Consider the following 128,234-nt stretch of genomic DNA (forward strand, 5'->3'; position numbering starts at 1 on the left):
CATATGCACACCTTATAAATGAGGCCCATAGTGTGTCGTGACGTACATGTTGTCGGCATAGTAGCATGTGTAAAACTATTTGTACTCTGAACGCACAAGTTCCACAAGTTCCTGAATTTTTTTGAAACTAATTAGTTTAGGTCCACCAGGCCTAGGTACGTAGCTTCACAGTCAGAAAAAAAAACTGAAGAGACAGATCAACAACAAGTAACTTTTTGTATACAACAACATAGATGCCCATGTGTGCATGAGCACTTCTGTTGGGGGTTAAGAGATACATTGCAACTCTAGTTTAAAGAGTACAAAGATATTTCAATCAGTTCTAACTTCTGGAAAGAAATCGTGCAGACACTGGATAAATATAAAACTTTGGCTGTATGCATATACAAAGTGTTCACAACAAAACTGAGCATATGGGTTTCAAGCACATACAGAACACAGACAGTCCATTTCGGACAGCCAAAAACGAAATATGGAAAGAACTTTCCAAATCTGGGTTAGCTCTGACCGGCTGGCTACTTTCAGGGGTTACACTGTGATAAGTTTACGACAGGTCCATTGTCTATTGCCAATACTGTAGCAATATATGAAGTACAGCTCACACAGAAGTTCACTTTCAAACCAATCAGTTTTTCTGTTGGTAAATGCGGCAAATCCGTGTGAAACTAGCTTTCCCCAAATCTGTGGGGGTGGGGAAATCTTTTATCTTTACATAAAATTCCAGATTGTGTAGATTTTCTACTGAAATTACTGGATTTAGCCAGTGAAAGTTTGCTGATCAGTGGGTTATACGTGACCAAACTGTAAAATCATTTAGGTTTTTATTAGTTCAGCTTACTAGAACTAGAACCTCAAGATCAGGTTAGAAAAAGGTCTGAAGTACTGCTGGACCCCTGTCTGTTGAGGGCTCTTAAAATTGCCCCAAATTTTTCTCCACATTATACCACCCCTGATTCTGAAGCTCACACTATTTCTATCCTGAAAGACCTTTCCATTGTCAATAAAAATTAATAGAGAAAAAGAGTGGGATGTTTGCTTCTAGGACCACTCTGTGGTTTCATTTGTTGCAATCTCTCTCTCTCTCTCTCTCTCTCTCTGCCGCACTCTTTCTCTCTCTCTCGGCACTGATAATTATTTCCTGCATTTTGTAAGAGGTCATCGTTAACGGAAGCACTGCAGCATGTTGTGTTTTATCAGTGCGTTCAGCACTGGTGCTATCAGTGGCTGATAGCATTATTCTGTGTGTATATGTGTGTGTATGTTGTTTTAAGGTGAGGGGGGTAGCAACTGTAAACAGAGAGAGATTTATCTTCTGCCCTCGTTCGGAGCTCTGTATTAATCTTCAACACCCATCTGCCAGCATATAGATCTTCAAATCGCCCATGACACACAGGGAGACACAACACATGCCCAGTTTTATTTACATTCAATCTTTGTTTTTTTTTATATCACATGCAAACACCTGTGAAAGGAAGAAAGAGTCGGAGTAACAACGAAAAGGGCCCATACTGGTTGTTTTGAATGTCTTTATAGGTCAAAAATTAAAGCCTTCACATGCTTGAGCTTGCGCTGCACACACACCACACATGGCTATTTATACACCAGTTTCCTTTTGATTTATCCCCGTGCATTGTTTAGCGCGACATCTGCTGCGCAGTCATGGAGCACATGGATGGGCCACCACAACACACACGCACACACCCACACCCACACACAGAAAACTACACACACACCCAGGAGGGGGGCGAGTCAGCAGGGGGCAGGCAGGACAGGCCAGGGAAGAGGTCTACAGGGGCCGGGGAATTGCTTAGAAAACAGGCATCAGACTGAAATTTTGCAGTATTTTTCGCCAGGACTCGAGTATCCTTGTTGGAAGGACAGAGGTTGGCTAGCTCTGTCTACACAAACTTAGTGAGCAGTTTTTTTTTAGGTGAGCGGGGAGGGAGAGAGAGAGAAATCATCCAGAGGTGGCCAGTATTCACCTGTTTGGGGAGGGTTGGGCAACATCGACCTGTACAGGCGGTCAAACCGCAACGACGGTAAAAGATATCACAGGGGTTGGTGATTGTTATTCCCTGGGGTGATCATGTTCGACTGGGACATTTTGTATTTTTTGACTGTACCGATGTTAGCTATCTAACACTTAGTTGGTTAGTGACTCCAATTCACTGCAATGCACTGAAGGCTAAAATCAAATATATTTTACCCAATGGTTTGTTTTTGAACTTTATCACAGTGTGAGCTTCCTGCTAAATCCCTAGTAATAAAGAACTGTTGATCCCTCCTCCTGTGCATTCCAGAAATCAATGATTTATGTTGCACTGAGACATTGATGTCTATGTGAAATGTTCCATGAATCGATCACTTATGTCATCTAAGATGCTGACTTAAAAGCCAGATGCTGTGTAGAACAGCAGTGGGGAGGTCACCAAGTTTTTTTTTTTTAAAACAACCTACGCATGCCTTTCTCTCCTGGGCTCGTTCTCTGGCAAGGGGTCATGTTATTTAGAGCTTGAATAAAACTGAAAATGTCTTATGGCAGTAAAATCGAAAATTTTCGACAAACCTAAGACACACAAAACACAGCAACACCTGTTTAGGTAACTACAAACATAACAAAGAAAAATACCATAGACACTTTTTTGTTTGCTTATGCATTCCCCGGGGTAAACCCCCAATAGTCACAAAGTCAAATCCTTTTTACTTTATGAATGAAATGTAACCTCTTGAGGAAAGAAACGCAAAGAGAGGTTTTGCCACTGCGTTTGTGAAACAGGTCCCCACCCCAAACTCACACCATTTGTTTAGTCAGGTTGAGACAAAATAAAAACACCTGACCAATGTGACACTGGTAATTACAATTTCAGATGGGTCAGGATAGTCTTATGCTGCCTTAACATGCATCTGGTAAAATCTCACCGTCTAGAATTTATTACATGTTGTAATTACAAACGTGTTACACAAAGTCGTAACATAACTGGAAATAGGCCTAAACCAAACAAAATAATGCTAAACACCCTGAACAATACACAATTCAAAATGATAAAAAATAAAAAAAAAAAAAAAAAATCAGTTTTTATCAAAAAAGTATACATGGTACCAAAATTACATATATTGTTACATAAAGCAAACTGTGAAGTTGAGTGATCAGCCTTAACACTTGTCTATCAACTGTCCATATATCACACTTCTGAAAATATAGCATGTAAACTCGAAATAAATTGCAAACACGCATTCAATGTTTATTTCCTACATGACTTGCTTACTGCTTACTGATCGTCTATATATAGATTATAGGACATGATAATATCTATTAGGGATGTAACATGAAAACGTGAGCTGGTTGAAAATCGATTAAAATATGTGACGAATTCAAAAAATCGTTTTGGGATGCTAAAATAATCGTGATTCAATTAGGGGTAGGAAGGTTTATATGAATGTATGTCTGAGAGAACTTACTGTCTCAGAAAAGTTTAGATTTTATTTTCTTGTTCCGTCTTGCCTCTGTATATGCTTATTAAAGTTCATTAAGTGCAGCCGGCTTTGTTTTACAGCTGGTAACCAAGGAAACGCTGTTAAGCTCCAACCTGCTGCCAGCGAGTGAATCTGCGTCTCTTTCAAGCTCGTCTGCTGTTTCTGTTTCATGCAGATATTTTTTTTTATGTATATTTTCACAAAACTGAAGTCAAATCATTTCTGTTTTTGCTTCTAATTTCGAATTATATTAAAAAAATTTATATATTACAAAACTGCTCATGTTGCATGTATGGCATTTTTTTGTTTGGATGAATGTTAAAATTTTTTGCAGTGGTGCCGTCTCATTTTAAAAGGAAATAGCACAGACAAAGGCGTAATTTTAATTATACGAAGAGCTTCTTTCTTTTATTTGTGTTATTATATTTGATGCTTGGGGCTTGTTATAAAAATTTCACATTTAGTTTTTGTGTATTTTACATCTTACATTATATTTAAATTTTGTTTATTTAGTCTCAGACGCTTTTATCCAAAGTGAACTTATAATGAAGGACTTAGAAACAATCAAAAGCCAGCAAACGAGCCATATATGCAAGTGACTATATTAGTATATTATTATAGTGTTTATTTCATTTCCCAAAAGAAACGTGCAGCAATTTTTGTCCAAGAAATCATATAAAAGGAACACATTTAAATTCATAATTTAATCTTAAATTTAATTTTGTAAAAAAAAAAAAAAAAAAAAATGTTGAATCGAATCAAATCGTGACAATCAATCGTGAATCGTGAATCAACAGTCCAATCCAATCCAATCCAACCATCTTGAGTTGAGGTGAATCGTTACATCCCTAATATAGCATCAAGGCCTCCAGGTTAACCACCGAGTAGAAGGTTAATCCCTGCTGATAATGTTACATAACTATACTATCTGACCTTTATAATGTCTTTCTCAAGCACGTATTAAGACTGATAATGTTTTAACCTACTAAAAAAGCGTAGAGTGCACTTGGCCTTATGCAACCCCGCTGAGACACACATCTACAGACCATATCAGATAGCTCACTCCAGGGGCATCGGTCTGTGATCACCAAGACTTGATGGTGTTAAGACACGCTCTGTCTTGAACTTTCAACAGAAGGATTAAAATAGCTTGGAGTTCCTCAGGCTTTCTTTCAGCTCACGATGAGTGAAGGAGAGAAACTGACAGTTAAGCTGTTAAAAAGCTTCCTCAGCAGGTGTCTAACCATATTAAGAAACAGACACACCAGTAGACCTTATTTGGGGTAGACAACATTTATATGTTTCACAAAAGATAACAAGACTGTAAGGATGGATGTACAGTCCATTCAGTTGGTTTTACACTCTAAAAAAGACTGTACTTTTATCCCCTTCTATCACTCACTAAAAAAGCGTCCACACAACACACCACACACACACACACACACCTGAAATATTGTCAACCCCTGTATGCCCTCATTTCCTGATACGAAATGGTCCTCAAATGGCTGACTGAACTGTAAACAATCAGTATCGCAAAACACACTCACACACCCACAGAATGCTACATCCCAAAGTGGAGACAAACATCCACTGCTGTAAAACAATATAGTGTGTGTTTGTGTCAGAGTGATAGGAGACCCTACAGTAAGACTCTGTAACAATGCCTAACACAACACATATGTATACATATGTTTGGAGTCAAAGCAGTTTAGGTGGGGCCCACAGGGCATTCCTAAAAACCCAGCTATGAAAAATATACATGACTTTTAGACTATAGGAGGCTGGTGTTGTTGCTTGGTGCTGCTGGGGAAGACTGTACCATGTTTGGTTCGAGTACATTCTTTTCTGCCAAACAGGAAAATGGCATTTGTCAATGCCTCAAATAACAGTGTTTTCGTCTTGTTGCCTTCAGAGTTTTATTTTCCTCTTTTGAAGGACAATTGGAGAGAAATCAAATCTTACGATGAAAGCCAACATAGACCTGTGGAAATAACATGTCTGTTGAATTTCAATGTGGAATCCCTTTTTAGGAATCGCCCTATTTGCTTATCTGCAGGATGTGAAGAAAAAAAACAACACAAAAATACCAACCTTATAGTACATATATGGTAAAATGCACACCTTTACACACCTTTTTCCAGCAAAACAAACGAACCCACAATTAAAAATACTTTTTTTTTTCTGTTCCAGGGTCTTAGCTGCATGTTGAAAAGAGAACAAGCAAACAAAGATTTCGGACAGCAGCTATTGTAAAAAGCACATTTAATCATACCCCTGATAATGGGACCGTGCAATGGTGGCTTAAACTCACCTGGTGTTCACAGCAGGCCAAAAACCAAAAACCAAAACATTCTGCCAATGTAGAGCACCTTGATACAATGCTGCCCTGCCACGGCCCACAAAATTTATTTTCCCCACTGCTAATTGGCCTCTATATTTTTACAAATAGTAGTACTCTGGTAATTATTTTGCCCCTATAAGATATATATATGTTTGACTACAAAAAAAGCCCTGAATGAAAGAAAATGGACAAATACTTACTTGCCATAAAAATGCCAGATGGATTCATAAGGGCACTGTGTGAGTCAGGAAATTGTTAATATTTGTCTTTTCCTCATCCCCATAAAAGCACATCTTTCAGATGCCCACCACTCAAATTATATTTAATCATATTTAAAGAACAAGAATAAGAAGCATAACTCCTTATTATCAAAATTATTATTATTACTATTATTATTATTCTAGCTAGGATTATTTATTATTTATTAGGTCTATAATACTTTTATAAAGGATCTATTGACAGTTAATAATTTTAACTATTGGCCCAGGCAACTTAATTTACTAACCTTTTAATGCCTTTTAGATTCCCGCTTTTGAAATTAGGTCATCGGGCTGAAATTGTGTTGACGGCCAGATCCAACTAGAGGGAACGTAGTGTTTCTGAATTACATCCTCAATGTTTATGTAATTTGTCAGCTCATATGGTTAACGGAAATGGATTTGCGACTTAAAAACATCAAAAACGTATAGGTTAACATGCACGAGTAACCAGACACCCCCACTGATCTGGAGGCATCATCAATCAATCCGCATGTACTGTTATTTGAGAATAGGAGAGGGCCAAGTACTGAACCCTGAGGTATCTCATAATAAAGGCAGTTTACCAGTAACACCAAGACATGAATACTTCAGTGTGAGTTACTGTCTGACAGGACATGAATATTGATACTTTTTCTTACACATTTTCATTATATTTGTTGCTTTTATATGCATTGTTTGAAGAAATTTAAAGGCTTTCTAGAATTAAAAAAATTCAGACTGTAAATCAACTTTGCCAAAAGCAGAGCAACTTTCTCTCTTAATGTTTAGCAACTGAGAAGGGGCATGTCAGTGAGGCTAACAGATATACTTATATTTTCACGTGAATTGTTGGTGACACAGTTGGTGTAACTGGCATGTCTGATCACAATTACAGTGAAATCAAACTGTAGAAAATGTCTTAAGGTGACAGTCCACACCTGCATGGCTGCACTTCAGCCAGCCCATCATTATTCCTGAACTTTCACCTTTGACATCACATCCTCAGTCTCATTTTCGGAGCGACACAGGACTCTTACTGACCTATGAGAGTCAATTTCATCTCTGTAACCTCTGACCTTTACACACCCACACATTATCAGTGAACCCAATGTGTGCCCAACTGCTGACCCTTCAACCCTGACCTTACGTGACTGTTGCAGATAACGGAACAGGTTCGGATTACTGAAGAACCTTGCACACAGTGGCAGAAGAAACACATACTCCCGATCTCCCGACTTAGCAGGTCAGCGGACAGACTGAAATAGACACTAAGGTAAAGCACAATAAATGCAGCTAAAAACATCACTAAACATCATCCAACTACAAGAACCAAAAGTTCGAATCCATATTTTAACTCTGGATAGTCCCATTGTTATATATAAAATCTCAAGTGAACATCTTTCAAAACACTCCTCGCTGTGTGAAAACACACAACTCAACAGGATGAAAAAGTGGAAGTGCGATCAAATAATGGTTAGCGTACACATGGACAAGACACACACAGGAATCCATGCATTCACAAACCAAAATACGCACAGGCCCTGGCCGTTTGGCCCCCGGATACTGTCTGACACAACAAGTCATGAGACCCACACCTGTGTGTATATCAGGAAGCAGAGAAGAAGCAGACACACACCCACACACACACACACACACACACCACACACCACACACACAATATGCATAAACATACTTTCAATCAGGTAGGTGTTTTCCTTGGAACTAATTTAATTCAAGAATGTCAACTCCGAGAGTCAAAAAATGTGATTCTTAAAGGTTTAAATACAAACTGTTTATTATTTAATATTAATGTATTATCTGCTTTTAATATCTGAAAGAAAAAAAGCTTTGGTAACCACTTCAGGGAATGCATATATCACTATTAACTAGTTTTCTAATTGCTGCTTATTGATAGTAAGTAAGGTAGATGTTGTATTAGGATTAAGGAATCTAAAATATGGTCATGCAGAAAAAGGCATTAATTTGTGCTTTATATGTACTAATAGACAGTAAATATGCTATTCATACTGTATGCATCCTTAATAAGAAAATAGTTAATAGTAAATAGTGTCCCATAGTCTAAAATCAAAGGTTACACATCATATATATAATATTTAATCAAAGTAGTGTAAAGCTGGAAGGCATCTTGTCATGTAACAACAAAGAAAAATAAAGAGTAAAAAATGGTATGTCGAAGTATCAATGTCAAAATCTTAAGTAAAAAAACAGATATTTCTGTTTTTGGAATAAGAAGCATTGAAACTTTAAAAAAAATATATATATATAAATATTTTTAACATATTTAAATTCACATGTTTTTTAAAGTGAAATTAATACAGTATGTGTTGATTTAATTGAATATGTGTGTTTTTTTTTGCTTTTCATCAGCTTAGGCTTAGACATTTTTTTCAAACACAAAAATCTTTGATCACCATAAAAAAACTGTTAAAAAGAAAGAAAAATGTAACATGCACATGCAACAGACAAAACACAACAGGATGTGCTGTTTGTGTGTGAGTAAATAAGATAATGACGGTAATGACAGACAGCAGCCTTGATTGGTCGACAGCTGTTTTTCTGTTGTCCTGGTTACCGTTTTTAACACACACAAACCACACACCACAACACACCAGCACACACACACACACACACCACATCACACACACACACACATATCCTCTTTTAAAATTGTTCCGATGTTTCCCTCATCTATTTTGTTCATGTCTATTAAAACACAGACAAACCCATATTTTGTGCATTGCCAAAAAATATACAAAATACAAGAGCCACTATGGGCCTTCACTCATGGAACACACAATAACCTTTGTAAAATTATTTGTAAAACCATTTGTACGTAAGCTGACGCATACAGTGGTTTTACGAATGATTTACACAGAAGAAATTCATTCTGTATATGTGGGCTTTCAGAATGTGCTGCCCCATCTCAGACACAGGAAGACCAGAGGTGAAAGTGTTGTTCCTGAGATTGACCTGATTCTGACTCCCTGTGTTCAGTTCTTTACTATACCAGCACTGCCCTCAGCATTGTTGCTGTCACCCTCTGCTCCTCAGGAGATGTTCCTGATAGTTGTTTCTCAACTCTACACTCCAGGAAATTTATATGAAAACACTAGCACTCTAAACTCCATTTTAGTGAGCTGACTACATAGACAACATTGTTTAAGGAATCACCCACATAAAAGGTTGTCTCCTTTTATGTCATACTATTAGCTAGACCTTCAGTGAGGGCAATCCCAGAATGCATTCTCTTGTAAAAAAAAAAAAAAAAATAAAAAAAAAAAAAAAAAGAACAAGAAAGTGGAAAGTGCTTAATTGTATTGAATGTGTAATTGTAGTGAACTTTTACACATTCACAACACTTTCCCCTCTGTCTTCCTGTCTACTTTAAATTCTAAAATTCTAAAATTATACTAAGGAAAAAACGAAGCACGAAAACACCTGTACTTAACTTTGAAACACATTATAAATTATTATGTTTTATTAATCTTTTGCCATGCTTTAAAAAAGTACACTTGTTTCAATGTGTTGACTAACATACTAAAGCACTTGTAAAGTACTTGATTATGATTATGATTGTAACTGTAAAGTAATTTATTATTACATATAAAGTTCATATATTTTAAGTGTAATAAAATGCTACTTTGTTGTTACAAAATGTGTAACTAAAAAGATATTAGAATTCATGACTGACAGACGTTTCAATAGAAACAACATTAAAGTATTTTAAGTTTAGTTCATCATAAATGCTTGTCAAGTACATTTAGAAGTAGACTTCCCAAAACATATTTCAAAGACAACAGAAAGTAAAATGTAAATTACATGTAAAGACCTGCACTTAAGTCATACTCAAGTGGGTCAAAAAAGCATTCTTGTTTAAATTACCTGGTCTCTGTATATTTGTATGAGCACTACCATGATAATTATTTGTCTGCATTCAAATATATAAAGTTTCATGAGAAGCAAACAATGTTTAAACATTTTTAAACCAAAAACCACCACTAATATTACTTATAGAACCCGACATAAATGTAGGGCAGATGTTTGGAGGAGGAGCTTCACGTTCTCTGATATTATAAAAAGCAATCTCATGAGACAGAAGTCTTTACCCTGCCTCTGAGTCTGCCAACGCGCAGCTAGACACTTCCTCTGGGCTTCCTTTACGGCTAACAAGAAGGAGTCCATTCAGCTGGACAGGATGTGCATCTTCCTCTGTGTCATGAACAGATAAACACACTACAGAAGTGTGGATGATTACACAAATCTGTGCCTCATTCTGTAGATTTTGAAACAAACCCTCATTCACTGCTGATTATGGTGAGAATTTCTCTGTGTGGAGAGAGAAAGGGAAAATAGGGGAAAAGAGATGAGCAACGCCGTCGTGAGACAGAGTATAAATAGTTATGGCATCATTTTTTTTTTTTTTTACTCTTTGATGCACAAGCTAGATGAAAACCCCTTCTAACTGCACAGCATGGGTCTCTAAAATGATCCGTATTCATTTCCTATGTTATTTCATAACTTCGCAGGGCATATTTTTGTTTGTTTGTTATATCTTTTGAAATCGTATAATTTCTTAGACGATAATTTAATTTCGATAAATCCCAATATAAAGAGTTTTTTTTTATCATTTCTACAATTTATATATTCCCTGATCTATAAATTCTATGATCTATGAATATTCAAAATATCTTTTTACAATAACTCACAAATTAAGATTTTTTGTGGTGTTTACTACATCAAGTTTACACACCTGGGTCTCTAAAAGGACCCCATTCTATGCAAGCCTGAAAAAACAAAAGACCCGAATAAAGATATTTTGTTAAAATAATTATTTCAGCAGGTTATTTAGACCAACAAACTATTTCACACATAACATACACATATCCAGCTGATAACCCGACTAGTCGTATTTTTTGTGGAAATTTAACGTGACCGTAGTGCATCGTGGACGTACGTGAATTGTCGTTCAATGTGACTGGATAGATAAAATAAAATAACAAAAATACCTAAAAACAAACACAAAACAACAACAACAAAAAAAACATACAGTCATGCAATTGGTCAGACCACCCGTGTAATCAGGGTGTTGCTTCGTGTTGTGTTGTGTGGTGAAGTTGGCCAGGGGTCCTATGATATCAGCTACATCAGTCCGTGAGAGAGCCACAGCCCCTATAGCAGATTTGCTTTTTTCAACCTTCCTGAGCTAAACAATCGCTTAACCCGTATCCTGAAGCTTTCTAGATAACCCTTACAACCTTGTTTTAGCGATTCCGGTTTAGATATGTTTGATTTAGGGCTCTTGGACAATTTCCGTGTGACTAGCTTTCAGAACTGTGGCTGCTCCATCGGACCGATGGTGGACAAATCCCGCTGTTGGAAAGCCTCTCGGTGGTAAATAACATCCCAGAACATGGTGTACCACAGCCCCACGGGCCCACCTCCGTGCTGTTCTCTGACTTATATGAGTAGGACGTGCAACCATTTGTACTCAATCTATGTGGACAGAAGTCTGTCCGCTTTGCTCTTTCAGAGGACTCATCAGACACAAGTCTTCAACTATTCATCACAGAGTCTTCGTCATCTAGGATCGAAAGCTGGATTCTCCACTCACAACTCCAGATTGACACTGTGGCACATAGTCCTAGGTCATCAGCATCAAGATATTCTTCAGACTCTGAATCAGGACTAAGAATTGCCTGATTCTTCCTTCATGATTGCAGGCTCTCTACAAGCTGATTTCAGAGTGTAATCTAGATGACATGACTGGGATCAGCCCATACTGTACACTCTAGACAAAGAGTGCACATAAACAAGCAGTTTCTTGATCATGTTTTCTTTATAGCTGATTATACATTGTCTCTCTCAGACAGAAACCTTTCATGTCATCCAAAACCATTACTTTTCAGACAACATGACAGACATAAAGTGTGATCCACTATTAGTATTGACGTTTATGACATTTTTTTATTATTTTCTTTAATATGAAATGTGGGAGATACAAGGTTCTTCGCTGACCGCAAATGATTATATATTTGTACTCTTTTAGTAACATATTATTTAGACTTTTGTATTTGTTTATTTTGTGTGACCTTTTGTAGCTCAAATATGCAATATGTCAACAACAAGCTAGTTAAAGAACTGGACAGTGGGACATTGTGATCTACACTCACCTAAAGGATATTAGAGAACCACCATAACTAATACTGTTGTTGACCCCCTTCCGCCTTTTCAGAACTGCCTTAATGCTACGTGGCCATTGATTCAACAAGGTGCTGGAATAGCACACTCTTTAGAAATAGTTGTTCGGCCCATATTGATACGGATAGCAATCTTGCAGTTGAGAGAGATTTGTGGGATTGCACATCCAGGAAACACGAAGCTCCCGTTCCACCACATCCCAACGAGGCTCTATTGGGGTTGAGGAGCTGGGTGACATGTGGCGGGCCATGTTAGTACAGTGAACTCATTGTCTATTTGTTCAAAAGAACACCCGCACCCAATATTGAAATGATTCGAGTTAGACTTGGTTTTTGGATCGGGTGGAATGCATTATCATGCTGCGGGACGGTAAACCATCAGAGGATGGGTAACATGGTGGTCGATTTTTTAGTACAAAGGTTGGACATTGTGTCAGAAACAATGATAAGGTAGGCCGTGGCATTTAAAAACGATGCCCAATTGGCACTAAGGGGCCTAAAGTGTGCCAAGAAAACATCCCCCACCACCCATTACCCAACCAACCAGCCAAGCCTGCACAGTAGGTAACAAGGCTTCATGTATGGCTTCCATGGTCGCATTGTTGGGTTACGCCAAATTCTTGAACTCTACCATCCTTGAATGTAGAATCCCCTGTCTCAACAGAAATCAAGGACTCATCAGACCATGGCAACAAGTTTCCAGTCTGCAAACTGTCCAATGTTGGGGAGCTCGTGCAAACATTTGTAGCCGCGTTTGCCTATTTGTAGTGGCGGATGAGTGGCGAACCCGGGGGGCCGATGCGGCTGCGGCTTGGCGCCCTGATCATCTGAAATCACATGGCTGGGAGCGTGTTTAGTGGCTCTTCCAAATGCTGTGGCGCATACCCTCGGGTTTGTATGACGACAAGACAGAGTGGTTATTGCAAGGCTACTAGGGCGCTGCATCCGCTTGAGGATAGCAAGCGGCCCATGCGCCTGCCTGACCGCTGAGAATCGACACAAGGCAGGGGCGCCCAGACGACTGACTGGCATTACGGGCATGAGGCGGGTCCGGTTCACACACGTATTGCTTTGGAGAACACCCGAGAGACTAATGGTTGTGCACCGGGAAACAACATCATGAGCAGAAGAGCTGGGCGAATACTCAGAACGGGCCCGACTGGGAACAAACAGCAAGCCATGCCACGCTTCAAAAATTGCGGTAAAGGCACCCTTCGGTACCCATGCTGACATTCAGTTAAGTTGTAGTTTCAGGAGATGGTCGTGAACCAAGACCACACCCCCTAAGGCATTGAGAAGAAGCAACTGCCATGTGATTGGGTTTGGGAGTAGAGAATTGCAGGAATGCGAAAGTTGAACAGGGTGGTTACTACGCAATCGCTGTCACGGGGACGTGTATGGCTCACTAGTTAAGAGATGTCAAGGGCAACCGGAAACCGGAGGCTTAACCTTAAGAGTACAACCGAGAGACAATGGTAACTTGTGTTAGATGTTATGTGAGTGGGATAATGTATTAAACTTTGGTTTTGTAGAATGATACTAAAGCAGCAAATCCAAATACAGTATTGGTGGCAATCGACATAACAACCAAATGGTTTATTTATGAGATCACGGAGCTGGAAGCATAAAATAATTAAAAGGCATTTAGTTCAAAAGATTTTCGAGCAGATAATCATGCAAAGTATGATCGCGAACATCACCTGATGAATATGAATACGGGTAGTATTATAGACACATGTAGTGTAGAAGTTGACTGATAGCACTACATAGAGTAACAAATAACCAAAACTTGGTTTGTGGAAGTAAGTTGGGAAAAGGGAAGAAATATAGACAAACTGAATTTGTGGAAGTCCATAAAAAACACAAACATTAGTTAGGGGCGACGTCGCACACACGAGCCAGTAGCATTCTCCCGATCGGAGCCTTTTTTTTTTTTCCGTGTCTCACACACGACACGCCACCACGACATACCACACACAACTGGGACACAACGAGGGAGTCTACATGCCAGACCAGCATGTGGCACTGTGTCATTGCTGCCTACAGAGATAAGACCTAAATAGATGCGAAAAGAAGACGTGCACCTAATGGCATGGTAGAACCTTGCGCGCTAGACAACACGATGAACTGGAACAAACTCTAGCTTTATCACGCTGTTGTCATAATCGTTATTTAATTAAAAAAGTCAATTGTTGTCACAGCGGTGGTTCGTGTGCGTGTTTTGTTTGCTGGTGCATGACGGAGCAGGTTGTCTGACTATGGGCGAGATGGTGCGCTAATGACGTGTCCATCAGTACTATAGATAAACAATCACAGATTGCAGGTCTGTCCACATGAAAATTGCAAAGGGAAAGGCGTTTTCAGGATTTAAATTCCGATCACTTCTGGTGACAGTCCCAGGTTTCAAAAGAAAAATAGGTTTCATTCTCCCAAAATGCCGGACCGTGTGGACGAAATGCCTATACGATACAAAATGTATGCGTATATAGCTTAACACATCTCCGTGTGGACGGGGCCTTAAAGACGGGAATACTGGAATAATAAATGATAGAAGATAATTTATTTCTGAGATTACGTAAGGTGTGAATACGCGTCATTTTAGACCCATGTAGTGACACAAAAATTGTATTCAAAAAGTAAGAAACACTCATCCATAACTGATTTGAATTGATCAAAAACAAGTTAATTGAGGAATTCCTGTAAAAAAATATAAACACAGTCAGGTCACTTTTTATTCCCATGTTGTGAATCAAAGGGTTAATTTAATTTTTATTGGCAGGCATCACTTTTATATGGCAGCCCATATCCGTCACTAAATAAAAATAATGAAAGAGGTAAATTAAACTTTTTATCTCACAATTCTGACTTTTTTTTCCTCAAAATTGTGAGATGTAAACTTGCAATTGTGAGAAATTAAAGTCAGGAATTGGCGATATAAATCACATTAGCGTTACTCAGAAATGTGAGATTTTAACCTCACAATTCTGAGAAACATATCAGTATTTTTCTCTCCTTAGAATTGGATTATATACTCGCAATCTGACTTTATATCTCACAATTCTGATTTTTATATCTCACCTTGACTTTTATATCACAATTCTGACTTTATAACTCACAATTCTTACATTATATCTCGCAAATCTGACTTTAACTATCTCCCCAATAATTCGACTTTATATCTCGCAATGCTGACTTTATAACTCGCAAATTGTGATTTATATACTAACAACTTCAAAAAAATAAAGAAAATCAGAATTTGTGAGTTTTTATTGGACGCAATTCTGAGAGGTAAACTTCAAACACTGCCAAGAAAAAACAAGTCAGAAATTGTAAAGATAAAAAAGTCCCAATAAACCGTTTTATTGTATTCCGCAGCGGAGGGGAGGAAAAGGGCCTTCCTGCTATTACATAGGTTAGCAAACCCCATTGTTTTTTATTTATATTATGCAAACCTCAGTATTTATGTTGTGCATATTAGGGCAAAAAAGTTGTTGTGAGGTTTCTTATGCCAAACAAAACAAAACAAACACAACAAAAAAAAAAAACCTTAAAAAAAAACCTATTGTTAATTGTCTGATATGTGGTCTAAGGCAGGATATATAAAGGTCTATGGTCTCAGTGCTTTGGCAATGTACGCAGCTTTTGTAGCATGAATGTCAATAAAAATACCCAAGTCTAGAATATGAGAGAGAGATAGGGAAGTAGGTTTGTGTTGTTGAGAAGACACAAAAGAGAAGGCTCATTTCTCTTTCTACTGTCTCTTGAAGCGTGGCCCTCTCTGTGGGTAGTTTGAGTGGGACAGGTGAAAGGTCATGACCTCACTGTAAAGCTCTGTGGGTGCACTGATGGGTGTGGAAGAGGGTCACAGGTGAACCCCGCAGGGTGTGTTGGAACACACAATGCTCACGCACTTCTCCCATGCACCGCTCAGGAACATGTGAAAACAGGCCAATCATCCCACAGCCCAAAAAGCTCAACATTACAGCCCAATCACAAATTACTTAAAGCGTAAAGCGTCCTCATTAAAACATGTGTGTGGAGAGCTTCAGGAAAGTGCTTTTTGTCTATTCATCTGATTCTAACGACCAGTGCTGGATTCGTATAGATAAAAGATGATGTTGTTTTAAGAGTGGTAAAGACACAGCAGAACAAAACCAAGTAGCCTAATTACCGTCTCTCTGAAAACATCATATTATGGAATTTAATTTCTCAAAGCACTTTTTGCATCCCCAGTTTAATGTGCAGAGTGAACTACGTGTATGGAGACATTGGTGGAGTGATGTTGAAAGGTATCAAACACTGTCTGCTCGGTGGGGTTTTAAACATCTGGCTCTGTTTGTCCGAGCTGCTCGGCTTGTTGACATGAAGCTCAATCAGTGGTGTGAGTTTGGGGCGGAACGGCCTGTCAGCTCTGTCACAGACGGGAATGGTGAAGACGCCCGTGTGAATTTCAAAAGAACCGTTTATGATTGGGGACATAGTAATTCGTCAGCTACCACCTTCTCTTGTAGGCCACGGTGTTTTACAGTTAGGATGGTGCTCATGTTATGGCTTCACGCGGGTGCATGCTGCAGCGAACAAGGAATTTATTAACATAAATAAAATGATTGTGAATTTGTACGATTTTTCAAATGCTTTTGAAAAAAAAGCCTCGTATCCTCACAAAAGCGTATTTGTTTAATTGCTACAATGAAAACATCTGATTTCTATTGATTACATTTTAAAATGTAATTGATTCTGTGATGTTCAGTAGTCTTCAGTGTCACTGATCCTTCAAAAAATTCTTTCTAATATGCTTGGTTGAAATAGAAATCTTCTGCTAACAAAATAAAATGTCTTAATGTCATAAATGTCTTTACAGTGACTTTTGATCGATTTAATGCACTCTTTGGTGAATTAAAGTATTTGGTACAAACATAAAATAATTACAAAATAAATAAGTAAATAAATAAATCTATGACAACAGAGTATATTTACTATAAAATATTGCCCTATCCCTTTCATGAGATGACAGTTATTAACCATTATCGCTAACAATAGAGACATTAAGCCATAGCCAATAAAATATTAGACAGCTCTAATCAAAAACAGTAGATAGAACAGTATGAATAAAATGAATGTGAAAAGTTATTTATTTATGTACATGGATACAGTATGGATGTGATAATCATTTCAGTGGAATGTTTGGTTAAGATTGATGCAGATACTTTCTTTGTAGGTGGCTAGGATGTTTTCTTGTTGTTTTTTTTTCTTTCTGTTTTTTTCAACTGTCCATGTCAATCAACTACACACACTTTTTATTAATTTCTGTTTGGTTGGACCAAAAATGTATAAATAGTTTGTTTATTTATGTCGAACACTTTACTTTACTTTACATTTACTTTACTTTACTTTTATTATTGTATTTTTATGAAAAAAAGCAAAAGAAACAGTTTTTGGTTATGTCACTAATAGTACATATATATATATTTGAAATAGAAGTTTTTCTGCATGTCACATGTTAAAACGCTTGAACAACAGTCAGATTTATCAAATGAAAACAAAGTTTATTTACAGAAATATTGCTGAAAATTCATTGCAGCTTAACCGATAAACAAGAAACCGTTATGTGAAACTCAGCCTGTTATACAGTAGTTTACTATGAGCGAGTGTAAATATAAGAGAGCAGGAGTCAGTGTTATTAAAGTTAAATGCTTTCGTCAATACAGTTTAAGTTTCATCAACATACAACAAAGTTTGAGTTGGGGGTTTTTATTGTTTTTAGAAAAATAAAGTTTTAGTGAACTCAAATTCTAAACTATTGTTTTTGAAACTTGAATTGAGGCAATCAGTTTTCTCAATTGAAATGAGTTATAAATTATTGGGGTTTATATAAACAGACAGACACAAGCTTTTTCTCAGATGTTTGGTGGTATGTGAAGTATTTTAGATCTACACTGCAGGGATTCATCACTCTGTGAGCTTTTCAGCTCAAACACATGTCTGGATCTCTTTAAAAGGCAACGGTAAGTTGTTTTATGTGCTGTTGAACAAGCAGCTGCACACACAGTGTATACGTTGTGTACGGTTTCGTAAGGCACTGCTATGTGAGAGGTGTCTAGACAAGACCTTTTGATTACAGGCCATTCACATCTTCCGCCGTTCCTGATTAAAAATAAAAGAGCTTTCCCTGGAAAAATAATATAAATTAAAACAATTTTCACTCATGTTGTTTCTTTAACTTATAATAGAGCTTATGTAATACACACACACAACACACACACACCACACACACATCAGAAAAGTGTTTCTATATACAGTGTACTCACACTGAGAAAAAAAAGAGAAAGATCGTCACTGATGTTCTGATGCCAGTGCTAATTCTGATAAGGCTGAGCAATGCTTAAAATTTTGACAAAATCGTTTTATGATTTCAATATTGACCTGCTTTATATTGATTATACTAAACAGCAAAAAGACAGGAAGTATTGGATAGAAGAGTTTTTTGCTTTAGTTTATGTTCTTCAGCTTTCCCTGTAAATGTCTTGACTTCACTTTCGGGGCTTGCAATTTCATGCAATGACAGGTACATTATGTTATTGCTGTGCAAAACCCTATAAAAGCATACTAATGGATTTGCTAATGGGGTTTCATAATTCATTATTTGGCCCCAGTCCTGAAGGGATCAATTAGGAATCCAAGATTCCAACCCAGTCTCGTTGGAAAAACGTGCCTACCCGTCTACACATACAATACACTGCAGTTTAAGCTGAAACGAACACTGGTAGCAGTTAAACACCAACAGCTTCCTTTTTACACACAACAATTAGGATTACATGGCCAGATTACTGATTAATAAAGACTTATCTCACTGAGGTTTCTTGCACAAGACTATATCTCAAAGCACCTTTAACATAGTGCATGAGTTCTTAACTAATCAGTATATATTTCCTCACATAAGCTTGGTTAAAACAGGTTTCTCACCTGGTGAAGTGTCGTCACTTGCAGATCACTCAGATATGAGGGCCTGTGACGCTCAAAGTCATGAGCACTTGACAAAAGAGCTCAAATCCACCACATGCTGTTTTTTTTTCTAGCTCGCCCACTATATAGGTTTATTCGAGGGTATTTTATTTTCATTAGTGACAGAGCTTATCTTATATATCGCCACACCAGACATTTCATTTCTGATCTGCTGCGATACATGGCATGAATGAAGCAATACAATTCTATGCAAAAAGTATTTACTGGCTCAACAGTGTAATCCGATGACTGTACCAATTACTCTTTCTAAAAAGTATTGCATTACTTATTACAAATTTTCTAAATCTTATATCAACCTTAACTAGCTGAACAATACAAAGGAGTAGACATGAAACTGCGTATTTAGTTAACAGGTTAATATAAAATTGCAACTTATTCTCATACTGGACAAAAGTATTTAAAGGGGACAAGGTTACATAAACCTTGCTAAATTTTGATGTTAAATTCACTATTACTTCTTGTTATACAGAATTACAAAAATTACATCAGAAGTAGGCCTAACTGTAATTAAATTTAAATTACTTTACTTTTTTTTCAAGAACAAGCTATTGAATTACAATAATTAAAAACTGATAATTTGTTTATACAGTCACGTCCATCGGTTTTGGAGGAAACTGAAGGCGCTTTTTAGCAGTCATCACCGTCTATATGTTTTACTTTGAAAACTGCCACGAAACATGCAAGAATGTGCTCTTCAGTGGTAAGAAATTAATTTACTGATAACCTACTTTATGTCAAGTAATTTTTAATTCTTTTTTATATATGTAAATACATGTCATGCATTTATAAACCATTGTGTTGAAGTTATTGTTTCTTTGATGCTGAAGACATGTAAAAAGCTGGCTACCCCGTAATAGACATATTTAATCGTACTTAATTTTACATATGATATTGAATATGATTTTTATTAATTAAACAATAGATAAATATATAAGCCAAGGCAAGCGCATATATATAATATATTATATATATATATCATATATATATATATATATGGCTTATTATAATATTTTTTAGGAATCCATACAGATAATTTCCATGCCGCTTATACTATACTGGGTCGTGAGTGTGCTGAAATATTTCAGACGTACAGCGGGGTGATCATATTGTGATGTTATAATAATGTTATGGGAAACATTAATTAAAATAACATTTTATTAATGTTATATCAAATGGGAACTTGCACTGCGTCCCCTAGAGCATCGGTTCCCAACAGGGGGGTCCCGGCCCACAAGGGGGGCTCAGCGAGCTCTGTGGGGGGGTCGCGTCATATTTTGAAAAGTGTTAAGCAGTGAGCATCAAGGAGAATGATCATATTACATTAGATAATTTTATCCATGATCCCCTGGCTGACCAAAAAATTTACAAATTTGTAATTCGTCTTCCACAAAAATGACCGAGTCCCACTACAGCAGCTGATAGTAATGGCCCAGGCATACTGGACCCAGGTGAGGAAGCTCCCATCAATTCAGGTAGAAGTGCTAGCAATACTGTAAACATGAAATGCAGGAAATACCAAGATAGTTACCTGAACTAGTTTCATTTTCATTTTATTTTCTCGTAGCAAAGAGTCCCTGCCCCAGCCACAGTGCATTATCTGCGCCAAAGTCCTTGTTAACGAATGCATGAGGCTGTCCAAACTAATAAGACATTTGCAGACAACTCATCCCCAATACCACGACAAGCCCAAGGCAAGCACAAGGCAAAGGATTGACACACTCCCAAAATAAGATGAGGGAAGTCACAGCTACTGACAAGAAATTTTTAAAAAATAACGTATAAAGTTGCTGAAAAAATCGCCAAAGCAAAGAAAGCGCATACAATTGCAGAAACTTTGATTTTGCCATGTGAAACAAAGATTGTCAAGGAATTATGTGGAGATAAGTCAAAACAGTTGGCTAAGATACCATTATCAAATAATACGATCAAACGTCACATTGCAAAAATGTCAGAAAATGTGACGGGTCAGCTTTCTGCACGACATCGTGGTAATTCAAATAGACTGACATGTACTGTGTACTGTTGTACTGTGTACTGACATGTCAAAAAATGGCACAACTCCTCGCATACGTTCATTATGAAGGGGGAAAACTCTTTGTAAAGAGCTCTGTACCACAACGACGGCAAACAATATTTTGAAACTTTGGTTAATTTCATGAGATCAAATGATAAACTGGATAAACTGGAGTGACTGTATTGGGGTCTGTACTGATAGAGCTGCCACGATGACTGGCCGGCAGTCCGGGGTTAGTTCAGCGTATCAAAGAGGTTGCTTTCCTTGCCATTACAACGCACTGCTTTCTGCACAGATAGGCGCTTGTGACAAAAGAAATGGATTCCAGTCTTCATGGAGTTTTAGATGTGGCCGTAAAAATCGTGAACTTTGTAAAAGCAAGAGCCACCAACTCCTGGTTATACACTGCTCTCTGCGAAGAGGTAGGCGCTGTTACCATACCCTGCTGATGCACACTGATGTGAGGTGGCTGTCCAGAGGGCGGGTGCTGATGTGTCTGTTCAGCCTGAGGGAGGAGTTGAGTGACTTTCTTGCGGACAAGAGACCACACCTTGCAGAGTTTTTGGATGATGACAAATAGCTCGCTCAACTCAGCTACCTTTTAGACATATTCGGTGAAATGAACAAGCTTAACAGAGCAATGCAAGGTGTAAACATAAACACTGTGGTGCAGCGTGAACGAGTAGAGGCTTTCAAAAGAAAGTTACACATGTGGAAAACCTGTATCTCCTCCAGAATCAGTGACATGTTTGAGCACACCTATGCATTATTGCGGACAGACACTTGAATTTTAAAATCATTCAACGTCAAATAACAGTGCATCTATCAAAAGTCCTGGATAAATTTGATAGTTATTTCTCAGCTCTAACTGAGAAGCAGGCAGCTGATATTCTGTGTATTATTGAATTTTTAAATATTTTATGGTACGAAATATCCCCTGATGCCAGCCTGAAAGCCCATTTCAGTGAGGTTCCACTGGAATCATTCTGTTCTGAAATTGCAGAAGAACACCCAGTCTGTCACACAGCTGCAATGAAGGTGCTGATTCCCTTTAGCACCACCTACCTCTGTGAAGCTGGGTTTTTCAACCATGACAGCCCTTAAAACCAAATACAGGGCCATACTGACCCTTGTGGATGATATGCGTCTTGCCCTGTCAAAGATCTCTCCATGCATTGACCAAATTATTACTCACTGCCAGCAGCAATCCTCACACTGATTGATAAAGCCTCACAAATAACATGCAAGTATTGAGGTGCCAGACAGCAGTCATTTTGTAATAGCCTATATATATAATTTTTCTCTTACACACCAGTGTGAATACTGATATTTTTGTTATTGCATTTCAAATAAGGCCAATTTATAGGCTACTCCTAGGCTTACATTTTTAAATTACAAATGGCCTAATGATGTTTTTGTTATTGTATTTTCAATATTATATATAGGCTATTATTTGTGCATAGACATATCTGGTTATAGTAATAAACATAATGTTTGTTTGAAAACATAATTTTTTGTCATACTTGCTGCAAGCTTACAAGAGCTATAATATCATTAAATGTGAAGGGGGGCCCTAAAATATTTTCTTGGGAAAAAGGGGGTCTCAGACAAAAAAAGATTGGGAACCACTGCCCTAGAGGACACTTTGGGGAACGCCTTCAGCATGACTGGTGTCTGAAGTGCATGTGGAAACACGACAATGAACTTGACATTGGCCTATGACGTGTTACTGGTGCGACAACGAGTATAAAAGGGCACCTGTAGGACACGTAATTAGCTTTTCTCGTGTGCGCTTGGGAAGAACGATATAAATAAAAAAAGGAGTATGTTTGATTGAAAAAGGAGAAAGCAAGATGTGTCTCACCGTGCGGTAGATTCCTCACAACTAGCGTTTCCCATGAGCTGTGTGTAATGTGTCTGGGAGTGCAACATCGTGAACACACACCTGGAGCAGTGGGCAGCCATTTATGCTGCGGTGCCCGGGGAGCAGTTGGGGGTTTGGTATCTTTATATAGGTCGACTTATTCGTGGTATTGAAGGTGGAGAGAGCGCTGTACATTCACTCCCCAACTGCAGGACCCCAACTACAATTCCTGCCATCGCGGGACTAGAATTAAAATCACTTGGATTGGATTTCCAACACTCTAACCGTTAGGCCACGACTTCCCCAATCCTCGGTCACCAGTTCTGTTGCTCTTGAGCTGGATCTGGAAGCCAGGTCTCCAGTTCCTTCCGAGCCGACGGAGAGCATGTTACTCGACCAGTCAAGCTCTGAGGAGGTGGATGTGACAGGAGGCAAGGCGGACGCTACATCTCTACCCACCTCCTCCTGGTCGACTGCGTATGAGGAACTTCTGGACATCGTGGCTCGCGCCACCGCCAGGCTGAGCCTGGACTGGTCAGCAGAAACGCGCTCCCAGCAGCCGTTTGGATGAGCTCTTCGTAGCAGGTCATAAACGCTCTGGACTTCGTATGATTAAATTCCTCCCTATTCTTTACAGTGAGCTGTTATGGTCATGGAGGAATAATTTTTCTGCCCGCCTTTTCGCCCCTAGCAAATCCAACTATGCTAATGTGAAGGGGCTGGGAGACAGCGGGTACATGAAGATGCCGCAGATGGAGGAAGCCCTTGCGTGTTATCTTACACCCCTCTGGGCATCTTCATGGAAGGCTCCTACCCAGCCCTCGAAGCCGTGTCAATTTACGTCTAGGCTTGTGGGCAAGGCATATGTGGCCGCCGGGCAGACCCGCGGTACCCTGCATACCATTCCTGTATTGCAGGCATACCAGGCAGACCTGCTAAGGGACGCTGATGTGGTGGGGGGTGTGGCTCCTGATGAAATCAAGGAGCTCCGCCTCTCATCCAATCTGGCCCCCCGTGCGACCAAGCAAGCAGCTCATGCCATCGGCTGCACGCTTGCGGCTCTGATTGTCACGGAGAGGCATTTATGGCTTAACCTGTTGGAGCTAAAGGGGAAGGACAGGTCCTTTCTCCTTGATGCGCCGGTTTCACCTACTGGACTTTTTCGGGACTGCTGTTGAGACAGTTCAGAGAGGCGAAGGTTAAGTCAACGGCATTTGAATGCTATATCCCTTGCCGTAGGCAGGTCCAGAAGGCGAGTGTCTCTGAGGACCCGGGATGCTGGACAGCGGCCTCACCTGAAGCAGAGACAGGACCTCAGGGAAGTCATCGATGCTAGGAAGGGAAAGTCGAGACCCTGAGGTCCCGTGTCTTATTTATTTTGTCTCGAGTCTATGATTGTAATTTCCATTAGTCTTTTTTATCGATTCCCTTCCAGTTCCTTTACAAACCCCAGGTTAAAATTTTTTGTTTATTTTTTGCTTTGTGCACTTCACGTTGTTATTTGCAATTTGAATATATTATTCTTTCTTTCTCACTACAATTTTTTGTCATGTAATTGGGATCAGGTGTCTGATTTAAGCTTTTAGTATTTACCCAGCTTTGGTGGTACGATACTGTGGTTTCCCCGTTGTACCACACTTAGAGCTGAGACATGTTAGGGGTGGGCTATCCCCTGAATTATGTCCCACTTCCTCAGCTATTATCCTGACTATGTTACGAGTTGTTTTATGGATGTAAGGAGATGGGCAGCTGTGGCCTAAGGGTTAGCGAACTGGACTTGTAACCAGAAGGTCTCAGGTTCAAGTCTCGGTGTAGGTGGGTGGGAGTGAATTAACAGCGCTCTCTTCCACCCTCAGTACCCATGGCTGAAGTGCCCTTGAGCAAAGCACTGAACCCCCAGTTGCTCCCCGGGTGCTGGATATGGCTGCCCACTGCTCCAGGTGTGTGTTCACTTCACTTCTCACTGCTGTGTGTGTGCACTTGGATGGGTTAAATGCAGAGCACCAATTCCGAGTATGGGTCACCATACTTGGCAAATGTCACAACTTTCACTTTTCATAGGACAGAGCAGGTTCCCCTCTGTACTGCACTTAAGACTGTGAGATGTATGCGGAAGGGGTGGGCTATTCCGCAGCTCGCGTCCCACTTCTTCAGCTGTGATCCTCTCAATATTATAATGTTCTAAGGAGACGGGCAGTATCGCTTCTCATGTTCCCACTTCTTATAATATGTTGTACATTTACAACTGTGACATGTCTGTGAAGAGTGTTGGCTTTTCCGTGGCTAGCATCCCACCTCATCAGCTGTGATTCTCACATGAACCATGAGTAGTCGAGTAACTCAAGTGTTTTTTAAATAAGTAATCGACTAGCAGAAATCAGTAGCCGTGCACCCCCTAGTGAAAAGAGTGGACTAGTCCGTGGCTTGCTTCACACTTCCTCAGATGTAGGCCTCAAAGCGTTGTGCGTGTAAGGAGTATGAGTGTGGGGGATTATGTGACTGTTGCTGGTGTGTCTCTATGGATGAGGACTCCTCAAGTCTTTTTTTGGTGTTGGCTGCCATTAAGGCACTCATCCCTTCAGCATGGTGGCGTGGGCATTCGTTCCCCAAATTGTCCTCTAGGGGACAAAGTGTGAGTTCCCATTCGATAAGGGAACATCTCAGGTTACTCATGTAACCATGGTTCCCTGAGAAGGGGAACGAGACACTGTGTCCCCTTGCCATGCTGGTGTGTCTCTAGGGATGAGGACTCCTCAAGTCTTTTTTGGTGTTGGCTGCCGTTAAGGCACTCATCCCTTCAGCATGGTAGCGTGGGTATTCGTTCCACAAATTGTCCTCTAGGGGACGAAGTGTGAGTTCCCATTCGATAAGGGAACGTCTCAGGTTACCCATGTAACCATGGATCCCTGAGAAGTGGAACGAGACACTGTTTTTCCCTTGCCATGCTTCAGGCATTCCTGTGCACATCTCCTTCAGACGAGTAGCTAATTACGTGTCCTACAGGTGCACTTTTATACTCGTTGTCGCACCAGTAACACACCATAGGTCAATGACAAGTTCATTGTCGTGTTTCCACATGCACTTCAGACACCGGTCAAGCTGAAGGTGTTCCCCAAAGTGTCCTCTAGGGGATGCAGTGTCTCGATCCCCTTCTCAGGGAACCATGGCAACATGAGTAACCTGAGACGTTCTATTTCCATTAAGAAAACTTTCCTGGCTAACCAAAAACAAACCTTAACAAAATAACATTCTGGGAACCAAAAACTGACCTTCTGGGAAAGTTAGAATAATGTTATGGGAACATTCTACAAAACATCCAGGCAAACCAAAACAAACCAATAAAAACTAACGTTCTGGGAACCAAAAATTGTTAGCTGGGATGTCAGGTTGACATTGGACATGACGTCGGACAGATACTGCATTTTTGGGTGAGAATGAAAATCAGGTTGACATCAGTATTTGACGAAAATTGGACATTGACTTAACTTTGGATTTTGGTTACACAACCTAAAAACAACAAATATCAACGTCAGCTGATGTCATTATTGGACATCAAATTAACATTGACATTAGTCGTTGAATTAACATTGAATTTTGGTCGCATGATGTCGCAACCGAAATTTGACCAAACGTCTTATGATGTTGCTGGGATAAGACTGAGCTGGAGAAATGATGGAAATTTTCATTTCAGCTTATAGTAGCCTCTATAAAATATTCGATTGTTTGATTTCAAATTAAAATGGACATTATTTTAGTATTTTTGACAAGGGATTTTGATAAAATAGTAGCCTCTATAAAATATTCGAAAAAAATATGCATATCCTACAAAGGGTCTTTAGAGGTGTCATTTCTGCATATTAAACTAGACTGAGAATATCCCAACAGCTAAAACATCACATCAGCTTCAAATTCTTACTGTATGAACCATGATTGGCCTTCAGTAGCTGATGTGAGCTCATGTTGAATCGTGTCAGTGTCTCATCAGCCGCAGTGGTGTGGGGTTTTTCCTCATCTGCGCTCTGGTCTTTATTGCTCCTGCTGCAGCTGGACGCCGCTGATGAACAAGCCGTCTTTAAAAGCCCTTGAAAAGCTGCTATTGAGCGCCGCTGGGAAGCTGCCAAGCTCTGTGGGCAGACTGCAGGACTACAGACTAATAGACGAGGAGGGAATTCCACTGAGATCTGGGCACTTTAACTGGGAAGAGGCCTAGAGGTCTATCGTTTTGGTTTCAAAATAACTTCCAGAAATTTATTAGATGTTTTCTTTTTTTGGAAACTCTGGGATGTTTCAATGTTTTAAGTGTTTTTGTATTCCCCCAAAGCTACTATTAACCCTATTATCTGCAATAATAACTGGATTTTTACATTTTCTGAAGAAAATTATAGCGGTGCTTATTCTGTAAACTCTTGCCACTATGATGCTGGCTGTTATGGGTGGTTGACAGGGCAATATTATACAGTTGCTAAGGGTTTTTAGGTCACTGCTAACTTGCCCAAGAGTCCCAGAAAAACGGAGGGACAGCCGGACAGATGTATGATTGTAGAGTCACACTAGTGCTGTGAAACAGTGTTGTTATGGTGCTGTGGTGATCTAAGCCACATTCTCATCATCATGTCTGTATGTGGGTCACAGCAAGCCAAGCAAAATGTCATAAAGTGGGTTCATATTTGATTATGCCTCCTCAGAAGACAATGCAGATACTGAGATGCCGAGGGTGATAAATGAAGGAGCTTGAGGCGGAAGAGAGAGAAATGAAGAGAGTGGGAGATTATGAGTGAGAGTTCGAAATGTGAAATATCAGAGACACATCTATGTTCATGCTACTGAATACTTTTTACTATATTCATTTTTATTTATTCTTTGCTGAGTCTTTAGCCATAAAGGCAAATGAGCGTAGGCAAAATTATTACAGATAATTGCCTTGTGATTCACTGATTTACCTTGTGAATCACTGAGCTGAAGTCGAATCAGTCCGACTCATGAACAAATGATTCAGACTGGTTTTGTGAACTGCATGAACTGATTCATTAAAAAGAGTTAATTCACAAATCAAACATTACTTCTCTCTTCTATCATGTGACTTTAAAACAATGCAGTATAGTGCACAATGACTACTTTTTGTGTTATTCGTTTGTCTGTAAAGTCCTCATTGACATTCATTACATTGAAAAGATCAGTCAGGATTTTCCTCTGTAGAAATCTAATGATGTGTAGCCGCTGAACATTCTGAAGAACTGAATACAAAGAGATCCATCATTGTAATTACAAAATGACACTTCCTTCTGTATACAAAATAAATGCCATTGGTAAATAAAAACAACACAGAGATGCCCAGTTGTAATCAACTATTACATGATCTTAAACAACAACAACAAACCCAAGTGTCTCAAAATGAATAAATGTATGTAACATAGACCCTGTGCTAAAACATCAAACTACTTCTATTGTGAATAAGATGTAATCTGTTGATGAGTGTATACTTGTGTATAACTTGACCTTTGTATGATAATAGAAGGATATAAAACAGTAGACATACTGATCTATGATCTGCCGCACCACCCAGTGAATAATAATGAAGATTGTTATGACAGAACACACATGCGGATGATGACTGACCGATGACCCGAGGGACTGGCCTTTATTCCCAGACTTTCCCCGGACGCTTCACTTACCCGCACCGAGAGTGATGTCATCACAGCAGGGCATTTGTCAGCACACAAAAACACACAGAGAAAAGACACGCAGTAATGTTAACATATCATATTCATCTCAGAGATTTGCACCAAAATTCCTTATGAGTCTTCAGTTTCCAAATCAACTGACATGCAGTAAAAGTATAGTGCTATAAAAATAATGCAAATAGCTCAGATCATTTGGTATTGAAAGAATTTGCTCAGTTATACTTCTTTTCCATAGTCCTCTTTATACATTCTACTAACTATGAGTAAGTTTGCAACTGCATGTCAACTCACTCTTATTAGTGTAGTAGTAGTATGGTTAGTGGAACAAGTTGACATGTAATTCCAGAGTTACTTATAGTCAGTGTAAAAGTGTGTTAGGGATCATTAAAATAAAGTGTTAGCAGATATTAAACAGACAGTCTACTAATATGCTACTCTAATGAGAGTTAGTTGACATGAAATTGCAAAGTTACTTAATAGTCAGCAGAATTCCTAAAGTTGACTATCAAAATAAAGTGTTACAATTTGCTTAATTGTTCAAAATGAGATCTCTGACTTCCAGTTGGAGACTTTTGATAGCTTGGGTGTTTTTTCTTAGGAGAAACATCTGAGAAACAGGACTTTTTATTATTATTATTTCATAAGAATACAGTGATAATTTTGAATGGCTGTTAATGAAAAAGACGCTCTTTGCAGCCAGATACAGAAAAAACAAATGTAGGACAATTTGAGAAGAGAAAATCCCTCCAGTTATAAAGATCGCTATCCCATTGCTTTTTATTGGTAAACAAGTGTTTTTGTGGCTCACTGATGATGACTTCCTGTTGGTGGGATAAAACTTCCTGTATGGGAATGCTTGTTTATGTATGTGTGGGTTTGGTAATAGCTCTGTTCCAGAAACTAAGGTGGCTTGCATCTGACTGTAAGTGGACTTTGCTGGCTATTCAGTCTTTATAATTGGGATTCCAGACTGTCCAAGTTCAGGGCCTTGCAACAGCACAGGGAATAAGAGAACATCAATATATCACTTTACAGGAAGTGGACAGAGAAATTAATTCAGCATCAAATCAGCACTTTGAAGATTTAATAAAATAAAGAGTTAAATGTTGCTAAACTGACAATGTTATACTCTAATAGCCCTAATCACACACAAATAAAAGCAAAAATAGTGTTTTAATTGCAGATCAAATGTTTTCAGTATTGTTATTTTCTTTTAACTTGTCCACCATCTTGAATAAATGTATTCGCTGAGCTTGCTAAAGTGCATTACCTTGTGAAAAATAAGTACACTTTAGAATACATTTTTTAAAAGAGTACTTGTTACAAAAATAAAACACTTTCAAAGAATATACTTAAGTGTAAACTGAATGTAATGTTATACTTAATTGCATGTTATTTGCATTTAACTTGAAAATGTATTATGGTTTACATTTATATTAAATGTTATTATAAACTTACAGAAGTACGCTTATTTTGATGTGTTGACTAACATACGACAACACATGTAAGGTACTTTTAATAGAAACGTAGAGAAGAAATTATATATAAAGATGTACTTATTTCCTATACATAACTGTGTAAAAAAAAAGCACAGAATTTAAAGTAATTTTTCTTTTTAGAACGTCTCAGGTCACCCTTCAGGATTGCTATTCTGTCCTAAAACCTAAAACCAAAACACATTCTTGTCTTACAACAACCCTGATGAACTTTTTTCAGTCCACTTTAAATGTTGACTACTGTATGCACACACACACACACACACAAAACATTTTGTCTCTTTGTATGCAGTATAATGCACCAGAGGTGGAAAGTAACGAATTACATGTTAATTAAATGCACTGTATGTAGGTAGCACATGTTTTGTTAAAGAATTGTGTGTGTGTGTGTGTGTGTGTGTGTGTGTGAGTGTGTGTGTGTGTGTGTGTGTGTGTGTGTGTGTGTGTGAGTGAGTGTGTTAGTGTGAAAGCTTGGACGAGTGTTTATATTATCTATCTTCTAATATGCTGTCTCAGTTTTTATTTTTGATTATGGTTGTGTATTTTAAGCCAGTAGCTGTAATTGTGGTGTGTAATCATTGCTGTATGTCATCAGGGAAACAGTTCAGCATGTGAAAATCCTTTTCTAAATATTTATAGTAGTATTGATGTTTTAACTAAGACCAGATGTGTCACCGATGGCTGCACTCAAATTAGGAAATGTAATTTTTTAATGAAAGATTTGTTTGTAATAAGGTCTTGCTCTCGTGTGTGACCGCACAGTGTCCTGCTACTGATGCTTCAAATAATGAAACATGATCTCTGCACACATGAAGCCGTGACCTACTGAGAGACAGAGGCCCTTCAATTTACATTAAAACAGACACACAATTATGAGAGACAGAGACAGCTGTAGTTAATGACATCGTCCAGACATTATGTTTTGTCTACTACTGCTTTTTGAGAAAGACATTGTCTATCCATTGCAGCCAACTGACATACAACTACATTAACATTCAGCCTGACTTGCCAATGTTGTCTGAACTGAAAATGAACAGGTATGAATATTTTTACTGTCCACAATTTGCATTATTTCCAAGTGATATTTAAGTGACATTTCATCCTATATCCAAGCTTAAAGGTGCACTCTGTGTTATTTTGATAATTTTAAATGTTTAACTCATAAAGAAATGAACCGCACTGCATATGTAAAAAGTTTGAGCATTAAAGTGTTATATTTTATTTTTGATTATGAAAAATGTAATATTGGTGTTGGTACTCCTCCAAGCTCTGAAAAACTTGTATTACTACTTTTATTACTTTGGCCCGCAGACAGATGCTGCTCTTTATGGGGTTCATGGCAGTGAGACTGTAAGCGTGTGAGACTCCTCTGATGGTAATGAGGATCATCACACACAGGAAGTGAAGGAAATGCCACAGTGGGTGTGTAATGCCATCTCTGCTGTCTTTTTTATACCCAGTCAGTTTATTGATAAGGGTTGATGGGGAGGGGGCAGTAAATGTAAGATGGGAAAAACAACACACTGACCAAAACATTGCACTGTGACAGTCACATCAGTGTGTTTTTGCAACAATAACTAACAAAAAATAAGCTATACTGTTTTATTCAATATTACATTTAAACTTTATGCTGCAACTTCAGTATAATTTTATAATTTTATTTATTTTTATTTATTTATTTTTTCGGGGGTGGGGGGGGGGGCATAATCACTGTTATTATCTTGTCATAATTTTAATGGAGTGTAAAGCCAGACGAAGACGTCCTCTCACCTTCAGAGTGTGTGTTATGTAAGAGATGATGACCATCATGTATTTGTGAGGATGTGTTAGAATTAAACAATAGCTATTTTGCATTACATGTGATTCTTTTTGAAGTTTAGGGATGGTGAGATGCACGCCTGAGCACAGGTACTGTAGTGTGACTGTAGCACTAATGTGTGTAGTCACAAAATGTGTGCAGCCATTTAAAATAAAGGTGGCTTGACATCTGTTTATGCTTAAAGGAACACTCCACTATTTTTGAAAATAGGCTCATTTTCCAACTCCCTAGAGTTAAACAGTTGAGCTTTACCATTTTTGAATCCATTCAGCCAATATCCGGATCTGGCAGTAGCACTTTTATCTTAGCAAATAATTTAACCCACATTTTACAGAGCCCTGAGCATGACACTGAAAAAAAAAAAAAAAAAAAAAAAAAAAATATATATATATATATATATATATATATATATATATATATATATATATATATATATATATATATATATATTATTGGCCATGAATTAAGAATTTGCTTCCACGACTTATTAATTCATTACTGTGTTTTAGGTCACGTTGTGTAAATTACTACCATGTTTTAGCTACTAATTTGTTCATGGTCACGATTTAACTAAATTAAAACATACTGTTGTACTACGATTGAAACTCCCTAAAACAACGGAACAAATTAATCAAACATTGCCGTGATTTAATTAAACATGCCCACAGATTAACAAGTTGTTGGAACAAATTTGTAGGGTATGTTAAACGATGTACTAAACAACAGAAAATTTGCTCTGCATCTTTGAAAAGTTTCACATACAGACAACAAAGCTGATCCCTGCTGATCCATGAGAAAGCTCTGCATTATTCATGCCAGGCCACTAGTTGGTGCTCTCAGTTTGTGAGAAACACTGTAACTGTGCACATATACATTCCTATAGACTGCATGTGTAATACACAAGCGTATCACATCACTGTTTTCACAAATTCGTGTTTTTGTTTTGTACACAGAGACACTTATGTTATGTTATGTTATGTTATGCTATGTTACACTTATGTTAAAGAGGAACATCTAAACCTGTTTTTAAATGTTTGCATTTTCAGGCCCCCAAAACTCTCTTGTCATGTAAATAAACAGCAAAAATAAATAAATAAATAATAATGATAAAAAATAATACATTTAGTTGAAAATGGTGTCATGTAAATATAGTCTTAGTTTGTGGCCACGATATCCACTGATATCAAAATATTTTTTTTTCTGCATGTGTGAGGCTACTTGTTAAATTGTTTGCAATATTCTTAACCTGTTGCTCCACCATGACAGTAGTAGACCTAAAAGAGTAACCGACAGTACACTCTAAAAATTATATCTCTGAGTTGAAAATAAAATAATTATTGTAGCATATTTTAGAAGAAAATACTATTTCAGTATTTTTACTTAAAATGTAACATTTCATTCAATGTTATTTGCAGTTTCTTTGTAATCATTTCATAAATGTAGCAAATGTAGCAATTTCTGAGTGAAAATGGTTTTAAATCCTACACAATATTTCTACACAATAGAAGAAAATGGTTTACTAATGCCTGCCATAATGCCCCTAGTTGCAACACTTAGAATGCAACATATTGTCTTATGAATTGCTTTAGATCCAGTCTGTATCCAGCCCAGATGGTGGATCAGCACCTAGAAAGGACCTCTACAGCCCTGAATGTCAGCGGAGACCCAGAACAACTAGATGAGCCCCAGATACAGATCCCCTGTAAAGACCTTGGGCCTCATTTATAAAACTTTGCGTAGATTTCATCCTTAAAGTTTGCGTACGCACATAAGGCAGAATTTAGCCTATTGTTAAAAAGAATGTAATTAAGTTTTTTTGTAAAATTATGTAATTTTAGTGTTTATATCCATTAATGCGAGTGGAGTATTTAATGTAAATGTGTATATCGACATGAAAACAGAGTTTAAAATCGCTGTTTGCTTAATTACTTTTCTCAATCCAGGAAAAAGAAGTGCGTACACACGGTCAAGAGCATCCTTACGGTGCGCACTTATTTACGCCAAGTTTATTTTTTATAAATCCCGATATGTGCGTGGAAAAATGCGTACGTTTATACATCAGGCCCCTTGTCTCCTAGACAGCCACCAGGACAAGACCACGAGAGCCAGATGAGTCCTCTGCACAATCTGACTTTGCTGCAGCCTGGAATTAAACTGTCGCCTCTGGCTTGCTTAGTTGGGGACACTTCATTTCCAGCGATATCGTTGACTTGATTGCACAGATACTACTTAAACTGAAAGCGATATAGTTGAGACATCACTGAATTCAATGATGAACTGCCTTTAACTGAAAATTGAGTGTTTACTATTGTCCTTTTTCATTATTGACACGCTATTTTCCTATTTAATACAGTAAAGTTGCTTTGACACAATGTGTTTTGTTAAAAGCGCTATATAAATAAAGGAGACTTGACATTTCATAACACAATGAAACAGACCTTGCATGACATGAAGCATTTATGTATAGAGTATATTGACCTTCATCAAATAAATGGTTTTATATTAACAAGGAAAAAAGATACAGATGTTTTATGCCATCTTTAAGATCAGTTGTTAAGCAGTTTCTAGCATTTACTGAAAGGGAGTATTGTTGTTTTTCTCTGGCTTTCCTTTTCCCTCAAATCAGAGGAAAAGCCGGGCTTGACCTGAATGATGACATCAGCCCATTCAACAGCAGGGAGGAATGAAACTAGTGTGACTAATCAACCTCTTCCTCAGCTCCTTTTCACCTCTCTATTCATTCATTCATCAGGGTTTCCTCAACATATCTATATTCCCGTCTGACCTCACCCCCTTATTTTGTCATTTAATTCATTTTCTCTCATCTCATCTGTTTTCTCGATCAGCTGAAGGGGGTTTCTCCTGTTCTCCTCATCCGTCTGGAGCTTCCGAGGGGGAGATTGTCTGTTTTTCTCATCAGAACGGCTTCAGTCTGACACACAATGTTTTGCTTTGTTGTTCAGATTTTTAAATTTTGTTTTACCAAAATTTGTTGAAGTGTGTAATGAAAACATCCCGCAAAGTTTTAAATCTGAAAGTGCACTGTGTATAAAGTTATTGTCTCTCAAAAGAATGAGTCAACTCTGAGTCAAAACACAAATCCAAAAACTTTCAGTCCCACATTTTGCCACTAGGTACCGCTTCTGGAGCGTAAAAACAGTGGCTTCCCTGGTAACGCTGTACACAAAGCAGCACTGCGCTCACAAACACTGTTTTATCAGGCATAACAGGTATGATGAAATAAAAATGACACCAATATCGGACCAATCACTGCAGATTAGCGTCATGCAAAGGAGGGGTTTGGCAAAATTAATCGTTGCGCAAAACATCTGGGAGTCATTGAGCAAATAAGGTAAAAATAAATGCATATTATAAGACAATGAAAGTGTTTTTTGATCTTGCATGCATGTCAACCTGTTGTTGGGAACTCCCAAAACCAAAAATATGAACCTTCATAACTCATAATAGGGGTACTTTTAACTTTCAACACCTGAACTCTCTCATAATATATTCTGTCACCAGGCAATATACAAACAGGCCATTATTCAAATATCTTCCCTCTCCCTAGTGTGTATAAGATATTAATAAATATGACTGCCTATATGATTGGACGTTGTGGTTGTTAGTGAAAAGCAGCATCAATAGCATGTTCTCACTGAAGACACATTCTCCAATCTCATTTGTTCTTATTTGACCTTTTTCAGTTCTCTAAATACTTTCTGGTGATCTAGTGAAATCATAAACTATAATGCTAGTCTTTACTCCTGAGTCCTGCTATAGGCTACATCCATGACATCCATATTAAAATAAAACATTTAAATTATGGAAGATTAGAACCCAGAATCCCGTGTGAATATTGCAATATTTGCGCCACCAATCATTCATCCACTGATTCACAAAATCCCAGGAAAGACAGTGGCTGATGTTGAAATGAAGTTGGTAAATTAGATGAAATGGGACCCAAGCTCATCCAAGCACTTCAATGGGCCAAAAAGAATAATTGTTCCCTCAAATCACTGTAATGAGGACCTACTTTTACATCAAAGATCATGTCAAATCATTAGTGCCTAACCTAATTAATATTCACAACCCACCAATTCACATTTTTGACATCCCATCCAGGGGTGTGTATCCCAAAAGCATCTCTAGCCAACTACACCTCACAAGTCCTGTTGTTACCAGCGTAGTGCAACAATTTCCCAAAGCACAATTTCAATAAACAATCGTAAACAGCATGAAAATGTTGTGTAGATGGAACTACAGCTCTCAACCTGTGTTTAGAGATATATACTGTTTCTTGTTAGTATGATATTTGGACTTAAATAGATCACAATCTTGTCCTAAGTAAGCAAGCTAACATACTGTATCTTTTATTCCATAAACATTTCTTAGTACCCAGAGAGGTGATCATAATATTTTGCAGGTTTCTCTCACAACAGACCCCTTGCACACTTTCTGTGTCTCCGTGTGCAACTGAACCTCCCTCCATGCTTATCTCTCTCTCTTTCACTGATCTGTGCATCCTCAGCAGGTTTTGTGCTGGTAATCTCTAATATATCTGGTATCAGTTACTTGTGACCTCCGGCAAGCAGTAAGAAATGTGATCACATTCAACTTTGGTTTGTGAAATATCTCACACTCTTCAGTTGATGCTGGGTCAGTGTGAAAGTATGAAATGATAAGGGTTGACTTCCTGTACTTGGGAAGAAAAGAAAAAAAAAACTTTAAAAGGTATTTTTTTCTCCTTTATTTATGAACCAATTTTTCCTTTGAAGATGTCAACAGATTTAACTTCAGAGTAAAGTATAAAATTATAACAGTATAAATGAGACATTCCTCTTTATATACACACACCTCCAAAAACTTCCATCATTTATCATCGCTTTCTCCTCTTCATTTCGTCCTGCAGCAGTGTGTGTCTGTGTGTGTGTCAGCATCCCCTGATGATAGAACTAGATCTTTTTAAACTGGGCGAGTGCGTCACACACACTCAGGGACAGGTTGTCCCACGGCCCGCCCCAGATTAGACCCGAACTGCTGGTAGCGCTAAAGTTAGCAATGTAATTAGCACACAGGCTAATTAGCCCAGAGACATGCAGAGCACACACACACATACCAGTATACACACACACACACACACTTGACGACAGTGATTGGGGGCAGCAGGAGCCATGATACACCACTTCCATGTGTTTGTGACAGCAAAGCTGATATTTATAACAGCATGAATTGTTACATGAATTATATATGATATTTTAACATTAAAATAATATCAGCTACTACTTATTTTATAGTTATTTATAGTGACAGCATCATGGTTAGTAGGTCAGTACCATGGCGTTGTCTATATCAAATCATTATTAAAACAAATATATTAAAATAAATGTATACATTTGACTTGCACTCTTTTGTTTTAAATTTCTGGCATCAAAGTTCATTTTTGATTTATTTTTTCCCCCTAGGGCATAACAGCAAAAATGTCAAGGGTGACACAACTGTCCCCAATACCATAATGAAGAGAGAAAAAAATAATAAATAAAATAATAAATATTAAATAAATTTTATATATATATATATAGCACCCCCTCCCCCCCCCCCCCAAAAAAAAAAAAAATTTTCCCCCCCCCCCCCAAAAAAAAAAAAAAAAATTTACTTATCTACAGGTCATCCAAAGATGTAGATGAGTTGAAACAGATTTAGAGAAATTTAGTATTACATCAATTGGGACAAGTAGACAGACAAATTCTCTTTAAATTCTCCAAAAACCAAATGACATGCAACATCCAAAAATGTACATGGCTTATTTCAAAACAGATTCATCAATTTCCAGGTCATTATTATCAGTATCAATTTCTTTTCCCCCCTACCAATTAGATTATATGGTTGGACATAACTGACCTTTCACAGGGAGTTTGATTGACAGGCGATCTGACCAGTCATAACAGAATCTGACTTTTTTTTTTTTTTTTGACAAACAAACAAGACATTAAAGTAAATTAACATTGATGCACTTGAACTTGAAAAATGGTGTGTACTGATCTTTCTGCAGTTGAAAACTATATACCTTCTTTTATTCATTTCATATTTATTTAATGCATAACTAGTATAGTGGAAGAGATGATTGGTTCATGTGTCACTTGAACTGAGCAAACAGGTACAGTAACAGTAACGAAGGGAGGCGGGTCCTTTGCAGAGGGTCAATTGTTGTATAAATTTCTTAAAAAGAATCATGGACAAAAGGTCTAGTAGCAAATTATATGGGCCATCTGCTGTCCTGCTCTGAAGATTACTGAAAAAAAACAAAAACACAGTATCAGCCCAGCACCCTGTCCTCTACTGACCTCTCCTTCTCGTCTCTCTTTCTGTCCCTCATGCTGGTCGTATTCTTTTTTTTTTTAACCTTCTGCATATTAGATGTTTGGATCTGACTGATACTTGAGTATCTCTCTCTCTCTTTCTCTCAGTGGAAAACTAAAATGCCCACGTTCCCACATTCTCTCTTAATGGTGTCACTCAGCCGAACCCAAACATATCCAAACAGATGAAGGGAAGAGGAGAAACTAACGAATCTCAAACACGAGCCCCGGGAAATGTGTGTGATGCTAATCAAGACACAGCCAAAGAATGCAGAGTGAAAAATATCTAACAATTACGACTCTGTTTGCTCAGGAGGGGAAACTGACTCAGGTGCAATCAGCGCTCATTCACACATTAAATAGAGCTCTTTGTAGGTTCACTAGCACACAGTATCGTGCAGTATCTCTCAGAAATCTGAGTATCAAGTGAATGAATGCACCTCACACATTCTCTCTGAATCATTGTATGTTGTATATAAAAGAACACAATGGGAACACACAAGCATCGGGGTAACAGCACTCCCTAATATGGAACAATGCACACTTGATTGGCCTACAAGAAAGCATGCACAGTCGATTCAGATTCATCAATTCTTACACAATATTTAAAAGTGTTCAATTATGTACTACCTCTTCTCGGTCCTAAAGTTGTCTTTCTTTAGGTTAAGCTTCTTTACTGACATTTGAACAAAAATATATTTTTTAAAGTGGGACATCAGATGCAAAATTCACTGTTACATGTTGTTTGAACTTAAATGTGTCTTAGCAGTGTGTGTACACAATCACCCTATATGATATATATATATATATTTTTTTTAAACCCCCACAAATTATAAGCACTTTCTCAGAACAACCCGTTCATAGATTCTAGGCAAAGTGACATCAGTTTGCACAGGCTCCTCCCATGACTATTGACTGACAATGGTCTTTAATCATAGAACTGCCCTGAGTGAGCTGTCAACAATTCATCTTTTCAAAGCCAGAGCAGGTGTAGACAAGAATGTCTCCTAAGCGATTGAAGTGTTTTGTTGTTGGATGTAATAATGGACATAGCAGTCGTCACTTACTACTGACATCTGAGCCGCTGATGATGCAGTAGATTACCTTTGTTTTTGAAGGGAATGCACCCCCCAATCTACCTAAATGCATCTATGTTTGCGCAAATAATTCGTGATCCAGCTTCACCTAGAACAAGTTAGTATAAAGTTTTTTTTTTTTTTTAATCTTTGCAAATCGCCTTTCCTAATATGCCACGACGAATGCAGCTAAAGTTTACAGTCACAGAGAACGACTCATCACCCCACAGAAGAGAGGGACAGGGGTGAGCAGAGCTCATCAGCATTTAAAGTGACATGCACCGAAATGGGTCGCTGTGAACAGTTATTTTGACAAGGTAAAAATGGTGTTGTTTTATTGAGAAATTCTAAACAAAGTATGTTACAGTTGTATACCTTCACCTAAGACATAAGCAACTGTGTTTAAAAGGATACTAGCAGACTCAGAGACATGCATTTTGACATAATTTCATGCACACATAGACACAGAAGTGAACTGAGTTTAGTGTTCATGTTCATCTGCATGGCTCTCACTGTGTCTATTTCGTGTGCGAATAGACACAGAAGTGAACTGAGTTTAGTGTTCATGTTCATCTGCATGGCTCTCACCGTGTCAGCGTGACATGACAAATCTCCGACAGTAAAAACTGATACGTGTTCTATTTATGACGCACATGTGTGTGAGCAAAGAAATCAATCAGTATAAATGTAATGATCAGTATACTAAACATTGCACATCCTCTGGATGCGCACAACATGATATCGATGCTGAAAATATTTATATATCATGCAGCCCTATTGCCCAGGCAATCAACAAACAGGGGAAGATGCTCCAGAATGTCTCCACTGCCCTTGGTCAACTGTTTTCCCCATCTTCCTCCCAGTGACAGAATTTGCCAATCACGCCACAATGGTTGGTACCTATCCCAATCCTTTAACTCCCAGTCCCATGGCCAAACCTTCACACTATTCAGGTGACCCTGATGAATGCAACGAATACCTCCTTCAAGTCAAGTCAAGTCATCTTTATTTATATAGCGCTTTAAACAAAAAAGATTGCGTCAAAGCAACTGAACAACATTAATTAGGAAAACAAATGGAAAACTTCAATGGAAACTGGCCTTCAAAATGCAAACTAATTTCAGTTCCATGGAAAACAAACCACTTTTATCATCTCCCATCTCACCCAGGCAGAGCTCGTCAGTAGGGCATAGAGCTATGGGACCAAGGACAAGACAAGTGCTCAATTCAACAGGGTGATACATTTGTGCTCTGATTATGCTATTCTGTGTCCTGGCAGCTGCTGTGGTGAGTGAAGTGAGTGGAGGGAACAGGCTAGAGGGATCCTCTCTACCCTTCCAAGTCATTACCGACCACTGCAATCTGGAGAACATCCACTCTGACCAAGCACCTTAATCCTTGCAGGGCAAGGTGGGTGCCATACATCATCTGATTTCACTTCACTGTCACCTACTGACCTTGTTCTAAGAGCACTAAAGCTGATACCCTCCCCCAACTTCATAGTTCTTATCCTCCCACGGTTGGCCTCGTACCCATTCTCCTTTTTCATCAACCCCATCCAATAGGTGATTGACTAGGAGATACTGTCAGTCCTTCTTCTGCTTCCCTAGGGTCTGGTGACAAGAATGCCACTCTTCTGCCACTATTCCTGGAGGATGGTCCAGTCTACACTGTTCAGGGCACCTCCAGGATCTCATTGACTGTAAGTGGTATGGTCCTGGGTCTCAAGGCATAACATTCTGGATCCAACCATCCTATAGAGAGTTACCACCAATCACATCCAGACGTCCTGCACCTTGGCCATGTGGGTGTCCATGATGAGGAGTTTGGGCCTCTGGAGCTGCCCGTGGTGGTTTTGTCTGGCCCTCTCTAGTCTCTCCCTCTCCTGCTTATTAATCTGCTCCACTCTTCATTTAACTCACATGTTCCCCATTTCCTAGACTGATGCTTTTTGTGTGTAAATAAGCCCTTCAGTTTGTTTAATCGGTGTCAAGTCTTGATCGTGTGTACACCCTTCTGCCTATTCATCTTTTAACTGCCCACCTTATCGTTGTTGCTTTTCCAAAGTTTAATATCATTTGTCCTCATGAGAGTTTTGAAGTGTGTAGTTATTTTCTACAGTCATTGGATTGCTTAGTTTGTTCATCTGAATCATTGTTTTTTATGTATTAAAGTACACTTCGCCCGAATGGGTCCCTCTCACAAAGGGTCCTCATTCCTAATCCCTTGACAGTAACAGTAGCTCATGCCTCGTTTTTCCACATACACATACATCGTTGTGAATAGATTCAGCAGTAACGAGATGGATGGAGCTCCATGTGAAAATGCACAGGAATAAAGACGGAGTCTGTGGCCCATAAAGAGAGCAGCAATGTGGGGAGGAGCAGATAGACGAGTCCCTGGTCTGGTCTTCAGATCACCCAGGAGGCCACAGGCCTCTAGAAGAACCTTAATGTACGAGATACACACAACGGCAGAGGACTTTTTTTACAGTGTCCTCTGGGGGTTGGGGCGGATATATGGAGTGAGGAATGACTGCTTCAGACATCATTTGTGCTACAGTGTACACAAATATGTCTGTGCATATGTGTGTTTGTGCAAATGTGTATGCAACTATGATGGTATAAATCTGTGCGTAAGGGTTATGGATGTGTGTCGGTCATGGGGTCATATTGGTATGGTTTGAATATTCCCAACCAATCATCTGCAGATGATAACCAAATTAAACTGTTTGACTTTGCATTGAACACTGGAGGTGAACACAAAAGGTTTGCATAATTTAGCACTGTAAATGCATTAAAAGGTACTGTGCATTGCAACAATTGCCATTACTCGTAAAAATAGGGAACCATTATACTATTTTGTTGGTCGGTTTAATTTAGATTTCTTTGGTGTTATGCTCAGTTGCCCCACTCACAATGAAATTCACTGTACCAAATTCCTTGCACCATTTAAGTATATATAATATACCATGTGTTTTCATTTATTCTGAATGTGTGACATCACAGACGAATGAAATGTGTCACCGAAACCTTACATCGCACCTGCTTAAAAAGTTTACTATGTGTTGGGTGTTATGGTTTGCTGCTGTCATGTTATGCTACTCAGCATAGTTTGCTTGCAGTGTAGAACTTTTTATATATATTATATATATATATAATATATATATATATATATATATATATATATATATATTATATATATATAAATATATATATATATAAACAATGCAATGTAATAAATATAAACAATTATGAAAAATGTTTAATAATTATGTAAAAACAGTATAAAAATACAGTATAAAACAAAAATACATTAAAACGGTTATATTTGGGAAATGTGTGATGAATTCTTTTGAAGCAAAGATCTATTTTCAGCAGCCATTACTCATAATTTTCAATAAATCTTTGATGTATGCAAAGTTCAAAAGAAACATAATTTCATCATGTTTGAAATAGATGTTTTGTGACATCATAAATTAATTTACTGTTACTTTTATTCTGCAAGCACACACTGAATTATCAAATAATAAAAAAAAAACAATTATTGACCTCAAACTTTTGATCAGTATAGTGTATATATTTACAAATAAATGAATAATAATAATAATAATAATAATAATAATAATTTTAGTTCATTTTCTCATTATTTCCATAAAGAGATTTGGAATTGGATATGCTGAGCTCAGTATGAGGTTCAGTTATGTGTTAACTCCATTAGACAGGGGACTTTCCAACCTCAGCACAAACAAAACCACTATTCTGTTTCCTTTATCTCTCTCGTCACGGTTTGCTGTGGTGTAGCATCCGGTCATCTCCAGCGTGACCTGACCATAGCACTCGGCAGAGAAACATGCTCTTTTCAGGCCGAGTTTGTTCCTCCTCGAGCCCAGATTTAGAGTCAAAGTTTCAGGCTGGACTCACACAATGCCGGCTTTCACCATCTGACTTCACGCATGACCGCAACATCTCAATTTTATTTTGTGACAATCAAAATCATCATCAACGCTAATAATAAGCGTGATGGTACCATCTCACAAATTCATGCAAACACAGCAGCAGCATTCAAATGAATTAATATAAAGAACTGCGTGCTGCGTTTGTAACTGTAGTTCACTGCTGCCCCCAACTGGCTCTAAAATTTAATTGTTTAGCAAATGTCTATATGAAAAACAAAGTCAGTCTGTCCATATATATATCTATCTATCTATCTATCTATCTATCTATCTATCTATCTATCTATCTATCTATCTATCTATCTATCTATCTATCATAAAGTTTGGTCTAAACTGAATCTACACATGTAGAACTTCACATTAAGAAACACATTTAACCCCATGCTGCAAAATTGAATTGCACCAAAATTTCCCCCAAATCTGTGTGCAAAAAGTGAAAGATTCTGCAGATTCTGTCTGTACGGCTACATTATGGTCAGTATCTATGTGGCGTATTCATGTCATAACAACAATAACTCACCCGGGGGCTGCCTTTTTGGTTTTTTTGCCGTGGTTTCATTCTCGTCTCTCTGACATAAATGTCTAGACGCTGTCTATACTTCATTTGTACATTCCTGAGGGAAATAACATTAAGTCACCATCAACAATAAACTTATTTGTGTCCAAACATACATGAAAGAGAGCAGGGCTGCTGTTCTTAAAGCAGAATAATGACAGCAACAGTGTTATTTTGATTTTCATAACGCTGTGTTTGATTGGATGCCAGTTAAAAATGTGTCCAGACTCAACGGAAATGTCACAACGCTTTAGGGCTCAAAACCTTGAGTCTATATTGTGAAATATTATTGCAGACTGTTTTGTTTTAATTTATTTAGATTTTTTTTTTTTTTCTTTTATCAAAGCTGAATTTTCAGCATCACTTTACTCCAGTCTTCGGTGTCACATGATCCTTCAGAAATCCTTCTAATATGCTGACTTGCTGATAAATTCATAAACAATTGTCAAAAACAATTTTTATTTTTTTATCAATGTTGAAAACAGTTTTGCTGCTTCATATATATGATATATATATACTGTCACATTAGATAAATTGTATGCATCCTTGCTGTATAAAAGTAACAAATATCCCTAAAAAAAAATAATACTGACATCAAAATATATGTATATACTATATTGTATAGCATTGATATATTATATACAGGGGCATCTCAATAAATTAGAATGTTGTTGAAAAGTTAATTTATTTTAGTAATTCAACTCAAATTGTGAAACTCGTGTATTAAATTCAATGCACACAGACTGAAGTAGTTTAAGTCTTTGGTTCTTTAAGTTGTGATGATTTTGGCTCACATTTAACAAAAACACACCAATCCACAATTTATTTAAGTTAGAATATCTCATAAGACCAATAAAAAAAAAAAAAAAAAACATTTTTAGTGAACTGTTGGCCTTCTGGAAAGTATGTTCATTTATTGTATATGTACTCAATACTGGTTAGGGGCTCCTTTTGCTTTAATTACTGCCTCAATTCGGCGTGGCATGGAGGTGATCAGTTTGTGTCACTGCTGAGGTGGTATGGAAGCCCAGCTTTCTTTGACGCTGGCCTTCAGCTCATCTGCATTTTTCGGTCTCTTGTTTCTCATTTTCCTCTTGACAATACTCCACAGATTCTCTCTGGGGTTTAGGTCTGGTGAGTTTGCTGGCCAGTCAAGCACACCAACAACCATGGTCATTTAACCAACTTTTGGTGCTTTTGGCAGTGTGGGTGGGTGCCAAATCCTGCTGGAAAAATGAAATCAGCAAAAAGCTGGTCAGCAGAAGGAAGCATGAAGTGCTCCAAAATTTCTTTGTAAACGGGTGCAGTGACTTTGGTTTTCAGTCAGCAGAAGGAAGCATGAAGTGCTCCAAAATTTCTTTGTAAAATGGTGAAGTGATTTTGGTTTTTAACACTGGACTTCAAGCAACTTGCGCTATGAGCTTCTCCACCCTTCCTCCAGACTCTAGAACCTTGGTCTCCAAATGAAGTACAAAACTTGCTCTCATCTGAAAAGAGGACTTTGGAGCACTGGGCAACAGTCCAGTTCTTCTTCTCCTTAGCCCAGGTAAGACACCTCAGGAGTGGCTTAACAAGAAGAATATGACAACTGTAGCCAAATTCCTTGACACGTCTGTGTGTGGTGGCTCTTGATGCCTTGACCCCAGCCTCAGTCCATTCCTTGTGAAGTTCACTCAAATTCTTGAATCGATTTTTGCTTGACAATCCTCATAAGGCTGCGGTTCTCTCGATTGGTTGTGCATCTGATCTCTTCCACACTTTTTCCTTCCACTCAACTTTCTGTTAACATGCTTGAATACATCACTCTGTGAACAGCCAGCTTCTTTGGCAATGAATGTTTGTGGCTTACCCTCCTTGTGAAGGGTGTCAATGATTGTCTTCTGGTCAACTGTCAGATCAGCAGTCTTTCCCATGATTGTGTAGCCTAGTGAACCAAACTGAGAGACCATTCTGAAGGCTCAGGAAACCTTTGCAGGTATTTTGAGTTGATTAGCTGAATAACATGTCACCATATTCTAATTGGTTGAGATTGAATTGGTGGGTTCTTGTAAAATATGAGCCAAAATCATCACAATTAAAAGAACCAAAGACTAAACTACTTCAGTCTGTGTGCACTGATGTTTTAATACACAAGTTTCACAATTTGAGTTGAATTACTGAAATAAATGAACTTCTCCACAACATTCTAATTTATTGAGATGCACCTGTATTGTAGTATATAAACATTTTGAACGTACAAGTTTCGAATGTAATTAATGACAGATTTTCTGCAACTTGCATGATGACACACACTTACAGTGTAAGTAATATGCATGGAACAGAGTGGTTATTTCATCCTCCTGTGTGTGTGAAGTTAAAAGCTTCGACCTCACCACCATTTTTGGTTGTGCAGCTTTAACCTATGATCATGCTTTTTTTTCTTTTCTGTAATCGTTTCCTCTCAATATGAAAGTGGGTCATGTGTGTGGTTTTTGATAGCCTGATCTGATACAGCTGTGATCTGCGGTCATGGCCTTTAGCAAGTTAAACAGTTTTGAGCTGATAAATTAAACCCATATGATGAAGAGGAGCCATCTAGTGGTAACTTACTAATAACTGCAATGCAATGCTTGATTTCCCTACAAGTTTATTTTCCGGCTATCTTTGCAGCTGTTGTGCTTTTATTTGTAGGAGGGTAGAGAACATTACTAAAGCAGCTGCACACAGCTGTACAAAGGTCAGTCTGATTCAAAAACATTTCACTGCAGGTCACATTTCACCACTTCAAAGAGCTCCTATCATAAGGAATCAAATATTCCCTGATCATCTGGGACCAGGTAAGAGCTCATTCTGCTATGAAAACACTGCAACTTTCTCAAAATTTCCTCCTCGGGGTAAAAACAACTTGTTCTGAAATTTCAAAACTTCTGAGATCAGAGACATAAATTTATAAACAACACGTATTATTCACTGAGGTAATAAAGAGGAAGCAGGACAGATGCAATTATTTCTAAACAACACATGAAAAAAGTCAAACGTGGGTCAAAGCCTGTGCTGTTTCTGATTGTGTGTAGCACCTACAGCTCTGCAGGACGCTTCAGTCAATTTAGTCTGATCACAATCATTTGTGAGTCATATTTCATCAATGATGGTTTTATGAATCCATCGTAGTATTTTACATAAGAAAATATATAATGAACCCCTGTAGAATAGGAACAAGAAGTGGCTAACACCTAGTATCTAGAAGTGCCCTGGTGAAGAGTGAAGCCTCTTGCTGTCTCACTGCGGTCAGGAAGTTCACACAGATTGATTACCCTACATGACCAGAGTGAGGGGGCAGCTGTCATACTCACACTAACAACCACAAAAACACCTGCAAGACCACACAAGTCCCAACACAAGTCTCAAACCAAACAGAGCCTATAACTGCTGACAGATCTGAGATCCAAGCCGGACAAATATATCAGTCACAGAGTGATCACATCTCTGCAGTGCTGAAGTCTCTCTACACAATTACAATTTCACATGCAAAGCAGAGAACAGAAGCATTATTCTGTAGCGCTTATATTGAGTATTGTTTTCACATTTCAACATTTAACTGTACTTCAATAATTAACTGGTTCAATTTAGTAGTGTGCTCGAAATAATGCCAAGCAAATAGTAAGGTGATTTTTTTTTATCTCAGTATCAAAAGAAAACAAAAACATTGTTATTCATAAAAATAAAGCACATTCCACTCAATCTCTCATCACTGTAATGCATCTGGATGTATTGTTGAGCAGTTTTAACAATGATGCTCCTAAACTTGATAGTTTTATTCAGCAAGGATGCATTACATTGATCAGAACTGTCAGTAAAGACATCAATAATGTTGCTAAAGATTTTAAAGAAAGGCTGTTCTTGTGAATTCTCTTTTCATCAAAGAATCCTGAAAAAAAGTATCACAGTTTCCTCACAAATGTGAAGCAGCACAGCTGTTTTCAACATTGATAATAATCAGAAAATGTTTTTCCTGAGATGTTTCCTAAAATATAAGAATGATTTCTGAAGATCATGTGACACTGACGACTGGAGGAATGATGCTGACAATTCAGTTTTGATCACAGGAATAAATTACATTTTACAATGTATTACAACATAAAACAGCCATTTAAGTGGTAATTAATATTACACAATATTATTGGTTTTACTGTATTTTAGATCAAATAAATGCAGCCTTGGTGAGCAGAAGAAAACTTTTAACAAATAATTCCAAACTTTTCATTCAAGATCTCATTAAACAGTAAAAACTTTTGTTAAGGGGGAAAAATAAGCAAAAATGAATAATACTGTATATATACAGTATTATTCTGTATATAATATACAGTATATTTTTTATATAATATACAGTATATATATTTTTTTTTGTTACTTAATTTTTTTTTTCTTCATATAAAATCATGAACATGAACAGATTTAATCAAAATGACTAGTACACAAAAAAATAATGTTGAACTTAGTTTTGTGTATTTAAAATGTTTTACAAATATTTCAAACATCTCGATTCAGTACAATCATGAAAAATATACAGAGTAAAAGTATAAAGGCTGTAAATTCACACTTATAAATAACATTCTAGAGATTGAGTTTCTTTAAAAACTATAAGACAACTACTAGCAATAGAGGTAGTGTTAAAAACACACTGACAGACACAGGAGCTCTACAAAATCGAAAATCTATATAAAATATGACATTTTCATTTCATATGAAGCATATCAAGAAGTCTTTTCCCTGTGGCTGGTGGTGTTCTGCTGTGACTCTAGTGTGTGCACTGACCAGGGAGGCGATGTAGACCCAAACGGAGAGCACATTACCGGGATACGGGTGCACATAGACCGCCAGGGCAAACTCTACATTTGGGGCTTCGACCTTATGAACCCCTGTGCTGTGAACAGCTTCAATGATTGGCCGAATCTCTGAGAAAGGAAGGTGCAGGGGAAACCCAGATATCTGAAACAGATCAGTAAGTAAACAACATTAAAGGGGTGAGTTCACTGTGATGCAATACAACTTGGCCACCTATGCAGTAAAAAGGCTTTTTTTTTTTAATCTTTGCCACATTACAAGAGACAAGGGCTATAGAGTTTCCCTTTGGAAAACTATACTGCACTGGGCTCAATCCGACTTCCAGCTGGAAGTACGATCTGTAGTTTTAACATATAAACTGGTAGATCTGGGTGCACGTAACATCGAAAAGGAGCAACATTGTTCATTTTTACATATACTAACTGACATTGCAACAAACACAAGATGCTTGAAAATTGTCTGAATCATTCTTTACAATCTCATTGAGCATGTCTGGCCCTCACGCTGACCAATACACAGCTATATTAGCTAAAGTGTCAATTTTTTCGAAATTTGAGATTTTATACATCATCTGAAAGCTTGAATAGGAAATAAATAAGCTTTTCCATTGATTTATTGTTTGTTAGGAGGACAATATTTGGCCGAGATACAGTACAACTATTTGAAAATCTGGAATCTGAGGGTGCAAAAAAAAATAATGAGAAAATCCCCCTTGAAATTTTTCCAAATGTAATTCTTAGCAATGCATACTGCTGATCAAAAATTAAGTTTGATATATATTTACGGTAGGAAATTTGCAAACTATCTTCATGGGAACATGATCTTAACTTAGTAATATCCTAATGATTTTTGTCATAAAAGAAAAATCGATAATTTTGGACCCATACAGTGTATTTTTGGCTACTGCGACTTAAGACTGCTTTTTGTGCTCCCAGGGTGACATCTGTGCTGCATGTAAGGCTATTAGCCTGTGTAAAGTGTGATTTCTAGCAGAAGACTTACCCTGTATTCTCCCAGAAGGCTTTGCAGCTCGAGGCGATGTTCCTCAGCCACCTCTCGCCCTCCGCTCAGCTCTAATTTTGGCAGGAACTGACGTAACGTAGAGGATGAGCAGTAGCGGTTCCAGCGCGTGGGGTGACGCGGACGCCATTCCATGATCTTCTCCCTCAAAACCTTCTCTATCCTACAGCGCAGAAGCTCATTTCATTCAGGTACTGCATGTGTCCCTTAATGACTGGGGGTGTTGTTTGATTCAAACAACCTGTCTTGTAACTCAACAGCAACTGCTCTGTCCTCGTGTGTCTGTACACCAGGCCCTCCCGCTGAAAACATGACTCAAAAATTCAACAGTTTGGCCCAAATGGGCAACAGCTGCAGATTAGAACGTTACTTCAGAAAGTGATTTTTAAGAGTCACTGGGATTCGTTTCAGCTGGGTTCATTTAACGGGTGGCCTGTGATTGTGGATCACATCCTCCCCTGAAACACTAGAGAGGCCGGGATCAGCGAATGCTCCGTGAGAAAACGCTTTCCAGAGATTTTGGCTTAGTACGGCGAAACTCATTCTCACAGGTGCGCGTACTGGCTGGATATTAAACCACACCTGAGACACATGGACAGACATAAAAATAAAAATAAGAGAATCATATCAAGAAAATAAAAAATGCCAAGCTTTTGCCAGAATTTTTTTGCTTGTTTGTTTTGTTTTTTTTTTGTGCACAAACATAATGATTTTTTGGAAAAATTATGATTTTTTTTCAATATATCTGAATAAAAGTCTCTTATGCTTAACCAGGCTACATTTATTTGATCAAAAATACTATTAAAACAGTTATGTGGAATTATATTTTTGTGTAAGAACAGAAAGATCAAAATACAAAGCATTTATTTAAAACAGAAATCTTTCTGTAGCATTATAAAAGTCTTTATTGCTAATAAAATATGAGCGGCACAGCTGTTTTCCAACAGTGACAATAATCAAAATGTTTCTTGAGCATCAATCCGCATATTAGAATGATTTCTGAAAGGATCATGTGACACTAATGATGCTCTGAATAAATTCAGCTTCACATCACAATAATACATTAGATTTCACCCCAATATATTCACCTAGAAAACACATTTAAAATTGTAGTAACATTTGGACAATATTACTGTAGTTCTGATCAAATAAATTTGGCACAATGTTTCAAAACTCCTCAACCAAATAATTATTGTAATTCATATTCTAAACTTTTGACTTGCAAATTGAGTGTAAAATGTTATGTTTGCGCACAGATACGAAGGCCGTTATGATAGCCCTGTGATACATTTCAATGATTTTTTTTGGTGGGGTAAGTGTGTTTACTAACGTTGTCTCAGAGCTGATCAGGCAAGCCGATGGTCTTGTAGGGCAGAATGTGTCATATTGTCCGTGTGCTGCTGTTCCGGTGCTGGGATTCCAGATCAGATAGCGTTTCTGCTCATACGTCAAAACGTACGCTGGATGGGCGCCTAAAAACAACACAACAACAATAAAATACAGTGTTTTCCACATCCATCTCCACTGATTTCCACTGATTTCTCACCAACAGAGATTTTGGTAGTTTCCACCCTCAATGTTTTATTGGTGTGTGATGGTGCTAAGAGCTTGTCACTCACCTCAGGAATGGCGATCCCTATGACTAAGCCACGCCCTTTTCCCCCCATCGACAGGAAGTAGTTACAGAGTACCACAGCATGCTCCTCCTCTTCTCCAGCTAGCAACGTTAGGAATTGCTAAAACAGCTAATCCAGACAAACCAGAGTGTATAGACACAATCTCACAGACAGAAAACAAACGAGAGCTGATGTCCATGTTTACTCACATCGCACGTGCTCCATAAGTCACAAACCCCTGCGAACCCGCTGTCTGGAAGAGAAGGAACGAGCGAACACGTATCGTGCACCACCTCCTGAGGAAAGACGGAGCGAGAGAGATGAGCGGAAGACTAGACACACAGATGAGAGCTGGTGTCTGAAACGTGTGTGGACGGACCGCGGTCTCCTGAAGGGCTGTTCGGGAAAGCGTCCAGCAGCTCCTGTGGGGGGTTCAGAGGCCGTATGAAGCGTGTGACGAAGACGGTTTTGCCGTTTGATGTCTATGTCGACGGTTGGTGAGACAGGCCGCTCGGGAAACGCCCACTTGCCTCCTTCTCAAACACTTCACTTGCTATCAACAACGCTCACCTCCTGAGAGTCGAACTGAGAAGAGAGAGAGAGGTCAGAGGTCATGAAACAGTGATTTCACACTCAAGTGTCCCTTACTGTATATTAATAAAATGAGCTGTTCAAAAGTTTGGGCTCCGAGAATATAAGCAGTGTTTCCCACAGACTTACACTCTGTGTGGCGGCACTTCCCCTGGTGGAAATATATGTATAGAAATATAAAACCGCAGATGGGCTTATTTGAAAGTGCTAATTAATTCTCTGCCAGCAGGAGGCGCTTTAAGAGCGGCAGAAAACAGTGGTTTCCCCGGTAATGGCTGTAATCAAAACAGCGCTTCACTCATGAACGCTACTTTATCAGGCATTATAGGAAAGATGAACTTAAAAGTGCATCAAAAACTTTTGTGAAGTCAATCGGTTCCCTTTAAAAAAAACATTTATATAAAAACACCCTTGCCGCATTTTGATTTTGAAACGTGCAGTGCTCATGGTATTCAAAGAAGTCAAACATTTTGGAAAATCATTTTTGTGGTGGTCAGTGTTGATAATGTGGAGGCCACCACAATATTGCTATTGGAATTCTATTTTTTGAAACCTCTGAAAAAGTATTTCTGTCTTTCTCTTTTCTTTCTTACTAATAATAATAATAATTAATTAACGGACCCGAAACCTTTGAATGGAAATGTATAAACCAGTAAATTGTTCATGGAGAGATATACAACCTGATCTAAACAAAACTCCACTAAACAGACAACACTTACAGGAATGTCTTGGGTTAAGCTACATGTAAAACTAGTTCAAGTTGTGCTGTGCTATGATATGATGTGGTTTACAGATTACAAAAGAAATTTAGATTTTTTTTTTTTTTTTGTTTTGTGAAAAAAAACAACAATCATGTTTACAGTAACACTTACAGTTGAAGTCTGTGGGGCAAGGCATTGTGTGCCAGACAACAGAAATGTTGCATCTTGTGTATTTGTTAAAGTGTTTTTTTAGTCATTATTCCACATCCACATGTTTTATATTTAAGCTGTGAAGTTTTTTATATTTTATCCTTGTAGAGTGGGACAACGGTTCTAGCTCCTGTCAGCAGATCTTTCTCATGTCAAACAGTCCCTTTCTTGCATCCTTTCTGCAGATCATGTGGTGAAAATCTCCCATTTTATTGGCTTTAGTAAAGGTTAGTCATGAATCAGTCGTATCACACTGGTATGAATGTTAAGGCTTAAAGGTTTAAGCATTTTTGGCGATACTTTGAAAACAGTGGTGTTTTCAATGTTTATGTTAGCACAGCGCGTTTCCCCCTAGACTTCCACTGTAAATAAACATGATTCAGACTCCAAATATATTACCTTTGCTTCCTTCATCTTATAAAGCTTCAAAAAGAGAGACAGAGAGGAAAAAGCAATACTGAACAAAAAATAATAAGATTCTTACTTTTATGCACATAAAAAATTAGTGCTGTCATGCGATTTTTGTTTACATTATATGTGTGTGTACTGTGAATATTTATTATGTATATATAATACACACACATACAGCATATTTTTGAAAATTTTACATGTATTTGCATGTATATATTTATATTATATATAACTATATTTAATGTATAAATGAAACATTTTTTCTTAAACCTATACACGGTGGTTTATACATACATAATAAATAGTTACATAACATAATAGTTTAACACAGTACATGCATATACTATGTAAACAAAAACTTTTATTTTGGATCCAATTTAATCATTTTCACAGCACTATAAGAAATAATTTTGTCCCATCACACATAACACTTGCTAACGAAGCAGATTTTCCCCCCGCTGTACCCTTTTTCTCTGTGACGGTGTCTCCAGGAACCAGACTTGGGTCGCCTGGTGATTGAGAGCGGCTAAGGAAGGTTGCCTTCACCTCAGGTCTGGCGGACGGCGTCTATATCCACCTTCACTGCCCAAAACTGCGCTCCGTACTATATCCCCGCAGTACTGGATGAGTGGACACCTTAAAACGTCCCATCGATCTAAACATAACATATAATACAGACCACACAGCAATCAAACCTGAATATGTTCAGCTTTAACAGATAACCACAAAAAAACAAACACACCCAAATAACCAATCAAATTTAAAAGAGATATATTCCGTCCCCTACAGTCTCATAGGGAGCCGGATTAGTTCAGAGCATAAATCCCTTATAAACAAACACTTGGACAAAAGCAGAAACTGTCATGTGCTCTGTTGGAAGTGTTGGTGTTTTGGTGTCCTTGCCCGATACTGAGGTAGAATGGTGGCTGAAGTGGATCTTGATGGAGCCGGAGCCTCTGCCGCCCTATAACGGTTGTGAATAGGGTTCCCTCTCTCCCGCTTCATTACCTGACAGAGTTTCGACAGACAGGTCAACATCACATCGGGAGTTTACAATTGACTCCTTAAGAATGATGCCAGAAGCACATCAGAATGTTTCTCACCTCCACGCCATCATACAGGATCTCAATCGAATATGTTGATGTAAGACCTCGTCTCTGCTCGACTGCCGACTGGTGGAGCTGTAGTCCTCCGTTTGGAGCGCTGTGAAATACAGGGGAAACCGTTTATTTCACAGCCATGCAAATACGGAAACTCGGTGTGAAAACCAATCACATTTCCTAGCGAGCTGCCTACCAAGACAGCCTTTCAAGGTAGCATAGGCGCAATCCAAACCTGAGGGCTGTTCTAAAAGTTTAGACCATGAACATTATGCTGTCTTTTAAAACGTCTAATTTTTGTGGCCTAACTGGTAATGTCACCAGTGTCACTCACAGAATACTCTGCGACAAGCCTTAATGACAATAAGTAATTAATTAATTTAATACGAGAAACTTCATTTTTCACACAGAACTAATTACATTACCATTATTTAGAGTAAATTTATTTAAAAAAAAAAATCTTTATGCTTTATTCCATACTGAAAAACAAAATTAGAATTCATCAAGATAAATCATATATTTTTATTTTTTTAATATTCATGCATCATTCAACATTGCAGAACATCAAGAAAAAATTATTTATATTTTGTAAAAAAATATTATTGATGTAAATATATATTATAAATCTTTATTCTTATTCAGTACTAGAAAATAAAGAAAAATGAAAGAAATGAAATTTATCAAGATCAATAATAAATCATTAAATTCATTCATTTGTTTTTTTTTTTTTTTTTTGCTCCAACAATTGAGAACATCAAGAAAAAAATGAAAATTATATTGTGTCAAAAGAACTATGTATATTATTGATTTAAATGTATATTAAATAAAGAATAAAATATTTAAAGTCATAATCAAAACAAATAGTAGTATAAAGGTATTCAATGTGCTTATTATACTGTAATTTTAGGAAAAAAAAAACATACTGTGTGCATATTTTTCTTGCTTATGCAACCTTATTCCTAAACGTGGAAGTAAGCCTATGGGCGAGACTTTCTGGTTCATTAGCCGCCTATAGGTTTAAAAATAAATAACAACATGCAGTAAACAGTAAAACTGTTTTGCACTAAAAACCAGTGTGTTCATAATTAATATAATGCGTTTAAAATTTATGGTACGCACCATTGGCATCAAACAAGCTGTTTTGTACAGCTACAAATAGCTGGAAGCTAATGAAAGCTGTTTTGTACAGCTACAAATAGCTGGAAGCTAATGATGCCGGACATCCGCTCTTACGGGAATAGTTGGATTTATTTTGTTGTTTTTTTATTTTTCAGTAATTTCGTATGTACAGCATTTCATATGAGCCACTTATGATTGCTCTGTTTCAATCTGGAGGCTGCCTTTGAAGACAGCAAGACAGTTCACTCAGTTCAGAAATAGAGCTGTAGTGACATGTAGAGTTTATGAAGTTACACTGGCTTTTCATGTCAGTGCTGAAGGTTTTAGTCAGACCTGAATGGCAGAACAATCTCCTCGTTCCAGCAGGGGTTTGGGTCCCCTCAGCGGTAGACCGTCTGCAGCACTGAACGCTGGAAAGGACACCTCCACAAACGGCCTGACCCAGAGGCTAACAGTACACACAACAGCACACATGAATACATACATTACAGTCACATAATATTCAGGTAAAGGAACATTGTGGTGTTGGTGCCGTTACCTGTCCGAAGGGCCACTACTTACACTGCCCTGCTGGGGTGTCTGGGACGACACGGAGCGGTAAACGGCTCGGTGAATGATCCGCCCAGACTTAGCCGACGCAGGGGGGGTTTGCTGAAAATACAAACAAAGAATGAGTGATTGTTTAGAGTCTTCTTATTGGTCAGCTTTTATGGAAGTGCAGAAAGAGGTACCTGGCGTAAGGTCTGCGAATGGGGATGTCGTATCCTCTGACGATGTTGACCAGGAGTTTGATGTCTCCATCTGAGAGGTTCTGAGCGGCCGTCACCTTCTTCCTCTCCTTCCTGCAAGGCTTCAGGGGCCGTTTTGGCTCGGCCAGTTTGAAAACAGGTTCCAGCCTAACACCCTGAAAGAGCGTCAGCTGAGAGTCAGTTGGAGATATCCCCATAACACAGTGCGGTATTAGTGAGGGATTTTGAGTTAATGTTTAACGTGGAACAAGGGACAACTGAGACAGGACTTCATCAGCCTCAAACACATACAGTGCATTGGTTTAAAGTCTCTATTTCTATCCTGGACACAAAACACATATCTATTATTGATGTTGAACACGTTTCTGATGGACAGTCAGTCAGTACATTAGTGACAGAGAGTCCTCAGTGACTCCCTTCTGTAGGTGACATACCATTAGATACCAGTAGATGGCGACTCTTTATGAGTGAGTCAACTGAGTCATTCACTCAACCAATTCATTCAAAAAACTGATTCATTCTGGCAGTGACTGGGTCTCATTCAATAACAATAGAATGTGCGTGTACCGTCTGAGTAAAATCAATTTTCATAAACATATCATGACTTATCAGTTTATGTACTGAGAGTAACAAAAGGCTATAAAAGAAGAGGTTGTGGAAACACTTATATGGAGATGGACTGTGTTTTATGCAAATTACTAACCTGGGGCAATTTTTTTTATGATTAGATTTCCTGTGTGTGTAAATATAAACAATCTAACATATTTATTGTTTTAACGAGACTCACTTTTTTATGAGTGAGTCATTGAATCATGCACTTAACTTATCTGTTTGGAAAAAACTGATTAATTCAGGAATTAATCACCACGTTTGATGGTCCCTGGTCAATGTATAATTAAATTGCACGGAAAAGAGCAGCATGAACATTCAGTTAAACGTCTCCTTTTTAGTCCTTCACCAAAGGAAAGGAAGTTGTATGGGTTTGGAATAAACATGAGAGTGAGTGAGTAAATACATGCATAATTGTTCTAAACATTCACTATCAGTACTCACCAGCAGATCAAACACACAAACACTCTGAGTGTGTGATCTCCACATTAACACACACTTTACACTGACTAACTCTACAGAGAATGGCACCTCATGAACACACAGATCTGAGGGGAGGAACACAATAAAAATAAAGGAATACGGAAGACCTGGAAACAGAACAGAAAGTCCTCAGAACATACCCTGCACCTGGACTACTGAATAAACAAACGTACAGGAGAAAAAAAAAAAAAAGAGAAATAAAAAGACAGGAACTTTCAAATAAACATCATTTTATACTGATTCAAGATTAAACAAAGCCTCTTGTGTTCTCTGCAGTTTGTGCACAATCCAGTCATTAAAGACTGGCTGATGGCATAAACTGCCATCCCAAAACTGCAATCAAAACATTAAAGTAATGAACTGCAGAGCGAATGAACTGGATTTTAGCTTCACACAAAAGTCAGCATGTGTACCAGACCGTATCTGAATATGACAAGATCTCCAGAAGTGGGAGTACTGTTAAAGATAAGTCTGCCTTCAGAAAGCCCTCTATTTAAAGTCAGCAGTAGTGAATCAGATCAACAGTAGAGCTGTTTACCCGATGCGGGGACCTCGTCCTCTGAAACCACGTCGGACAGGATGAAATGATGCTTCGCTATGAGGAAACGATTAATAACTGACTCCCGCACCTGAGACAGAGAGACAAACAGTCAATTTGATTTTAAGGGCCCTTTGCTGCAGTCCATACATACCTCACTTATCTAATACATAACACACATTACCGTCCACTGCTCTTATATCATTAAAACATAAAGACAACAAAATTGAAAAGAAAAATATATTTAGGGTCAGTAAGACTTTTGTGACAGTAGGCAATAATCTTACAAATAAATGCTGTTCTTTTGAACTTTCATCAAAAACATGTTTCAAGATTTCCACAAAGATATTAAACTGCACAGCTGTTTTCAGCACTGATATTAAAAATCAGAAATGTTTCTTGAGCAGCAAATCAGCATATTAGAATGATTCTGAAGGATCATGTGACACTGAAGACTTGAGTAATGATGCAAAAAATTTTAGCTTTGTATCAAAGGAATAAATTACATTCTACAATATATTCACATAGAAAACACTTTCAAAATTGTAGTAATCGTTTACAATGTTATACTGTTTTATTACTGTATTTTGAGCAAATAAATGCAGCCTTGGAGAGCATAAGAGACTTCTTTCAAAACATTTGAAAAATCTTTAAACTTTTGAGCAAATAGTGTAAGTAAGGAAATTATTCCATAGCTAAATTTCACTCATCACTCACTCTTTGCAGATATTTGGCCACAAGGGCTCGATGTGCATCAATGTGTTCTTTGGTATCAATAATCTCCCATCCTTTAGTCTCTTCTCATAATCCTGAAACAAGATTATTACGCAAAACAGCTGTTTATTCTTACACATATTTAATTAAAATAAGAATTACAGTATACAGTATTCTGTCTGGACAGTCTATGTTTATATTTTTTATTTTATTTTGAAGTCTTTCGTGATTCATTCATTCTGGACAATCTTAGGTTCACAGAAAGTTCTCACCGAGGTTAAGTGATCTCACCTGGAACACTTTTTCAGACACCTCCCGCTCCATGGATGGGACGCATTTAAAGTGACGGAACACTCCGGGCACCTCCTGACTCCGCAGCCTCAGGAGACGGAAGCGACGGGAACGCTGCAGCTCCTCATCGCTCAGGAAATTAAACTCCTCCTGAAGCTGCTCCAGGCGGAAATATTCAGGCACCGGCCACATCTCCACTACTCACCACCTACAGAGACAATAAGACATCAAAACAAACGCAGCGCTCCTGAATACTAGACTCTTACAGGTTATAGGTCTACTGTGGTGTTGAGCATTCAACTAATTTTTTTATTTTTATAATGACTAAACTGCATGTTTCATTTATTTAACTAAACATTGAAAACAATCGTCAAGCTCATTGGCAGATGCCTTTCTAGATATGCTAGAGGCACAGTGTATAGAGAGAATCCCTTGGGATGGATGTACCGAGAGAAGTTGCATGATGGAAGCATTGTTGGGGTCATTGGGTCAAGGCGAGACTCAGCCGCCCACTTCCCCAATTTCTTCATGTCGTTCAGCCCAGATGCTCCAATACATGCTATAGCGTCCATCTGCCTGTGACCACTAAAAGAGAGAAAACAGCGCATCTTATCCAGCACAACTGAAAATAATGCGCTAACAGAGGGCTGGATCTCAATTTGGCTCTCTGACCTGTACATACCCCCTCCAGGCTGACTGGACGGGGGAGCGAGGGGGACGTCATCTTCCCCTACAGCCCATGACACGCAGCAGGAGAGCTTCCCTGACGTCAACAGGGTCTGCGTGTTAGTGCCATCGGCCTCGAAAGAGAACGGAACACCTACCAAAAACAAGATATAAAACAAGCTGCCCTCCTTTCCCTTTCATGACTCATGACTGTGACGCACAAAACAATCTGTTTTAGGAAGGTTTATAGAGGTGTTTACCACTGCCGACCCTTCATGGTTGAACGTAACTCTCTGGTTGCTGCTAAACTCCATCTCCTCAAACGGTGCACTACCGGTCAGGACGGAAGATTCTGGAACCGGCACACACACCTCAGTCAGCTGGGAGGTGGACGAGCCGACACTCTCAAATACCTGCGAGACAACATCCAGAACGTTTCAGACACAAGCAGACAAACAGCAATGCATTGTGTGAATGCACACACAACCCACCGATTCCGTACCTGTAGTTTGATGCTTTCTGGCCAGTTCACTATCTTCAGGTTGAAGATCTGACCAAAGTGAACTCTGAAATCCATGTTGAGGGTTCGACTGTCTGTTAGAAACTTCTTTATCGTTGTACAGGACCTTGATGAAGAGGGCACGTTTGGCCACATCCTCTCTACGAGCAAACTCAGCACTAGAAAGGATAAACAAAAACTACATTTTTACATTTCTGGAGAAAATTTGGATGTTTACTGTATGCAGGCAAAAGTCAGGGTGTTTACAGGGAGCTGTTATGTGGTTTCCAGAGCCCAAGTTTCTAAAGGTCCACCAAGCCGTCATCAAAGAACATGCAGCAAATAAAGCTGACTGTGGTGTTGCCTCACGTTGATTGCATAAGGTCCAAAAGTTGCACTTGAATATAGGGATGCACCGATCATGATTTTTCATGGCCGATCTGATACCGATTTTTTTACAAGCAAACTGGCCGATTCCGATACCTGATTTTTTTTTAAGCAACAAAAAAGAAAGAAGGAAAATATACATAAACAAGATGTTTATTTGGTATTTAATAGGCCAAACTGGCTTTTGGCTATTGAAAACAATAACCGTAACCATCTGAAATTAACGGCACAGTAAGTAGCCTACATTCAATACAAACATAGATGGTACAGACATCAGCATTTAGCTTTTGTTTTTGAATTGTGTTGAAACTACATAGAACTGGCCTTAATTAAAAGATTAACTGTAACCATGTGAAATTAAAGGCAACAAACACAATCAACACAAACATTCAAGAAGATGTTTCTTAATCAGCATTCAGTATTTTGTTTTAGTTTTTTTCATTTGGTTTTAAAATAAAAAAGGTCTTTACCAGTGAGACTAAATAAAAGTATGCTATATATATATAAATTATTCCAAAATGTTAAAAATCATGTTGGTGCGAATAAAACTAAGATGCAAAGTGTTTTCATTCGTCCAATTAAAATAAAAAAAAAAAAAACTGGGTAATGATTCACATCTGTATGTTTTTTTTTTTGGAGCCATGACAAAATAAATAAACTATTGGCTTAAGTTAAAAAAATATAGATGTGAATCATTACCCTAAAATTTTTTAATTGGATGAATGAAACGCTTTTTTTCAGTGTGCTACAGCAGGTGAATTTTAAATCAAATTATACAGAACTGACGTTTACTTCTGGCTTTTCAAATGTGTATGCAAGTTCTACTTTACAAAAAAAAAAAAAAACGTGATTTCAGTTTTGTCCACAGAGTTTAGTCCGTTTCGTTTCTCATCCGACACGCAAGAAGTTGAGCTGAACATCCCTTCACTATCTCCGCTTGTGCAGGGGGAGGGGTGGTGTAGTATTGTTGAGCTTCTTCGGGGGCAGGAAAGGGGCTCTTATTTGTGTGCCAGTACACCAGCGGCTGTTCATTTCCTGCTATCTGTGCGTGTGCCCGCAGTCTGTGCCCGCAGGCGCACTTCCAGAAAAATCGGCCGAAAAAATACCAAAAACCAGCCGATTGCCGATCCCGTATTTTAAGCAAAAACCGGCCGGTTCCGATTTATGGCCGGTCAACAGGTGCATCCCTACTTGAATACACCACAAAAACTACAGCCGATGGACAACTAGTGTGGGAGGAAATAACTCCACAACAGCAGGTGGCAGTAGTCGGCAAAAAGGGAGATTGTAATGAAGACTATGGTAATTATGGATTCATAATGTAACTTCTTCTGGTTCACTAATCTAAACAGCTTTTCCTTTGCCTTGTCCAAATACCCACACTTGCGGTCTTGGCCACTTGAGAGCGCGTGACAGGAAGTAAGCGTGCAAGACTGTCCCAGGTCTTAAAAACGCCAGGTCTTAAATAACGCTCTGGAGCACTGTTCGAGGCTTAGTGTATCCCATCATGCATCATATTTTGGAATAAATTGCAAGATTTTTGCCGAGATCTCACGAGAGGTCACGGAGCCTTTCCAATGTAAGTTAAATATTAATATAATAATTAGATATTACATATAATTTGGCAAAAAAAAAAAGAAAAGTGTTGCATGTTTTATTGGTGCAAAGATGAGTAGAGGTGATATTTATTTTGTACAACATTCGCAACTGCTTTTCATCATTTAATTAGAAGCACCACAAATTAAACTGTGTCATCTGTTATAGGGACTACTGAACGGACATTTAGAAATTGATTTTAAAATGAAATGTATTTAAAATAAAAATAAAGCTATGTAAACACTTGCATTTTTACAAAACTGTAAGTGTGTCCCATCAGGTAATGAAAAGTTCTACACAATAGTGGTCTTCATTCTCACTTGAACACTTGAGCCAAATACACAAAATACGTCATATAAGTAGTCAAGTGGTCAAGTGCAAAGACTGCAACTGTGGGTATTTGGACAAAGGGCTTGTCTCTCTCATCAGTGGCTCCAATGTGATTCAACGATTAGCCAAAAAGCCACCAAGAAGTTACAAATCACACCACATTAAGTAAGCCCACAGACACTCAACAACGGTCTGACACTGGATGACAGCTGACCATCAGCTTGGTCTGTCATTGCCTTAAAGAGTCAGTTCACCCAATAATGAAAATTCTGTCATGAATCACTCACCCTCACTCACCCTCATGCCATTCCAGACCTTCATTCATCTTCAGAACACAACTTAAGATATTTTTGATGAAATCCGAGAGCTTTCTGACCCTCCACAGCACTGGGTTGTTCTGAAATGTTCCCAGAACCAGAAACGTAGCATGGACATTTTTTAATTGTCCATGTGACATCAGTGGTTCAACCATAAACCGTAAGAAAAACATACCCTTTAAGGTTTTTTTCGTGTTTAGCAGATGCTATGCTATTGCAAGGGTCCTTCTGGGTGATGGCTGGGGTGTTCAGGAAAGTTGCTAAAGGCTTTAATAAACCACTCAAATTTATAAACTATTATAAACTATTTGCAGTCTGGATGTGTTGACGCTAGCGGCTGAAAGTCAGAGCCCAGTCTGCAATCAGATTAGGCAATCAGAGCTGACAGATTGTGTTGTCTTTTTTTAGCTTCAGACTATGATTCGGTCTAGTTGGTGGATATCAAACATTCATTTTTCTGTGTGTGTGTCATTCACCGTGGGCACTGCTCATTGGGGGTGATGGGCCCGGAGACGGTAAGTTCTGGAATCAGAACCGGTTCTCCAGGTTTCCTGCGGATCCTGGCTGCCTTTTCCCGTACTTGCTCTTCCAGGTCCTGTTGGTTTCTCTGGAGGTTCCGGCTTCTCTGGCTCCTCGCCCAGCTCTTCCTCCCTTTCCTCATCCTCTTCTTCCTCCTCCTGCTGTCTTTTCTTTTTCTGCTTTTTCTTCAAAGCTTTCTGAAGGAATCAGAAACATGTTGAGAACATCTCAGTCTGGTTTCAAAGAGGATTATGACTGCAAAAACAGTAGTTGCATCCCATGTGTAGTAGTACCTGTTTTCTCTTCCAGGATTTCCATTCCTCATGTTGTCTTCTGTATTCGCTCATCTTCCTCTGATAGTCTTCCTCTGCCTCCGCCTCCAGCTCTGACACCTCCGCCATGATGTCATTCTCAAACTCCTGCTCGTCCTGCTCTCCGTCCACCTTCTCCCTGCAGAAGCCACTTGTCTTATAAAACGAAGAACAAACACAGAGTCAAACTCGTATGAAAGAAGCTGTACCTCCTGATGAAGAGTTTGAAGGGTGTGTTGGTGAATCTCTGGAAGTCTCTCAGAGCTTTGAGCTCCTTCCACACTCTGATGATCCTTTGAGGAGAGCTCTGTCCTTCTCCTGCTCCACATCACGCAACTGACGGGTGTGTCTGACGATACAGGAAGAGACCAGGAATCAATTAAAACTTGAGGAAACAGCGATCATAAATATAACAGCTAGAGATGATTGGAAATTTCTTACCTCACTTCGTGTTTGTACTCCGCTATCCTCTGCTGGGTCACCTGACTCAGAGCCTCTCCTCTGTGAAGCTCCAGCATATTCTGAATAGTGTTCCTCAAGCTGTTCAACTACACACACACAAATTCAGAATGAGTCTAAAGAAGAACAGGAAGCTTGGTTTTGCTGGCACACTTCTGGGTTACCTTATCAGTGAGGAGTCGTGTGAGGTTCTTGTGCTGTCTGGTCAGGTGCTGATCGTACAGCTGGGCGAGACGGGCTGCCAGCACATGTTCACGGCTGAAGAGAGGATGATGGGAGAAGATGAGGCCGGATACATCTACATCCAGCTGGTAGTCTGCCTGGGGGTCGCCCATTCCAGCTATGTAGAGGTTCACATGCTTGGTCTTCAGAGCCTGGGACAGAGCAGACAACAGTGGAAACACCATGTCATTATGCAAACAATTCAGTTATGCATTATACATTTTCAGAAACAGCGTACAAAATAACACTTAAAAGGTAGATCTTTTGTTGTTTTTTTCAATAAAAGATCAGTGAATAATTGCCCCCTTCCTGTTTTTATTTCATTTTTTATTTCTTTTTTTGCATATTTGTCACACTTGAATGATTCAGATAATCAAACAAATTTTAATACTATACAAAGATGACCTGAGAAAATACAAAATGCAGTTTTTAAAAAATGATTTCATTTATTAAGAGAAAAAAGCTGTCCAAACCTGCCTGGCCCTACGTGAAAAAGTAATTGCCCCTAAATCTAATAACTGGTTGTGCCACCCTTTGCAGCAACAACTGAAATCAAGCGTTTGTGAAAACTGACAATGAGTCTTTCTCATCACTGTGGAGGAATTTTGGCCCACTCTTCTTTGCAGAATTGTTTAAATTCAGCCACTTTGGAGGGTTTTTGAGCATGAATTAACTGTTTAAGGTCATGCCACAGCATCTCAATCAGATTTAAGTCTGGACTTTGATTTGGCCACTCCAAAACCTTCCTTTTTTTTTTTTTTTTTTTTTTTTTTGAGCCATTCATTGCTGGTGTGTTTGGGATCATTGTCCTGCTGCATAACCCAAGTGTGCTTGAGCTTGAGGTCATCAAAGGAATGTCTGTATCCTTCATTCTTCCCGCTGTGCGGACATTAGTAACATATTCTCCAGTGCCCAATAGGAAATCACGGTTATAAACATATGATGATGCTGCTGTTGTAACAAACAAGCACATAAACAAGGTTACCAAACATAAAACATACAACTTGGCGACTGAACAACGGCGACGGCTTGCCATGCACACAGGTGCCATCAAGCCAAAAGTCATTGGCCCAAAAGTCTTTGGGATAATCAAGATATTTTTTGGCAAAATGTGAGAAGAGCCTTTGTGTTCTTTTTGGTCAGCAGTGGCTTTTGCCTTGGAACTCTCCCATGGATGCCGTTTTTGCACAGTCTCTTTCTTATTGTTGAATCATGACCTTAATTGAGGCAAGTGAGGCCTGCAGTTCTTTAGATGCTGTCCTGGGTTCTTTTATGACCTCCTTGATGAGTCGTTGTTGTGCTCTTGGAGTAATTTTGGTAGGCAGGCCACTCCTGGGAAGGTTCACCACTGTTCCAAGTTTTCTCTATTTGTGGATAATGGCTCTGACCATGGTTCGCTGGAGTCCCAAAGCCTTAGAAATGGCTTTATAACTTTTTCCAGACTGATACATGTCAACTATTTTGTTTCTCATCTATTCTTGAGTTTCTTTAGATCGTGACATGATGTGTTGCTCTTTAAGCATGCTTCACTTTGTCAGACAGGTTCTATTTAAGTGATTTCTTGATTCAACAGGTCTGGCAGTAATCAGGCCTGGGTGTGGCTAGTGAAATTTAATTCAGCTTTCTAAAATAAGGTCGTTAATCACAGTTCTTTCATGGGTTAACAGGAGGGGGCAATTAATTTTTCACATAGTGCCAGGTAGGTTTGGACAGCTTTTTTCCCTTAATATATGAAACCATCATTTAAAAACTTCATTTTGCATTTACTTGCATTATCTTTGCATAATATTAAAATTTGTTTGATGATCTGAATCTTTTAAGTGTGACAAAAATGGAAAAAACAAAAACAGGAAGGGGGCAAAAACCTTATCACGGCACTGTATGCTATGCGACTACTGAGGGGCATCTGAAGGATTCAACACCTGCATCTCTACAATCTTCCATAACAAAGGAACTTCTACTGCTCTCTGATAGACACTATATCTACCTGCACTCTACGGTCCAATCCTGGATGGACCTCCCACAAAACCGATCTTTAATGGAGTAGCAAATCTGCTTAACTAGTGCCATTATATTAAAACTGTATGGCTAGAGGAGATAGTAAGTATGTAAGTATCAAATTGTCATTAATTTAACAAAACTTTACAGGTGTAATCATTTAAATAATGTTTAAAATGTTGCCTTGGGAATGAACTGAAATAAATTTAAGTTGAAGTACTTAAAACACTAAAACAAATAAAAAATTAAACTAATCAAACAAATAAAACTAATTAAAAATGACAAATGCACATAAAATTGCTAAACTGAAAAATGTAGGACATTTAAATACAGTTTTATTTTGTGATTTTGTTATTTTCTAGCAATAATAGTAATAAAAAAAACTAGTTTTAAAAATACTAACTAAATAAATAATAAACAAATAAATAAATCCAGAATAAGTAACAGGGTTGCAGATTTAGTATAAATTTGTACTCAGTTGGGGCTAGATGTTCTTTTTTTCCCCAAAATAATAATGTAAAAAACGCTCTATTTTCTACAATTGTTTTTCATATATTTACAAAGCTTACATACAGTTTGCAGCATTTAGCAATTTTAGTATAACATAATTATAACAATTCCGATTTCTAAACTGTGTGTCCAAATAATTTTATCACTTGTTGACAAAGAAAAAAATAGCTTTTTTAATACTTTCAGGTTGCTTATTGTTCCGTACCATGGAAAGTGAAATCACTTTTCTTTTTTTTCTCACTATTTTTTTTCTTTTTTTTAGGTAACAGGGTTGAATGATTGAGCTTGGCGTATACATTCAACACTTTTGCCTGTACTGTGCAGTGTACTTTGCATGAGGACTCTGTATACTTCAGTTTTCTCATTGTTCATCAGCCTTGTGCTCCTAGTGTCAGCTTGATGTTTCTCATTTTATGTTTCAGTGGGTTGCATTAACAAAACACTTAATGTCAATTAGTTCCACATGTCTGTGAGCACTTTCATAATGCTCACTTTTATTGGCATGCAGCATTCATAACACACAAGTTTTATAAATCACACATTGCTGAATGGGTGTGTTATTGTTTATATTATATGTGTGTGTGTGTGTGTGTGTGTGTGTGTGTATTATAACGTCTATTACATATCTCGTATTTTGAGTCATGTGAGGCATGACAGGCACATGTGACCTCACTGCCCTGTCTCACAGCAGAAACTGTGACATCATCACACATCTGGATCCCATCTCCGTTCTCACACCTCTCATTTCTACAAAAATTACTGGCAGTTCATATTGCCTGGAAACAGGCTGCATGAAGGATATGACACCAAAAAGCGCTAGTAAACATTACAGGATTAAATTTTAGCATTCAACGTCATAAAGAACCAAGGGTGGGCAGCCTGATGTATTTTAAACAATGACAAAGATTTTCAAAAATCATAGAGATTTCACCCTCTAATTTCCGAAATGTTTTAGGGCTGAGCAGAATAAAAAAAAAAAAAAAATTACTCACTACAGAAATTTCCATTACTTGCTGAGATTTTATGGTGTTTTCCCGACCTACAAGATATTTCCAGGTCTTCCATGCCCCTGGGGTCTTTGGAATTATTAAAGTCAAAAATTTAAACAGTTTTTGAACAGGGTTTTGTGTGTGTGTGGTTTTATATTTTATTAATTTTTTTTTTATTTATTAATTTTTTGTGTGTGTAGAAAAGAACACATAACTGATTCTTCCCTCCAGACCAGTGTTAGAGGTCCAGTGCCTGGGGATCACAGAAAACTGTCTTCCAAAACCAGTGCATTTAATGTGAGTCATGTTTCATCTGAATTCTACAAACCTTGCAAAACTTAACCTGGCAAAAACTAGTTGTTTTTTGAAAGCACTCATTGTAGCAGCCTGGGAACACATTTACATTGTCTGCTAGTGGTGTGAGATATGTTGGGTCTACGCTACTATCATACATATTGTTTTAATGATGTTATGACATTATGAAGTACGTCACTCACAAAAACATGGTGTGAGATAGCATGCTTTCACTGCGTGATGCATCTATTAGAATGCAGTTAGAATAACCCCGAGTTCAAGATACTGGGGGCAGAAAAAAGCCCCTGTATGTGTTTTTGTTTTATATTTTATATAGTTAAGCAACATCACAAGAGCAAGAATGCTGTTTTTCCCCAATATCAGCACAACTGCAAATGTGATACTGATTTTATACAGTAGTGTGTTACTGAATGAATCCACATTTTTTATCTCAAAGAATTATTAATGCAATTGTTATTGCATTCACGCCACCTCTGAGCTGCATTAAACAATATGTGCACTAATTCTAAACAGTGTTATGTTGTATTATTCTAAATTATTTTGCTGCTTAAATGTAGCAATTAAACATAAAATGATGATGCATACTTCTAATAATGTTAGAAAAAATAATGTCCCTGGAAATCAATTTAAGGTGGCAATTCAATGGAAAAGATCATTTTTGTCAGAATATGAAAATTTTGTGAGTCAGCTGTCTATGACAAGCCTAAAGAAACCAGCACATAAACACACACAATATTGTCTAATTATCATAATGTATAGTTCAATCTCTGACCTTTCTGTAGACAGCCTGCAGCGCAGGGTCCAGCTCATCCTCCAGGTGGAAGAGAGGCGGTCTGGACGAGGACTCTTTGATTGGGTCCGGCAGAGCAATAATACACCCATCATCACCAAACCACTTCCTTCCCTGCAGAAATCACAAACACTCACATTACAGACAATAACATTTGTAAACAAATTACATTTAAAAAAAAAATATAAAAAAAATAACAGTTTTCTTTATTTACCTCAGCCTGCTTCAGGATTCGGTTTTCCAAAATGTTCTGATTGGTCAGACAGACGTGTGGCCTCTCCCCCACATATAACCCTTCCTCCTCCAGGTAACGGGGACGCACGTTCTCCGGCAGCTTACTGGAGGCAGGAACTGTGTGGCAAATGTAAATCACAGATTATCTGACCTATAGGAAGGTTCAGGTGAAGAACTGCATAAGTGCTGCTGCTTCGGTTTCTGTACCTGGCCTCATGCTGGGAACAAACAGTGTCTCTCGCTCCCTCTGCAGTCGCCTGCTGTAGCCTATATATTCCGCTCTCCTCACTTCCAGGAAGTCCTGTGCTGACTGGTCAATGATGAACAAATCCTCCTCCTCGTCTCTGACCAGAGGAGCATCTTCATCCTAAACAGTGAATGCATTACATCATGAACGAATGTATGACAACCAGTAACAAAAATATGGACACTTTACAATAAACTCAGATCATTTACAGTAAACTCCGATTATAACAATACAGTTGTTACAGTATTTATTAATCTTTGAAAACTACAGTTGATAAGAACACAACTAGTCATTGTTAGCTCATATTAGCTTAACTCCATGAAATACATGAATACAAATAAAACGTTATTTTAGTAAATGTCTAAATTAACATTATCTAGGATTTAAGGTTTTATTTATTTATTTATTTTTCAGTGTTAGTTCACATCGAATGCACTTACTGTAACTAATATTAAAAAGTGGAACCTTACTGTAAAGTGTTACCACAAAAAAAAAAAAAATATATAAAAACCTGAGAAAATATAAACTCAAGTCACCCTGGCTTCAGACTCTTCTTCTCCTTCATGCTCCCTCTCCAGTTCAGCCTCTTCCTCCCCTTCTTCATCTTCCTCCCCTGATTCCCCCTCTCCGTCCTCCTCTGCTTCTCTTCTCCTGGACTGTCTTTTCTTACGGCGTTGCTGTTGAGGCTCTGGGTCAAAGTTGAAGGTGAAGAAGTTGTACGCCTCTTCAGCGGTCGGCAAACCAGCCTCAGCCTACTCAGAAACCAAACACTCATCATGATTTCAGCATTTCTAGATTATTTCTCAATTAATTAGATCGCAAATATAATGAATGCATCATTTTATAATATATAAGCATTTCATCACTTTTAGAGGGTGCTTCTCACCCTCGCAGGAGAAACAGCAGATTCTTACCCTTTTGTCTTTTGCTGCACGTCTAGCTGCATCACGAAACTTCAGTCTGGCAGCAAAGGATGAGTCTTCATCGGCCTGTAGATCTGGATCCGTCTGAAGGAGGAAACCACATGATCAGACTTCTTTCAGTTCTGAACTGCAGGTGGAGCGTTTAATTTTAATTCTAAAATATGCATACAAACTTAGCTGTGTTTAGTTACTGTTCAAAAGTTTTTTAAAGTCAAGATATTTTAATATTTTTACCAAGGCTGAATTTATTTGATCAAAAATACAGTGAAAAACGCAGAATTTAAAAAAGCTGTTTTTTTTTTTTTAAACACATATACAAATATATAGATATATATATATACAAATATATATATATATATATATATATATATATATATATATATATATATATATATATATATATATACACACACACACACACACACACACACACATACACATATATATATAATTTATTCCTGTGATGTAAAGCTGAATTTTCAGCATCATTACTCCAGTCTTCAGTGTCACATGATCTTCAGAAATCATTCTAATATGCTGATTTGCTGCTCAAGAAAAAAATCTGATTATTATCAATGTTGAAGACAATTGTGCTGCTTTATATTTTTTTGGAAACTATTATAAAGTTTTTCAGGATTCTTTGATAAATTGAAAGCTCAAAATAAATTTTTAACATTATATGTCTTTCCTGTCACTTTTGATCAATGTAATGTGTCCTTGCTGAATAAAAGTATTAATTTCTTTAAAATAATAATAATAATATTAATAACTTACTGACCCCAAACCTTTGAACTGTAGTGCTTACTACAGTATTTAGTTAATGGTCACAGGGCAACTACTGTACTACTGAGATCAGTATTCATCAGTGCTTACGTCTCTGTCGAATCTCGTGAGGGTGTCTCTGTCTCGTAGACTCTGTAGACGGCTGGCAGGCTCAATGATGCTTTCCTGCTCTAGAAGACTTGCTGCTTTAGACTGAAGGGACGACACAATGATGAATGAATTATGAACCATTTAGTATTCTGAAATATATAATGAAATATATGTCCTGTTTTCCTCTCACTGGCCCCAGATGACCTTTACCTTTGCTGCTCTCAGCTTCTCAGTCATGCGCAGTCTCATGGTGGTCTCTGATTGGCTGGATCCTGGCCTCATCACAGGCCGAGGAGGAAGATCTAGAGAGATTGTGAGGATGAGAGTGTTGTACTCCAAGGCAGTCACACAGTATATAGACTGTCATGGCAGCCCGTCCCAGTGAAACCAAGGCTTTGCGATAACATCTATAAACTGCAGAATGTCCTAACCTCTCGGTGAGCGCCCTGGTGGGCTTTCTACATCATCTCCTCTGTCCTGCTCCTCTCTCATCTCCTGCACTGCTGTCACCTCCTCCTCATCTGGAGGAGACTCTACCGTCATCTCCTTAAGCAGCTAGAACATGGAGACCATATGCAGACATTACAGACAAAGAAACCCATGTGCAATGGAAGAAAAGCAATGGATTAAAAATCAGTTGTAAAGTTATCACAGTCCTGACCTTCTTCTTCTTCTTTTTCATTCTCTTCGCCATCACTGAACGTCTGAGTGTCTCACCAGGGTCCTCTTCTCCACCTGGAAGCTCCTAATATAACATATATATTGTCTACAGTAATGTTTTTTTTTTTTTTGTATGTTTTTTTTTTTTGAGTTTGCATGAGTTGCTGTTAATCATGCCCGTCCAGTTAGATAAAATAACATGCAGTATTTTTCTTGCTGGTCAGAAGCAGTTTTTAAGGAAATTCCATGCTTGGATAAAAGAAGAATGTCAAAGAATGTTCAAAAGAGTTCCGAAATCCAATAGAAAAGCATTGAAAGGATAGTTGAGATTTTGTTACTCAGCCTATTAAGATCAGCATAGACATTCTCCTTGATATCTAATTTTGTGGATGGTTTAATGGGTGTGTGGTTGGTTGGTTGGTTGGTTGGTTGGTTGGTTGGTTGGATAGATAGATAGATAGATAGATAGATAGATAGATAGATAGATAATGTCAGGATGACACAAGGATGATTGATGACCCAATGTTTATTTTTGGATGATCTATTCCTTTAACTAAGAATTAGGACAGAAGCCCTATTGAAGGAAAGTCTAGCAGACATATATTAGTGCACTACAGGAAATGGCAAGGGTGAGAACAGAACCAACCTCCACCGCAGTGTGTTCATTCTCCTTAGACAGATCCCAGTCTGACGGAACCAAAGCCTACAGCAGATCGGCACAGACCTTACATTCACGGCTTCATGCATGTGTTCAGTGAAGGAGCATACTCTAGCTTTATAATGCTACAGTTTGTCTTGTATAACAAACTGCTCATATAACAAACATGTCTAGCAACTTCAGATGTGAAATACACCAAATATGAACGCATGTGTGTACTGTCCAAAAAGTGCAGCCCATAAATAGCAGGTGATAAACATTTTTTTTTCTCAGTATACTCTACTACAGTGCATGATGTATAGTGTTTCTACCTGTTTATCATCTCTGACTCTTCCTAAAGACTCCTGCAGTTCTCTCCTCTTCTTCCTGATCTTCTCTCGCACGTCACTGCAGATAACAGGACAGTCTTAAAACAAGCACATCTTTACGTTTTTACTCCTGAAATAGTAAAAACGGTAAGAATAAGTTAAGTTACCTGGGCGATGACATTTTGGTGGCCATGAATAATATTAATTATTTATATGAGATATCTTCCCAAATTCATATCAGATCAGAAGTCAGGACTTCACAGGAACGTCTTGATGAAACTGTAATAAAATCGTGAATGAGTGAAGTTTACAGACTGTATCGTCTACAGCAGACATGGTTTATAAACACACAGGCGACGTTCTGTTAAAGTAAAGTAACTCTCTTAATAACAGCAGATTGTCGGTCTTTCGAGGCAGGACATAAACAAAACAAATGAACAAGACTGAAAACAAAGGCTTTCTAGGTTTAAACAGTCCAAACAACATCAATCCGCTGAAGGAGCAGCTTTTCAGTCTTTATTTTGGTAGAGTTTTACCGTCCTGCGTGCTTCGCTGCCTGGTAACGGATGTAAATAATCCACTGATCATTGAAATAATCTGCAACCGAACACAGAGCAGTGTGCGTCCGGTCCGTCCCACTCTGCGTCAGAGCGTTTTTCATTGGCCAACAATCCCGTCAATCATCTAAATCTGGAGACGTCACAGGCTTGAATCAGATCCTGCGTAAACGTGTATTTATTTATTTATTTATTTATTTATTTATTTTTTAATTATGTCGTTTATTTGACCGTACATGAAAAATTATCTTTAAAATAAAAACAAAAACGTATGTTCATTTTTTTTTTAATTAAAAAATCATTTTAGGAGCGTGTTCTCAGACCTGTTCACTACCAAAACGTGCGTTGCATTACTGTCTGATGCAATAACTCTTTTTTTAATTACTAAAATTATTTACTTACATTTAATTACACCGTATTTAATTATGCATTTCATTGTTGCACGTGACTGTGATATAGGCAAGGTATTATTTGACGTCTGAGTCTGAGTGATGTTATCTTAAACACAGCACAGTGTATTATATCTCAAATAGAGATTTTACTTCAGACCAGTTCCAGTAATAAACCTTACACCCTGTTTTGATTTCATCTATTTATTGGATGATAGATTGGAAGATTAGAAGATTTCTAAAACCCTTGGCTCGGGAACTGGCATTTCTGCTGCAATATGTTAACAGTCCTTTGGTTTAGTGGAAGAACAAATCTGACCTCATTCACTGTATTTTTGGAAACATCTTCCTGTTTGCTCCAGAAAACAAATATGTTCTGCAATAAAGTTTTGAGTTGTTTTAGTTTTTCCTCTTTCCCTAATAAAAAGCAACCAATGTGTAGATTTCCCCATTCTGTACTGTAGTTATTTGATCTTGTTCAGATGGCTGTAATCAAAATTCAAAGAGGGCGTTTTCAGGATTCTGAGCTTTGGTTTCCACATATTTGTCCCAACTGCAAAACTCTGTACTGTTGTTGGATTACTCATGTGAAGGCACTGACCTTCAGTGTAAAACATTTTTTTTTTTTGTTTTTTTTTTTTTTTTTTTTTTTTTTTTACTTTTCTATCATCTGACAGAATCATCTGTCTGGCTGTAACACATTTTCCCATAATTATCTATTTGGTGACACATGGAGAGGATTTACGCACTAAAATGCACTTATGAGCACACAAGTGCAGAATTACAGGGACATACTGGTCCAATAATCTTATTTAAAGTTATTAAACTCTTGAAATTAACAAACGTATGTCTGGTTTTTCTTCTACTTCTAAACAGATTAAAAAAAAAAAGTGCCCAAAATATTCAAAACAAATATTGCATTACTCTCTAACACTTATATATCCACAGAGCTTTTGTTCAGGTCAAGGTCTCAGAACAGTCCAGATGGTTGAGCTGTTTCCTCTGACAAACTCTCTTATGACAAATTAAACTCAATTCAAGAAGTGACTCATCGAAACAATAAAACCAAGGGAGTTTCTGTTCAAATCTTTGGGTTCATTTGACACATAAATACACACAGCAAAAAATAATGTAGCATAAGCTGTCATGGCAAACATTGTCATTATGTATTTATTAGTCAACAAATTGAACAATATATACTCTTTGTATAATACAATATAATATTTCACATGAACATTAATTCTTTGTTCTGAATATGTTCTTGGCCATATACTGGAATTTTCAAAATATGAATATTTTCAGCCTAAAACTGTAAAATCCCCAATCTTAGCAATTAGATGAATGTATATAAAACAAAAGCAATCTTACTTTTATTTTTATGATAGGTAACAACATAATTTTTATTTTCTGTATTAACAATATAAATGGTGACTGAATGCAGGACTTTTTTATCTATACAACCTCTTTTTTTAAAAATGGAAACAGTGTCTAAAAATGTGACATTCATGGCGTGAATGCTGAAAAACAGCATGACCCAATCCAAGATAGCACCATTAAATGATGTTACCACAGCTGCTAGTTGTAGTCTTCTGCCAATGTATCCATATAGTTTGTATCTGCATAAAGCAAAAACCCAGAGAACAGACTGTCAGCCCAGCCAGGGTCAGCAAACAGGCCGTTCTGGTCCTTGTAGAAGATCTCCAGCCACACCTCATCCTCTGGGTTGAGAAACATCACTGTGGAGCCAGATGCCACGTCATGGTTCCCTGTGTTGGCATCAAAAGTCTTTATCCGGTACTGTCCATTCTGAACCAAACCAATGGCCAGGTGCTTGTTGGCCAGAGTGATGTCATAAGAAAAAGTAGTATATTCCTGGGTAAGCACAGATGAATTTCCCTGTCTCTGGGTTGTAGTGGCCACCCTCATTAAACAAGACTTTTGTTGAATTTTGATAGGTGCTTGCTCAGTGGGGTAGCTACTGGTGATGCCTACAGAGAAAGCGGATTTGGGCACCAAACTTCCACATCTGCAGATACCTGGTTCTCCCGGAGGGCCTCGTTGGCCCTTGACACCCTTTAGTCCGAGACGTCCTGGAGGACCAGGAGGCCCTAAATATCTCCAGGATCACCTTCAGGTCCACGCTTCCCAATGAAACCTCTCTCTCCACGTTCCCCTAGCTTTCCCGTCGACCCGACTCTACCTCTGAGGCCTGAAACAAACACAAGATGATGTTGATGTTAAGCCAAAAATCCTTTTAAACAATATCACAATTGCACTGGAAAGTTTTGCATCAAATAATTTGCCATTATGAGTGATGATGATGTGACATACAGCCAAGTATGGTGACCCATACTCAGAATTCGTGCTCTGCATTTAACCCATCCAAAGTGAACACACACACCGTGAAACACACACCCGGACACACACCTTGAGCAGTGGGCAGCCATTTATTGCTGCGGTCCCCAGGGAGCAGTTGGGGGTTCAGTGCCTTGCTCAAGGGCACCTCAGTCGAGGTATTGCCGGCCCGAGACTCAAACCCACAACATTAGGGTTAGGAGTCAAACTCTCTAACCGTTAGGCCATGACTTCCCATAAATACGGCTTCCCGTAAACACGACTTATTAATAAAAACCACCATACTCAGAATGCAGGATGCGGTTTGGAAACGCTAAAATGCTATGATGTATATCTTTCTGGAACTCAGATCTCTCCCAGGACTACAAATCTGTCATTTACATCATAAAAAAATTCCTTCAGTTCTTTATACTCGTCCTTAATATGATTTTTAACTGTGTGTGATTTATCAAAATTTGATAACCTGTCATTACGAATCAGAGAATTTACTGAACCAAATTTCCAAACAATATTCTCCTGCACATGTGTCAGACCCTGGTCCTGTAGAGCCACTTCCCTGCAGAGTGTAGCTCTAAAACACCTGCCTGGAAGTTTCTAGTAAACCCTGAAGACCTTCATTATCTGTTTCAGGTGTGTTTTGATTAGGATTGGAGCCAAAGCTAAACTCTCCAGGAACTGAATGTGACAACGCTTTTCTACTGCAAGGTTTCTCAACTCTGGCCCTCGAGGTCCACAACTTTCCTTCATAGTTTATGCTGGGTTCCAGACAACTTGAAAATTTGGATTTGTCCCACCACCTACTTGGAAATAACATTTAGAATGCTGCTTGAAGTCAAACATCCCACTTGGGAACTCAGGGCAGATCAATCAACCCCAACTTCATTTGACATCACTGCATCCAATGGGCAAGTGTGGAGCTTAAAAAAATTACACTTTAAGTTTGTAAACCTTAAGTTTTGATTTTTGTTTTCATAATGAATGATGTTTCCTCGCTCCTACGTCCTCGAGTCTGTGACCCGGAACTCAGCCATCTAGAAGTACATTCTCTAATTACACCGTGAGGAAGCAAGGAACGAGGTGGTGAGGAGGCTTCCTAACAAGTCACAAGTGATGATACACAGGTGTATCCAAAAGAAGTCTTTTTCAGTGAAAAACCTGATGCACATATAAATTCTCCTTCCCCTTCACATCTGTCATAATAACTTTTCATTTACATTTTACCTTTGACACTCTCTCACTGTACAGCACAGGACCAATGATTAGGAAACACAATCACAGAAATCGCCATGATTGCTTCACAATGCCATGTCTTTTGTTTGGGACAGCTGAAAATCATCCAGTGTGTCATGCTAGTGCTAAGGGGGTGGAGCTAAGATGCAAGGAAAGGTAGCAAGGATGTACAAATAAGAAATGAGAAGCACCCTTTGACAAATCATTTTCAGTTAACTTTAGCCGTAAACATTTATGATCGTTCACATCATCAGGGGACTAGCTTTGCCTGAGAAACCATTCAGTTGCTTAGGAAATGTGTCCCTCTACCTGGTTCTCCTTTTTCTCCTTTCTCCCCCTTCCGTCCATCCCTCCCATCTCTTCCTGGTGGAATTCCGACATGGCCATCCTCTCCACGAGGGCCCCAGGGGGTCCGGTCCTTTCCCGGGGCTCCTGGCACACCTGGAATGCTGCAAATAAACTGAGGCAGGGGTTCCTTTGGTTCTGGCCTCCAGCAGCTTGACCCATAATGCACTGAGAAAGTAAAGACACAGACCACACCCACAATCGTCCACATCCTCAGACCTAAGCACAAAAATGATAGAGCAAGGATTAAACAGAAACCAAATTGTTCACCCAATTTTGGGCTGATCTCTTCTTTAAAGGTCATGACACACTAAGCTGATGCTGAGTTGCCCAGTTTTTTGTGGTGCATGCCACACTATTGGCAATAGTCAGATTCCATCAGTGACTCTGATTGGCCTGTTCAGCTTAGTGAATCAGTGCAATGAGAAGAAAAACCAAAGTGGCAAAGGCAAGGAAAAAAATCAGAAGGCTCTGAATTGTCATTTTACATCTTCATCATTTCTGAGCATTCCAATACGCCAACATTTTCATTGGCCATCTGGAATTAAGTCCAGCTGATCACTATTATTCATATTCAAAATGTTAATGAAGGTGCTGCTTTGTTTACCGTTTGTACATCCGCAGTCTTAGTCAAATGATAAATACAGATGACTGCCACCTGCTGGTATGTAGAGCTGTTTCCGCTTGCGAAAGAACAGAACATACAGTACATGTGTTCAAGCACAAATTTTTGGCCTAGACCACAGGCAAAGCAAAACAACAGTCAGCTTTCATCCCCTGTCTGTTTTATGATGTCATTTTGGTGTGTCACAGGCTTAAAACAAGACTACAGGCAATCATGCCAGTGTATTTGTAAAAGAAATAAGAAGTGTCTCTATTTCAGAACGACAAACTGTTTCACATTAAGAGGAAGTTTCATAACAGATAATTTTATTGTTTAGACTTTTTGCTGACCACACATACACAGATATAAAAAAAAAGCAAATCTAATATAAATCTTACAAATGTATATACATTAAGTGCATGTGTTTATTATTTGCTTGTTATTGGATCATATCTGGGAAAAGATGTTATAAAATTGAAACATTTACTAAAAGAGATTTCAGATCAACAGGGGAATTTACCAGAGCCCAGTTTACAGAAATGAAAACACAATACTGAGACTCTTAAGAATGAAGAACTTGTCCAGTCTTGAAACAAAAACATTGGTAAAATAACACATGCATTTGTACCGTACTTAAAACAAGACTGCACAGCTTCTCAATTCATGTTTTCAAAAGGAAAATTAACTACATGAGCAGTTTATTATGATTGCACATCTGACTTTATCCCTGCCAAGTATTCCCAAAAAGGTCACATATTGTGTCCTTAAGAATTCAGATGTGCACCAGCATGCGATTACCTATAATGTGTGATTGTTCATACATCCACAAATATGCTGAACCCTTGCAGGACTTTGTGAGTTTTGACATCAACTCAGATGCATGGTATGCGGCAGAAGTCATCTTATAGGCCATTCTAAATTATGATATTGTAATGAGTCTGAGGCTCTGCTCCAGCTCATTCCAGAGCTACAACATCACTGAACTACTTCAGAAAGCAACATGAGTGTAAGACTCTGAATATACTGATTTCTAGTACCAAATTATTGTCATATGTTGTTGCATTAAATACATTTTGTCTTGTTTTTTTCAGTTTTAAATAAACATCCTTAAAATAAGATAAATGTATGTATTGCATTAAATTTAATTGTAAAAAAGAATTTTTTTCAAAGAATATATCAGTTAAGTTTTTTTTTTTCTTTACCCACTGGCATATATTATGCACAATTCAGAATTCAGAATTTTATGCATAATGCATGATAAATGACAGGTGTATGATTAACACACACACACACACACACACACACACACACACACACACACACACACACACACACACACACACACACTCACATACAGAATGTTATAAGGCTTTTTGTAATATTTGAAGATATTTTGAGTCATGAAATTATGCTTTCATTATTTAAGTTTGTAAAAAATTGCAAAAGACACCTGGAAATACACAGAAGAAGAAACGAGGCACATTGTTGTCATATTATTTGCCAACAGAGAGTTGGACTACATCCATGCTGGTGTTCTCATCTTTGGCTTTCTGGTATTTTGCACCTAAATATTGAGACCACCTGATTTTTAGCACTCAAATAAAGCATTCTGAAACCATACAAGCAATACAGAACATTGAAATTGTAGCTCTGTGGTTGTGTAAGCTGTGCTGCTCAGATATCAGAGATCAGGTTTAAATGAATCTCTACCAAACAAAAAGTTGCAGAAAATCATCTCGCCATTCAGAAATCTGTCCTTCATAGCTGTCCCAGCTAACAGAATTTTGTTACAAGAACGTTCCCCAAATATTCAGTGTTGGTTCTGGGAACATAAAAAGTGTTGGTTCTGGGAACATAAAAAATGTCCAGTTTTCTTGGTGTTAGAGGAACGTTTTTAAAAGGTATGATGTTCCTCAAACGTTCTTTCAACTTAATTTTGATTTACAAATTCAGCATTCTAGGAACGTTTGATTTGTAACATTCCAAACACATAAAAATATTCCAGTTTCCTTAATGTTAGTAGAATGTTATTTAAGGTTAGTATGATGTTCCTGTGAAACATTCTTTCACTCAATTAAATGCCTGCTGTGACAAACACTGAAAGAAAGAGAATATAAGAACACAGGAATCACCAACTTTTTTAAGCCACAGCATTGGATGAACTGAAGATAAAATACACTAAATCTCTCAAGATCTGATTAAACAACTCCAAAAAACAGCATTACCAGCTTCTATTTTTACTGACCAGATTGACCTTTATTTCTGTCAGACATCTACATCAGTTAGCTAATTGAGAATTAACAGAGGTTTAGATGTCTTGAAAATGTTTTGTTCACCATCATGTCACCATCATGGAGATAAGTGTTTAGAAAGATTAGTCTTTTTGTTGTGCTCTTGACCCTTGACTTTTGTTGAGTTGCTTCTTTTGCAGCAATTGCAGGTGTTTTCAGAAAACATTTCTGCGTTTGTAGAAACAGCTCAACATGTCTGTTTTAATAACAGAGAAACGACTGCATTAAAGTGGTTTAAATAACGCAAGACAATTTGAAAATAAATAATTGGTAACATTGTTGTTGCAATTTTAGAATGCTGAATGTTGATGTCTGTGACATCAACATTCGACGAATGAAACACAACAATGGTGACATACTTCATGCCAGCATACAAAACACATTCATGCTCCCAGCATGCATTGCTGCATTTTTTATTTTACTTATTATTATTTATTATTATTGTCACCATTTGTTGAGGTTTTGTATGATGAGTGCTGATGCCTACTAAGTGTGATGTATTAAACTTTTAAATAGTTTTTGGACACTCTTACATAAACCACTGAAACGTTAGATTTTTTTTTTTTTTTTTTTTACATGAGTTCATTACTTCTTTCTCATATAGCATTTTAAATCCAAAACTAAGCAAAACAACATAAAAAGCAGTTGTCTAAATGCAATTACTTAAATGCAGTCATTTGTCTGTTATTAAAAAAGACAAGTTAATCTGCTTTATCAATGCAGAATTTTTTACAAAAAAAAAACACCTGCATCTTGCTGCAAAAGAAGCAACTCAACAAAAGTCAAGGGGTCAACAGCAAAACCTAAACCAAACACTGATCGTGACCGTGACGGGTGACGTCAAACATTTTCAATAACACATCAACCTCTCACCTCTGTTAAATCTCTCAATAGGAACTGCTGTAGGTGTCTGACAGATAATAAAGTAAATCTGGTTAGTAACAATTTAAAGCTGGTAATGCTGTTTGTAGAGTTATTTTATCAAATCTTGAGAGATTTAGTGTCTTTTAGTCTTCAGTTCATCTAAGGCTGTGGCTGAAAAAAATTGTAGTTTTGTGTTCCTATTTCTTTCTTTCAGTGCTTGTTCACAGCATGGTGTTTGAATGAGTGAAAGAATGTTTCAGGAACATCATACTAACCTTTAAATAACATTCTACTAACATTAAGGAAACTGGATATTTTTATGTTTTTGGAATGTTACAAATCAACGTTCCTTGAATGCTGAATATTAAATCAAAATTAAGTTGAAATAATGTTTGAGGAACATCATACCTTTTAAAAATGTTCCTCTAATGTCAAGAAAACTGGACATTTTTTATGTTCCCAGAACCAACACTTAATAATGGAGAAACGTTCTTTCTAGTAACAAAATTCTGTTAGCTGGGGTACTCACTGATGAGCCAAGCACAGCTGTGAGAGCAGATTAGACCATAACACAATTAAACGCTCTTAAAAATCCAGTTTTGTGATGCGTGAATGCAATGAAACATCTGTGACATTCATCAAGTGTGAAATACTACCAAACATCCTCCTTTGAGAGACAAACACTGTTTACTAACTAACAAATCTGTCCCATCATAAAACTGTAGTCTGGAAAAAGTTCACCCTAAAAAAAAATGAAAACTGATCATTTACAAACTTTCATGTTTTTTTCCAGCCCATATGTATTTCTTTTTTGGAACACAGAATGAGTGAAATTTCTATCATAATAGTGATCCTTATACTTGTGGACTATTCAAAGTCTTGAAAAAGTTTTATGGTGAGAAACAGAAGTAAATCTAGAGGTTGTTACCTATACATTTTTTTTTAAAAAAAATAAGATATTATTGTGGGTTTGAGACAGCATGAGGGTGAGTAAAACATGAGACCTGATCTTAAAAAACCAAAAAAAAAAAAAAAAATATTATAATATTCTCTGATATCTTTGAAAAGCACAACAAATGGTTCTAAATCAAAATACTGCTTTTATTAAAAAGTTACATCTCACAATCACAACCATCCCAACTGATGACAAAACCATATAAAAATATTAACAATATTTAACCAAATGCAGTATTAAACAGATCCTGTTTTAATACATGCTCTAAACAACAAAAAATAGTGACTTGCCAGTTTTCTGTCGCAGGACTGTTTTCGTTGTGCTGATTTACGATTTCAGTGATGTCCTTTACTGTTTGAACTCCTCAGTTTGGGCTGTGTCGTATTGTTCTCGGCTTTAAAATTTTTGTCTTTTACTTCTCTTCTTTTTTACTTTCTGTGCATCCATGAATAAAGCCAAACATTTGGAGCAGATACGTATATATGCCTTAATCATCTCTCCCTCTGTACTGCTGTGACTCTCTCTGACTTCTCTCTATCTGTCCTGCATGCTTCTCTCTGTCTCCGGCCCTCTCTGTTCATCAATCTCTCTAAATGAGTGCATTTCTGCAAGATGCTTTTGCAGTGATCTTTCAGCATTCCTGATTTACTTGTGGGGAGAATTTTGAACCACCCACTTGAAAGACACACCTCCAGCGTTACTCAGTGAGATCACAGATTAGCTACAGCAATCATACACTACACACTCAACGCAGCAGTGGAGAATTTCTCAAATGAAACTGCTGCACAAACTGCAGTTTTATATTTTATTTTTGTTTTCTAATTCTCATTCCATTCTTTTTTTACTTTCTATTCCATTTCATGAACACCGTTTTCCCCTACCAACCACACATTAATATCCACAGTCTGCACGAATTGTTCAGCTCCTTCAGGCTTAAGTTTTGGCTTAGACCTGTAGCTGCTAAACCTCACATATCTGGAGTGAGTTCACAAAGAGTCCAGGCTGCAGGGACAAAGAATTTAGAACAATTCTAATCTATAGAAGTGTAATAATTTTACTTTATATCCTTGGTGCACCCATCCCATTTCTCAATTTCTTCAACCGTTCACAAATTATACTTTTGGCTTTGGGAAATACTGACCACAGTTTTGTGAGAGCACTGTTTTCTACAATGACCATAAAAAAGCTGCATTATTCCGTTGCATTTAGGGGAAATTTTTGCTCAAATCAAGCTCTTTCAGGCCAGAGGGTTTTGATCTCAGAGCTGAAGCCAGAGATGAACGTGGCAGCCTGGAGAATATGGCAAAAAGCTTTAGTTATGATTATCAAAATTAGTTAAAATTACAAGAATGAGTAAATCTAGCTACTGGAGATTTATGATCACCTCTACATATTGAACTACGATGTTCATTAATGCAGGTGCGAAGTTGTCTGTTTGTTTTACCAATCTATTGAAGCCCGCATGGACAAGTCAAAAAATAAAAAACACTGGTAGAGCTGCAAGTGATGAAACTAGTTATTCTTGTGTTGTTTTTTAGTTGCAAAACTTGACACAAAAGTGCTTCTTCCTCCAGGGGGCGCCTGAAGGCTTCATGCATTCAATTCCTCTATTTAAGCTGCAAATTAAAATCTCCATAAAATGATTTAAAAAAGTGTTTCCTCCCTTCCGTTATTCACAAACAATACAACTTCTCACTAAATGTTTAAAAAAAAAAAACAACAACCAGGAAAACCAATTTAACAGATATTTCATACAAAATAATACAGCTGAGACGTGGCTTTTGTCTGAACAGAATGGGTCTTTATTCAGGAAAATGAAAGAAAAGATTGTAATCAACCACCCCAATTTAAATACAAAACAAATCAAAATAAGGAACAACATGATATTCAGTTTGCATATCAAAGAGCCACTCAGTAATAATTACAGTCTGAACACTTCATAAACCACTTGCGTGAATCTATACACAAACTTGATTTAGAAACTAGAACATTAGAAACAATATTACATAAGATTTTAGCTTTAAAAATAATTCCAAATTGAAATAATATTTTAGCAGTTAGCATCATAAAATTATAATATTCATATCTTTCCACGTAAAAATACAAAATAATATTAATGACATATAATATGAAAAATTATCCCAAATATTTTGCTACTATTAGAGTAAAATAAAAAACAAAACAAGAAACAAAAACCAAACCAACGAACAAAAATATGCATGAAAAAGTTTTCTCCTTTTGTTAGCAAAACACTATCCAAACTAATACAATCATTTACATCAGTACAAAGATATCTGGATTTTAAAAATAGTTGCAATGAAAAAAAGGGGGTTTCATCTTTTCTGACAGTAAAAAATAAAATAACACTGTGAATCAGAAATTTGCAAAAATATGCAATGAAAAAAATAAATCTGCATTAAAAAGGTATACACTGGCAATTCTCACTTTTTTATACAAACATTAGAAACAGTATTGCACGTCACAACACAGATTCGAGGTTAGTAAAAGCCTTTCAAAATGTGTTATATTCAAGTTTCTGAGTATCAGTGAGGGGAGGGCTGATACCCCTCCATCTAACCAGGGAGAGTCTCAAGTGTTTTCCATGAACATAGTAGAACCCTCAATGCTTCCTTCCTTCAAATTAAATACACGACCAACTTAAATAGTAATCAAATCGATGTGTGCTAAGCAATAATACATAAATAGATTGATTCAATCACACACACAACTGCATGGACGATTCAAGAAACGGCCTTTTGCGTCTTCCAGCGTGACGCTGCGTGTGAACGTAACCATAAATACGTGGGGCAAATCAAGTGAGAGAGGAAATAGAAAAATACAATTTAAATCAAATAGTTATCTGTCTACAAAAATAGTCAAATAAATAATGATTTTTTCAAAATGACGACGACAACCAAAAACCCACACATACATGTACGAAGCAACAGTGTTGAACACGGAAAATGGAGCGTGCTACTTGTCACCGACGGAGCGAAAGACACCGATGACGATGAAGCGGCCATCTTGTTTAGCTCCCAGAAACACTTTCGCTACGTACTCCGAGTACACGGCAGACTGCCGTCATCGCTTAAATAGAATCTGGGTCCAGCCATCTTACACAATCAAATAAATTACTATGCAAAAAAAAATAAAGATATTTAAATTATCCAATAGACTTAAAATAGGTCGCAATTCTTCCAAATAGTATACAATAAAAGGTGATGTGATACAAAATTAAAGAGACTGTTTTTTGCGTTTGACATCCAAACGTCAGAGGGGGAGTCAGGGGACTGGTTCTCTAAGAGGAGAAAAGAGAGGAGAGAAATCGATAAAAGGTAGTGCATTACGTGTCCTCGAGAGTCTGGAAACAGGCGACACATCGACAAATAAATACACACATATATGCAATAAATAAACACACAATCTCAGCTCACTGTTGACACTTAAAAGGTTTAAATCACAAACACAATCTCAACAGTACTACAAGGGTACCAACCCAAGAACTCAAGAATATATAGAGTGCAAAAAGAACGACAGACAGACAGAAAGAGCGATACAGTACTGAACGACTGGTCACGGCACCAGTGGCCATTGCTTCTGTTGAGATTGTCCATAAGACTGATCCGAGCGAAAACGCAAACTCTACAAAAATATTTGCGACAGGGTTCTCTCTCCTCTCTTTTCTCTAGGTCTGTTCTTACCAATAGATTTCATTTGGAAATTATACTACGAACCACACGGTACCCACCATGCACAGACAAAACGACCAAGGGTACGATTCCTTCGGCGAATTCCTACGAACTACACATATCAAAGTCCTGCGCTCTATCGCAATAAATCGAGGGGTGGCATTCAGGGGTGTTCAGGAAGGGCAAAGGTTAAATGTCGAGAGACGATCCTCTAGTAGAAGATCTAGTTTTCGTAGAACTGAAACCTCAATTCATAACTAGACTCACACGGCACGAAGACAAGACACGAAAACCACAGGACAGCACACAGTCCTCTTGACTAATTATCGAGTTACAAAATGGCAGAACGTTCACTACTCTCTAACTAACATCCTTCTCTCGTAATAAGTTCGTAAAGGAATCATCACAACAACGCATGCAAAGGTTTTACGAAGAATTTTACACATTTTTTTTTTTTCCTTTCGTTATAGTATTGATTATCTTATATATATCTAAGTGTCTGACCTTTTTACGCCTCATGCTACATAAATTCCGCTGTAAAACTTATCATTAATATGCATCATGTTTTGTTTGTGGTGTTTTTTTTTCTGTCTTATATGTGCTGGTAACCTTTACACTGCATGCAAATGATGTACAGCCACAAACATGCACGCAAGTTTTCACATTCTGTGTTTCCATGGCGACGGTCGGCAATGCCGGCCGTGCGATAGGGAACGGACTGCATTTCTGTGTATCGCCAGTGACGTCACAATGGCATTACATAGAACACAGACACTATCTATTCGTTATTATCCTATATAGCAGCAAAGCTTCTTCTATAGCTTGTGATTAAATTGCAAGAATAGAGCAATAACAAGCCAGATTAATATTCTGAGGTATTGTCTTTTTTTTTTGCCAGTGGAAAATGGAAAGTCTCAGTAATTCGTTATTGAATCATTCCTATTCCTGTTAAGAGCATCATTGGAGCGAAACATCAAAGGGGATGGGGGGGGGGGGGGGGTTTAAGCTTACTATTTTTTTTTTTTTTTGTATATTCCCGCGGCAAACGTCTCGTTTTTAGGACGCTCATAGTTTTGCTAACCTTTGGTTCGAGAGATCCAGGGCAGGCCTCAGAGATTACGTCATCAAGGGTTTTCCAGAGACAATTGCGCACTTTGCCCACTTGGGGGGGGATTTAGCAGCAGACGGACACACGACGGACAGAACGAATGAACAGTACGGACAGGCTGCCCCCCCAAGCGAAAACATTCTCGTTTCTACTTTTTTTAAATCTCACATATTAAAAATAATTTGAAAAAAAAACTACAAAAAAATCAATCTCTTTTGTTTTCTTAATCTCCTTTTTTTAAAACACACGAACGTACCACAAAAACTCTGTTCCGAGCCCTGAGATGTACAGGGAGGGAGGAGAAAGAAGTGGTTTGGTGAAATAAACTTGTAGTGAGTTTAAACTGAGGCTTGTAGTGTGTTTCAAAAGATGGCTGCTACAAAAGATAAAGATATATTTATATATGTATAGTCTATACTATTCTCTATATACTGTATACGGTTATTACTATCATACTGACAGCTTGGGTTCAGGGGCCAAACTAAGCATCTTTTTCTTTCCCGCAGCACTATGTGTTGTTCCTCTGCGGTCGTTCTTGCATGGTGTTCCGCTCCCGCTCAGCACCCTGGAGTCCTCAGTTCCAGCGGAAGTGGATCTGGCGGGGGGGGAAGGTCTGCTTCCCTCTTTGACCAGCGGCTTGTGGAACTCACGGCCGGCGCGGGAGTGGATGTTTGCCCATGCAGAACTCCGCAGTTAATACTAGCAGGCAGGTGCGTTGGCGCAAAAGAACGGTGGCGAACTTTCCACCACAACGTGCCCCCTGTCATTCGTCGCACAGCTGGTCATCTAACCCATACGGGCTGCTTCACCTCCACCTGTGTGAAATGAATAGCAGAACACAGTAGTTTAATTTAAATTCTGGTAAAGTACAGGGACTGATATAGCTACATAAACAGTACCATGATCAGTGTCGTCGCGTAATGCATAATACATTGCTAAGTAAATTGATTACTTTTTCCTTGAAAAAAAGTTAAAGTAAGGGATTACTCTCATTTATTTTATTTTTTTTCATGTAACCTTCTTCATTTAAATTATTTGGTCAGTTCAAGAATAATTTATACAAATTTATTATATTTATTTGTTTTTTTTTTTTTTATAAAATCAGTTTCATGTTTATCCTTATATTATTCAACTGGTTGAGGTTGATATGGAATTTCAAAAGCAATTCGTAATAAGAAGTAATGCAATGCTTTATAGATAAAGTAATTTGTATATTAATCTGACTTACAACTGTGCTTCTTTCGTTTTTTAGCGTAACTTCCCAACGCTGACCATGATATAGCTATTTTCTGCATATGAATTGGACTATAAAGTGATGGGTAAATAATGGCACATTTATAGCACTGGGACTACTCAACTATCTCATTATATTAATCAAAGGTTTTAAATATTTTAAGAAAATACAGTATTACAATATCTAAAATCTAAGATTTGGGATAATTATTACATGTAGTTATATTCAACAAGTGCACTTAATTGTACTGAATGTGCATTTGTAGTGTTAATCAAATCTTAAATAAAACTACTGGAGATAATATAATGTTATCATAAAAAAACTAAGTGCACTCGTTTTTGACTATGTTTTTCTTAACACACACAATGTGACGGATGAACTGAAATAAATATCAGTTGCATTGTGGCATATGTTTTCTTTGTTATAATACTACACATTTTTGCCAAATCTAGCAAGTTACTTGGGTATTGTAGGTACACAGGAAAAAAAAATAGCATTCTATGCACAGTAATGCATAAGATACACTAAGAGAAAGTATGGTAATGTGCTCTTCTGGGGTGCGTTTCTCAAAAGCATTGTTAGCTTACTATGGTCATTAATTCCATTGAACTCTATTAGTAACAACAGAACTTGCGACCATAGTTGCTTCTGGAAAACGAACCCCTGGATGTTAATAGTCTCTAACAAACATGTAAGTGCAGGGCTCCAGACTGCGCAGCAGATGGCAAAAATTACGCAAATATTGAGGAAGCGATGGTACTGATGAAAAGGAATGGGATGAATGTTAACAACTTTCATTACCATAAAACTATAAACTATTATTAAAGGTCATCAGCTTGCATTGAATAATCCCATGTTGTAGCAAAAAAAAAAAAAAAAAAACCAAATCAGTGTGTTTGTGCGACCCAACTGAGAAAGTTAGTCGCAAAAAAGAACAACCAGTGGGAAGAATGAGTTTAGAGCCCTGAAGTGGCTGTCTATTTCCCCGTTTGTCGATGTCGCCATGCTGCAGCTGGACGAATCGGGCACTGATTGCAGCGATGTAGTCAGCTCTGCTGATTGGAGAAGGCCACACGCCCCGCCCCCTTTGGGTAACTTCAGCTCTGGATCAGTGTCAATACCTGCATAACACACTCCACCATACAAGCGGTCCATGATCATCGCCAGCTCCACTGCAGAGAAAACATACCATTAAAAAACACACATGGAAGACCATAAGTTGAAATTGTCACATCAGTTAAAAGGAAATTAATACATTAAAAAATGTAAAGAACTATTGAATAGAAAAATATTACTACACACACACACTTTCTTTAAAAAATGTTTCAATTTTAATTTATTTTTGAAAATTAATTTTAGAATCTTTGTGATAATTGGAATCTCTTCACATTGTGTACATATGCAGCAATTTATAACAAATACAACAAATTGTCATGTGTTTAGCGTACCAGCTCTGAGTGGACGTGGCACTCCTCCTACAAAGATGGCTTTGCGGGGGTCCACCCCCCCCAAGGTTGAGAACCGTCCATCACAAAATCACTGTCACTCATATTCCATGGACGAATCTGGACCTGAAAAACCACATACAGATCCCACATATAAAACACAGTGTACGTGACAACATAAAAAAGAATCGCATGTATTTTCATTAAATGTGCACTTGTAGTGTACTTTAAATCTAAAATATAATATTAAAGAAAACAAACTGCTCCTGAGAGCTACCATCCTGCAGACTTCAGTTCCAACCCTGCTCCAACACACGTGTCTGTAATAATCAAAGTAGCCCTGAACAACCTTTATTAGCTGGTTCAGGTGTGTTTGATTGGGGTTGGAGCTGAAATCTGCAGGACAGTACCTCCAGGAGCAGGGTTGGAGACCCCTGCTATATTTAAATCAAAATGTTTTTTGAAAAATGCCTGTTTTTTTGCATGTCTCTTTAAATGCAAATGAGCTGCTGCTCCCTGCCCCCTTTTCCAGAGAAGGGTTGTGTTAAAATGTTAAAATTCTCTACTTATGATAATTCACAAACTAAATAACAGCGATTGGCCAATCAGAACTTGGTACTGTAATAAGCTGCTCACAAGCGGAAGCAAGTTTTCATAATTTTTTTTTCCCACAAAATGGTTCAAGCATAACTTTTGAAGTTCTGTAAAGAAGAAGATAACAGAAAAAGGTATTCCTTGATTATAATTTAATGACATTCCCCGACATTATGTTATTGTGCTGTATGTGTGACTGTGAGGGATTGAGAGACGATAATAAACCTGCCTGATTTATCTACAACTGCTCTGTGTACCCATAAATACACATGAACTAGAGACGAAATGACTGGGCAACATGGGCACTATCTTCTCTAATACATTAGAAAAAACTGTTGCCCCCATCAAATTGAAAAAGGTTAGAGAAAAACGTACTGTGCCATGGTACAACAGTAATACCCCTCTCTCAAGAAAGAAACTCGTAGTCTTGAGCAAATATGGAGACAAACTAACTTGGAAGTTTTTTAGAATTGCGTGGAAAAAAACAGTATGTCCATCTAAAGACAGGCTCGAAAAACTGCCAGGGCCGAGCATATCCACAAACTCATCAGAAAGACAACAACCAAACAATCCAAGGTTTTTATTTAGCACAGTGGCTAGATTAACAAATAACCAGACGCCACCCGATCTAAATATTCCCTCACAGTTAAATAGTAATGACTTTATGAATTTCTCTTTCTTCACTGATAAAATAGATAACATCAGAAATACAATAACAAATGTAGATTCTACAGCGTCTAATACTTCGGTTTCATCTATCGCACACAAAGATAAACTGCAGTCCTTTACAACTATAGGACAGGAAGAGCTAAATAAACTTATCACTGCATCTAAAACCAACAACATGTTTATTAGATCCTGTACCCACTAAATTACTGAAAGAGTTGTTACCTGTGCCTGTAGCAGAAAAAACCGCTTCTCCATATTATTAAACTCGTCGTTATCTTTAGGTCACGTCCCAAAACCATTCAAGCTGGCGGTTATTATTAAGCCTCTTATTAAGAAAAACCACAACTAGATCCTAGTGAACTGGCAAATTACAGACCCATTTCAAATCGTTCCATTTATGTCTAAAATTTTAGAAAAAGTTGGGTCTGCTCAATTGTGCTCCTTCCTGCAAAAAAAAAATGATCTCTATGAAGAAATTCAGTCGGGATTCAGGCCCCATCATAGCACAGAAACTGCACTTGTTAAAATTACAAATGACTTGCTTCTTGTGTCAGACCAAGGCTGCATCTCATTGCTAGTTTTACTTGATCTTAGTGCTGCGTTCGACACCATAGATCACGACATACTCATAGATAGATTACAAAACTATACAGGTATCCAAGGGCAGGCTTTAAGATGGTTTAGACCCTACCTGTCCGTTCGCTACCACTTTGTTTATCTAAATGGGGAGTCATCTCTTTATCACCAGTAAAAATATGGAGTTGCCCAAGGATCTGTCCCAGGTCCTCTGTTATTTTTCAATATACATGTTGCCCCTCTGTAATATTATTATATTAAATTCAGATAAGACAGAGATATTATTTATTGGACCAAAAAACAGTACACAGAATCTCGTAGATTACAATGTGCAACTAGACAGATGTACTGTTACTTCCTCTATTGTCAAACATCTGGGTGTTATATTAGACAGTAAATGCCTTTTGAAAATCATATTTCCCATGTTACAAAAACAGCATTCTTCCATCCAAGAAACAATGCCAAGCTACGAAACATGTTACCTGTTTCTGATGCAGAAAAGCTAGTTCCTATGACCTCTAGACTGGACTATTGTATTGCATTACTAGCTGGTTGCCCTGCATCCTCAATAAACAAGCTACAGGTAGTCCAAAATGCAGTGGCTAGAGTCCTTACCAGGTCAAGAAAATATGATCATATTACCTCAATACTACAGTCTCTGGACTGGCTACCTATTAGGTTCCGTATCAGTTACAAAATATTATTACTGACTTATAAGTCCCTTAATGGTTTAGCTCCTGTGTACCTAACTAGTCTTCCATCATGCTACAATCCATCACGCTCCCTAAGGTCACAAAAACGCTGGACTTTTGATAGTACCTAGGATAGCAAAGTCCACTAAAGGAGGGGTAGAGCTTTTTCGCATTTGGCTCCCAAACTCTGGAATAGCCTTCCCTGATAATGTTCGGGGTTCAGACACACTTTCTCTGTTTAAATCTAGATTAAAAACACATCTCCTTGGCCAAGCATTTAAAATAATACATCTCATAATTTTGGACTGCACTTATACCTGATCAAATGCGCATTATTATTCTTTACCTTGGGTTAAACTAATTAATTTTAACTTGGCTGGAACAGCAGCTATGCTAATTATGTCTCTATTTGTCTCTCTGTTTTTGCCACGGGATTTAATTTTTTAATTTTGCATAATAGGAGCCATCTAAAGGAGTACGCTTATTTTGATGTGTTAACTAACACCCACTTATGTATGTGTTTGTGTGGACTCACGGGCTTGTCCTTTGATGGTGGGGCTGGACACACACAGGTAGAGTTTTTCCCGTCCTCCTCCAGACAGGCTTCGATCAGCGCCTGAACTGAGCTCTCCTCTTGGAACAGGAGGAAGGCATAAACCTAGACAAAAACCCTCAACAGTCACTCACTGTAACCATGACAGCTCGGTGTAACATACGATTTCTGACTGAATGAATAAAAACTAATCACAAGAACCAGAGGCACTGGGGAGATTCTTGCTAGTTCTAGAGAACATTCATTATTACATATTCCATAATATATATTTAAAACATTTAAATTAGTACACTTCAAAAACAGAAAGAGAATTCTAATAGTTCTACTATGTGAAAAACAGTAATAGTGTCTAGTACAAAGTATGTACATGAGGTTTCTGTTGCTATGTTTGCTATGAATTTGGTGATTTTTTCTAGAAGTACCTTTAGGGGGGAAGTAAGACTTGCTCTCTGCTTTGTGTGGCCAGTCAACAACCAGATGACCAAAGCGCCGAAAACTGCTTGTGATTTCATCTGTGGAAAAGATGAGTTTGTGACAACCAGACAGAGACTAGAGAGAGCAGCAGGAACTGCTGCAGATCCTTTTTCATAAAGATACATAATGATTTTTATGAGGTTAAGAACTTTAAAGCTGAAAATGTCAAAATTCATTTTAAATATCACATAGGTATGTCACATACCATTCAAAAAATCATCCTTAAATACATACGTTACAGTTCAAAAGCTCTGTCAAACGAACCTTCATCGATATCAGGTGGCAGTCCACCCACAAACACTTTGCGGGAGAACCTCTCAATGCGCTCCCCGTTCTGATGGGGGTAACAGTGAGGAGATCCCAGGACCCCCGGGACCCCCTGGTTGCCATGGCCGTCATCTAGAAGGCTGTCATCAATGGGAAAGAGGGAGGAACGTCCTGTTAAAAAGTAAATGACAGGTAAGGACACTTCTTTTCACCTGGTATTAATATCCATCTTTGGTGATCTGATCAGCAATACACATCTCAAATGCAACTCTGGTGACCACTGAAGAGGAAAGTCTCAAAACAAGGGCCCTTATTTTAGTGCAATGAATATATATTACATTAACAAGTGTATGGCGTTATTTCCCTGTCAAATGTCGAGAGCGCATTATTGTAGCGCGAAAGTATACATTAATATAATATGCGAGCGCGAATCTCTCTGCTCGCGCACGGGATATAATGTGCCCAAGCGCGAATCTCTCTGCTCGCGCGGGATATAATGTGCCCGAGCGCGAATCTCTCTGCTCGCGCGGGATGTGCGGAGCGCGAATCTCTCTGCTCGCTGGCGGAATATAGGAGCGCGAATCTCTCTGCTCGCGCGCGGGAACTGGGCGCGCGCTCTCAGATACACGTTGCTCTTGTAAGAATTTTCTCTGGGCTCGCTCAGAGAGTATGCCTGCACTTAAAACATGTTCAGTGCAATCGCGAATCTCTCCTCTTCACTTAAAGTACAGCGTGTATGTGCTTAGACTGTGTCCCGTGCGTTCGCGCATGGCCAAGTACTCTTCTCTTCGAATTCTTTTCTCTTTGCTCTTGGCATAAGTCAAAACGGCAACAACCAATCAGAAATAGGCTCCAACGACTGACCAATGAAAATGCGACATCGTACATGGAATCTTATTGGTTGATATTGAACCACACATGGAACACATGGGAACAAGTTCACTGAAGTTCAGTCAAGACGAGCCGAGATGGATCCGCTGAATCGACGATCTCAGGTAACCAGTTTTTATTTGTTTTGATGTTAAATATGTCAAATGTATCTTAGAATTGTCTGGGAAGAGGGCGATTGGATTATTTTACATATAAATTACCTAGACTGTCAACCACATTGTTCACACTACGTGCCATGCCCTGATAAGTAACACATTGTCTCTTGCAATCACACCAGTGATTAAACATTAAGTACGTAGCGAGATCAACTGCTAAATTCAAATCTGAACAAATATTTCGGGGGAATAAGATAAGGGGGCAAAATGCCCCAGTAAAATTATGTTATCTATGGCTGTCACGAATGAAGTGATGTGAAATCACACCAGTGATTAAAACATTAAGTACGTAGCGAGATCAACTGCTAAATTCAAATCTGAACAAATATTTCGGGGGAATAAGATAAGGGGGCAAAATGTCCCAGTAAAATTATGTTATCTATGGCTGTCACGAATGAAGTGATGTGAAATTAATGAAAAGTGTCATCTGCAATGGATTTTCTTTATCGCGGATTGCAGCGTTGAGTGTTATAATCAATCACGCACTGTTTTTTTATTATTATTATTATTATTACTTTTTTTTTATCTAAAAAAATCTCACTTTCAATGGGCATGGCACGTAGTGTGAACAATGTGGTTGACAGTCTAGGTAATTTATGTGTAAAATAATCCAATCGCCCTCTTCCCAGAAATTTCTAAGTTACATTTGACATTTAACATAAAAACAAATAAAACTGGTTACCTGAGATCGTCGATTCGGCGGATCCAACTCGGCTCGTCTTGACTGAACTTCAGTGAACTTATTTCCATGATGGGTCGTTCGCGAACTCTAAGAGCCGGCTCTTGTAGGGTGAACGACGAGAGAGAACAAAACAAAACGCCAGCCATAAATTAGAAGTACAAACTAGTTATGGGTCGTTCGCGATTTGTTTGTTTATGTAGTAATGATGTAATGGATGCATTTTATTTTATTTAAAATAATTGACTAATTCAAAGAAAAAAAAAAAATTATATAGGCCTAAAGGCGCACATATTCGTTTCGACTGTCTGATCAGCCTCACATTCTGCTCCTGTCAATTATACACGAGGTGTCAACCAATTATATGGCATGAGGGAGGGGCCGAGCCATCACACACACACCACACACACAGTGTCAAACTCGGAGAAGAAACCGCATCAGCCCCTCGATAGTAAGGCAGCTTGCATTTCTGAATGCAAATCTCTCATAAAATAAAAATATGATCAGGATTGTGTGTGTGTGTTCATGCTAGTTATACAAAACATAACTAGTGAGATAGTTCATGCTGGTTATATAACATGCCAAAAAAGAGGGACCAGTTTAATCCTTTCAGTTATTTATTTTTCTTTAATATGGGTTCTATTATGTTCTATTATTTTTCTTTAATATGGGTTCTATTATTCTAATCTATTCAGATTGTATTTGTTTTATAATGTTGTTGTTTCTATACATTAAAAAGTTGTAATTTAAATGCAAATGTTTGATAGTATTGTTTTTTTTTCATAACAAATCAATGCATTTTTAAAGAAATTGTGAGACATTGTAATGATTTCATTTAATAATTTAATTAGAAATGTTTTCACACCCATCATAGTCAAAGCATTATTGTTTTTTAAAGAGCCGTTTGTGAGCCAAAAGAGCCTCTTTTCAGTCAGCTGAGTCAAACGAGCCGGCTCACGAAAAAGAGCCGAAATGCCCATCAACCAAAAAGATTTCATGTACGATGTCGCGTTTTCATTGGTCAGTCGTTGAAGCCTATTTCTGATTGGTTGTTGGCATTTTGACAGCGTTTATGCCAAGAACAACGAGAAAGAATTCGAAGAGAAGAGTACTTGGCCATGCGCGAAAGCACGGGACACAGTCTAAGCCACATACGCGCTTACTTTAAGCGAAGAGGAGAGATTCGTGATTGCACTGAACACGTTTTAAGTGCAGGCATACTCTCTGAGTGAGCCCAGAGAAAATTCTTACACAAGAGCAACGTGTATCTGAGAGCGCGAGCACGCCCAGTTCCCCGGGCTCTCGCGCTCGCACATTATATCCCGCACGCAAGCAGAGAGATTCCCGCTCCGCACATTATATTAATGTACTTTCGCGCTACAATAATGCGCTCTCGACATTTGACAGGGAAATAAATGTATAGGGTTGGTTTTTAATTTTGACATAGCACATTTGTTTCTAACTACCTCTGAATGTGGTTTGAGTGATTGGATCAATCTGAACCCTGTTCACTCATATATTTAATGCTGTCCGATTGTGATCAGACCACCTAAGATAGATAATAACAATGTAATTTATTTATGTGCGTCAATGCATGTATGAATCATGGCTTGTGTCAGTGAACTGCGGCTCTCAGTCAGTATAAGCCTCAAAAACACAAGTAAGCCTCCACTATATTGATAAACTCATCAAATTGTTGCTAGCGGTCAATGACGAGTTCACAAAGAGCATTGTACACACATATACACCATACACAGACACAGAATACTGCCATGCTAACACAGATAGCGTAACAAACAGTGGATTTTACCTCGTCGTCTCCCATATCTCCTGGCTGCATGTGAACAAAAACAATACAGGACACTATGAAACAACTGACTGAAAGCTTATCTTCACGTTTGTTCCCTAAGGCAACAGATATACTTGACGGTAGCATGCAGATGGTGATATGACCAACATATATGACATAATTATTTTTTGCTGAAAATAAGGTTGTTACAATGCCGAAATTTTAGATACCAGTAAAACGGATACCAATTTTGATAGACTAATTGGTTTTGATTAACAATTAGGACACAGACAGTGGCAGGTTTATTAGGCTGCTGTCACTTTAAGACCTAATGCACGGATCCAATGTACTAACGTACATCTGATTTTCTCCCAACTGTTTGAAATCAAAACACCAACTGTGTTTGCATGAATACTTGCAAAAACAAACATTCAGTTAATTTTATTTATTTATTTATTTGGTGTAGCCTATTTCACCATTTAGGTGCAACCCAATTTAACTACAAATACCTACACATAATGTGATTTGTTGGAAAAACGTACATCACAATTTGTAATAAAAAAAGCATCAACCTGCAGCCCTAACCCTCAGTGTGGTGTGGGCAGGTTGTATGAAATGTCCAAATGAAACCTAATATAACATGCAAATTTGGAACCCAATTTACCAAAATGCAAGGTTAGGAGACTGTGCTGAGCTGCAGTAGTCTGCATTTTATGACATTCTCATTAACTGTGTACAATCTGGCTGGAAAAGGTTGAAGATGTTGCACCTTTTTTATTTAAACAATTGATATACTACCCACCCCTAGACAGACCAGCATCAAAACCAGCATAAAACTGTCTTTTAGTCGACTGATAGGTCAGTAAGAAGAAAGCATCAAAACCAGCATAAAACTGTTAAACAATAATTAAAAGTTATTCTATATTCCAGAAAACCTCTTCACACCTTACTCCGAATAATCACATGATGCACAGCACAAGTTCCACTGGATCAACTGACTAATATTAGTGAAAGCTCTTAAAAATCATGTGATCTATACTAACACGTCCTTCTCGCTCATGTGATCCAAACAAGCTCCACGACCAGTTACAACAGCACACAAGACAGAGATGTCAGAGATGCCTATGCACATGATGAGGCCTGCATTTATCTAATGCATTGTAAGCCTAAGTAGACTGCAGAATCATTATCACCAAAGATTTCTAAGATCAACTTAGCTCACAATGCTTTCGCCAGGACAGGTTGGTCCCCCACCCCATTGCCCCTCTTTTGTCCCTACTTTTTTTAAAATTAATTTATAATTAATTAAATTTTCCTTTACTATAAAGGCAAAATCACAAAAGGATGAAATTATACACATGTGGTGGTTTCCTGCCACACTGCTCAGGTGTTCAGGATGCTTTTTCGGTTAAATTCACTCCTGGAGTCCTGCTCCTGGACGGTCAACATCCTACAGAGTTTAGCTCCAGCTTGTCCCATGCCTCACCTGCCTGGATGGTCCTAGTTATTCTTAAGACCCCGATGAGCATGTTCAGGTGAGTTTGACAGGGATTGGAGCTAAACCTTGCAGCATAGTGGCCCTCCGGGATCAGTACTGGACACCTCTGGTTAACATGGACAATAGTGCACTGTGCTGATAATGAAAATTATGTCACACATGCCAAAGCGGAATGCAGACAAGGTAAGTACTTTTGGCTTTAGAAATTGCTTTTGTTATTGTTAAGGTGTTGTAAGTGTTTTTGTCAGTGTGTTGCTAGGGTGTCTTAAGATGTATCAGTTGACCACTAGCAGCATCCAACAATAAGCACCCAAGACACCCTAGACACACACTACCGATATTTTCAATCAACAATGGTGATAATTGAAAATATCAGTACCAATAATTGAGACTATCGGTACCAATATTTTTAATTATCGCCATTGTTAATTCTCTCTGTTTGGCCAGTAAGTCTCAGAAGCGGGATTTTTATTTTGACAGCACTGAGACCCCAGTGCTTAAGCACACACTTACAGAATTTACTTAACATGTACACTGTGGTTTGTGTACAGTGCCAGTGATGTAAATTTTGTCATTGTCTCCATATATGCTTACTATACAAATGCAGCCCAATTTTTCCAACCGCATACACATTCAGCTTGTACATGTGACATGTGACAATTTTTTGTGGTAACACTGGCCCAGCTTTTTGCTTCACAGTTGAAAAGGAAACTGAAGATTCACAATCTTAAGATTAAATCAAAGGTCTTCAACCCGGCTCATGGAGACCCAATGTGTGGCACATTATATTTCCAACCTGCTTCAACACAACTGCCAGTGATTTTTCAAGTGATCCTCAAGACATTGTTTAGCTGGTTCGGGTGTATTTGATAAGGGGTGGAGCAAAACTCTGCGGGACATAGGTGCTGCATCCAAATATGCCTACTTCCTAGTCCTATACTACTAGAGTGGGTGAAAATCGGTGTGTGAAAAGAGTAGGAAGTCCAAATTCATATTAAAAAAAAAACAAAAAAAAGTACCCTGATGCTACTTCTTCTGAGATTCTGGAGTGCACATTCATTATCCCATGAAGCCATGGGAGAGGATCTGTGAATGGCAGTGAAGCGATGCAACTGATGGTAGCAGATCACATTGCAGTAACAACATGGCAGATCCAAATTCATTTACTACCCATATTCATGCTACACAGAACATACTTATTTAACAGTCGTGAAGTAAGTTTCAACCCAAACATACTAGACAGTATGTGATTTCGGATGCAGCATGGGCCTCCAGAAGTAGGGTTGAAGACCTCTGAATTAAATGGTGTAATCACAAATATTGCTTTATATGGACCATCCTGCTCTCCAAGATATTGGCATCGGCCATCAAAAAAACATATACTGCTGGTCCACCCCCAAAACCAATAATCTAGTCTCTAGATGTGGCTGAGGTCAATCCATCAATGTACCTACACTCTCATGCATTGTATACGTTCAGCTGTCACTGGGGCGGTACCTTTTCAAAAGGTACATGTTTGTACCTAAAGGGTCCATTTTGGTACCTTAAAGGTACATATTAGAACCTAATAGGAACAAAAGTGTACCTTTTGAAAAGGTACCACCTCAGTGACAGCTTTTGTGCCTTTATTTCTGAGAGTGTATGTGAGAGGTCCACCAGACATAAAATGTAAGTATAACACATCTGTTTATGGGTTTGTTCAGATCACTAACCCTAAATATGAGCAAAAGCAGTCGTGATGCTTGACATAGTAAAAACCACTGATTAAAGCAAACAAAACGAAGCCTTTTAGCTGCAACAACAGTTATTTTTAGAGTATAATCTATTTTGATCCAATTATCCAAAAAAGAAAGCAACAGCTGTTACTAAAATGTGTCATCACAAAAGAGAGCAAAGCACAATTCTGCCCAGCTTCAGAGGCTGTGATCCAAACTGAGAGTAGCGAATATCAGCCCAGCCAAACACAACGAGCAAGAGTTCAGTCACGTTGGCTAAAAATGGACGGAGTCCTACTAGCAGATGCTCCGTCTGAATGCAGCGAGCTGATTGGTCAGACAGGATTACCTCACCATGTATCAAATGAAAATGTCAAATTGTTGAAATCCAATTGCGGAACTATTCATTTGTAACTCGGATGCAAAAATAACAGGAAAATATGTGTAAAATAAAATTACGACAACAGGCATTACATCAACATAAATGAATTAAGACAGAACATTTGAGTGATATTAAGAGTATGTTACATCAATGTAAATAGCAACTTGTTTCACGCAGCCCGTCTTCATCACAAAGATTTCCGTCCTATATTGGACTGTTTTCTAATGTATTACAGACAGAAGAAAAAATACTATAGCTCACTGTATAATTACCATTGAGCATGAGCAGGCCATCAGCGGCTGGGTGGGGGCATCCCACACGGCCTGAACATGAGAGAGGGAGAGAGAGAGTTGAGATGAGTAGGCCATCAGCGGCTGGGTGGGGGCGAGAGAGTGAGAGAGGGAGAGAGAGAGCAGTATCAAACATATAGCCACATGCCAGCCTTATAAAACCTACAGAGCTGCATATGTAGGGAGACATTTTAAGCATCTAGATCCCAGATTGCACTGCAACAAGCTCACTGGAACAGACAGGCTGTTTTTATGTGTTGCATTGTATCTTTAGATTAGCAACATGCTAACAACAGAGAATCAGTTGACTGGTCCTCTCATGCGCTTCATGTGAAGAGTAGTTTTTTCCTTATATTTTAATACTAGAACTGCCCGCGTTCACACCATTTACAAAAACTATCATTTTAATATTTGAGAATAGTCTGCATCACAACAACAATGATAACAACGCAGATGAATAATATATCTTTGGAATCACTTTCACAATGACTTCCCCAACTAATGAATGATAAAAACCCTGACAGCTAATCAGAATCCCTCGGATTTAAAGCATTTAAAGAGGTAGACGATATAACTGCAGTGTTAAACAGACTGATATTGTGCACTGGTATCAATGCTAATACAGTTATTATCACAGGCCTTATAAGAGGTTCTAATTCTATCAGGATTGTGAAACAAAGCCCTTGTCTCTCATGAGGAATGTTTCTAGAAATGATGAACTAGCTTTGCTCTGTTACTAGGTCACCCTTAAGTTTGACCCCAGTCATGTGACATACAAACATAGAGCGTCAAATCTGAAGCTCTGTCACATGACACATACCAGTTGACACATGAGCATTTAAGACACAGAAAAATTTACTTTGAATCTGTGTTTGTCAGTGGCTCTGCAACATGGGGGATGGTTAGGATGATTTCAAGGGCCCAACCAAAGTGAGGGGCCCGTCAGATAGAGAGAAGGACAAATTGAAATGATGAAAAATGAAATTCTGCTGATTTGTCACACAGTTAATGTCATCTAGGTGTCTAACATATTAAGTTTTGTCGAAATTGCAAAATGGCTTGTGTCAGTCTTGAAATTATCAGTAAGAATATTCTGAAAACCACAAAGCAGTCGGTATTATTTTATTTATTTTGCATTGAGTTCAATAGTTTTCAAGCAAAGGCATTTTCATAAATTTATGGAGTTACATCATTTATGCTAATTTCTATACTGTCCAGCAAATTTTCTTTTTATAAAGTAAAAAATTATTTTTGTAAATGGAAAGAAAACATTTAATGTTAATATATATAAATACATATCTAAAATGAAAAATATATAATTCTTTTGTAGTTTTGTAGAAAATGTTGGCAGAACAAGTCAAAATGTTATTGAGAAGGCCTTTTTTTTTTTTTTTTTTTACAAGGCTTTTCTTTTTAATATCCTTTTTTTTTTTTCTTTTGGATTTTGGGGTCAAATGTGGAAACCTGGACATGCTGTCCTGAGATTTATCCATAATCTAGTTTGACAGATTTTTTAGAAAACATCCAGGTACACAGAGAATCAGCTGTGTAAGTCCTCTTAACACACACACCATCTGTTGTCCAGTTATTAAACGCGGATGCTCCTAGAGACATTACAATGTTTCACAGAGCTCTCATCGTCTATCCACAGTGAATCAAACTATTGTTTCGTTTCATCTGCTTTGTGATTACGCACAACATCACAAGACAAACCAATACTGTATAGCAGTCTGATATCTCTGCCAAGTGTTTAATATTTCAACAGCACGGTGTTGTTTTGAACGCTTTAGCGAGAGTCAGCACATTCCCTGATGCTGGCATCCTCTCGTGACGACCCATTAACCGAATCATCGTTCATTAAACAGGTTTCTTAGAAATGTGGTTCGCTCAGCACATCTCCCATGATCTGTTCGATTAAGCGCATGATGCCATGTTTGAAAAGCTAAAGCACAGGTAGCTTTGCTGGTAAAACGTGTAGATCACAATCTGGTAGTTTTATACTATTAACCCCGCAATTTCCAGATTTTTGAAAGTTATATTACTTGATTTGTGACAGAAACAGCATATTCCAGAGCATCTGGAATAATTTCTTTTATATATTGTTATGTGCACATCGACAGAAACCAGCATTAAATTATAGTGTTAACTGCGGCAGTAATTTAGAACGACTGCATTATTAGTCATGCACAAAATCATGTTGATTGTTATGTGAAAAGAGTGCCTGTGTAAACCGAAGAGAGTCACACACACGGTGGCAGAGTGTGTCCTGCGCTAAATATAGCCGTACCCACGCCCTGCCCTCTCTGGGTCTCTGCAGTGAGTGCCGCCCCATGTGTCTGGTCCATCTGCTCCAGCAGGCTGAGCGAGAAGAGAGTAAGTGTAGCGCAGTGCCACACCCTGGTCACAGCACCACACGCACCTCTCTGCCCTCCTATGACGCAGACACTCGTGCTCAATGCAAAATAAAGCAAAAGGACTTGAGAGAGTGCATTACAGTTCTTTTACCATGATTAGATATGAACCATGAAGTACCTGAAACCTCCGACATAAAATGCTGTTGGCAACCTATTTATTGGACGATATTCTGTGTGTAAAAGGTTTAGGAGAGGACTTGATGGTATCCATCGAGACTTCACCTGATTGTGAAAAGTGGGCGTAAGATACCAAAACATATGGAGGTGGATGAAGGAAAGGGGTAAAAACAATGTCAACCAAAATGGGAAGTCATTTCAGAGGCCTAGCATCCCTTGTGAAAAAGAAGTGCACTTATTTGTATTGAATGTGCACTTGTAGTACATTTTATAAAAGTACATTTAAAACTAAACTGTACTTACAGATAATATATTAATGAAATAAAAGGTCATTTAAATGTACATAAAGAGAGACACATGACTGTTGCACTTTAAAGTGCACACTAAAAGTGCATTTTAAATCATCATGTTTTAATAATCTTTTGCCGTGCTTTAAAGAAGTACATTTTGATATATTGATGAATATACTAAAGCACATGTAAAGTACTTTAACTGTAGAGTATTTTTTTCATATTCATTTACAGTTATTAGATATTTGAAATATAGTAAATTGCAATCAGATCATTACAAATGTGTTATTTTAATTATATGACATACAAGTTCCAATAAAAATGACATTTAAGTATATTTTAGTTTAGCATAAATGTTTGTCAGTACATTATGTAGTAATTACGAGATTGTATATAAGGATGTACTCACGTCATACTTCAAAACATTCCGCTTATTGCATTTAATATAAATTTAAAATGTAACGCATTTAATTTAATTACAATTCAAATGCAATTGTGTGTTTGAAAACACTACATAAAATGTATGCTAAACGTATGTTACTTTTTCACAAGAGCTCAATCCTGATTATTTAAAGATAATTGGAGTAATAACGTGTTGAATATGTTGGCGTCATAATATGTTAATACGCAGGGGACAAAATAATCAACTGTGATTTCATACTGACATTTCCTATTTCACACAACCTCAGCCTCAACTTATTGCTTATGTTAGACTCATTTATGGATAAAAACAAGACAAAAATACAAAAGACAACATGTTTGTGCTTGTTTGTGTTATGTGTATAGGTGTGAGTATACTGGCTGTTTTGCAACCTCTCTGAACTTCATCAGATCTGATTTTAGAGCACAAATTATCTGTTTCATAACCAGATTTTTGATATTAAGAAAGCATTATCTCTGGAACCAACACCATTGCAAAGCTCAAAATAATCTTCTAAAACATATTTTCCTTTTATTTCAGTTAATCCATTAATGAAAATAAGCTAAATCGGTACAAATGCCAGATCTTCTTTGACAGTGATGAAGACAGACCTCATATGAAGCCTTCTAAGACTCTCATGGTGAGCAGGGAATGGATCTTACCCTTCAGGGGGTCCTGCTCCGCCCTCATGATGTCAATCAGGGAGCTCTCCAACGAGTGCATGTTCAAGCTGTCGTACATCCTGGACCGATCCTGAGGAAGAGAGAGTTGAGGAACGTGTCAATATGTGCAATACAGATGTAGTCTGTTTGGGAATTATGGGATTGCATGCAGCACACTAATGCGGTCAGGAGCAAACGCGCACACTTGAACACATGGAATGGCATTTTTTCTGAATCCCTGAATACTGAATGCCGCTGGAATGTTGTTTGTGGAGCTGTCATGAGTGGAATTAACCTGCTTTGTTAGGTTTAGTGTATTTTGGACTGAACGTTCAGCCAAACTAGTCTTACCGCGTGGCTGTTTTTAGGCAGAACGAAACCAACGTGTGTGTGGGAGATTTGTGAGTGTCGCTTGTTTTTGTTATTCAGTTGCATTACCAGAATATCCCTCTTCCCTTCTGTAGACGTTTAAAGCGACGTCCCATCTCCCAGTCACAACACCTGCCTAACAACATGCCACAGATCTCTGAGTCATTACCGCAACGAGACCAAGCAGGAATGTGAACACAAACAGAGCTCTCTGCCACCCGCCGGCCCAGTATTAAGTCACTGGGGTACATTTTTAACCCAGCAATGGCCAAAAAAAAACATTGTATGGGTCAAAATGATACATTTTTCTTTTATGCCAAAAATCATTAGGATATTAAGTAAAGATCATGTTCCATTAAGATGTTTTATAAATTTCCTACATATATATCAAAACATCATTTTTGATAAGTAATATGCATTGCTAAGAATTCATTTGGACAACTTTAAAGGTGATTTTCTCAGTATTTTGATATTTTTACAGCCCTCAGATTCCAGATTTTCAAACAGTTGTATCTCAGCCAAATTGTCCGATCCTAATGAAACATACATCAATGGAAAGCTTATTTATTCAGCTTTTAGATTATTTATAAATCTCTATTTTGAACAATTGACACTTAATTGACACGGTTTTGTGGTCCGGGATCACAAATGTCTTAGGTACACTTTTATAAAGTGCACTTACTGTAATACAATATCAAATTAAACATTTTAAGGTACATTTTAAATATTTTTATAATCTAAAATGTAACAATTGAATTGTTATACACTTATTTTGATGTGTTAACTAACATACTAACACACATGCAGAGGTAGGTAGTAACGAGTTACATTTACTTGAGTACATTTTTTGGGTAACTGATACTTTTGGAGTATATTTAAAGATGGGTACTTTTACTCTTACTTAAGTAGATTTTTAGTGAAAAAACTGTACTTTTACTTCATTACTGTGGGCCACGCTCCTCTCGTTACTTTATCTTAATGCAATACAAGTTATAAATGCTTCAGTTTATTCCAAACGTGTTGTCTACTTTTCTCTGGGCAATGAGCGATGCGCATTCGCGAATGATTCATTCTTTTGAGTCAATTCTGTTCAAAACCAGTGAATTGATTCATGAATCAGTTTGAATGATTTGTTCAGTTCCCTGCCGCACGCGCTGAGCGTCTGAAGCAGTTCACTCAGAGTTGTAACAGAAAGTTTAAGAACATCAAGAGCGTTGAAGAAATGGCTTTGGATCTACAGTCAACTGAAAGCAAATCTGCAAAGGCTATTGTTTGCTAGCGATGAAGATCTTTATTAGATGAACACCGCGTGTGCTGTCTACGGTTCGACAGGTATAACTTAGGCTACATTCGATTACAGTACACGATACCACTATGACATTACCAGTTTGCTGTACGTGTAACTTATAAATTAAATACAATGTATAATTTTTACATTAAATAAGCTGTCATAGAGTATGAAATGAATACCCTCCAAACCCGCGTTAGCTCTGTTCCAGAAGGAATGCCTTCACATAGACACAATTACTATTGATACTTCCACAATATTTATGCTTGCAGAAATATACATGTTTACATTTTGCAGAACAGACAGAAGAAGATCCGTCAATGTGCATTTGGTTCGTTATGTTCAGATGTTTGGTAACTTAGCCGTTGTGTGAGGAGTTTTCACTCTTCTTCGTGTCAGAGGTTATTTATATAAAATACATAATTAATATACTTTAAAATATAGTTTAATTCAGTGATGCAAATCAGAATTTTCATCAGCTGTTACTCCAGTTTTCAGAGTCATATGATCCTTCAGAGATCATTCTGATATATTGATTTATTACCAACGCTGAAAACTGTTTTTCTGCTTCACATTTTTTGGAACATTTTGATGAATAGAAAGCTAAAAAGAACATCACTGATAGTAAATCAACATATTGGAATGATTCCTGAAGGATTATGTGACACTGAAGACTGGAATAAAGGCTGATAAAAAAATTAAATAATATACACACACACACACACACACACACACATACATTACATAAATTGTATCTATATATCTAAATAAAAATAGACTATAGATATACAGTATATGATCCAAAGTAACTAGTAACTAACTACTTGAGTAGTTTTTTTTATCCAATACTTTTTTACTCTTAGTCAAGTAACTAGTCAGACTATTACTTTTATTTTTACTTGAGTAAATATTTCTATAAGTACTTTTACTTTTACTCGAGTACAGTTTTTGGGTACTCTACCCACCTCTGCACACATGTAAAGCCATTTGAACAAAAGTTTGTTGTTCAATATAACATTTAAAGCTAATAAAATGACATGCACTAAATAGCAAATACAAATCATATGAGTCTGAAAACATTACATTCAGTTAACGCTTAAATATATTAAAGTTTCCATAATAACTACCTTAAAAAAATACAAATCAAATTTAAAAAGTGTTAAATGGTACTTAACTTTAAAATATGGCATTTTTAGTAGCTAAAATAACTATTTGACTATTACCTAAACAAATACAAATGTTAGAGGTCTTGCAGTGTACATTAGTCTAAATGTTTTCATCCTCCTTAAACAACATGTAACAACCTTCGTTTCTTAACAGTATAATGTAACCAAGACCATGTGAGATGTGTAAAATTATACTAACTAGTAATAAATTATTAAAAGCCCTACAAATTGTCGAGTAGCGATAAAATCAAGTCCTGTCCCTAATTAGTTTACTATACTTTTTCACTCTAAAATATGCTACAATATGAAGTTGACTGAGTAAACAAATAATTAAATACATTAGCACAATAATATTGTTTATAGTGATCTCACAGGCTGACGATAGGACTATATGACAATTGAGCATATCGCCCAACACTGGTGCACTTCGGTGTTGGCTGAGATAATGGCATAACTTTGGGCCTGGACATCGTATAAGAGCACCTCCTAAGCAAACTAAAATATGTTCTGCCATACTACACCAACAATGTGTAGCATGAACACCAAAAAGATAAAAGATAATAACAAACAAACAAACAAAAAAAAACTTTTATACACTCTTAAAAATAAAAGGTTCTTTATTGCCATCAGTAGTTCCATTAAGAACCTTTAACATCCACGGAATCTTTCAGTTGCACAAAAGGTTCCAGTGTTCTTTCACTAAGAAAAAAAGGGTTCTCTTAAGAACTGAATGTTTCTTTAAGGAACCAAAAAATTGTTAATCTATGGCATCACTGCTGAGAAAACCTTTGTAAGACAAGATGCTAAAGTGTACTGGTCAATTTAACAAGACCACAACTTAACTACATTAAAATAGGAGAAAAAATTAATATGTGGCCACGACTTGATTAAAACGAGAGAACAACTTAGTATAATATGGCTATGAAATAATCAAGTCATCTGGGTAAAACTCTTAATTCTATATAATGTGCATGGCTACATATAAAGGCTGTATAATATCTGCTGCAGATACACTGACTGACACATTAGTGTATATTTATGATGGATGCGATTTGGAAAGCACACAGTGTTGAGCGCGTCACATGCAGCTGCTTCCAGTTGGTCCTGTCACGGCCATCTGCCTCCCACAGGTAGAGCAGCTTTTAAAAAGCAAGAGCTTATATCATTGCTGTGCCGCTTTCGGCATCCAGTCCTATTCACAGGCCCTCACAGCGGAGCTTACAGACAGCGCGAGGCTGCAAGAAGCTAAATATAGCTTTAGCAACATTACCAGAAATAGTGTCTAGAAAAGCGCTTCAGTTCTCCAGCGGAGAACACGAGGCCTGAAGAATCATGATCTGATAGTTTGGGTTTCAAGCTACTATTCAATACCAAACTCGAAAAGTTTATGAAAAACGTTTATAATCACCTTTTCAGAACCTGTTTTTCCTATCCTCCTGCCTCCATTTCAAATAATTTGTCATGTCTTGTAGTCGAAAGCAGCTGATTTGAGTCTGGTTCCAGACTGAGGCCACATGTTCCTAAATGATATATGGAAAAATGGTCTTGGACTCGGTCTCTATATTTCTATGGACTCGGGAGCATGTTCGACCGTGGTCTCGGTATTGATTCAAACTCATCTCGACTACAACTCTGTCACGACATTCAAATTTCAAACTTCAAAACATTTCTTGTGAAATCAAATGCACTCTTTGTAACAACATTGTACCTCTATCCTTTCCTTCTTCCTCCATTTCTGTCTGTCTTTTCAGAACATGACGCATTTGATCTCTGGAACGCAGAGCAATCGCGGAGAAGGAAGGAGAGGACAGGAGGAGAGAGGAGAGGCTGTGGAATGTGAGGAATTCAAAACAGCACCCTGTTTATGGAAATAAACAATACCGTAGATACTAGTAGAGTCGGACCTGTTTCCTGAGAGAGGAGGAAAAAAGAAAGTGATAAAGGCCAGACAGCATGCATAGCAGGTTCCTCATTTCAGTTCTGTTAGGCTCGGCATTAAAGGAATTAGCTGTGACGTGCCAAACACTCATCTGATCCGAAATTAAGTACAAATGAACAATGAATCCTGAGTAATTAGACCACACCAATATTACCAACCACAGCTGTTGACGACCGAGAAGCACTTTAAATATGTCAAAACAAAACTGGTTTAATACAACAGCACATATGACGATCTACAGCCGTTAGCACACAGGGCCTGAATAAGATTAGCCGAGAGTTGAGTGTAAGGAAGGCTAAAGTACCAGTATATGGTACCATGTTGATACTAAAGGTGCATCCCAAATCACATACTTATGCACTATTCTATGACGTTCTGTAGTATAAATAGTGCGAGTAGTGCGTCCACACTGAAAATAACAAAAATAAATGGTACATTTCAAATACCCGGATCATGCACTTAAATAACCGAAAAAAATTAAGTGTGGAATGTTGGACGCTTCATGCACTCAACTGTCGCAGCTTTAATTATGTCACGAAGGGGGAAGGGCTATCAGATTCTGATTATTAATGACAAAATGTCATGGTGTACATAGTACATAGTGAATAAGTGCATAGTGTATAGTGCATTATTTGGGACACAGTATAACTTGAAAAGTAAATATTAGCTTAAAGCCAAAGTGAGAGGAGAAATTCTTGAGTAGGGCTGGACAATATATTGAATATTTTCTTTATATTTGCAACCTTTATTATTTATTAATTTTTTTGGTAACATAAAACATTGTGAATATCAAGTACTGATGATGTCATCTTGTACTCACGTGCTGTACATCTTGTACAGCTTTTTTTAATTTACATTTTAGTAGCAAATATGGTTCAAACTGTTGTGTTACATAATAAATTCAGAAGAACTGAATGGTTTGTTGCCACCATCACTCAAAAATGTTCACATAAGCGTGGTGATTTACATGTAAAAACATTCCTGGATTATTTTCTACGTTTTATTATATTTTGCTTCTTGCATTAATTATTTTTTTTTTTTTAATAATTTGTATTTTTTATTACAGTAGTTTGGTTGAAACGATTAGTACCTTCTATATAATATATACAGTACTGTTCAAAATTTTGGAGTTGGGAACATAGTCATGTTTTTGAAAGAATTGTCTTCCTCTCAGCTAGGCTGCATTTATTTGATCAAAAACACAGTAAAACAGTAATATTAAAAGGTTGTTTTCTATTTTAATATATTTAAAAATTTACCCCAAACTTTTGAACGGTACTCTACATATACTTTTTTATGTCTTTGTAAACCCATTTCAGAGGAAATATTTACCTCCCAGTCCCAGTGCCAGGAGAAAATCAATAAACACAGGTTGATGGCCATGCGAGCATGAGATTCTGTGAGATTAATGTGCATTTCATAGTCCCAGGTGTCACATCTAACAGCAAATAGGAAATGAAACAGACTGAATTGATTTTGCCAAAAAGCACACTGACGCTAGAAGGGCTAGTTTCTCCAAGCCTAGACTAAACAAACACCGACACAGCAGTGCTCTACTGGTAGGTTTATTTTTGTCCAGAACTGAGTTCAGCCAGTGAGAATCAGCCCGAGTCAAACAATAATGAAGGCAGAGGACAGTTTCTTCAAGATGAAACCGCCAAAACCCTTGATGACCTCGCTGTGAGCCATCACTGTCTTCAGATCCTGTAGAAGGTCCTGAATGTACTCGTGATCAACAGAGAGCTGAACCACCACACACGAGACATCTGCTGCAGATGCATTCTGACCAGCAATTAAATTACAGCATGGGCCGCCCATCCCTGGCCGAGTGCTTCAGTGCTCATCCCAGCACACATACATACCTGCAGCGGCAGCAGAGTGTTGCTGTTGTTGTCGGTACGGAACATATTTTCTTCGATCCAGGATTTAGGTCCCAGAGAGCCGGCGGAGCGCGGAAACTTGGGCGGAGCGATGACGTTACTGGAGAAGGGTTTCTTCATGGGAGAGATCTGGTTGACCGAGCCGGGCACACCCATGCCGCCCCCGCGCCGGTGGTCCCTGCCCCAGGACACCCCTCCAGAGGTCCAGCCGCTGCCCTGATGGCTGCCCCACGGCGACTGCTTCATCATGGGCTACACACAGACAGAAAGTACAGTTAGGTACAAAACACAAGCACTTGAATGCAAACGCTAGATTCAACGGTTCAGTCCTCGCGACCATCTTGGGAACGCACTCGGCCATCTATTTTTAGTCAGGCATGTATCTAGCTGAATGGGGAAATAACAAAATCTCAATACATACTTGCCAAACTCACATTTCTATGACATTTCAAATCAGCAATAAAATCTGACATGAATGAATAAACTGTATATTTCCAGCTGATAAGCCTGTACACGTTAGGTATTAGTAGTATTGAAGAAAGAGCATTTATATTGGACAAAAACCTGCATAACTTGTTTTTGTTGCAATGAGTGCACAATTGTAGTGTATTTCAAATCTTACAAGTATAAAAACTGTATTTGCAGATAATATAATATTAATGGCTACTTAAGTGTGCTTAAAGAGTTCACTTTCTAAAGAGTTTGCTTTCTTTCACTTAAGTATTTTTTTTAAAGTGCACTTTGTAATAATGTCAAATTAAAAGTTTTTACTTAAAGTACCATTTCAATCTTTATTATTATTATTATTATTATTATTATTATTTGTACTTTAAAGAAGTACACTTATTTTGATGTGTGGACTAAAATAACAAAGCACTGTAGAGGAATTGATTATAATTTAAGAACTGTTGATATTACATTCAAAGTTGTATTTTCAATAGACTACCTTTTTATTACAAATGTGTAATAACAAATATATAAATATGACATACAAGTTTCAATTATATTTAAGTATATTTTAGTTGATCATTTTGTCAGTACATCCAACAATACACTTTATCCATATTTCAAAGGAAATAGAATTATGAAATTACACATAAAATATGCTTAAATCTGGATCAAAAGCACTCTAAAATTCAGTTAATTCGATTAAATATAAAATTAAACTTTAAATTTAGACTGTGATGACACATTTCAACAGTCATCAGCATCGTAAATCCTTGAAAGTTTTTTAGATTTTGATATTTTTTAAAAGTGCATGTACATTTATAATTCTATACTTTGTATTATATCTCATTTGCATCAAATTACAAAAAAGTAGCGCTAAAGTGAGGGTGTTTCTAATGCAGTGTCTATAGGACGGATGGTAAATTTGACATCGTTAATGTTAACGACTTTTTAATTGAAAGTCGTAAAAACACTATTGTGGAGTTTTTCTTTTGCTATTTGAGCAAATGAGAATGCAAAAAATATATATTTGTGATACTCCTCCCATTCATTGCTTTTGAAGTTTACCCAGCTATGGTGACTTCCGCTGCTGAGAAACTCGGAAATGTGAAAAAGGCCTATTATAAATAACATGCATTTATGTGCATGAAAGAGAATGTCATCAGTACTTTTTGTTCTGTTCTCCAGAATGAGAGACTGCATAATTGTATTGCATATATCTATGTAACCTTAAATTCATCAACTATTAGGCGTACACCAGAATACAGATGACCTCAATGCTAACAGAAACTAAAAGCTACAAATATAACCTGTGTGTGGGAATCTGAATGAGAGTGACTGGTGTAATCGCCCATTTGCAAGTGTGTGTGTGTGTGTGTGTGTGTGTGTTTTTCTTGCATGGCCAGACTTTGCCTCGCTGTACAAGTAAGAAGATTTAAAGCTTTGCATCTAACACAGCACATCTCGTGCACACAGTGGCATCAACAAACACTCTCCTTATCCCAGAACATAAGCCAAAAACACTCACAAATGCACACCAAACAGTGACAAACAGACAAACACATTTTCATTATCAGCATGTGTCGTCACTGCATTGTGTGCACAACTCTCCCCAAATAAGTGTCCCACCCATCTCCGTAATGTCTTTGTGTGTAATTGGGTAATGGCCTGAGTGTGTATGTGTGTGTGTGGGTGTGAGGCTGTGTGCACATACAATCTGGTTGAGTGTTTAAGGGATAGTGAGAGATAATTGCCGTTGATGGCGTCTAGACACTGGAAAGATGGTATACTTTGCAGCAAGAAGTAAATCACACAGTAAACCTGTATATATGGTGTAATGGTAGACATGCATCAACCAGTAGAGTCATTGCTTTACTGCTTATACTGTTTTAGGTAAGTCAAACATAAGAAATACAAAAGAAACAAAGCGCAAAGAGTCCTAAACAGAAGAGGCTTTGGTGATAATCAAGTGTATATTTAACTACTACAATGACCACCAACTACAACTTTCTGGCACCATTTTATTCTTGAGCTCAATGGCAGTGAAGGATATATCAATGCTGCCTTCAAAAAGGTAGACAGGATGTAGTACAGGTATTGGTTTCATGTGTATCTTGTTGCCTTCCTACATTCAAATCTGGCCAGTGTTTCTCAGTTTTCAGATGCAACTGTAGATTTTTATTCATATGCATTTATAGCTGTGTGTTCATTGGCTGTTCAACAATTTCAGCTATGGCTTATAAAGTCATAAGAATCAGATCTATTTTCATTTATGATATTAGGTTTTACTGATTTGTGTAACTCAGTGTAACATAGTTTGAAGGTGTTTTTGCACTGATTCCAGATTTATCATTTACTTGATATGAATAATCTCATCTTTTTGATTTGTGTCATCAAGCTCCAGTGAAAAAGTGCAAATAATTAAATGAGAGTAAGTACAATTAATTTTTTTTTTTTAAGTATCTTTATTTTTATTTATTTTTTCTTAAGTATTTATATATCAAACAAATGTACCACAGTGATATTTAATACAAACATATGTAATTGTCTTGTGATGAAGTGTTTTAAAACCTTTGGGGATTTTAATGTACACAGCAAAAACAGTAATATTTGTCAAATATTATTACAATATAAAATAAAGTTTTTAAACATGCAAAAAGTTAAAATAACAAGAAACATTTCTGATTATTATCAATGTTGAAAAAAAGCTGTGCTGCTTCATATTTTTGTGGATGCTTTTTTCAGTATTCTTTAAATTATAAAAAGTTCAAAAGAACAGCATTTATTTTTTAAATGTCTTTGTTATCACGTTTGATCAGTTTAATGCATTCTTGCTAAAATTATTTTCTTTAAAAAAAAAAAAAAAAAAAAAAACTTACCACAATGATAACATAGGCTACATTTTCTGTGACATTAAAATTACTCGTAGTGTGATATAAGATCTTGGTCATGCCTCTTACACCTACACTTTCACGCACATGATTCTGGACTCCTGAATAAAGGGTGTCTCCAGCTTAGCCCTAATATCATGCTAACAGACATTCACTCTTAACAGCTGTTACACCAGCATGACTTCACATGTACGGATATCACTGTGGCATATAGGGCCACCCTCCTAAAATCATGTGACCGCCTCTACCCCCCCCCCCACAAAGACCAGACCACACACAGACCACTGAGGCCTACCATACTTCACTAGCACCAGATACCAATATATTGCATCTGCGGCAACGCAGTATCAAATACAAATGCATATCACTCATAATGCATCTATATAACATATCACTGTATGTGAGTTTTCTGTGGAAAACAGATGCTAGACTGATTCACATCTGTACCTTGTATTATTAAAATCATGCTGAAATGCAAAGGAATACTAACATTCACCAAAATGGTCACCCATATAAGTGGAATGCTTGCGTAAACTGCAGATTACAGTAATAACAGCTTTGCTCTCTAAAACTGCTGCAATTTAGGCAGGGTGGTTGACCATGTCCGGCCTCTAAGCTCTCAATAGGAGATTTCACTGAATGCCCTAGAGCTCAGGACATCCCTGGAATGTCACGTGAAGCCCTTGAATGATCAACATTACCACGGCTCGTGCTTGATGCAACCCGTTGTCCGCTTTCAAAAAAGAAAAAAAATGGAAAAACATACACTAACTATTTTCTGCATTATGCAGTGTGCAAACCAGCTACATTTGCACAGAACTGTATAAAACCAGAGCAAGCTGTTCAGAATACTGTATCCCATAATGCACTGAACTTGATCTGACCTTGCATTTGCACTGTGACATCTCTTTCTTGACTCACTATTTGATTTCACTACCACAAGTTATGACACAGCATCAAATTGCATTAAAAGGTGCACGAATTATGAGATTATAACTGCCATTCACAATGCTTCATATTAGAATGTATGATTCTACAGTTTTTAACATTTACTGTTGCATCATGTATAGCTACTGTTGTCACACACTGATTTTTTTAATCTTTTTGAAGGACGGCTCTTATGCTCACCAAAGCTGCATTTATGCAAAAATACAGTAAAATAACAGAAAATATCATTAGAACTGTTTATTTTAATGTGACACTGGAGCACAAAACCCATCATACGTAGCACGGGTATATTTGTAGCAAAAGCCAACAATAGATTGTATGGGTTAAAATTATAGATTTTTCTTTTATGCCAAAAATTATTAGGGTATTAGGTTATGACTATGTTCTATGAAGAAATTTTGTAACTTTCCTACAGTGAATATATCAAACCTTTATTGTTGATTAGTAATATGCATTGCTAAGCTCTTCATTTGGACAACTTTAAAGGCGATTTTCTCAATATTTAGATTTTTTTGCACCTTCAGATTCCAGATTTTCAAATAGTTTTATCTCAAATATTGTACCATCCTAAAAAAAAACATACATCAATGGAAAACTTATTTATTCAGATTTCAGATGATGTATAAATGTCATACAATCTTTTTTTACAATTTTTTTTAAGACCCTGGAAACTGATTTTGTGGTCCAGGGTGACATAATTTTGAAACATACTGATACTAAATTTTTAAATCATGCTAAGCAGTGCAAGTGCACCCTGCGTAGTACGCAGTAAGCTAGTAATGCTGGCTTGTAGTGACGCACTGACAGGCCACATTTGTATGCAACTCACAGACGTCACAATGGCTTCATTGAGCGCTGCATTATGACGCAACAGAAGCCGTTTCAAGGCCGCGATTGCGTCACAATGACAGCCGCCTTCATCTTTAGTATTCTACAAAGGCCTTTACTAAGCATGTGTAGTTATTTTCTCAATAAACTCGTTATGTGTTTTGTTTGTTTAAATGGGTTCTCTCACCATGGTGGTGGTTTGTAGTTGTTCCGCTGGTGCAGAGATAAGGCGCCCTGCTGCGGGGGATCTGCGGGCTGACCGGGGGACCGGCGGCTCTGCGGCGGCGCGTTGATCTGCGGGGAGAATGGGCTGCTGAAGCCCTGCACCTGGCACGGGTTCGCCGAGAAGCTCTGGAAGAAGCCGGGGTTGATAGAGGAGGGGATGCCGGGATAGAAGTTGTCAGGCTCGGTGGTGGGGATCGGGTTTATTGCGTTAGCGGCATTGGAGACGGGCGGAGGCGGGGAGCTCGTCTGAAACAGACCACGCGCGACGTCCCGAAAGCGGGCAGGGAGGGGGAAACCGAACCGCCGCCACCGCCGGGGCTCTGCATCTCCGGGAACGCGGCCGCCGCGAGCATGTTATTGCCGCCGGTGCCGTTGTTGATATGGTGCGTGTTGGGGGACTCCATCTGGGGCTTCACCTTGGACGATGGCGCATCGGTGTCCAGGCTCCCGTGGAGGAGAGGAAGAGAGGGAGGAGGAGGAGGAGGAGTACGGCTGCTGCTGCGGCGGCTCAGTCTGCTGATGTATGTTCCGGTCGCGCTGAAGGTCACCGGCTGTCTGTGCGTGACCTACAGCGGAGAAGCAGGCTCTCAGGTCGCTGTCGGCGGCTGCGCTGCTCTGCTCGCTGTTGGACTGAGAAGCTGTCAGCCCCGCAGGCTCATCCTGCAGTTGCGCTGATGTGACGGGAAAAGAGGGGACACCAGAGGCGAGCTGCTGGGGCGCACCGGAGACGCGCTGGGATAGGGTGTGAATGCGCCTCCGCCGAGCCCCGTGTGGAGCTGCTGCTGATGTTCGCTGTCTGCAACAAACCGAACCCGTAATCACCCATTTAACTGCGTCAAAACAGCGCAGCTCTCCTATTCCCAGGCTAGTTCAAGAACAATAAGAGAGGCACTGTGCCCTGTAACTTCCTATAGACTGATTGGAGCGAGAGAGGAGGAGTTCTCGGTCGCCTTTTTACGCACTGTAAATACTGTTCGCGGATTTAATTGTCTGCGGCTTATTTTAGCCGTTCTAGCCGTCCGACCGACCGCGCATCCCCCTCCTCGCGTTACCGGCGGATCTGATCTGCTGCTGCAGCGGAGGATTAAAAACTCCTGCATGCGCGTCCACCGCCGCGTCATAACGCCCGCCTCCCTCACAGCCGCAGAGAAAGCCGCAATGTGCGCGTCCGCTCATCTCATTATTCAGGAGGTTGCAGACAGAGTAAAGCATGTCGGAAATATGGCAGCTGCTCGCTCAAATGCTTGTTCGGGTGTCTTCCAGCCTTTTCACCTTTAGCCTCTGTAATCTGCCGAGGGTTATACTCGTGCATCATGCGTGGCTGTAATAAACCCGTAATAAACGGCGTGTGCTTGGTAACCAGACGGAATTATGAGCATTCACATATCATATTACACGGCAGACCTTCGGTGCCTGATAAAACATTTGGATTATGTTAGCACATGGCAGTGGAGCATATAAGTGTAGCACATAGTAGTGTTGCAGTATGCAGTGTACCGCAGTTTACAATGTACTCTATTATACTGTTTATTAGTGTTTAATAGTCTTTAGTGTATAGTACGTGTAGTATATAGTGTTTTCTATATAATGTACAATGTAGTATACAGTCTAGATTATACTGTAGCATAGTATATAGTAAGTACTGTAGTATATTCTGTGTAGTGTATTATAAAGTCTGCAGTCGTTTATCATTGTGTAGTGTATATTTAACTGTGTTGTGAACACTATATAGTGCAGTAATTTCTATTTAATGTAATATACAGTCTAGATTATACCATAGTATTCAGGAACAGTAATTAGTGTAGTATATTCTATGTAGTGCACTATATATCCACTTTATTATTTAATATATTGTGTAGTGTATACTTAGCGTATTATTTTCTATATACTGTAATATACAGTTTAATTTATACCGTAGTGTCCAGTACACAGTATGTACTATACATACATTACGTATACATACTGTATACTTAACAGTGTAGTATATGTATATAATGTACTAAACGGTGTAGATTATATAATGTAAGCAGTATAGTACTGTATATTCAGTGTAGTACACTATTTAGTATGCAATTGTTTATTGTTATTGTGTAGTAGTGCATACTATGTTGTGTAGTGTGGGACACGGTGTTACACAGCAGACCTTTAGTGCCTGATAAAACATTTGGATTATGTTAGCGCATGGCAGTGGAGCATATAAGTGTAGTACAGTACATACTGTAGTATGCAGGATATTCTAAACAATGTACTATATTATACTGTTTAAAAGTATTTAGTAGTCTTTATTGTATAGTATGTATAGTATAGTGTAGCATATTATATAGTATATAATGTACTATGTAGTATACAGTCTAGATTATACTGTAGCATTCAGTACATAGTAATTACTGTAGTATATTCTGTGTAGTGTATTATATAGTCAGCAGTTGTTTATTATTGTGTAGTGTATACTTAACTGTGTTGTGAACACTATATAGTGAGTATAAATCCTTTATAATGTACTTTACAGTCTAGAAATACCTTAGTTTTCAGTATGTAGTAAGAAGTATAGTATATTCTATTCTATACTCTATAGTGCACTATATAGATCCATTTATTATTTAATTATTTGTGTAGTGTATACTTAATTATGTTGCATACATCACAAATTCTATATAATGTAATCTACGGCTGTACTTTATTTTACAGTAGTGTACTTACAATGTACTTACAGTGTACCTACCTAAGAAAGATCTGGTAATAAAAGGTAACTACATGGGTAGGTTTAGGTTTAGGGGTAGGTTCAGGGTTAGTACCTAGTTATTGTAATTACCTATAATAAGTACATAGCATGTATATGAGGAACAGGACTGTAAAATAACCCAGGGTCAACGAAGATGTTGATCCAGAAACATGTCGCACTTGGTAAAATCAGGTTCTGCTACTACGTATACAGTCTAGATTATACCATAGTATTCAGTACACAGTAAGTAGTGAAGTATATTCTATCTAGTGCACTAGTATATTGTGTATTATACATAGAGTAGCATATTCTACATAGTCTAGATTATTAGGTACTGTCTGCTTTATAAAGAAGCATTTTATTATATTATATTTATTGTGTAATATATAAAACAAAGGGTAGTTTATTCCATATAGTGTATTATATAGTATACAGTCTATAATATTCAGTATAATGTGGTAGTGCGCTATATAGTGTTCTAGTTTATACTGAAGTTTTTAGGCTATTCCGAAGTGTAAAATATCAAGTAGTGTACACTACCATATATATTGTTCTGAAATTATCCTGTCTAGTGCACACAAAAGAATTGCGTATATTGGTCTTTTGTATTTAGTTTAGTACATGGTGTACATAGTGAAGTATTTATTATATCCTTTAGTGTAATACATAGTAAGAGTAGAATATTCTATACAGAGTACTTCACAGAAATACAAAAACATACCAAAAAGCCTTGTGCTATTACTATGTTTGTTTGGGTTTTTTTGGATATATACCATGGTAATACTATGTTATTTTTAGCAACATGTAAACCTCACGAGAACCTGTTTTGTGTAATCATTCAGGAATCCTTCTAATATGGTACTATGGCATCACCATTATACTTTTTGTAGGAGTATATTGTTTCTGATATAGCATTTAGTATATTATAGTGTAGTTATAGAATAAAGTGTAGTACATATGTACTGTAGTGCGTACTTTCTAATACGAGTGAACTGAGATAATGACCCTTCGATGTGCATCCTCAGTGCGCAGTGATGCTGGATTCTAAAAATATCTCATTAAAATGCACCCGGGTGTCAAGGAGATTAATTCCCTATGCATGCTTAAACAGCATCCTCATGCTCCTAACGAGCGGACATTATTCTGTCCCTCCAGTCTTTGTCCACCTTTTAAAGCATGTGATCCCATTTGACAGCTGGTCGTGTTTGTACCTCCCACGTCAAATGTGGCATTTGTTTTAACCACTTATTCTTCAGCCTCTCTCTCTCTCTCTCTCTCTCTCTCATGCTGGGCTCTGATCAATAATGAAAGCTTTTACAGGATGTGTATGGAGGGGGTTTGTCTCCTGCTAAGCACAATTAATTATGGCTTTATTTCCATCAGTATAAGCACAATGGTCCCTGTCATAATTCCCATAAATGTCTCATTCCTCCATTGATTCAATCACAGCGCAGCAACACTGAGGACAGATTAATCATACAGTCATTGATCTAAGCCCATCAGAGCTTCACCTCCATGCAGCGGCTATTGTGACAGTTACAAATTAACCCACATATCACAATTGATCAAAGTCTACTCACTTTCCCATTTGCATCTCTGCTGCACATTACTCCTCAAGTTTTAAAAGACACATCCTGTAATTTGCTAAGAGACTTGACGGGCTTCAATCACTGTGTGTGACATGACAAATGCATCGTATGAGAAGAAGATGAATATAAGGTTGGTCCAACAGGAGCATCAAACCCTGCATGCTGCCTTATTATGGGTCATACCGACTGGTGAATGGTGGTTGCAGATAAACTGTAGAAAAACCAGGACTAGCAGCTGACAACCTGTAATTGTCCTTTTTGAAATGCAGTTTCATCACACATGCACAAACACAGAGATGGATGGTTGTGTTTGAATGGGCACAGAGATAGATGAGATATGGGAAACAGAGCTAGTCAGAAATGGGATTGTGGGCTACGGCAGTAGAGAGAGAGAGTCAGAGATACGGTGAACAGACATTGTACGCAATCTAATTTGCTGATTACCACCGTATAGATTTCAACCTATAACTAAATACCAGCTGGCCTTCTAAGTGTGTATGTGTGTGTGTGTGTGTGTGTGTGTGTGAGAGAGAGAGAGAGAGAGAGAGAGAACTGACTGAATAAACATCCACTAGCAGACTCTTATCTGGATCCACAAAATCCTTCTTTTTTCCCTATTTTAAAAAAGCAGTTTTACTTGCATTGTACAGTAAATCATAAATTTCTTAAAGACATGACTCTTGAACGTATGACAGCAAATGTTTTAGAGATGTATTGAGCCCAAAATATACATTTTTCAGAGATCTATGCAATGCATTCATGTTATCAGGGTGCTCACCCTTTGGACAAAAAGATGCAAACCTAACCTAGATTTTGTGGTGCTTAGTGGGTGGTTGCCAGGGTATTGATAAGCTGTTCAGAGTGTTTTTAGCATGTAGCTATGTCATTGCTAGCATTGGTTTGTAGTGTGACTAATTTTAGCATTTATTGCACTTAGTTATTCTTTAGAGTCATTAACCTATAGTATAATAGCTTATTTTGTTATTACAAAATAAGATCATACGATTTGAGGCACCATTCATGTCTATAACACATGCACAGGATGAGTTTTATACCAAGGTTTAATTAGGTGGTTAAATCCTGATGCTGCCTTCAAGTGCTGTTGGAAATTTTTGTGTTCAAGGTGTTTTGTTGTCGAAAAGAACAGTAATCATGAGGATCTTGTTAAAGCCAAAAGTTCTAGATGATATTTAGGCTCGTATAGATTTAGAACGAAATGTAGCGTCCCATTCACTGGTAATCAAATAAACATTCACTGCACTTTCAAGATATTCAGCTGGCTGACGTTTCCAAATTTCAGTCAAATAAGTGCTATTTTCACTGTGTTCAGTACATACAATATTGGTCAAATTGTTATTTATATACATACATATAAATGACTGTAACTTAGGGATAAAACAAGGTTGTAGACTAGGGAGGACGTTCGTGTTCAATTTTCGAATTTTCTCACATGCTTGATAGGGATAAAACAAGGTCATTCGCAGTAGTATTGTTGTTCGCCAATCACAGCACACCTCGCTTTTCGTTTATAATGGGTTTTATGTTTTAACGATGAGCTTTTGTAAAAATCAACGCACACCCTACGTTTAGAAGGCGGGGCATAGAGGAGAAACAATAATGTACAGTATGTGGAAAATAATGTGTTTATTTAACCTTAAACCGCATAAACACATTTCATTACACCAAATACACCAAATAATGTTCTTTTTAGCAGCATCATATGACCCCTTTAACACGGATAAATTTGAGGCCGTGAGGGACAGACATCATAGTCTTCACAGTAGCACGCACTGTATAACGCTACTAGCTCATGTGATTTCAACCAACTTTCAAAACCGTTTTTTGTCTACTGAAAGTTTTTCAGAAAGACATGCTAAACAATTGTTAAGTTGTTAAACAACAGCACAACAGTACAACCCACTGAATGGACGTTGCATCTCTCCTTCACATCCTCAGTTGCATTCCTGTCAAAAATGACATATGGTGCTACCCTGACTAAGGTTTTCAATAGCGTCCACACAAATGAACAAGAGCGCTCTGTTTATTCAAGCTTGAACTGCAGTTTTGACATCTTTGCAGTCATGGTGTGAATGTCTATTCCTATCGATTAATACACTTTTATGGTTATCGTTATAGCTATCGTCCTTGGTTTTGTTTAACATTACGAAAAAGAAATGGGAAATTTATACTGACTGCTAAAGGTAATAGATTAAAAGAGGAAATTTCACCAGCTGATAAACTGCAGAGATGACAGAACAGCATATTCCCTTGAGGCCTAACACACACATTTCGTCATCACTTGTATCCTCTTGAGATCTTGCCTTTACGTCCCCCTTCCTCAATGTTCCTCTTCAGCTGTTGGGTCCATAAACAGGGCCCCCTCCTCCTGCTCTTGTTGCCCAGATGGGGCAGTTCTCCCAGTTTAAGGGCAGGTGTAGCAGTCCTGGCCGGTCCTGAGCAATCATTGGCTGTGAATATTGTGTGTGCTTTCTGGGTGGGGTTTCTCTTGAGTGTGTGTCTGTTGTGGTGGGGGGGTTGGGGTTGTTATAATAGGGCAAGCTGCCAGCTGCTGCCCCCTTCTCAATGTATAGCCTTCTTAAACCGAATGGGGGTTGTATATGTGAGTGTGTGTGTGTGTGTGTGTGTGTCAGCTGCCACAGAACTGAATGTGACACCTCAATCTGATGATGAGCACATAATATGGCTGCGTTCCAAAACCTAGCGAGCCGCCTCACTGTCTACTCTCTACACAGGCACCTGCCTGCTAACCAAACTGGAACCTTACAGATGACTAATTTGAAGCTGTGCTACACAATACAGCAAGTTTTACATAAGACACTTGAGTATGATGTTAGCATGTTGCTAAGCTACAAACATGACTTTCTAAAGTTGGGGTCATGTTAACTGTTCTATGTGTTTTTGTTGCTGAAATCCAGTCAAATAAATTGAGGAATTTGACACCAATTTCGCAACAGGTTCAATTCATTGCGTTGACTGTCAGAAAGCTGATTGGTTTGAAAGTGACTTCTGCGTGAGCTGTGGTTCATTCAGAGGTACTATTGGCAATAGATACATTTTTTTTTTGCCCACAAAATTTCACAGAAATGTTGCTACTGTAACCTCAACTTTATAATAAACAAACAAACAAACAAACAAAAAAGAACATAAAATAATCTGTTTTTAATGTAGCACATTTTTTGACATCAATTGCACTTGACCACTCTGCCATCTTGCATATTTTTTCTTCCACTAGTTTGCAGCAATGTATTCTGGGATTGGCTTATCTACAAACGATGCATGTGATGCTGCCTTAAAATTTGGTTAAAATAAGGTGTTTTGGGCAACATTTACTCTGCAGGTCTTGATGCCCAATTTTGATTTGTTGACTAAATCCCTATTTATGACTAGCTTACATCTTTTAGTTACATTTATTTGTTTACAGGGGCAATGCACTTGTAATTGTTTTAGTTGATTTGGTTTTACTCGGCTTTTGATTGTTGTAAATTGTGGTGTTGTCTTATTGTTATTCTTTTATGTGAAATTGAAATGTGCCACTGTCTTGACCAGGTCTCACTGGAAGAAAAGATAGAAATATCTCAATGTGATTCTCCTGGCTAAATAAAATAAAATAAAATAAATAAACATGACTGTAAATGTGCCAGAACTCATACGATTTATCCACGAATTGACAGGGGAATATCCGATCTGTCAGCTTACGTGGGAGAAGCAAATGCATGAATCTGATTCATTTCCTCACATAAATGAGGCCTGAAACCAATCTGAGAATATCCGAATCTGTTGGATTTTTCCTGCTTACATGTTCATGGGTCATTTCCAATCCATGCCACATGGGAGGAAAAAATCAGAAAAGGGTCACTTGGACCAGTTAATGTAAATGCGAAATTGGAAGACAAAAACTATGCTTACCATTTAGAACAGTGTTGGGGACCCACTTGTGCTGCGTAAGTTGGCAGCTCACTCAGATTTGGGCATCACTTCCCATTAAGGGGGAACACTTGGTGTCAGTTGGCATAATTGTTGTGTGGTACAAAGCTATATTTAGATCGACGGTGGACTTGCCGACCAGATAGTCTATTTCCAGATTCTGCCTCACAGTGTCTGAACATGCAGTGAAGACTGAACCAAATGCAAATGTTTATATTAACACTGTTGATGATATTGAGATCAGAAAAGATATAAAATCAAGATATACATCCAGGTTTAAACGCATGAGTTGATGATAATTAACTGAATGCATGCAGACAAAGTAGATGGCACGTTTAATTCATGCAAATGAAAACATGGCTGTGAGGGATAGAGGTACAGCCTGTTGCGTAGTTTTACAGTCATAGGTCACGTCTAGTTTGTTTTCCTAAGCCATGAGAAGAGTTTTTTTAGAAAGACTTTTTTTTTTTCAGTCAAATGATGGACACAGCAGTTCAACCCACTGAACAAACTGTACTTTTATTTCTCGCAGTTTTCATTTGCATCAATATGGTGTCTAACCAGATTCAGTAAGATTAAGACCTCCAAGAGTCTTGAAAAGTCTTGAAAGGACCATTTACTCTCTCTCTCTTACACACACAAACTTCTAATAGCATTAGCAGTGTGTTTCAGAGGCTCTTTAAGATGCAGCTGTATCAGCTTAAGGGTGAGGAGTGTAATCAGAGTTCAAAACAATGGTTCCTTCTTCTCTTTTAAACAACTGAAACGGATTCAGAACAAAGCCAATGGCCTTTTGTTTGAATCCTGGTGCTGTAATATCAGCGAGGCCACAAAATCTGCAGCCCTAAACCTAACATGAATTTATTATGATAAAATTCTCATTTCAGGTTTTTATGACTACAGCAAACAATCAGTGTTAAGTGTTTATCACTAAAATAATTATTCATTTGGACACTCGAATCATTAGTGGTGTTTGTTGAGTCAAGCATTGCTAGTACTATTGCTTATAATTAGTGTGAGGGATCTGAACTAACACGTTACCTTTTTCAGCATTTATTTTTTATTTTTTTGTCAAAATAAATTATCAAATTTGTTGTTGCATTTGGCCAAATATGTTTAATTAGTTTAATCACCTGTACACTCTAATGACAGAGGGCGATATAAAATTGCTGACATTGTTCACAAGTTAATGTTGTCATACATGAGGCTCAAAGAGACTGCAGTACAAAACATGAGACCCAATCACTTCAAAAATATAAAGCAGACTTTGCAATTTTATATTTGTGTGTGTGTGTGTCTTTCACTTGTAATATCAAAATGGCATTTAATGATTAAGGTTGGCAACTAGCAGATATGTTACTGATGACATAAACTGAGATCAATAGTAATGTTATTGGAAAAAGCATATTGGTTTCATACTTTTTTTTTTATTATTTGAAATGTACCCCCAATTATAGAATGAGCCACATATTCACAGAAAGACAGACAATATCCATTATCCATGATATGCATTGCCATATTGTGATATGTTCAAGTCAATTTTGACATGTCCTTTCTAGACTTTACTTCTGAAACAATGTTCCATTTTAGGCCAACATCACAAACTCATCTTTCACAGCCACTTTTTATCATCCAGTCAATTCCCAATAGATAAAACTATCCAATGTGACTTAAATTCCCTGGGAATCGTTATCATCCAGTCAATTCCCAATAGATAAAACTATGCGTTTTTTTTTATGTTTTTTGTTTATAGTAACTTTATTTGTTTTTTGGGTTTAATTTTTTTTAAGTTTTTTATTTTTATCGGTGTTTTGAATTCATAACCTTGGAATTTATTTGCATTTATGAACTTGGTGATTGCTTTAATCTATAGTGACTTAAATTAATTATCGATGTCTATAGGTTTCTATCAGTCTGTTACATTCCCTGGGAAACCCATAACCAAACATTTTTTGCATTTATGCACTTTGACAGAGCTTTACCCAAAGTGACATATATATATATATAATCAAACTATTTAAGTCATTTTGGATAAAAGTGTTATGTCAAATGCATAAAGTAAAAGAAAGACTATGGTTCAACAGGAAATGTAAAATAGTATATATATATATATATATATATAATTATTTCTAACGACAGTCTTTTACATTCCCTGGGAATCGAACCCATAACCTTTGCGTTGCTAGTGCAACGCAACGCAAAACGGCTGGCACGCTTCACAGTGGGCGGTCCTCAAAACATGGAGACCAAAAAAAAAAAAAAGGAAAACAAAAGACTTCAAACATGAAAACAAAACACAGGAGAAGGGGCCACTTACTGTTTTGGTCAGCCATTCTGTCACGTTGCACACACGAGGAACAAAGGAGCAAGGAGACAAAGAGTAAAGTAAATCGAAAGGGTTTATTTACAAGGGCATGCATGGGATCACAAGACTTAACACATCAGGATGACATTTAACAGCTGACATAGACTCAGGGAAACACAGGGTTTAAATACAAGGGCAAAATAGGATAATTAATTAAACACATCTGGAACCAAATAAACATAATGGGGACAGGAACAGGAAAGCCAAATAAGGGCATGGAAACACATGGAGAACAAAACATACACAAAACCTGGCCCAGAGTCTGACAGTAATGCCCTATTGTTTGAGCTACATTTTATCATGACTCAGACAAACATAGACATTTACAGACAGAATCTAGTAAAATACCCTGGTTGTATTCAGGAATACATATTATGAATGTAAAATGGACTGTGTATGGTGTGTTATGCTGACATTAAGTTTTTTAGGGAGGGTGTGCCTCTGAGGTGTGTCTGTATGAGTAAGGGTGTGTTTGTGTGGGGCGTGTGTTGAGGTGGTGAGGGGTTAGGGTTTGGTCTCGTTATCATCTTGACCTGTTT

The 128,234-nt window shown here is 37.9% G+C and overlaps 3 pseudogenes; all 3 read right to left on the bottom strand.

Moving 5' to 3' along the window:
- Positions 1-48,831: 48,831 nt before the first annotated feature.
- Positions 48,832-73,524, bottom strand: LOC109086890 (annotated as a pseudogene).
- Positions 73,525-75,169: 1,645 nt separating this feature from the next.
- LOC122142022 lies at positions 75,170-78,313 on the bottom strand (annotated as a pseudogene).
- A 9,759-nt stretch (positions 78,314-88,072) lies between these two features.
- Positions 88,073-118,151, bottom strand: LOC109065326 (annotated as a pseudogene).
- Between the last annotated feature and the right edge of the window lie 10,083 nt (positions 118,152-128,234).

The sequence above is a fragment of the Cyprinus carpio genome, chromosome B23, assembly GCF_018340385.1.
Source record: "Cyprinus carpio isolate SPL01 chromosome B23, ASM1834038v1, whole genome shotgun sequence".
NCBI lineage: Eukaryota > Metazoa > Chordata > Actinopteri > Cypriniformes > Cyprinidae > Cyprinus > Cyprinus carpio.